This window comes from Dama dama, chromosome 14 (genome assembly GCF_033118175.1).
Source record: "Dama dama isolate Ldn47 chromosome 14, ASM3311817v1, whole genome shotgun sequence".
Taxonomy (NCBI): Eukaryota; Metazoa; Chordata; class Mammalia; order Artiodactyla; family Cervidae; genus Dama; species Dama dama.
Window position 1 is genome coordinate 46,192,332 of NC_083694.1, and position 123,366 is coordinate 46,315,697.

Sequence of the window (123,366 nt, forward strand, 5' to 3'; positions counted from 1 at the left end):
GATGGGAGGCGGGAGGCCTGGACATCCCCATCCTGGGACAGGTCTGGCAAGTTCCTTGCCCTGGAGCAGTGAGAACAAGAGGCCATGCCCACTGCTAACTCTGGCCTCTATCCCCAGTATAAGCTCGATGCCCGCTCTGGCCACACCAGGTCCTGGGTGCCTGCTTGGCGCCAGTGAGCTCTCCTTACCTGAGACAAATGTTTGCAGACTTCACAGCTGGTGGGGCCCCTCCCTCACTGAGTCCCTACCTCCAAGTGTCAGAGCCCCTCTGCCTTTTGGATGGAAACTAGACTGGCGGCTTCTGAGCCGTAAAGCTCAGCTCACTACTCTGCCTTCCTGCCCTCGTTTTAAGATTAGAGAGAAAAATGCTTCTCGGTTTCATGTTTAACCAAAAGCTGACCCTGAGACTAATTGAGCAGATATTTTTCCTGCCGTCTGTGATGCAATAGCAGTAAATGGTCAGGCCCCCACGGCTACTGATTCCCCAGGGCATCAGAAGTTGGGCCACTCTATATTTGCCCCCAAGTTCTCCCCTGGATGCTTTGGGAAATATGGCCCCCAGAAATATGCCAAGAGTCCCAGTGTCCAGACAGTACATGGAGGGGAGCCTCTGAACTGGGGTGGATGACTCACTGTTTGCGACGGAAATTGTCCTGGACTCCCAGGAGGATTGAGAACTCACCACTACGTGAGTTAAGTTCTTGTATCTCACCCATGTGGTTATGTACATAGACTCTGGACCTCAAACCCAGGCCACTTACCCTCTGTGTGCCCTTAGGCAAGCCACTGCACCTCTCTGTGCCTCAGTCTCTCAATCTGTAAAATGGGATGACAACAATGGTCACCTACCTCACAGATAATTGTGAGCAGTAAAATGGGTTAATGCATTTAAAACTATGCTTGGTTCAGAAGAAGCCGAAACTCAGGAGGAGACAGATCAGGGTCAGATCAGGTACTAGGAGACCAAGTTTTCCACCCAGCTTGGAGCCCAGATACAGTGTCCTCAATTCTCCCAAGCCAATCAGCAGGACTTTCAACCCAAACCTCTACAGGGCACTGACCAGCGGGAAAGGGGGAGATGCTGCAAAGACCTGGCTCCTTTTTGATCTTTATTTAAAGGGGATTAGGAAATCCTGTAGAAATGAAAAAGCCTAAAGAGAGGCTACTGTAAGGATAGAATTTTTAAAGCAGGCAGATCAAAGGGGTACCTCTCGGTGCTTCCAGCATCCGAAGCTACGCTTCTCATCAGCCTTCAGAGTGCCTGGAGGTCAGTGGACGATGGTGTGGTTCATCCCTCCCAACCCCCTGCGCTTTCCCGTCAGCAGAGCTCCACAGCTTGTTTTTCTCCCTGCAACACGAAAAGGGAAAGAAGCAAGCTTCCAGTGACTGCTTGGCTGTGTGCCCCACATGGGGCCAGCATGTCGGTTGCGTCACCTCATTTATCCCTGTGACAACTTTGTAAGGTGAAGAGTATTATGCCCTTGATTCAGATGAAGAAGTTAGCTCTCAGACCAACTGTATCACTTGCTTCTGGTCATACCCCTTGACAGATGGGCAGCTGAGATTCAAATCCAGCTCTGCTCCCAAAACACACATTCTTCCCATTGCCCGATGGGGAAATCACCTTGGGTCCTGAGCTCCCACAAAAGTATAAGACAATTTGGGAATTATTTACATTCTCAAGCCTTGTGTCCCCTTGTTTTTCCTCCCTGGTGTCCTGGGGACTCTGGTACAGAGAGACTAGGACCGGACTGCCCCTACATCAGGTGAAGGGCTCAGGAGATCACACCCCAGGGGCCACCTGCTCACTAGCTTTCCCTCCTCCCATCTGGGTTGCTCAGTCCCCTCTGATGGGGCTTCTGGAGCTAGTAAGGTCAAGATCATGGCATATTTGTCAGAGAGCTATATGAAGCCCTTGGCAAGGGCCCCTGGGCCTCTCATTCATGAAAGATGAACGTTATGTCTCTTTTGTGGCTGGGGAGACCCGTAACTCAAGGGTGCAGCCAGCAGAAGAAAAAACTAGGACAGACTTCAGACGTGGAAGAAAAAGTAATACCCTTCATAGATGAGCTGTTTAAACTCTCCCACAGGGTAGCACTTTGTTTTTGATGAAAACAGCTGACGTTTGTCTCCAGGAGCCCAAACTGAGAAAAATGGGGCAGGCACTATTTATCCCAGCCAGAGATTATGATGTCCTGACCTGACACCCCCTGGGGTTCTTGCAGACTACTCAACCAAAATACAAAAACAGGGATCAACGTGATTTTTCTCCATGTGCTGATGCAACAGCTGGTTGTCTGTTTTTTTCCTACACAAACAAGAGCTGACAAACAAGTTACAACCAGGCACTCAGCTGGTGTACTGCCCTCTGCCCCACGCTGGCAGCTCAGATGATAAAGAATCTGCCTGCAGTGCAGGAGACCCAGGTTCCATCCCTGGGTTGGGAAGATCCCCTGGAGAAGCAAATGGCTACCCACTCCAGTATTCTTGCCTGGATAATTCCGTGGACAGAGGAGCCTGGTGGGCTATAGTCTATGGGGTCACAAAGAGTCAGACACGACCGAGTGACTAACACTTTCACGTTCACTCTTGGTACAGACACTGTGTGCCCTCATTAATGTAAATCCACAGGGTTTAGAAGGTTGGACTGAAGAGTCCAGACCATAGGTAAAGGAAATTGGATGCTTTTTTTAATGATCATTAATCTCAATTATTTTTTAATTTTTATTTCTTTTTGGTTGAGCTGGGTCTTTGTCACAGCACATGGGCTTTCTCTAGTTATGGCGAGAGGGTGATCCTCTTTGTTGCAGTGTGAGAGGTTCCTCATTGCCATGGCTTCTCTTACTGTGGAGCATGGGCTCTAGAGTGCACGAGCTTCAGTAGTTGTGGTGTATGGGCTTTGTTGCTCTGTGGCATGTGGGATCCTCCCAGACCAGGGATTGAACCCATGTCCCCTGCATTAGCAGTCAGATTCTTAACAGCGGACCACCAGGGAAGTCCCAGAATCGGGTTTTTGAAGCAAATGCATGGTATATGAAAGGCAAGGTTTCAGTCTGAGGAGGCACTGAAGTGTTTTGAAAGTATTCTGGATCTAAATCCACCTGTTGGGTGTAGGAGATGCGGTGGTATTCCACTCCTTAGCCCCTCAGCCCATGTGACTTCAGCACCATGGAGTGGACAGTTCCCCCACTTCATAAACACTGCATCCCTATGATTTGTTTCCATCAAAACCTTCCCCAGAGAATAGATACAATACATGTATATGTGTGGCTGAGTCCCTTTGCTGTCCACCTGAGACTATCACAACGTTGCTAATGAGCTATAATCCAATATAAAGTCAAAAGTTAAAAAAAAAAAAGAACTTTTGCCTAGATGATGGAGGCCACTCTGACCTTGCATTGACACAGCCCAGAGGTCTGGGGAGGATTAACTCTGAAAACACAGGGTGTGAGAGTTGGTGGATAAATGGCTCAGTCTCACTTCCTTCAGAGATACAATAATGAGACGCTTTCTACAAGGTACTTACAGGGACCCTGGTGGCACTGAAGCTGCACAGAGGTAATCAACTCCATAGAAAGTCCTTTCACTGAATTTTCCTCCTGCCCTATTCCCCACCCACCATTCCTGCTTATACTCCTTGGGACCACATCCCCATTAAAATGCCTGAGGCCAATCCCTTATTTCAGGCTCTGCTTTGGGGGAATCTAAACTAAACTTAAAAAGCTGACCTTGAGGGTGGAATCCTGGAACTGCATTGATCCTCATATGACCGTAGCAAAGACCCCTTTTCTGGGTGATAAATTGAGCAACAATCTTCCCTGGTATGCATCACAGCTATCAGAACTCTCCCCTGCATCATGCAGGATGAGGTAGAGGTGAAAGGAAAGCCTTGGTCTGTGCAGTAACAGCCCTTGAAGTACATGGAAGCAATGGAAGTTATAAAGTTAGAGAGTTTGCTGACTCCTTGTTAACTGCCTTCGACTTGATGGAAGAGAATGACAAGCTCAGGGCAGCCAATTATCAGCTCAGGGTGTACAGTCAAAGCCAGAATGCCTCCCTGGCATTTACCCTCATCTCCTGCAGCCAGAGGGAAGATGGTGCTGAAATCAAGTCTGTAATTAAATGTAAGGTTGGGGAAACTGTAAGAGTCAGTGAATGCATAGTCTTGACAGGTCTCCAGGGCTCATGCCAAGGTCTATTAGAGGAGCGGGACCCTGGTTCAAGGATGAGACATTTGGGTCAATGCACCTAAGAATCTTGAACCTCAACCTCTGAAGAATCTGCCCCCCCCCACCCTTTTCTAGACCAAAGAAACCTGCTCTAAATTGGTGACTATGAAAAGATGAGGCTTCATGTTACCATGCCCCATAAGATAATGCTTTTTCTCCTCTCCACTTTTCCCCTCCTTATTGCCTGAAGACCAGTAACTTAGACACAGTTGTCGGCATGGGCTGTGCAGACTGTGAGAAATCCAGAATGAGTGATGGAGGAAAGAGATGACAGATTTTAGAACTAGCTGCAGCAGCAAAACCAGCTGAGTTTCACATCCCTCAGGCTTGAGACTTTTCTTAGAAAGTCTAACCAGCCACCACCTTGAACACCTAGTGACCGAGTAGATGTAATGTGAGGCACACATGGATCTGAGAAGCCGAGGGTGGGTGGGTGGTGGGCTGAAGCAGACATCACCTTGCCGCCCCCATCCCCTGCATTCAGCACTGCTCTCCTGGACAGTTCCATGCACTTTGGTGGGCTCTCATCTCAAGGCCTCCTTAACTCTACTCTTCTGCACCAGGGTTTCCTCTAAAATTGCAGAATGTCCCCTACACAGGACAAACCTCAAAGGATGGAGATTAGAAGTTGGTGGATAAATACACTTTTTTGAACCCTTCAGAGAACAATTTTAAAGTGCATTTTCAGAGAATCTTCAGCAGAATTGAGGTCCAGTTGCCCAGAGTGGTAACTAGCTCAACAATGAATCATTTATTGATTTCCCCTTCTTTTCTGTTCCACCCCTATTGATCCACTCTCCTGCTTCCTGAGAATCTACTCTCAATTCACCTTCCTGCCCAGAAGCCCTTGCCTCAGGTTCTGCAAGTAGGGAACCCACAGAGAGACATCAGGTGGCATTTCTACTTTGTCCACTGGCCAGAGGCCACTCTTATATGTGAGGTTATTGCCTGGCTCTGGTTCTCTCTGCTCTCACCCCCTCATCCCAGGACCAGGGGTGAATGCCAGGAAGGGAGTGTCCAGACTGGACTCAGTGGTAGGCTATCTGGCCAAGGGAATTTGGCTTTTTTAAATTTTTGATAAAACATACACACTGTAAAATTTACTACCTTAACCATTTTCAGTGCACAGCTCAGTGGCATTAAGTACATTTATATTGTTATGCAAACATCCCCACCACCCATCTCCTTTGCTTCCTGCAACACCGAATCCCTGTCCCCATTAAACACTAACTCCCCATCCCCTCTCCTCCCAGCACCAACCATCCTACCTTCTCTCTCTATGAATTTGACTCCTCTAGGGACCTTATATAAGTGGGATCATACAGTATTTGTCCTTGGGCAATTGGCTTATCACTCAGCATAATGTCCTCAAGGTCCATCCATGCTATGGCAGGTATCAGAATTTTCATCCTTGGTCAGGTGGAATCTTGTTCGATTGTGTGGATGGACCACATTGTATTTATCCATCATGTTCAACCATCCACTGATCCGTGGGTTGTTTCCACCCTTTGGTGACTGAGTAAGGCTTCTGTGAACATGGGTGTGCAGTTATCACCTTGAGATTCTGCCTTCAATAATTGTGGATGAATACCTAGACATGGACTTCCCAGATCACATGGCAGGACTACTTTTATTTTTTTTGAGGAATTGCCATACTGTTTTCCACAGCAGCTGCTCCATTTTACATTCCTACAACCATGTCTAAGAGCTCCATCTCGCCACAGTCTCGTCAGCACCTGTTTTCTGTATTTTCGATAGGGCCATCCTAATGGGTATGAGGTGTCTCACTGTCCCTTTGATCTGCATTTCCCTGCTGATCACTGGTGCTGAGCATCTTTTCATGTGCTGTTGGCCGTATGTCTTCTTTGGAGAAATGACTATTCAAGTCCTTTGCCTTTTAAACCAGATTATTTTGTTGTTGCTGCTTTGTTAGGCTTCTTTGTATATTCCCGATGTTAACCTCATATCAGAAATAGGATTTGCAAATGTTTTCTACCATTCCATAGGCTATTATTCTGTTGATAGGATTTTTTGGTGTAAAAAAAAAAAAATGTTATTTTGATGTAGTCCAGGCAATTTGGCTTTGAATTTCAAAGCCTGGTTGTTTCAATAAGCATTCGGCCAGCCTCATATCAGGTCCTGGGGACACAAAGAATGATGCAGGGCTGCTTGCAATCAATGAGGTGGGCAGACTCTCAAACAGACAAGAATAAATGTTTACATGTTGGTGACGACACCCAACACAAAGCTCTCTGGGAAAAATATATGCACATGGGCACACAAACAGAGAAAACCATAGAAAAATTGCCTCACAACACAGGAGAGATTTGGGTCCATGCACAAAGGGACCCCTAGGACAGCCCAGTCACCCAGGCAGAGGGCAGCACCTCAGCCCTGCCCAAAAGCCAAAAGTCACAGTCAAAGGCCCAGCGGCTTACAGGGCAGGAACTGAAAGGGCCAAGCTGGGGACCCTTTTCTCCCCCAAGACTGAAGCCCCAGAACCACCATAAGGCCTGGAGCCCATCATTCCCTGAGGCCCCGTGACCTCCCAGGGACCTGATCACACATGGAGCCCGTGAACCCCCACAGTCTGTCTGTGGACAGGGACGATGATCCATTTATATTCATAGGACTGCAGTTCAGAAGCTTAATTAAAAATCAAGGGTATTTTTAACCATATGTACTAATTGAGGAGAAGAATTTAGAAATATAATTGTGTCATCTGTAACAGAGGAATTCACACTGATCCTTCTCGGAATCAGAATATTAATACGTCTCTCAAAGAGATTCAGCAACACAAGGAACTCACCGCTGCTGTTCTCCTAAATTAGCCCAATTAAAGAAGGATATTTGTAGATGTTTGACTTTGGAAGTGGGTGACAGTCATATGCCAGCCAGGAGAAGACAGGCTCTTCCCCCCGCCCAAGTCTGGGAAAAAGTATCTCCAACATGCACACCAGAGGTGGCCAGCTCCTGCCTCAGCTCTCCTGGGATGCAGGGGGAGGTGGGGCAGAGCCGGGCTGGGGGCTGTGAGGGATGCTCAGGTATAAATAATGCAGGGGGAATAAGGTCAGCCACTGAGCACTGGAGGGAGGTGTTCATAGTCGAAGCCCCGGGCCAGCAGCCACTCACTTCCACCTGAGTGACTCCTCAGAGGCTGAAGTTGGTGACCCAAAATCCCTGTCCCCAGGGGGCCCATGGGGAGAGCCAGCCCTCAGTGCAGCCAGACTAGGCCATCATTGAAGGACAAGAAGTAAAAAATAACCAGGCAGGATTAAACAAAGAGTGTTTGCTGGGTGGTGATGCCTGGAGAGGGGTCAGGCCCTCAGCAGACCCCAGGCTGTGATGCCTTGCCAGGTTTGGGGACTCTCCTGGCTCCCCCAGAAGAAGGGGACTCCCACAGCAGGTCACAAGTTCTGCCACGGCCCCAGCCTAGGGAGAGAGGAAATTCCACACAGGCTAGGGTCTGGGACCAGGGGGGGAGAAGTCTGCACTCAAGGGCAGGGTAGGGGGAGGACTTATCTTCTGCCAAGCTCCTCCTCCTCCTGGGAGCCTCCCTGGAGCACCCTCTCAAGGCCCACAGGACCCAGGCGCTCCACTGAGTGTCCTAATCCACACTGTGGAAGCACTGAGGGTCAGCTGTGCACCAAGGGATGCTGTGCTGTGGATGGAAGGAGGGCAATGGGAGAGTGCAAACATAAGTACAGGTGCTCACACATGCACTCAGCTGGGGTTGTGCCCACACGTGACTGCACACACACACACGCACACACATGTACACACGTGCACACAGGCTTTGAAACCCTGAAGCAGGCACAGACTAGCAATGTGACCTCAGGCAACCTTTGCCTCAAAACCAACTGTTCATCTGCAAAATGTGGGTGGGTTGAATCCTCAGGCATGGGGGGTGAAATATGGACTCTAGGTATGGGCAAGAGAACACCCTTTTAGGCTGAATATTGACTCACAGACCCTACGACCACAACATTCTCTCTGCTGCGATAGGCCCTCCCCAACCAAAACAGTCTCTCCCCCATTGCAACAGCCTCTCCTCCATCACAACAGTCCCTCCCCATCACAACAACTCCTCCCCATCACAACAGTCTCTCTCCATCACAACAGCCCCTCCCCATCACAGCAGTCTCTCTCCATCACAACAGTCCCTCCCCATCACAACAACTCCTCCCCATCACAACAGTCTCTCTCCATCACAACAGCCCCTCCCCATCACAGCAGTCTCTCTCCATCACAACAGTCCCTCCCCATCACAACAACTCCTCCCCATCTCAACAGCCTCTCCTCATCACAACAGCCCCTCTCCCATCACAACGGTCTCTCTCCATCACCACAGCCCCTCCCCATCACAACAGTCTCTCTCCATCACAACAGTCCCTCCCCATCACAACAGCCCCTCCCCATATAGTCCTGGTGATAATCATGGCCCACCTTTCTTCTTATTTGTCTTCATGCCAAATCCTGGAGCCAAAGTGACAAAGGCAGAAATCTACAGTCTGTCTGGGGAGCAGGGACAATGGGGTAAGAGCCAGATCTGCTTTGGTGGGTGGGATGAGAAGGCTGGGACCCTCACATGTTACCAAATCATCTCCTGTCCCCTGAAATATACAGAATTGACTGAGCTCCTGTGACCCATGAGTGCAGGAGGAAGGCGGCAGGAGGAGGAAAGCAAAGGGGAAGCTGTAGGACAAACTAGAAACAAGCTAGCGCTCAGAACCCACACAGGAACAGCATGCACTTGCTAGAAAGGGTCCTCAAAATTCACTCCAATGGTGGACAAGGGGCTTCAGGAAGCAAAGTAACTGATGAGGAAAAGCACAGACCGCTGCTCCATCCCTGCCTCTCCTGAGCTCTCACCGTGGTCCAGATTCCCCAAGAGCAGCGCACACAGAGCGCCGTCCAGTCCCCACTTAGCTGCACTTCACAGAAGAGGAGCAGCCCGAGCAGCATGGCTGAGTTCACCCAGCTGCCCAGTGGCCGAGCCAGGATGCCAACCCAGATCCACCTGCTACCAAAGCCTTCCATCGTTCTTCTGAGATGAGACCGAATGCAAAGCCATGCAGAGCAGCTCAGGTGAGGGAAACCCCAGCTCTGCGCAAGGACCCCTTCAAGGGGCCTACTTGACAGCTAATTCACTGCAATTGCTCCAGACCTGAAATTTCCTAGCGCTGACTCGAGTTCACTGGGAACAAAAACTCTCATGACCATCACGACTGATAGTGTGAAGTGGCTTCTCCATCTGTGTGCTTGACCTCACTGGGTCCCATGGCCCAAGGCCAGAGCCCCTGCCTCCTCATGGCCATGGGGGCCCTCTCTCCCCTCTGAGACCTGCTGTTGAGGGGTAGACATGTATGCAGGAGTGATCTGAGCACTAGGGCTGAGATTAACACCATGTTGATACACAATTGAGAGGGATGCATGGATTTCACCAGCTAAATCATACCCTGAGCATCACCTATCAATTTTCGCTTTTCCTCAGTCCGCTGGAGTTGGGAAGACTGACTTAGATGTGATATTTCTGGTGGTTCTTACCCCAGGTGGGAAGAGGAGCAGCCTGTGTCTGCAGAAATTAAAGCACTAACCCAGAAAACACAGGAGAAGGAAGCAGGGAGTTGGGTGGGAGATGATGGGGGAGAAATGGAGGGAGGATACAGGATGGGAACTGAGGCTTGGGGTAAAGGACAAGAGAATGTGGAGCTTGGGGGAGAGGCAGGAGCTTCCACTGAGTGAGGCTTGAGGGGGGCATAAATTTGGAGGTTGGGATTGACATACACACAAACACACATAAAACAGATAACTAACAAGGGCCTACTGCACAGCACAGTAAACTCTACGCAATACTCTGTAATGACCTATTTGGGAAAAGACTTGAAAAAAGAGTGGATATGTGTATACGTATACCTGATTCACTTAATCCCTGGAGTGGGGCATGGCAATCCACTCCAGGATTCTTGCCTGGAGAATCTCATGGACAGAGGAGCCTGGTGGGATACAGTCCACAGGGTCACAAAGAGTCGGACATGACTGAAGCAACTTAGCACGTGTGCACACACATGTATATGTATTCCTGACTCACTTAGCTATACACCTGAAACTAACACAACGTGATGCATCTACTGAAAGTGAAAGCTGCTCAGTCGTGTCCAACTCTTTGTGACCCCATGGACTATACAGTCCATGGAATTCTCCAGACCAGAATACTGGAGTGTGTAGCCTTTCCCTTCTCCAGGGGATCTTCCCAACCCAGGGATCGAACCCAGGTCTCCCACACTGCAGACAGATTCGTTACCAGCCGAGTCACAAGGGAAGCCCAAGAATACTAGAGTGGGTAGCCTATCCCTTCTCCAGGGGATCTTCCTGACTCAGGAATCAAACTGGGGTCTCCTGCATTACAGGCAGATTCTTTACTAGCTGAGCTATCAGGGAAGCCCGTACATCTACGACACTCCAGTAAAAATTAATATTAAAAAAGTAAACGGAAGCACCCTCTGCCTTAGACCCTGAGTCACAGACACAGAGACCCTCACACGGGGTCAGTGAGCCTACAGCTCTGGGTTCCATGGTGGATCTCACCTCTGCGCTCGACATCAGGCCAGATGCCTGGCCCTAAATCACTGCTCCTGGGGAGGCAGGCTCCCACATCCCACCCTCCTCCCAAGGGGCCTGTGAATAACCCCGTGTATGCCCAGACCACCACCACTTCACCGCTGGCCTCGGATGAAGCACCCCTCACCATGGCACCACTTCTGCCCTTGACTTTCCTTCTGCCCCAAGCCCGACCACAGGTCCAAGGTTTCCTGGCACCTCTGGAGAATGGTCTCCATGTGGCCTGAAAGAGATGTCCCCCCTTCGCCAGCAGGCCTGTGACCCCACGTACAGACCTGGCTCCCTGAGGTAATCCCCTGAGAGTTAACTGGATGGGAAGGAGCATCCCTCATGTGGCCTTGCTCCCCACCGCCGTTGTATACACCCCACACACTTCACCCTCCCCTGGGACTAGCCCCGAATCACAAGTCCAGGCTGTCTGCTTTTGTCACTCTTGTCCCGTGATGGGCAGCGTGACATGGCAGAAACAGTGGGTGTGTGAACCGAGTCAGAAGCATCAACGTGTGTGACCTCAGAAGTCACTTCACTTCCTGCATGTTACATCCAGTAGTTCATCTCAGACTGTGGTCACGGGGCCACCCCAACCCAGATGCAGAGAAGACATAGATGCAGAAGGGCTTTATAGCCGGCAGAGCGCTAGATCAAGTGTGGCCTGGAGCTGGTGCATCCAGGCTGAAGGAGGTGAGAACTCGGGATGATTCCAGGTGAGGACAGCCTCACCCCGTCCCTGAGGGAGCCCCGGGGCCCTGCTCCACACTATGCAGGGGGAGGAACCACCAAGAGCTCCGGGCGCAGCTCTGGGCACCGTGAACACAAAAGTGGGCAGGCAAGACAGACACTCAGGTGCCCCCTCCAGGGACCAACAGCCAAACAGCTGTGCCGTGTCCTGGGGGGCAGTGCCGACCCCAGGAAGGGAACATGGTGGAGGTGGGGGTGGGGTGGGGGTGTGAGATACCGGGGTCTGGTTGTGTTAGGTTCAACAGTCAGGAAAACGCGAGGTTTTGAGCAGAGGCTGGAGTGAGGGAGAGTGAGCCTGGGGAAAGATGTGGGGGAGAAGGTTCTGGACAGAGGGGCGGAGACCTGCAGTCTTGTCTTGCAGTGTCCTGGGTACTGAATTCTGTCTCCAAATTCCTAAGTTGCAGCCCTAACCCCCAGTGTGATGGCATGAGGAGGGGGGCCTCGGGGAGGGGGTTAGGACGAGAGTACGTCATGAGGGTGGGGCCCCGGGATGGGACTGGTGTCCTTATAACAAAAGGGAGATACCAGAACTCAGACCCTCATGCACTCATGAGGACAGGAAGGTGGCCGTCTGCAAACCAGGAAGAGAAGCCGACCAGGACCCGACTTAGCCAGCTGTGGGACCTCGGAAGTCCAGAACCCCAGGACTCTGAGGAATAAGGTCTGTGTTTGCCCCCCGCCCTCCCCATCCAGTCTGAGCTGAGATAGGATCTCTTTAGAGGCTTTAGCATCAGGTCATATCAGTCTCGTGGAATGAGTCAGGAAGTGTTTTCCCATCTTCTGGTTTTTCTTTTCTTTTTTTTTTTTGGAAGAGTTTCTGAAGTTCTGGTAATAATTCTTTAAATGTTCAGCAAAGTTCAGCAGTGAAGCCTCCTGGGCAAAGGCCTGCAGAGTGTGTGTCTGATGTGTTCGAGACAGTTCTGGGGAGGTTGTTGTCACTGGGGCAGAGACAGGGCATGCATGCCTTGGGGAGGAGCATGGGAACATGAGGGGAGAGGTGGCGAGATCTACCTCGCATGTAAAGAGCCCTCTGTCTGCTGGCACAGCAGACTGGCTATGGTGGGACAGGCAGGGCGGCCAGGGTGGCCAGTGGCCAGGCTCTCACACCATGCACGTGAGCTAATCGGGGTGGATGCTGGAATTAGTACCCTTGCTGGAGTACAGGGCAAGGCCCAGAATCAGCCTGGGGTCGGTCACCTGGGAGAAAGGCCTCCGAGGCACCCCAGCCCCACGGGCATATCCTGGGCCCATGAGGACTCCAGAGCATGTGTCTCCTGCTGTCTGAGAACCACGCCCGGCTCACTGCAAACCCTGGCAGCCTTGCCGCCGCCATCAGAGTGGTTTCACAGAGTGAAGAGAGGAAAAAAGACAACTTACAATTGCAAATTGAACGCATCTCTGCCAGCCCGCGCTGTCATCTAGCACACGAGACAGATGGCGAGGAAGCACTCCGGGAACCTGTTATGACACGTCGCTGAGCCGCGTGGGGCAGACAGGCTCCAGGACGCACGGGCCGCCTGCCACTCCTCCTCAAGCGGCTCCTGAGCGGACGCTGGGGACAAGGGGCAGGAGCTGGCCCATCCACCTCTCTCTCTGCTTCTGCTTGACCCTCTGCCCTCAACTCTCACCTCCCTGCAGAACCTCAGGACGTGGAGACCCGAGAGTCCACCTGTGCAGCTACTGGGGGCAGGGACCAGATGCCCCTCTCTGTTGCGTTCTAAATTCAGGACGAGGAGGACAGTCCGTTCCCAGGCTGGGCCAGATCACTCCGGCCACTGGCACAGCATGAGCCCAGCTCAGGGCAGGGGGCCCTGGGAGGGGCACAGAGGGGGACAGAGGGGCCCCCAGTGGCCTCTTCACTTTATGCAGATGAGAACAGGTGTGTGGGAACCCAGCCCATCTGCCATGGCACACATGCTTCCTTGATTTCGCCAACACCACAAGCAAGGCCTTCCTCACTCCTGAACACTGCTTTTTTTAGGAAAAGAACACTGTCGCTGTATGAATGGGTTTTCTTAGTAACCATATTGTCTGTCATCCTCCTCCCCAGAGCTCACTCACTTACGTGTGGATCTGAAGGCCTCCTGCCTTCAGAGACCAAGGGCGATGGTAGAGCAGATCTAATGTGGACCCTGGGAAGGAGGGACATCTCAGGGACCCGGCCCCAGGAGGCAGGGTGGGCAGGGGATGGTCAGGGCCTGATGCCAGCCCGACACTGTGCTCTGTTCTGAGGTGCGGGGCAGGGGAGGCTGGGTGAGCAGAGGACAATGAGGCAGGCAGGACCCCGAAGCCTGGGTGGGACCCCACAGCTCAGGTCAGGCCTTACACCTGGCCAAGGAGAGGAGCTGGTTGAGAGGAAATGGGGGTGAGAAGGGAAAGGAGGTCCCCAGAGGTGGAGACTGGCCCCAGGCATGGACAGGGGACAGATGGAGGTTTGGTCAAACCAAAGGGACTCCAGGGTTTTCTACGGCTGAGTCCTCAGTGCAAGTCGGAAATTTCAAAAAGACTGAGAGAAAAAAAAAAGTGTCTCCAATCAGAAAGAATGAAAACACACACATACATATGGATTCAGTGGGTGGGGAGAGGGAGCAAGCTGTCTGGGAGGGGAGGAAGGAAGGGCGGGGCACTTTGGACAAAGGGCTGCTGCTGCTGCTACTAAGTCGCTTCAGTCGTGTCCGACTCTGTGCGATCCCATAGACGGCAGCCCACCAGGCTCCCCCGTCCCTGGGATTCTCCAGGCTAGACCCACCTTTTCTGGTGCCTGCTTTACTCCAAACATCCATGTCCCAGCCCGAAATCTCTGAGAACTGAAGCCCCAAGTTTCCCAGGGCCAAACGTTCCACTGTGAGATCTTCCATGTTGTCTGCATTAATCCATTTACAATTAATCAGTTTCACAAAGAGTCGTCTTAACACACAGCCTGCTTCTTCCTCAGAGAAGGGTAGCAGTTAAGAACATGAACCACAGAAATGAAAAAGCCCTGGAAGGTTGTTTGAGGCCAGGCAAGGGCACACTCAGATTTGCATCAGGCCAGTGGACCTGGTTGGGCCATGGGGAGGGCCTTGGAGTGAAAGCGAGTCCCAAGGCTGGCTGAGACCCTGCCCTCGAGGGTCCCTACTGCAGGATAGAAACCCCCTCTGTCCCCAAAGCCTGAGTCACACTCAGCCTCGCCCCACGGCACAGAACCAGATGCCTGTGGACAGCCCAGTGGGGCTCTTTTGGTCACTGGGCTCCCAGGACGTGGCCCGTCATTGTCACCTAACACGGGGTTGAGAGGCGGCAGCAGACAGAGTACTGTGTGGGGGGCATTCTCTCGGCAGATCAGACTCCCTAGGTCTTTCTTTCATTTATTCATTTACAAATTATAAAATTAATTCCACAAACACACAGTGAGCTCTTTACTCTTCAAAGGGAAGCAAGAAGGTGTTGGCAGAGGCCCTGTTTAAGCCTCTGTCTCACTAGCGCTCGGGCTTCACGGGAGGTCTCAGGGCCAGTTTGCCAAGCTGCTCCTCCTTCCTCCAACCAAAGGACACCCGCAGGCTGAACCCTGAGGCCACTGGTTCAAATCCCAACACACTATCTTTGAACCTTGAAGAGTCACTCCATTGCTATCTGGACTTGATCAGGCTGCCTAACCAAACAGTATCAACTGGTGGCTGATGTGCGTACATGCTAAGTCGCTTCAGTCATGTCTGACACTTTACGATCTATGGACTTTAGTCCACAAGGCTCCTCTGTCCATGGGATTCTCCAGGCAAGAATACTGGAGAGGGTTGCCATGCCCTTCTCCAGGGGATCGTCTCAACCCAGGGACGGAACCCGCACCTCCCATGTCTCCTACACTGCAGGCAGATTCCTTACCACTGAGCCACCAGGCGGCTTACACAGCAGAAAAGTATTTTCTCACCATCCTGGAGGCTGAGGGTTGGAAATCAAGGTGTCGGCAGCCCTGGTTTCTTCAGGGGCCTCATTCCTTGGCTTGCAGATGGCTGCCTTGGTGCTCACAGGGCGGCTTCCTGTATGCTGGTCTCCATGTCCAAATTCCCTGTTCTCAAGGAGAGGGTGGGATGAATTGAGAGAGCAGCACTGACATGCATACACTATCCCATGTAAAACAGACAGCTAGTGGGACGATTCCGAAGAGCACAGGGAGCCCAGCTCCATGCTCTGTGAGGACCTAGGGGGTGGGGCGAGGGGGATCGAGGCCTAAGAGACTGGTGGCTCAGATGGTGAGGAATCTGCCTGCAGTGCAGGAGACCTGGGTTTGATCCCTGGATCGGGAAGATGCCCTGGAGAAGGGAATGGCAACCCACTCCAGTATTCTTGCCTGGAGAATCCCATGGACAGAGGAGCCTGGCAGGCTACAGTCCATGGGGTCACAAACAGTCAGACACGACTGAGCAGCTGATTCGAACTGTTGGATGACAGAAACTAACACAACATTGTAAAGCAATTATACTCCAATTTTTTAAAAAAATAAAGGAGCTCCCTGGTGGTCCAGTGGTTAAGAATCCGCTTGCCAATGCAGGAGACATGGGTTCTGTTATGCCCGATGTCCGAATCCCTGAGCGGGAATAGAGAAGGCCTCCAAGACAACACAACTCGCAAAAAGGGAAGTTTATTACTGACTCGAGCCAGGGCCTCTGCCGCAACCAATGCAGTGGTGCAGGGTCAGAGAGCCCCGAGCCCAAGCTGTTATACAAATTTATAAGGTGAGCACACGCCATTGGTAGTTGGTTTAAGCGGATTGGTTACACGTTTGCAAAGCAATTTCATTGGTCAAAACTTTCACGCGCGGGACTTTCCCGGGGGTTTCCACCCCGTTCCTAATTTCCTAATTGGCAAACAGTGGTCAGTGTTAAGCGAAAGCTGATCGATATTGTATCCAGGTGGCCTGATAATCTTACCACTCAGAAGTAGGAAGGCCGACTCCTAATCTAAGCTGCCTGCCATGGCGTTACTTCTGCTCGCCTCACAGGTTCCATCCCTGGTCCGGGAAGATTCCACGTGCCGAGGGCCAAGCAAGCCTGTGCGCCACAACTACTGAAGTCTCTGTGCTCTAGAGCTGTGCTCCACAGCTAGAGAAGCCACCACGACAAGAAGCGCATGTGCTGCAACTACAGAAAGCCCGCACGCAGCAAGGAAGATTCTGGGCAGCCGAAAATATTACATAAATATTTTTTTAAATAAAAGCATATTTTAAAAAAGGAAACAGGTTTCCTATTCTCATGGGCACACCATCACGCTAGGTCAGGGCTCATCCAATGGCCTCACCTGATTATCTCTATAAAGACCTATTTCCAAATAAGGTCATGTTCACAGGTACTTGAGCTAAAACTTCAAGGCTTTAGGGGGACAGAATTCAGCCCACAATGACCTCTGGGTCTTGGTCTCCTTAGAACTGCCCAGCTCCCCCAGAACAAATGTGAGGACCTCCTGGACTGGGGCTCCTGAGCCTTAACAGGCTATGCTAACAGGAACAGATTTTCTCCTCCAAAGACAGGAGGATGGAGATGGGGCACTATTGCCATGGCCCCCAGAAAACCACCATCTCAGTGGCTCAGAGGACGTTAGCATGGGCTCTGGTGGCAGAGAAAATACTTCAAGAAAAGCCAAGTTGCGTTGCAGAGATGCCAGTGTTAGGGTCAGAACCATGACTCCCCCAATCCATTCATTTTGCCCTGATAATTACACCGCCTGTCTGGCTGGTGGCATTAGATTCTAACCAAGACCAGCTCTTCAGAGGCAACAGAGAAAAAGGGCAAGAAGAAAGGCAGCCCCTTGGTGGGCAGATTTTTGGAGTTTCATCTGAATTCCATAATGAATAATTTACACAAAGGCTTTATTGGAGCCCAGAGCCCCACAATAAATGTTCCATGAGAACATACGCAAATATTTCAACGTCAATATCTCTCTGAGGGAGTTCAGCTGACAGCCCAAACCAGGTCTGAGTGGCTACATTGCTTATTTATGAAAAACATCATCTTACTTTTATTTGCCTCTTTCCAGGCATTCATGGGGTGATGAATTTGAGGGGCACAGGCGGCAAACACAGCTGCTCCTGTCGGATCCAGGAGGGGAGGGAGACCCTGAATTTTGGAGCAGGAAGTGAGGAGAGGGGCCTCAGCTGTCTCCTCCTTTTTGCCTGCAAATAGCAGTGGGGAGAGAGATGAGGAGGGGAAGAGCCACCTGGTTTCCAGGGACAGAAATGACACTCGGCCACGCGCCCTGGGCTATCCTGAGCAGGATGGAGTGCAGGCACAATGGGGCTGGACAAGCCCCAAGTGATCCAGCTTAGGGAGAGGAGTCCAGATGCAGGTCTGGAATAGGAAGGCTGGTCTATCCTCCCACTTGATGGGGGACTTGGCCTCTCCCAGGCTTCACTGTCTTGTTTATGAAACAGGAAACCAAAAGGCCTACACTCAGGACCATCACAAGGGTTGATCAAGGGGATGCGGGCAGCCTGGCCGCCATGTTGTCACTCACACACCACAAACATCTGTCCAGTGGAAGGGTGTGTGTGGCCCAGGGCCTGGGATGGGCAGGCTTCCAGTGAGAACTGTCACTTCTGATAAGACTGTTTCCATGGCAGCTGGGGGGTGGGGTCCTGACTCAGCTACAGGGTCCAGGGGTGCCACTCCCCCAGACTCCCACAAGCCCCTGGGGAGTCCATGGAGCCTCAGCATCAAGGCTCTCTTAATATTCTATCTTCTTAATCCCTGGATTCATCTCTTTTTTCTGTTAGCATAAGTGTGCTCAGCAGGGAATTCAACTCCATCAGCCACATCAATGTGCTTCTGAGGGCCTTGTGGGCATCCAGCCCTGTATGAGGCCAAGGTTGAATTCGATGCCAGGGGAGGGGATGGGGGCAGAGGAGATCCCAGGCTGTGGCTCTACCCTCCTCACCTCAGCCAGGTGAGTGGTGGACCTGATTTCCAGGCTGTTAGGGTCACCTGCATTTCAAGGACCCTGGATGGTGGCCGAGGGTACCTGAGCAGCATGTGTCTGCTCACTGGGGACACTGGGCTCTGGGAGGGAAAGGGGCAAAGACGGGACAGAGGGAAGGGAGGATGGAGTGGGACCCGGTGCACCACAGAGACCATCCCATCTTGAAAAGACTGATGGGACTTCCCTGGTGGTTAAGAATCTGCCTTTCAATGCAGGGGATGCAGGTCTGATCCCTGGTCAGGGAACTGAGATCCCACATACCACAGGGCAACTAAGCCCACGTCCTTCAACTAGAGAAAAGCCTACATGTCACAATGATAGATCCTGCATGCCACAACTAAGACCTGACACAGCCAAGAATAAATACATAAATTAAAGAAAAGAAAAGAAAAAAAGACCTCAGAGGTCATCTTAGGCAAATTGGCCTGTCCTGTGCATGCAGGCGTCAGCTCCCAGCCCCATCAGTGACCAGCTGGGCAACTCTACCCAAGTGTCTTAGCTTCTCTGCACCTCTGTTCTCTCCTCTCTAATATGGAGTGACTATAATCCCTTCCTCTTATGATTGGCCCATGCAGCCCAGGGCACAGTGTCAATGACGCTCCAAGCATGCACCCAAGAAATGCTCATTTGATGAAAAGAGGGGGAGACCCGAGGTGGGGGGGTGTCCCACCATCCCTCAGTGTATCACTGGTACACAGGTCACCTCTCCCCTCCTTCCCACAGGACCCTGTTTGTGGTCTGGTGTCAACCCTACTCTGCACTCACAATGGACCCAGAAGGCTGATTCCTCTCTCATCCTGGATGAATCTCTATTAACCAATCACAGTTCACCATCCTCCTCAACGGTGATTATTTCAGCCAATCAGCACACAGAATTCTCTTAGTGACTATAATAGGTCCAGAAGCAGACAAGTGACCAATCAAGCTGGCCAATCAGAGGGATGGGAAGGACTTTCATTCCATCCATCTTTCTCCCTCTGGGTGTGAATGATGAGCAACTTGTCCCATGGGCTGCTGGGAGCACCCTCCTTAAAGCCATGAGAGAGTCTGCCAAAGGACAAAGAGAGACAGAGCCAAGAGAATCAGAGAACAGAGGAGCTAGAGCCCTGACGGTGTTGTGCCTGCAGCCTACCAGGCCCCAGAACCTGTGCTAACACAAAACGATGCATTTCTTCATGGTTGAAGTGAAAAAGTGAAAGTGTTAGTCACTTAGTCGTATCTGACTCTTTGCAACCCCATGAACTATAGCCCACCAGGCTCCTCTGTCCATGGAATTTCTTCAGGCAAGAATGCTGGAGTGGGTTGCCATTTCCTTTTCCAGGGGATCTTTCCGACCCAGGGATCGAACCCAGGTCTCCTGCATGGGAAGCAGATTCTGGTCTGAGCCAGCAGGGAAGCCCTCTTCATGGTTAAGCCATCTCAAATGAGCTCTTCATTACTTATAACCTGAGACGTCCTCATTGGTACAAGTCTGAGAGCCATTCATTCATTCATCATTCAGTCATTCAGCCATTCCTGAGAACCCAATACAGCTGAGCACAGTCTCAGTTGTAAGGAATAAAAATCCAAATTAGGAAACATCCTCTGCCCCAAGTGCTCACAGCCCAGGAGGGGAGACAGACACATGAACAGACACGCACCCTCCCAGGTGAGCAGAGGACAATGAGGGAGGATCTGGTAGGCACCTAACCAAGCCTGGATGGAAAGGCAGGGGCTGAGTGGAGGAGGCTCAGGGAAGTTCCCTGGGAAGCAGGCTTCTGTTGCCCAGTCATCTCAAGACCTGTGTGCCGTGGTTGGGTTGTTTTCCTCATGGTCTCTAGGATGGACCATCTGACTCCTGAGAAAGGTCCTCTGTCTACCAAGTGAGAGGTTCTTCACTGCAGCTAGACCTGCATGGCCCCTCAAATGTCCAAGCCTGGGCACAATTCACACCAGCAAGAAGCACACAGTGGGGGAAAGGAGGAAAAAAGTAATGGCCAAATTAAGGTTTTCACCAGAATTCTATTCTAAGCTTTCTGAGAAAGGTCACATCAGTTTTTGAAGACCCACACAAAGGACTGTCAAACTGAATTCAAACACAGCACTCGCCATCCCGGAAGAGCCCTTGAGAAGAGCCTCCGGAACTCCCTACTGAAGCATAATTGTCACCACGCCTGTAATAGGGCAGGACGACAGCGGGGCCCTGCTGCCTGGGATTGACCTCACCAGTCACAGCTGAGTGACCTCTGCAATGCTGTCACCTCCTGCAAAAAAACAATGGTGCCTACCTCTGAGAACAAATGTGAAAATCCTATAGATAAGAGAATGTTCTTAGAACTATTTCTGGTATGCTGTAAGTGCTCAATAAGTGTTGGTATTATTTTCCAGGCACTTCCACTCTAATCAAATGGTCTGTAGGCAGATACTTGTGCACCTGGCCAAGTAAAATAATGGAGAATGAACTTACCTTCCCAACTAAAACAACCTAAATAAAAGGGAAAATATGTGAAACAGTTTGTCACACCATGGACATCAGGCAGCAAAGGAAAGTAATCCCTGAGACATAGGGAATAAACCAGGTGAACCCAAAGATCACCCCCACCTGTTCTACTAGGGCAGAGCCCAGGGGACCCTGAGTAGAGGAGACAGAGCTGAGAATCCAGACCACAGCACAGAGCACTGGAGCAGAGAAAGCTGCAGACAGAACTCTGAAGATCTGCAAAGGAATCCAGCAAAGGAATTATCAGTGTACATAGGTGAGGAGACTACCCACGGGTGTAGAAGACAGCCCCCAAAAATGTGAGTGGGAAGAGCGCCTGGTGCTCACACAGGCCTGCAAATTGTTACCATTCTCACCACCAGACTGGGAATCCCCATAAAGCATGAACGCTTGCGTATAGCATTCAGAAGGGTCTTACCTCAGTGGTGGGGATTAACACCCCCGGACCAAATGCTGATGTGGTCTAGGAGTAACCGCTAGGAGTAATTGTTTCTGATTTTGGGGTCTCACCTAGCAAATCTTAAGAGGAAGATCTGATAAGATCAAAATGTTCCCAAATAACTGCATCTCAGAGCAAAGCTCAGGAATATTCTAGACCTATTTAAAAAAATACCCAGCAACCTACAACGCAAAATTCCAATGTCTGGCATCCAATCAAAAATTTCTAGGCATGCAAAGAAGCTTGAAAACACAACCTATAATAAGAAGAAAAATCAATCAAATAAGAACTGACAAGGAAAAAAATGAAAGCGTTAGCCACTCAGTTGTGTCTGACTGTTTGCAACCCCATAGGCTGTAGCCAGTCAAGCTCCTCAGTCCATGGAATTCTCCAGGCGAGACTACTGAAGTGGGTAGCCATTCCCTTCTCCAGGGGATCCTCCCAACTCAGGGATGGAACCTGGGTCTCCTGCATTGCAGGCAGATTCTTCACCATCTGAGCCACCAAGGAAGCCCAAGAACTGACATAGATGTTGGAATTAGCAGACAAGAACATTTTAAAAGTTATTAAGGTCAACACAATATTAAAGAGCAGAACAAAGCTGGAGATCTGATGCTACCCCACTTCAAGACTTACTATAAAGCCATTGTAACCAAGACAATGTGGTACCACTGAAAAACAGACAAATAGGTCAATGGAACAGAATAGAGAGCCCAGAAATAGACCCACATAAATATATATAGTTAACTGGTCTTTGACAAAGAAGTCAGAGCAATGGAGCAAAGATAGTCTCTTTAACAAATGGTGCTGGAACCACTGGACGTCCATATACAAGAAAAGAGAATCTAGCCACAGGACTCACAGCATCCACAAAAATTAACTCAGAATGGATCATGGACCTAAATGTAAAACGCAAAGCTATAAAGCTCCAGAAAGAAAACATAAGAGAAAACCTAGAAGAGCTCAGGTTTGGCAGTGACTTCTTAGCTACAGCACCAAAGGCATGATCTACAAAATAAATAATTGATTAACTGGGCTTAATTAAAATAAAAATGTCTGCTCTGTGAAAGACACTGTCAAGAGGATTAGAAGGCAAGCTCAGACCCAGGGAAAATATTTGCAAAAGACACAACTGAGGGACTTACCTGGCAACCCAGTGGTTAAGTCTCTGCTCTTCCATTGCAGGGGGTGCAGGTTCAATCCCTGGTCAGGGAACTAAGATCCCGCATGGTACAGGGCATGGCCGCCAAAAGAAAAAAAAAATACACATCTAAGACTGTTATCCCAAATACTCAAAGAACTCTATTTTTTTACTTGATGATTTTTTTATTGGAGTACAATTACTTTATTTACACAAAGAATTCCTAAAACTCACTAAGAAAACAAATTCTATTTTCAAATGGGCTAAAGACCTGAACAGACACCTCACCAAAGAAAGTGTACAGACAGAAAACAATCATATGAAAAGATGGTCCACATCCTATGTTATGAGAAAAATTCAAATTAAAACAACAATGAGATACCACTACACACCTATTGGAATAACAAAAACAATCTGGAACACTGACAACACCAAATGTTGGGGAAGATGTGCAGCAATAGAAATTCTCACTCATTGCTGGTGGGGGTACAAAACGGTGCAACCACTCTGGAAGACAGTTCAGTGGTTTCTCACAAACCAAATCCAACAAGTATGCTCCTTGGCATTTACCCAAATGAATTAAAAACTTATGTCCACACAGAAACCTGCACATGGGTATTTATAGCAGCTTTATTCATAATTGCCAAAACTTGGAAGCAACCAAGACGCCCCTCTGTAAGTGAATGGATAAACAAACTGGTACATCCTGACAATGGAATATAATTTGGAGCTAAAAAGATATGAGATATCAAGCCATGAAAAGATATGGAGGGAATTTAAATGTGATTGCTAAAGGGAAAGAAGCCCATCTGAAAGGCTACATAGGGACAATTTCAACTATATAACATTTAGACATTGGAGGCAAAACTATGGGGACAAGAAAAAGATCTGTACTTGTTAGGAGTGGAGGAGGAAACAGGCAGAGAGCAGAGGATTTCTAAAACAGTGAAAATACTCTACAAGGTCATAATGATGTACATACACCATGACCCATTTGTCCAAACCCATACAGGATACAGCACTAGGGTGAACACTAAGGTAAGCTATGGACTTTGGGTCATAACAATGTGTTGATGTAGGTTCTTCCATGGTAAAAAGTATACCAGTCTGGTGAGTGATGCTAATAATAGGGGAGGCTGTGCACGTGGGGGGACGCTATGCATGTGGGCTTCCCTGGTGGCTCAGGGGTTAAAGCATCTGCCTGCAATGCGGGAGACCTGGGTTCGATCCCTGGATCAGGAAGATCCCTGGAGATGGAAATGGCAACCCACTCCAGTATTCTTGCCTGGAGAATCCCATGGACAGAGGAGCCTGTTGGGCTACAGTCCATGGGGTCGCAAAGAGTCAGACACGACTGAGTGACTTCATTTCATGCATGTGGGGGGAGGGCAAAGTACATCGGAAGTCTCAGAGATTTCTACATCTTCCCCCCAATTTGCTATGAACCTAAAACTGCTCTAAGAAGGAATTTTTAAAAATAAAAAGTTATTACAACTGTCTCCCATATATTCAAAAAGTTAGAAACAGGTGAAATACTTTAAAAGACTCAAAGTTCTAGACATGAAAACTACAGTATCTGAGATGAAAAATACACCAGATGAAATTAATAGCTGATTAGATGTTGCAGGAGAAAAGAGCAATGAACTTAAAGCAATAGAAATTATACAAAACAGAACACAAAGAGGAAAATAATTCTTAAAAATTAACAGAGAATGTGTAAGCTGGAGGATAATTTCAAACAGTGTGAATGCAGAAATCCGAATCCCCAAAGGGGTAGAGGAGAATAGAAAATCTATTTGAAGAACTATGACTGAAAATATTACAAATTTGATAAAAGCTACAAACTCACAGATTCAACAAGCTGTGTGTGTTAGTCACTCAGTTGTGTCGGACTCTTTGTGACCCCATGGACTGTAGCACACCAGATACCTCTGTCTATGAGATTCTCCAGGCAATAATACTGGAGTGGGTTGCCATTTCCTTCTCCAGGAGATCTTCCCAACCCAGGGATCAAACCCAGGTCTTCCACAATACAGACAGATTCTTTACCAACTGAGTTATCAATGAATCTCAAACACAGGATAAAGTTACACTATGATCAAATTGCTTGACTTCAAAGATAAAAAGAAAATACCAAAATTAGCCAGAGGAAAAAGACATGGTATGTACACAAAAATCAAAATGACAGATTTCTTACTGAAAACAATATAAGCAAGAAGACAGTGGATGAACATCTTTAAACTTCTGAAGAATCCAAACCTAGAATTATATGCAGTGAAATTATCTCTAAAAGATAAAGACAAGGATTTCAATTTTTGGAAAAGTTGAAGCAAGCACATGTCACCTGGTCTCTCCCTCTAAGCACAACTATAACACCTGGACATGTGCATGGAGCAGTTATTAGAGGACTTTGAAAAGTAAATAGAGCAGACAGATCAAGGAAGAAAACCAGATTTTTTTTCCTTTAAGTACCATGGGGAATTTCTGGGCAGTCCAGTGGTTAGGACTCTGGGCTTCCACTGCAGGGGGCATGAGTTCAATCTCTGGTGGAAGAACTAAGATCCCACGTGTCGTGCCAAAAACAAATAAAGTATCACAAAATCAGCAGTGAGTTCACCATTTTTTCCTCTAGTACACTTGGCCTGAACACAATGCAACTCACAACCCAAAAGTGAGCATTGGTACAAACAGACCGCTTCAGGGGTAGCCCTCTCATTCTGACTCAAGGAGCAGGAACAGAGCCTCCTAAATTCTGTAAGAAAATGTAGAAAGCCCACATCCTTTCTCTCCTTTATTTTCTCATGCCTCAACCCCCAAATAATCCCATGGCAGTGTTGGCAGGATCACCACAGGAATCCTGAGGGAGGAGAACCTTTTTCTCCAGTTTGGATATGTGATTCCAAAAGGGCAGGGAAAACCCCATTGCTTTTTCCTCTTTCTATCTCCACCACTTGACATCAGATAATGGTGTAGTCAGGTGCTGCCAGTGGTAAAGAACCCACCGTCAATGGAGGAGACATAAGAGATGCAGGTTCAATCCCTGGGTTAGGAAGATCCCCTGGAGGAGGACATGGCAACCCACTCCAGTACCTGAAGAATCCCATAGACAGAGGAGCTTGGTGGACTTCAGTCTACAGGGTCTCAAAGAGTCGGACACGACTGAGTGACTTAGCATGCAGTGGTGTAGTGACAGAATTGCACATCAGAGCAAGGTCACTAGAGCCCTAGATTTCTGACCAAAAGACTGAAACAAGTCCAGAGCTTATGAAAAAGACTACAGAGAAGGAAAAGCTGTGGAAAATAACGCCATCAGGTTGTATTATAGACTCCTGGTCTCACCTCCCAGGCTGCACGTGGCATGAATCTGATCCTGGACAATATACTGAGGACTTCAAGAACTGAACTTCTGGGTTGTGCACACGAGCGACAGATGTGAACAGCACCCCACAGGCTTTGAAAACTGAGCTGACATTGGAACCACCTCCCCAAGCTCCCTCAAGTACAGGCAACAAAGAAAAGTACCACGTATCACCCAGTTGACCACACGGTTTGCTCCACTACCAACTCCCACGGAATCCCCCCAGGCACACCAGCCAGCCTGCCGGCCCTCATCTTTCTCTTTCATCAAGTGGCCTCATCACTGACTGCATTTCATTCTCATCACCAGCCCTGTTAGGTCAGCAGATACAACGGGTCTGACATGTTACCCTACTTGCTAGGTAACTGGCCCAGCCACCGTGTATTCTGACACAGAAGAGGATGCCTTTTGCTCACGGCAAAGCCAGTGCCCAGAGCAGCTCCTTCACAATCCCACGGGCAATGCAGCTGACTGAGCTCATGGTTGCATGGGTTATAACATGGGGAGGAACCCCAAATTATGGGATTCAGAGCTTCCACAGGGCGACTGGGACCCCTGCCCCTCCATCCCTCACAAGAGTCCTTGTCTCTACTCTGGAATGTAAACAGACCCTCCCCAAGCTCTGCATGGGGGGGGGGGGGGGTGGGGCGGGCAGGAGAGGGACCTCTGTGTTCACTGTCTAGAGTGTAAACAGGTGTATCTGAATAGAGGTGTGTGGGCTGTTCTGTTGACATGCCAACACTCTCTGCTCAGACACCCCACCTGTGCAGACTGTGAAATTGTCATGGAGAGCGGCCCCCTGACAATCTGACAGATCTGGAGTTCATTTCCAGATTGGGGAGGCAGTGGGGGCGCCGAGGGAGGTCACATGCTCCTGAGTGGGCTCCTTCAGAAGCTGAGCGTGGGGAGCTGTCCACGCGGACGATGCAAATCACTAGAGGGACCGCTTCTTTCTAGCAGGGAAAGAATTAGAGCCTGTGTGGGTGGGGACCCCAGGGTGGCCTCACCCTCGGGGCAGAAATAATGGTTTCCGCTTGCAGTGTTGTCCATGCTGCCCTGGACAACTGCCCAGGGGAGCCAGGGACTGTCTGCACCATGGAGCTAACCAGTCACCCCTGCCTCCCTGGGCAACAGATGTTCCTGGGGACGATCTTCACTCTTCCCTGTGAGAACACAGCCCCCAGAGTTGGATGGCCTGCCTTTCCACTGTTTGTCAGCTGTGTGACCCTGGGCTAGTTCTTGCCCTCTCTGTGTTAGGCAGGTGGGAAGATGGCAGTGCCTGTATCAACAGGGATCTGAGAGCTGGCTGAACTGAGTGTGCATTCTGGACGCCTGGGCACAATGAGAGTGCCCAGTGCCGTGAAAGGCAACTGACCTGGACGCCCACAGGTGCCACTCAGGGACGAGCTGCCTCTTCCATCCCCAGCACTGCCATCAGTCATGACTTCCCCTGCACCCGCCTTCCTCCCAGAGGAACCAGGTATGGCTGCTTCCATGCCCTGGGGCTGCCATAGCCAAGCACCAGGTTCCGCAACTTAAACAACAGAAGGCCTCACGATTCTTGAGGCCAAAGTCCAAACTCAAGGTGTCAGCAGGGCTGGTTCTCTCTGAGGCTGAAGTCAAGGTCCGGTCCAGGCTTCCTCCTTGGCTTGTAGGGGCCGTCTCCATGTTCACCAGGGTGCTCCCTGAATGCATGATCCCATGCCCAAACTCCCCTGAGAAGCATAGCAGCCTTGTTGGATTGGGGCCAACCTAATGGCTTCATTTTTTTTTTTTCATTTATTTTTATTATTATTATTATTTGGCTGCTCTGGGTCTTCATGGCTGCTCGTGGGCTTTCTCTATTTGTGGCGATCAGGGGCTACTCTTTAGTTACGATGCTCTAGCATCTCATTGTGGTGGCTTCTCTTGTTGCAGAGCATGGACTCTAGAACACACAGGTTTCAGTAGTTGGGCCACATGGGCTCAATTGTTCCTCGATATATGGGATCTTCCCAGACCAGGGATGAAACCCAGGTCCCCTGCATTGGCAGGCGGATTCTTAACCACTGGGCCACCAGGGAAGTCTCCAAATGACCTCATTTAACTTTAACCTCCCCACCCCCAAATGGGTCCACCACGTGAGACTCTGGGGGCTAGGACTTCTGCACACGAATCTGGGGGACATGATCCACCACATAACCCACCTTCTCAGGTTAATGCCTTGTCCTACCCATGAGTTCATGAAGAGGGGCCTTCGTGTGACAAGGTGGCACTAACAGTGGAGGATAAGAAGGCAATTTATCCTCCAAGTGGCCCCAGACTGCCTTGTGTATGTGTTTCTCCCTCCACTGGCTGGTGAAGCAAAGAAACCAGACCTTAGTACAGTTTCTTAGGGCAGGTGGTGGTGATTTAGTCCTAAGTTGTATCCAACTCTTTGTGACCCCATAGACTATAGCTCACCAGGATCCTTTGTCCATGGGATTTTCCAGGTAAGAATAATGGAGTGGGTTGCCATTTCCTTATACAGGGGATCTTCCCCACCCTGCCAGGGATCGAATCTGGGTCTCCTGCACTGCAGGCAGTTTCTTTACCAACTGAGCCACGAGGGAAGCCCTTCTTAGGGCAGAAGGTGCTCTAAAAGCTGCAGTGTAGGGGGAGAAAGGCCAGCCAAGAGGGGCATGGAGAGCCAGTCATGGGCATCCCGCATCCAGGCACCCCTGCAGCCAATAGATCCAGACTCATTACAAGCGGGGCTCAGGTGGGCTCCCCTACCCCCACCAGCACCCATGGGCTTCTGCACGTGTGTGAGGTGGCAGGGGAGGGGAAGAGCAGGTCAGAAGCTAAGGTTCCAAATTGTTCACATCCTAATTTCCCTCCCCAAGAAAAACAGTATCACCAGGCAATTGCTCTCTTGTTTCTCTCTCGGCATTTTTATTTTTCTCTGGTTCCTGTAATTACCCATGTGCTGGCAGCTGCGTTGGAGGGCAGCCCCTGGAGCCCAGTGACTCGAGGCTGGCCCTGGGATGACCCCAGGAACTCACGGCAGGGATAGGAATTGGGGTTCCCCTTAGTCTCTTTACTTGGGGAGGCATTCAAAGAGATGCTGTTGGTGGGAGCTTAATAAACTGCGGCATGAAATATTCATCCACTTACACTAGCCTAAGTAATTTGGGTTTGCTGGAAATCAACATCATGTTTTCATTTTTAATGAACCCTCCGTAAAGCAGCCCTTTCTGTCACTGTCGGGTGCCGAAAGCGGGAGCTGCCAGAGCCTGATGTAATTTTAATCTACCTCTGCAAACAGTGCTGAAGAAGGCTCCATACTGGCCGAAGCCCAGCCCAGATCTCGGGGAGCTTGATCTTCCAGTCCAAGAGAGCCCCTCGTTTGTCAAGGAGGCTCAGAGCAGGGGACCCCTCCCCACTCTCCCTACTCTCTGATCAACAAGGACACTAGACACTCCTTAAGCAGAGCCCACAGTGGCTGTGGTTGGCTAAAGGATGGCCCCCAGAGATGTCCCCATCCTAGTCACCAGAACCTATGGCTGTGTCACCTTACCTGGCAAAAGGGACTTTGCAAAAGTAGCTAACTTAAGGATCTTAGACGGGAGTTATTCTGGATGACCTGTGTGGACAAAGCAAGTCATCTGCCCTGAAAAGAAAAGAAAGTGAAAGGACTTCCCTGATAGCTCAGTTGGTTAAGAATCCACCTGTAATGCAGGAGGCCCCGATTCAATTCCTGGGTCAGAAGATCCGCTGGAGAAGGGATAGGCCACTCACTCTAGTATTCTTGGGCTTCCCCGGTGGCTCAAATGGTAAAGGATCCGCATGCAATGCAGGAGACCTGGGTTCAATCCCTGGGTTGGGGAGATACCCTGGAGAAGGGAATGCATTTACTTCCCTTCACATCCACTCCAGTATTCTGGCCTGGAGAATTCCATGGACTGCATAGTCCATGGGTCACAAAGGATGTTGCAGCCATCAAGGCCAGCAGCCATGGCAGCCGCCCCCAGCTGTGAACCCTGAGGGGACTCAGGATGAGAAAACAGGACACTGGCCCTAGATAGTTAAGGCGCACATCAAATGAATGATTTCAGTGAGCCCAGACTCTTGCATCTTCCCATACATAAAAAAGTGCTAAATTCATTAACTTGAGATGTCTTTGTTGTTCAGTCATGTCCCACTAAGTCGTGTCCCACACATTGCCACCCTGTGGACTGCAACACGCCAGGCTTCCCTGTCCTTGGCTATCTCCTGGAGTTTGCTCAGACTCATGTCCATTGAGTCAGTGATGCCATCCAACCATCTCATCCTCTGTCGTCCCCTTCTCCTCCTGCCGTCAATCTTTCCCAGCATTTGGGTCTTTTCCAGTGAGTCAGCTCTTCTCATCAAGTGGCCAAAGCATTGAAGCTTCAGCTTCAGTATCAGTTTTTCCAATGAACACTCAGGATTTATTTCTTTTAGAATTGACTGGTTTGATCTCCTTGCAGTTTTTCAAGGGACTCTCAAGAGTCTTCTCCAATACCACAATTCGAAAGCCTCAATTCTTCAGCGCTCAGTCTTCGTTATGGTCCAACTCTCACATCTGTACATGGCTCCTGGGAAAATCATGTCTAGTTTTCTTTAATTAACAGTAATCTTTTGATGGTCTACCTGGTTTTTGCTTTAAAATTCCTTTATATCCTGGCTCCCCCCTTATCTCTTCTGAGCAGTCCCCCAGAACAGAGAGGCTGTCTCCTGGGCTTGAGTCCTCAGAAAGTCCTTTAAATAAAGCATAATTCTCACCTTTTAGGTAGTTCATTTTTTTTCAGTCAATACCTGGGTGTCCCAACGCCATCACAAAGTCCCTATAAGAGGAAGGCAGTGGGGTTCACAGTCAGGGGAAAGATGCTGGACTGCAGACTTGCAGGTGGAGGAGGGACCACAAGCCAAGGAAAAGCTGGAAAAGTTTTTTTAAAAATGGGTTCTCCCTGCAGTCTCTAGAAAGAACTATCCCCAAAGACCCATTTCAGAGTTTCGGCCTCCAGGGGATAAAAGAACAAATCGGTGTGGCTTTAAGCCACTGTATATGTGGTCATCTGTTACAGCAGCAACAGGAAGCCAGTTCTGTGAGCATCTCTTTTCCAACTTCCCCCCCAAACACGTGGCCAGTGCTGGCCCCCTGGGCTCTCCAGACGCCCAGCTTCAGATCGGCCTCCCACTGCTTCCTGGCCCTGTGACCTCGAACAGGTGCCAGAGTTCTCTCTGAAGTTGGGATAGCAGTGTGTCCCGGGCAGCGCGGCAGTGAATGTGAGCGGCTGTGCTTCCTATGGAAGACACAGCCCCTGCATCTCGGGCTGCCAAGGGCAACACAGTCACTCACGCTGCCTTCAGAAATGCTGACCACAGAGCCTCATAGAGCAGACAAACCTTCTGCCGGCTGCGCCCCTGCCTCCAGGAAAGGTGAAGCAAGCACCGCCCATGGCCCAGGTAGGAATAATGAAGCCTGAAGGTGCCAGCTCAGCGCTGGGTGGACAACAAAGCCCCATGCAGGGCTGGGACTCCAGGGCTGGGACAATGACCCTGGCGGCCAGAAGGAGGATGAGAATGCCTCCCACCCACTTTCCAACCCAAGCGCCGGCCTCAGAGAGAGAACCTGGGACATCTGACTCATGCATCCCACCTTCTGAATCCCAAGGGCACAAAGAACAGACTTGGTCCCCGCCTTCAGGAAGCCCAGGGTCTAGATGGAGGAAAAGGGCTTGGCAAGGAACTGAGGCCACATGGAGTGACCCTGTCTCCTGAGGGCAGGAGGGCTTCCTGGAGCAGTGAGCTGGAATCCACGGGAACAAAGTGTCTTTGGCATACAGAGCACCTGGTTTCAAACTGGTCCAGGTGGTCCCAGCAGGGCAAGGGGACTGTCACCTGGTTGGAGACAGGCATGTCCATCCACAGCTCACTGTGATTCAGGAATCCACGGGTGGCTGCCTGGAGAAGGCAGATCCAGGGGCCATTCAGGGGACAGACAGTGATTGGGAGGCCGATTCCCTGAGGGGCCAGGAGGGCAGAGGAGCTGCAGGTGACTCTGCCAGCCGTGGCCTGGGGAGCTGGGAGGACAGAGGAACATCGGCCAAGATGAGGGCATGGTCAGGGCAGGGCTGGGGGATGGACGCAGGCCTGAGCTTGGTTGGAGCTACAGACTTTCAGGTCTGGCAGAACCTCTGCGTCAAGGCACAGACAGCTACCACGAGTGGAGGGGGGACTTGCTCAAAAGACCACCAACAGTCAGAACAGGAGGATGCCGATCAGGAGAGGCCCCTCTGAAGGGCAGACTCTTCCTCCCCCTGGCGGTACCTTTCCTCCTCCCATCGCTGCTCTTCTGGGCCACTGAAAGCTAGGGGATGTTACCTGTCATCCCCTCACCCACAGTGACAGGCAGGTGGTCTGGAGAATGTGTGGGTGCTGCCTGGCCCCAAGGGTGGGTACAGGCAAGGTGGATACAGGTACAAGAGCGCCCTTCCCATAGGATGGAGATGCGGGGCCCACGAAAGAAAGGGATGGAGCCCCAGGGTGGGGCACGAGGGTCCCATCCGGCTCCTCACAGCCGCTCTGAGGTCAAGTGCCTCCAAAAATCCCTCAGGACAGTGAACTTGTAAAAGGACATAATCGGAAACCCGTGCGTCGGCTCAGCCGGCAGCTGTCAGAGCATCTGTAATGACTTCAGACTTTCTTAATCCCTCCAACTCTGCAAGTGTCTTACATAATCTGCCCATCCATCAGCAGGAAAACGCATAGTGCAATGAACAGGCCTGTCCCCACGTGACCCGGCTTGTAGGACCGCAGGACAGCGAGGACAGGGCTCCCCCCTGCCCAGTGAGCAGCCTGCTCCCAGACCCGCTTCCCCTGGGGCCACAAGTGCTAGGCGGCTGGCATTTCCAGACCCACTTTGTGCCCAGTCATGGACAAGGCTTATTCCTTTCGCTCCCAATAAAACGCTGGGTGCCCGGCGGGGCCATCCCTCCCCTGGGAATGTGAACCAGGCCTAGCATACCCTCTCCAACAGGTCTGGGCCTGGGTCTGTTTCTCATTCCTCCAGCCAAGCCCCGCCAGCTTCCCACACTGTGTGACATCCAGGGATTCCTGGCCTGTCACTGGGAGACTGAGTCCCCGGCGGCCCATCTGGCATGACTCTGAGGTTCTGAGCCCTCCCCAGGTGTGTGATCTTGAGAAGATGCAGTGAAGTCAGTGGTCCAGGGAGTGAAGCCAGTGCCCAGAGCCAGGGTTTGAATCCGGGCTTGGAGCCATGTGGCCTGGGCAGGCTGTCCTCCCCATAGGGGCCCCACTTCCCTGTGGTGGCTAACACACTGCCTGCCAGACACACTCTCAAGGCCTCAAGGGCATCCTGTGTTGGTGAACACATTACCTGCCAGACAGAGTCTCAAGGCCTCAAGGGCATCCTCATTTTCTCCTTACACAGCTGCAGGAGGCAGTGTGAACATGGCCCTGAAGTTGCTGGTGACAACAGCGAGCCAAGGGGAGGTTGGCTGGCTTGTCCCAGCACCCCAGCTTGTCCTCAGTGGCAGGGACAGGACCAGTTTCAAGCCTCTGGCTGACAAGCTTGATTCTGCCTCTCACAACTGCAGCGGCTCCAAGGCACAGAAGCCCAGATCCAGGCGTGGGCAGGGCTGCTACCTGCTGGAGGCCCCTCCCAGCTCCCAGTGGCTGTCGGTCATCTGTAGCTTTCCTTGGATAACAGACGCATCATCCTGGCCTCTGCCTCCATGGCCAAGTGGATTTCTTCCCTGTGTGCGCATCTGTGCCCAAGTGTCCTCTCCTTGTAACGACACCAGTCATTGGATGAGAAACCATGCTGATCCAGGACGACCTCGTCTTAACCTGATGACATCTCTAAAAGACCCTCTTTCCAAATAAGGTCATGGTCACAGGTACCAGGGCTGGAACTTGAACTTGTGTCTCGGGAGAGACACAGTACTCCCCACAACACCAGCTGAGACCAAAAATCAGTGAAACCAGACACTACGGGTTGCCTCACCAAGGGGACCAAGCAGAGTTTGATTGTCGTTGTTCAGCTCCTCTGTCGTGTCTGACTCTTTGCAACCCCACGGACTGCAGCACGCTATGCTTCCCTGTCCTTCACTGTCTCACAGTTTGCTCACATTCATGCCCATTGAGTCGATGATGCCATCCAACCATCTCATCCTCTGTCGTCCCCTTCTCCAGCACTCAATCTTTCCCAGCATCAGAGTCCTTTCCGACGAGTCAGCTCTTTGCATCAGGTGGCCAAAGGATTGAAGCTTCAGCTCCAGCATCAATCCTTCCAATGAATATTTAGGGTTGATTCCCTTTAGGATTGACTTGTATTCCAAGGGTCTCTCAAGAGTCTTCTCCAGCACCACAGTTCGAAAACATCAATTCTTCAGTGCTCAGCTTTCTTTATGGTCCAACTCTCACATCCACACATGACTACTGAAAAAATCATAGCTTTGACTAGACAGATCTTTGTCAGCAAAGTGATGTCCCTGCTTTTTAATACGCTGTCTAGGTTTGTCATAGCTTTTCTACCAAGGAGCAAGTGTCTTTTAATTTCATGGCTGAAGTCACCATCCACAGTGATTTTGGAGCCCAAGAAAATAAAGCCCATTACACTTTCCATTTTTTCCCCCACCTATTTGCCAAGAAGTGATGGGACCAGATGCCTGACTAGAGTCTGATTGAGCCTCTGGTTTCAGCTGCCTCCTGCCAGGAGGTCTCAGGACAGAGGAACACAATACATGGCACCATGAGGATGCAGTCAGCAAACCCAGAGTGCAGGGACCTCCACTGTCCATGGGCCCAGGCCCAAGGTAGGGGCAAGAAGGGATGAATGTGGAATCTGCCCAGTAAAAGAGACTCAAAGATACATCGGGTTTAACTTACTGAATAAACAAAACCACATTCCATTTCTTGATGTGGATGGTGGTCTCAGGGGTGTCTGCCTTATAACAATCCAGCAAACTAAACATTTCTCTATGGTTTTTCATACACGTGCTTTATTTTACTATGAAAACATTGAGCTTCCCTTGTGGCTCAGCTGGTAAAGAATCTGCCTGCAATGCAGGAGACCCAGTTTGATTCCTGGGTTGGAAAGATCCCCTGGAGAAGGGAAAGGCAACCTACTCCAGTATTCTGGCCTGGAAAATTCCATGGACCATATAGTCCATGGGATCACAGAGTCAGACAGGACTGAGCAACTTTCACTTTAACTTTCTTTCACTATAGTTGTCATTATAATCATCATCATTATGTTTAAATCATTCCACAAAGGTTTCTGAAGAGTTCCTAGTGTCCAAGGCTGTGCAGTGTGGAGCACTCAGTGAAAAGAAAGACAGACTTGCTCCCTGCACTCACGAAGCACACCACCGGTTAGCCTTTATTGACAATTACCATGTCCTGGACCCTCTACCAAGAGCCTTGCATGGATATCTCATTTAGCTTTCACAACAGTCCCCATTTTACACATGAAAAAAGCAGAAAGAACTACTAGCTGCTGCTTGGAAAATGTTTTAATGGATGTATGATTTACATACCTCACAAAATGCACAATGCTGAAGTGCTCATTTCCACAAGTTTTGGCAACTGTATGTACGAGTGTAATCACTGCCCCAAAGAGGAGCAGCAGGGAGACATGCTCCACCCTAGAAAGTTCCCTGGGGCCCCGCCCGTTCCAGCCCAGTGCCTCCCCCACAGGTCTTGACCTTTATATTGTGAGAGACTGATCAAGGTGGTTTTATGAAGCCGTTCTTTTTTTTTTTTTCAGTTGAGACTCTATTTTTTGGCTGTGCTGTGTGACACCTGAGACCTTTGTTCCCCGACCTGGGATCAAACCCATGCCCCTAGCCTTGGAAGTGTGGAGTCTCAACCACTGGACCACCAGGAACTCCTCTGTCATCATTTGGTTGCATCTCTCCCTAAGGAGAAGCTGGGGCTGGGGGCCACTCCCAAGGCCCTTGGAGCATCATTGCCCATCATCACTCCCAAACCTGCAGAAACAGGCAGGAGGAAGCACCAGGGAGCAAACACCTGGGGATGGGGCCAGGTGGGCATGGCGCCCAAGTCCACAGCACCCTCAGGATTGCAGAGTTCACAGAGCCCACCTGCATTCAGGGATGAGGGCCCAGAAACCTCGACAGGCCTGAACTGCAGGCTGAGAAGAACCCAGAGCAATTTCTGGAACATGAGGGGACAAGGATGCCATTCCTAGCTGGCCAAAAGTGCCCCTGAGTCTGGACAGTCAGGAGTCTTTATCGCCTTTTCCTGGGATCAGAGCGCTGGCAGCAGCCCATCTCCGTACATGGAGGGTAGCTTGTATTTGGATGTTTCTCCAATCGTTGGGTCTCTCGGTCAAAACATCCCTGGAACTTAAGCAGACATAGTCCCTGAAGGTTAGCTCTCCTCTGCTTCCTGATGTCCAGCTGGCCACTTGTTATCACTCACCTTGATCACAAGGTAAAGTGGCTAAAGAGAATGTGGGGGTCTCAAGATGAGCCCCGCCCACTGCTCCCCACCCACACCCACTCCCAGAGCATCGCCCTCCATCCGCTGCCTCAGTTTGGAAGAAGAGGTGTCACAATGCAGGTGATTTTATGCCCTATTTGGGAAAGGAACACAATTGTCCCTGAAAAAGCAGCTGACATCCGTGGGCTGGGACTCAATGGCAGGAGGAGCTGGCCTCCACACTGGCCTTCCTGGCTCACAAAGCCTTCCTCCAAACCGAGTAGGAGACACATCTGAGCAGCGAAGCCACAAATAGCACAGGAGAGGGCGAGCCCTTTGTAGCTGGTGAATTGCCTGGCAGGGGTCCAGGGGCGGAAGAGAGAGATCAGGGTGTCTTGCTGGGAGGTTGAGGAGCCCAGAGGCACCCCATCTTCTATGTCAGCCGCTCCCAAAAGCCTTTTGGTGCCTCTTTGGCAAGTCCCAGGGGTGGTGATCCTAGAAGGAAGCCCCTATCCCTAATAACAGTCCTTTGGGGCACAAGGTGGAGGAGTGGGGGGTAGGTCACCCTCTGACATCACTCCAGCAGGCTGGGCTGTTTGCAGCAGGGATTTTGGATGAGAATTCCACCTGGAATTAGTTCGAGTTTCGTAGGAAATCTGCTACGTGGAAGTCAGTGAGGTGCCCCTGGAGTCAGTCTTCCATCTGCCCTCCCCCTGCCCTGTAGGCAGACACACCTGTGCTTATTCAGAAAAAGGAGGTGAAGTGCTGACGCCCCTTCTCAGGCAGAGACATGATGTGAGCGGACGGTTCCCTGCACGCCCTTCAAGGGGAGCCCCACACAAACAAGGCCTCCTTGGAGTTCCGTCGGGCTTGCTGGGGGGCCTCCTTCAAGGTACCCCTCGTTCTCCTCTGCACCCCCGACACCACCCGGTCAGCCCCAGAGAGCAGATGACTGAATGAGGGGAAGGAGGGAAAGGAAAATGGAGTCTATAGAAGCCTCAACGTGCGCCAGTCCCTGTGCAGGCGTGGAGAGCGCCTTGTTCACATAGAAGCAGGTGCAGGGGGCCTGGCGTTTAGGCATCAGCACGTGGTCCCTTGCCCTGGGGAGACCCCTCTCCCCACCCATCTGGGGCGACATGGGGCATCCCAGGTCTGGAGGGGCATGTAATTCAGGCCTGACCAATAAGCTCCACCACGCCCCGGCTCACACAAGGGATGGGACCCAGTCAGCACCCAGTCAGCAGGGGCGCTGGCACCTTCCCAGGCACCTGGAAACTGGGAGGACCAGCCCTGAGCTGGCATCCAGCCCCCATATCCAACATGAGGTGAGGAGAACCAGAGACAGAGGCCAAGCCTGGGGTCTGCTTCCCAGGTAGCGCTAGTGGTAAAGAATCCTCCTGTCAAGGACATAAGAGATGTGGGTTCAATCCCTGGATTAGGAAGATCCCCTGGAGGAGGAAATGGCAACCTACTCTGGTGTTCTTGGACAGAGGAGCTTGGCAGGCTATAGTCCACAGGGTCGCAAAGAGTCAGACACAACTATGAGACTTAGAATGCACACACCCACCACTTCTTACTTTGGGGCCAATTTGGGTGACTTCCCCTTATCACCGGCAACCCAAAGGTAACCTGTGTTGCCTTCACTCTCAGACCAGGCAACTGGGGTTAAGTAACAGGGTCAAGTTTACACGGCTGCTTAGTTGCAGAGCGAAGCTTTTAACTCAGATCTGTGTGAATCTGCCTGAAATAAATTACACATTTCATCAACTCCAAGGCAACTCGTCATGTAAACCATTAAGAAAGAACGGGAAATGCTGCCAATTGCATCTTAGCACAATGCTTTCTTATCACTTATCATTCGATTGTAGAATCCTTGAAAAAAAAAATTTCATACTTAAGATTTTTTTTAATTTACGAGCATAGCAACAACATGGAAGGGCTAGAGGAAGTCAAAGGAAGGTTTTGGGCCACAATCAGGACCCCTGTTCCTTCTTCACACCTCGGTGCCTGGTGGCTGGGGTCTCAGGCTCCTGGAATGGGGAAGAATGTGTCACACTGTATATGGTTCTGGGCAGCTTTCAGAGAACTTGCTCATCTTTCAACCATCCCATCTGATTCTGAAATTTTCAATGAGAACTAATTTTATCTGCATTTTACTGTGAGGACCAGGGATTCAGAAGTGTCACCAGGCCACACAGCTGGTAAGGGGCAGAGCCTGGATCCCAGCTCGAGCTTTCTGGGTACAGAGCAGAAGGGAGACATTCGGGTGGAGAACAGAGTGTCAGAGGCTTTGAAATGCTATTTGTACAGTCACCTGTTGCTCAGGTCTTTGGGGGAACACAAAAACATCCCCCTTTCCACCCAAGTTCTGAACTGTCACCTAAAAAAAAAAATGGGAGCTATGACTTTCAGGTTTACTTGGGGACTTACTGAGCTCTGAGGGACTGCTTCAAATAAGTTGGAGGGAGGTTAGTATGTACGTGATTCTGGAGAAGAGGGTACATACCATCAAGCATACATCTTGGTAGAAAATTGCTGCTCGTCACAAGGAGCAGACATATCAGTTAATGATTTTAGTGCTTTTCTAGGTAATGTGTGTTAGTCATTCAGTTGTGTCCAACTCTTTGCAGCCTCATGGACTATAGTCTCCCAGGCTCTTCTGCCCATAGGATTTCCCAGACAAGAATACTGGAAAGGGTTGCCATTTCCTACTCCAGAGGCTCTTCCTGACCCAGGGATTGAACCAGTATCTCTGCATCTCCTCCATTAGCAGGCGGATTCTTTACCACTAGCGCCACCTGGGAAGCCTTTTCTGGGTATTAGAAGATGCAAGAAATTGGGTTCATAAAATTTTCTCCTGAAAGCATCTGTCTGAAGGCTTGTTCTGCCCATTCTCCCAGAGCACAGAAGGCCTCCTTCCTCTGCCCTGGACTCCTTTCAGAAGCTGTTGAAGGTCAGCGATTGCAGTGGCTAATGACTCAAACCTTGTAGAAACAGATGATGAGGACATTTTGTTGTTGTCAGAATCAAATAGGAAATCAGACAAATGGGGCAGCAGGTGGAGAACTCAAATCTCAGTATTGTTGGGAGTGGTTGGGGGTGAACTGGGTCGCTGATGAACAGGGTGGGGACTTGGCTGCCCTTGTTTCTCCCTTATCCCCCAGTAGCATGGCTACCACCATGGACTGGAACCACTCTGAGGATGAGCAGCTCCAGAACCCACAGGAGTGCCAAACCCAGCCAGTCTTGCTGGTTCTCACACCCCTGCAGTGGTCTCTGAGCTCATCCTCAGGCTGCTGGCTTCCATTACAACAATGTTATTAACATCGCAGGGCCTCCCCGGTGCTCCTGTACCCCATCCATCCTGCTTAGTCTCCCATTGCCCTCGGCATGATCTCACAATGCTGTGTAGCCTGCTGCTTAGTCACGTAGATGTTACTTATTTTCCATCTCCCTAGGCCCCAACCTTCACAAGGGCAGGCATTTGGAGCCAGTGGTGTCCCCAGCAATGTCCACATCAACGTCATGCACATAAAAGACACTCAGTAAGTATGGGCTGAATGCATGGATAATCCACATTTCAAAATCGATTTCGAACCTAAGCCTGTCTCACTGAGGCCCCAAACAATGACCTAGTGGTTTCTGTCTGCAGACCTCAACACTGACAGTTTTATGGCCAGTCCTTCCCTCAGTGTCATTTGTCACTCTCCCCAAATGTGCTTAGCAGCCCGAACAGCAGAAGCTGAGCTTGGATCACCTGGACCTCCTTGGGGGAGGTGTCTGGGCAGAGTGCCCGGTGAGGGGAGGGATTTCTGAGCCACGTTGAGAGGATTCCAGCAAGAAGAGCAGTGGACAGGCCTCCATCCAAACCCACTAGGTAGTCTGTACCCAGAAGCCCAACACCATGTTTCTTAAGGCTGCCAGCTCACCTGGGCCTTGAAATTTGGAGGTCAGAGGTCAGGCCCACTGAACACGACTGAGGCCAGAGAGGAGATCCTGTCAAACTTCAAAGAGATGAGGTGACCCCTTCACAACCTCCTGCTCTCCTGCCGCTCCCTGGCCACATCCCACAGGAAAGGGCCCACCTGGGGTCACTGGGGGCCCACACACAGTCTGAGGGCAGAGGCATGAACATGGTAGCTCAGAGGACTGGCCACAGGAGAGGTCTATTTCCAGGGTTCAGGGCAAGTTTGTGGGAGGAGAGTCTGAAGCAAGGATAGAAATTCCCCCTTAACAGATACGTGTATATGTACGGCTGAATCCCTTCACTGCTCACCTGAAACTAACACAACATTGTTAATCAGCTATGTGCTATGCTTGCCAGGCTCCTCTGTCCATGGGATTTTCCAGCCAAGCATACGGGAAGGGGTTGCCATGCCCTTCTTCAGGGGATCTTCCCAACCCAGGGATCAAACCTGTATCTTGCATTGGCAGGCAGGTTCTTTACCACTAGGGCCACCTGGGAGGCCTGACTCTACTCCAATGCAAAATAAGAAGTTAAAAAAAAAAGAAAAATTCTCCCTCAAGGAGAATGAAGAGCAGAGGCCGAGACCAGGACTTAGATGCTACTGAGGCTCGGTGGATCCCCTATGTCTGCTCCTGAAGCTGAGCAGCCCCGCCTCTCCCTGCACCAGGGTCACTTTTCAGCCCAGGGGGGGACCAGGACACAGAGCCAGGTTTGGGGGAACCCCGGTGATGACTCAGGACAGGCCCATCCTGAGCGAGAGCCTGACTGAGCTCTGAGGGCTGCCATCCCCTCCGGGCACTCATGGGAGCCAAGGAAACAGCCCCAGGGGCTGCATTTCAGATCTGTAGGCACAGGGCTCTGCTTCTGCGGGTGAGATGAGCTGCAGACCGGCTGCCTGGTCAAGATGACCTCAAAGGCCCAGAGAGAGCGGGCCCAGAGGTGGCTCTCCAAGTCTCTGCCTTGTTTTGGTTCTGCTTGCTGACAGACGCACGGGCTCCTGCCACCACCAGGGCCATAGTCTCCCTCTTGGGTCCCCATGGCCTGCAGCAGCTCAGAACTGCACCCACAGGCTCAGGTCCAGGAGGAAGCCAGTGTTGTGGGATGACCTGACAGTACATTCACATGTTCAGTTCCAAATCTGTTTCTGGGCCCAGATTAGTTGAAGACTCGAGGTCAAGTCTGGAGAAGACTCTTGAGAGTCCCTTGGACTGCAAGGAGATCAAACCAGTCAATCCTAAAGGAAATCAACTCTGGATATTCATTGGAAGGACTGATGCTTCCAATGGACCGAAGCTCCAGTACTTTGGCCACCTGATGCAAAGAGCTGACTCATTGGAAAAGACCCTGATGCTGGAAAAGATTGAAGGCAAGAGGAGAAGGGGATGACAGAGGATGAGATGGTTGGATGGCATCACCAACTCAAAGGATATGAATTTGAGCAAGCTCTAGGAGACGGTGAAAGACAAGGAAGCCTGGCATGCTGCAGTCCATGAAGTGAAGTGAAGTCGCTCAGTCGTGTCCAACTCTTCGCAACCCCGTGGACTGTAGCCTACTGGGCTCCTCCGTCCATGGGATTTTCCAGGCAAGAGTACTGGAGTGGGTTGCCATTTCCTTCTCCAGAGGATCTTCCTGACCCAGGGATCAAACCCAGGTCTCCCACATTGTAGGCAGATGCTTTACCGTCTGAATTACAAGTCAGAGACAACTTAGGGACTGAAAAACAACAACTATGGGATCAAGGCATCAGGGTACATCCTGGGAGGATGTCTGTAAACCCATGAGGCAGAGTGTTTGTGACGACTGTCCTTCCAATCAAGACTGGCCTCTCTAGGGGGCTCAGAGGCACATGGCCCTGACACTCTGGGAACCCCTTAGCCCATCCTCTGTCCCCCAAACCTATCACCACAACAGTGTGAATGGGCTGGGCTGGCGGCCTAGATGAGTGCCCCCAAGAAGCAGAGGAAGGAAGGTTTGGGGCAAGAGGACAGAAAGGAAAATCTGGTGGAGAAAAGGAAATAAACAGTAGTTGGAACAGCAAACAGGCCCAGAATTGAAGCCCTGGGGAAGTACAGCCACCCACAGGAGAGCTGGGAGACACACGTCAGAAGCCAGCCCGTCAGGGGCTCCAGGACTGGGAAGCGCCTGAGTCACCCTGGGTTCCACTTCCCCTGCTGTGAACCAGGGATGTAGACCTTCGGATACCCAGGTGGCCCCACAAAAGAGCAGGTGTTTCCAGAAGTCCAGGGGAGGGAGGGACAGATGAAACTCCATCCGAGTCCTAAGTCCTCATTCACCGAGGCCGGAGGCAAGGAGCCCCGCTCGCCCACCAGATGGATGGCCTGTGCTGGCGAACTCAGGCGAGGGCCTGCACCCCCACCTCCACACAGGAAGGTCCCTGGGCAGCAAAGGTGCTTGAAACGACCAGCAAAGGGGTCAGAGGAAAACAAGTACCATCTGATATCACTTCTAAGTAGAATCTAAAAAAAAAGATACAAGTGAACTTATTTACAAAACAGACCCATAGACATAGAAAACAAATTTATGGTTAACAAAGGGGAAAGATGGAGGAGAGGGATAAATTAGGAGGTTGGGATTAACACACACATCCCTGTATCTAAAATAGATAACCAACAAGGATCTACTATATAGTACAGGGAACACTACTGAATGTTCTGTAACAGCCCACAAGGAAAGAAAATCTGAAAAAGAATACATATAATATATATATATGCAGATAGTATATTTTATATATATAATAGTATATAGTATATTTAGTATACTATATTAGTATACTAATATATAGTACACTAATATAGTATAAATATACATATTTAGTATATATTATAGTATACTATATAGTACATATATATATATATATATATATATATACACACACACACTTTGCTATATATATATATATATATATATAGCTGAATCACTTTGCTATATACTGGAAACTAACAAAACAATATAAGTCAACTATAGTCAATAAAAATAAATTTTAAAATTAAATTAAAAAGAAAAAGAATTTGATCAGTTAGGAGCTTGGGATTAGCATATATACACACTATTATATATAAGATAGATAACCAATAAAGACCTACTGTATAGCACGGGGAACTGAATATTCTAATAAGCTACATGGGAAAAGAATCCGAAAAAGAATAGATATATGTATGCATAACTGAATCACTCTGCTGTATGCCAGAAACTAACACAACATTGTAAATCATCTGTACCTCAATGTTTTAAAGGTATATGAAAACAAAAGACCAGCAAAGGAGGCGGGCTGAGCCAGCCCCAGGTTGGAGGCAAAACTCCAGGCAGGAGAAAAACAGCACCCGCTCCACCAAGAAAACCCTACGAGGCACAGAACCTGAGGGGACTCCAAGGGAATCCACGTGACTGCCAGACCAGAGGGCAGGCGGGGGTACCGGTGTCCTTACAGGCGCCGCCCGGCAGGCCAACTCCACTCCTGACAGCCCCATGCTGGAAGCAGCTGCCGCTTCTTTTTAATTCATTTTTAATTCTCTCAATTCACTCCCTGGCATTCGCCAAGGTGTTGGGAACCTGAGAGATGGAAAATGCACACTTTCTGAAGAAGTAGGGCTGCTCACTCTGCACCCAGCCTCCCAGAGGGGCCTGAAGGTCGTGAGAAAAACAGCCACTTTCTCTGCCCCACTTGCCTGCCCGCACCCACCGCCCTCCTAAGAGCAGGGCCGGCCTGGAGCCACCACCTCCACCTCCGTTCCCTGTCTCATCCTGCCCCCTGGTGTCGGGGACCTGAGACACCGAAACACCAGACTTGGTGGGTAAGGAGGCCCCGATGCTCCCAGCAGCCCACCCTCCCTCACTCCAAGTTCAGCACCCAGCCCTCCCTGGGGACAGGTCCCTCCGCTGAAGAGCCCCAGGAGGTGGAAAAGTGGGGGTGTTGGGCCCAGATCCTGCCCTAGGACCTCTGTGCTCTGTGGTCTTGGGCAAGTCACATCCCATCTCTGGGCCTGTTTCCAGGTGTAAATGGAGCCTGGAGAGAAGCTGTCTTATGGAGGGTGTGAGAAGATGGGGAGGCAATCCTCGGAAGAGGCTTAGAGCTGTCCAGGCACCCGTGAACAGGCTCAGAAAACTTAGAAGCCTCACCAGACCCATCCCATCAGCATGGAGCTCAGGTGCCGGAATGTCCTTGATGTCAACGCAACTTGGTTATTCACTCAGTTGTTACAGGGGACCTGGCAGGGGCCCCGCTCCTGTCCGGCACATCCCACCCAACCCGTGTCAGCTGCCGTTGCAGGTGGACACCCTATTCTCTGCAAAGCTGAAGCTCTCTTGCTGGTCAGAAGTTGGGGGGACTGTGTCTGCAGAGCGGGGGCACCCGGCCCCTCTGATACCTTCACCTCCGTATCCCTGCCATCCCCATGAGAGCTCCCCAGGATCAGAGGCCAAGACTCAGCCTCTGCTTGGCCTCCCTGCCTGACTCAGCACCCCAGCCCCAGCCTCGGGTGTGACGCTGCACACTGACCCCACAAATCAGTGTCCACGGCACAAACGCAGTCCATGTAGGAAGGCTTGAGAGGTGGACGGGACCCCCCCCCCCCGACCTGGACCATGGGGCCTCAGACACTAATTCCAAGAATCAGAGGTACCTGACACTGAGCATCCTAGCAGCAAAGTTTAAGAACCAACCAAGTGCTGAGAAACTCAAGCAGAAAAGACGGAGCTCTGCCCTGTGGGTGACGCAGAGCAATCACCGACTCAGGAGCCGCCGTACAAGGAACCATCAAAACTTTACTGACCTTAAAATACATTATTTTTTAAAATTCCAGGCAGAAAATGAAGAGCAGACAACAACATCTCTTTGGGGATATGGATAATTAACTTCTCAGCAGACAGGGGAGGCTGTCCTCTGGTCTGGATGAGCAGCTGGGGTCATTCTGGGTCGGGCCATAGAGAGGAGCCTCACTCCGGTCCCGGTGGCCGTGGGGAGGGACAAGGCTGACTGAGCAGCCTGGGGTCCCATTTTCGTGGTCACGGCGAGATGACAGGAGTTGTCTTACAAATCATGCCACGGCCATCACTGGGCGCCCTCTGCAGCAGCACAAATATTAAAACATTGTTATCTGCGAGCCCCGCTGCTGGAAGATTGCATCCTCGAAGCAATGGCATCCAAAAAAAAAAAAATTAGTAAATTAAAAATTATTCAAAAGAACATTCATCTCTCACTGAGAAATGGGTAGGGTGCCTCTTTTTCTTCCTGAGAGGAAAAGTGTTCTATAAAACCTTTTCCTTTGTAATCAGGTACATACAGACAATAGGCATTCGTTCCAGGGAATTCAACAGAAATCAGGAAAAAAAGAGATAAGAAATTTCCAACCAGTCTATGAAAGGAGGAGTTGCAGATCCACAGAGCAACATTTTATTTCATTTCCCCCCTGCTCTGCCTGGGTGTGTTAAAGAATTTAATCTGGCCTTTGTCCCCCTCTTCCAGGCAATCACTCCTAAGATATCTTGCCTGATAGGAGTGTCTTTGCTTTCCTGGGAGCCTCAGTTCACCCTTAATGGGCCAATAATGGGCTTCCCAGGTTGCGCTAGAGGTAAAGAACCCACCTGCCAATGCAGGAGACATAAGAGACTCGGGATCAATCCCTGGGTTGGGAAGATTCCCCTGGAGAAGGAAATGGCAACCCACTCCAGTATTCTTGCCTGGAGAATCCCCATGGACAGAGGACCTTGGTGGGCTACAGTCCATGAGGTCGCAGAGTCGGACATGACTGAAGCTACTGAGCACGCAATGTGTTGTAGGTGGGGAAGAGCTCACCTGGAAGGCTCAGGGTGGGGCTGGCTGGGCCAGAAGGACCAACCTCGTGATTCAGGGTATCAGTGGAGACTGAGGCCAATGATGTGGGAAATCAATCATCAATCAATAATCAGTTGATTGGAGGCCTACCTAGTAAGGGCATGGGATCCAGGTGCAGGAGAGCACACCACGGGGAGGGCACTCCTCCTCAGGTATTTTCCCAGGACTCTACCTGGGGATCTCCTCCTTTGGCTGATCGCAATCTGCATCCCTTCCCTGAAGAAATGAAACCGAGTCCTGAGGATCATACCTCTCATGAGCTCTGTGATTCCTTCTGGAGAATCAGCAACTCCCCCAGGGTGGTCCTGGGGGCCCCCAACCTGCAACTGAATGAGGTCTTGTGTCCTTTGACTTTGGCTTCCCAGGTGGCACTAGTGGTAAAGAATCCACCTGCCAGTGCAGGAGCCGTGAGAGACTTGGGTTCGATCCCTGGGTCAGGAAGATCTTCTGGAAAAGGGCATGGCAACCTATTCCAGTGTTCTTGCCTAGGAAATCCCATGGATAGAGGAGCCTGGCTGGGTAGAGTCCATGAGGTGGCAGAGTCAGACACGACTGATCATGCACACACACTGAACTCTCCAGGATGCGCCCGTGTGTGTGTGTGTGTGTGTGTGTGTGTGTGTGCGTGTCTGTGTAAGGGAGGACAGAGATGAGTTTCTGTCCCAACCCGGATCCTATACAGATTTGCCTTCTGGAATACGGAAGTCAGCAATCCTGGGACTGGCAACTCCAACAGAAAAGATCATCCCCACCTTTTCACCTCTAAGCTCATGCCAACTGCATCAACTTGAAACGTTCCCAGATTTCCAGATGGTTCAGTCATAAAAGACTCAATAAGGCACAAACCTTCTGAGCTACTCCCTGTCCACGAGCCAGCACCCCACAAACTGAGATGTGTTCAGAGACCAGACAACAAAGCAGGTTCTCCCTCCTGTTTTGCGCCCAGACTGAAAAGAGGGCTGGCTCTAGGCAGGAGGGGGGCCCACACCCGGGTGAGACAGGTGAGACTGCAGAGAACCGGGCAGCCAGCCAGCCGTGGCCGAGGCACCCCTGAGAAGCAAGGTTATGTCCATGACATCGACTCACATCTGCTAGCTGCTGAGTAGGAGCCACAGGTAACCCTGGCTGCACCACTTCAATCTGCACATGGTAACACTTACCCGGCACTGAGCTGCCTCAGAATGCAGGGACCTGAATCTGCTCTGGATACTTAGGAAGCAGCATGACGGGGACGCCAGCGTGGGCGGGGATGCGAGGAGGCAGATGCCCTTCAAGGACATGGGGATTCCTGCGGGCACAGGAGCCAGCTGGTATGGGCAGGGCGGCCCGTACCAGCTGGTGTACAGTACAGGTGTCACTGTACTCCCTGTGCCCACAGATCAGGGAAGACCCCGCTCACCAGCATGGGGTGGGGGCCCTTCCAGCATCCCTTAGGACCCCTGAAGACTCATTGCAGGTTATGTTTCTGTGAATTAACCCCCTCCCCTATGGAGTATGTTTCTCCCTCTCTTGAGTCTGGCCACCAGCCACTGGGATGGGGAAACAGATGAGATGCCAGAGACCTTGCCTTGTTTCCAAGCTGCTGGCGCAAATCTCCCTGCCCTACCCACATCGCTGAGAGCAAACCTGCATATTCATAGCTTTCAAGTCTTTCCAGAGGCTGAGGGCATCTGGAAGGAAGGCTTCACAAACTGCAGTCTGGGTCCCCTCGCCCCACCCGAGGTGGGTACTCCCATCGCCCTCCTGCCCCTCAGAGGGCCTTCATCACCCTTCCCGACAGCAGGGGTAGAGGTGGCACCTCAAAACCTCTCTGCAGCCCAGGTGGAACTTGATGGATCTGGACTCCGATGAAGTTTAGCCCCTTGAGACCTAGACTTGAGGTCAATTGTTCCCGGTGCTAACGGACTCCGTGTCCAACCAGAATGTGATGTCAGTGAGAACCGCAGTCACCACCAGCCTCTCCTGGTGGCCTTCCCCATATCACGTCAGGAAGGCAGGGTCCCGTGATGCTCTGGCTGGGATGCAGGCAATGCCCAGAACTCAGTGCTTTACAAGCCTATTAACGCCACGCTCAGCCCACACACAACCACACAGCCGAGGAGGGAGAAAGCACTGAGCTAACAATGCAAATTCACACCTTTGGCAGCTATCCCTAACGTGTCACTGACGTTTAGCCAAACAAGCTGAGAGGGCATTGGAAGACACCTGGGAGCGAAAGGCAGGAGTAAATCTGCAGCGAGAGATGAATTCACACTTTCCCTCCTGGCCTGAACATCCCCAGCATGTGACCATGAGCCAAGGTCCACTACTCCCACCCTGGCCTGAGGGCCTGGAGCTCTCAGAATAGATCTTTTCTCCTCTGTGTCTTTCTTCCTGCTGTTCCAAAGGTCCTCATAAAACAGCACTTTCTCTGTCTCACTGGAAATTTAGCCTTTTCCAGACTCTGCAAACCCCTGGGCTTTTACTCAAAGGACACGATCACTGTGATGCCCGTGCCCAGCGAACAGCTTTATCCCAACACAGTCAACCAGAACTTCCAGGCCAGGATACAGTCCTAAATGTCCCACTTGGATTGTGATTCCGTTAATACCCTCAGGGAGTGTGCTCCACATGTTGTCAAGGAAAACAGGGATCACAGCGGTTCTCAAAGAGCAGCCTGGTGGTATCTCTGCCCTGGCTTCCAGTGAACGTCTGCAGTTCCCCGAGATCCCAAGCTCCCAAGCTTCACAGGAGCCCCCCTCTTACAACTGTCAGCCGAGCTATGTGACGTAGATGCAGTATTTCTTACGGTGCTGAAGCGTGGTACACATATAGAGCTCTGTAAATGTTGGATGAATGAAATGAATGGATACTGATGGCAGTTACAGTGCAACCAGAAGGCCTCCGGGGACCAGCCCTGGCTGATCCTGGTGAATTTCTAGTCATTTGATGTCAATGCAACTGAAGGCATCAGGAGGATTTTGCCTCATATACATTTACATCCTGACTACTTCCTAAGACGATTCAGAGTTGCTAGCAGTAAAAACAGAAGCAGTTAGATTTTTTTTAGAACACACACATGATTAATTGAAGATAAAAGACAGAAGCCCAGCATGGAAAGCCAAGTGAACAAGGAAAAGCAAGATCAAGAAATTCTGAATAAGGACGCCTCCAAGTTTCTGGTCAGGGAGGCAAAGAGAAGTGGGGAACAGCCGTGAGCTGGGGGAGGGCGCCCTCACACAGGTCTCTCTGTGGATCCTGAATTTGCTGAAATGTGAACTTGCGTAATTGACCCACCGTTGACCCCTCTTCCCAGTAGTTTGTAGGGGATTTGAAGCAGAAAATGACCTATTATTCTCAAAGGCTTTAATGTCACAGACTGTTTGATTAGCCTGCAAAGCAGCTGATGGAAGCTGCACCGATATTTAACTACCAGCGAGACCTTGTGTAGGGCAGCCCTGGGCTCCCACACCCACAGATTGTTGTTCAGTCGCTCAGTCGCGTCTGACTCTTTGCAACCCTGTGGTACCACGCCAGGCTTCCCTGTCCTTCACCGTCTCCAGGAGCTTGCTCAAACTCATGTCCATTGAGTCAGTGATGACATCCAACTATCTCATCCTCTGTCATCCCCTCCTCCTCCTGTCCTCAGTCTTTCCCAGCATCAGAGTCTTTTCCAATGAGTCGGCTCTTTGCATCCAGCATCACCTCCTCCAGAAAGCCTTCCCTGACCATCCTCCCTCCAGAGACTGTTTTCTGCACAACACTAGTGGTCCTTTGGAACTTATTGGCACTTTCTCGGCTCACAGGAGGTATGTGCACCTCTTGTGAGCCCTGCGGGGCTCTGAGCCTACACCTCCTTGCAACCTTCGTGTCCTGAAGATGTCTGGTGCCTGGTAGGACCTTGGTAAATTTGCATGTGATTGACTTATTCAAGGAATTAGATGGCTGCACAGCTGTAGCACTGTGATTGTTCAACTGAGTCAGGCAGGAGAGATAAGCTAATAAGGAAGCTATCTTTCAGGTCAATCAAAACATTAAAAATCAGGCTGTGAGCTTTTTCTTTTTTCTAATCACTGCTGAAATTTATCACATTTTTTTTCCTTTGTAGGCTTTTAAAACAGAAGTTTTAGGCTCACAGAAAAATTGAGGGGAAAGCACAGAGATTTTCCACGTACCTCCCACCATCAGCATCCCCACCTGAGGGATGCATTTTTTACAATACATGAAGCTAGGCTGACATGTCATTATCACCCAAAGTCTAGTTTACATTAGGCCTCACTCTCAGTGCTGTACATTCTACAGATTTGGGCAAGTTTATAATGATAACGGGGTTCCCTAGTGGTTCAGCTGGTAAAGAATCAGCCTGCAATGCAGGAGACAAGGATTCAATCCCTGGGTCAGAAAGATCCCCTGGAGAAGAGACAGGTTACCCACTCCAGTATTCTTGGGCTTCCTGGTGTCTCAGACGGTAAAAAAAAAAAAAAAAAAATCTACCTCCAATTCAGGAGACCTGGGTTCAATCCCTGGGTTAGGAAGATCCTTTGGAGAAGGGAACAGCAAGCCACTCCAGTATTCTGGCCTGGAGAATTCCATGGACAGAGGAGCCTGACGGGCTACAGAGTTCATGGGGTCATAGAGTCGTACATGACTGAGCGACTTCCACTTTCATAATGATACAGGCTGCCCTGGTGGCTCAGACGGTAAAGAATCCGCCTGCAAAGCAGGAAATGTGGATTCAATCCCTGGTCAAAAAGATCCCTGGAGAAGGAAATGGTTACCCAGTCAATATTCTAGCCTGGAGAATTCCATGGACAGCAGAGCCTGCAGGCTACAAAGTCCATGGGGTCACAAAGAGTCACACACGACTGAGCAACTAACATTTTTCACTTTTTTCTCATAATGACATGCAGCCATCATGATGATATTGTACAGAGTATTTTCAGAGTCCTAAAAATACTCTATGCTCTGCCTACTCATCTGTCCCCTCCCCAAGCCCCTGGCAACCACTCATCTTTTTACTGTCTCCATAGTTTTGCCTTTTCCAGAAAAATGTTATATTGTTGGAACCACACAGTATGCAGCCTTTTCAGATTGGCTTCTTTCACTTGGTAAAATGCATTTAAGGGTACTCCTTGTCTTTTCAAGGCTTGGGAGCGCATTTCTTTTTAAACACTAAATAATACTCCATTGTCTGGATGCACTGTAGTTTATTATCCATTCACCTCCCGAAGGACATCTTGATTGCTTCCCGGTTTTAGTGATTGTGAATAAAGCTAACATAAACATCATGTGCAGGCTGAGTGTGGACACAGGCTTTCAGCTCCTTTGGATAACTACCAAGGAGCATGGTTGCTGGGTTGGATGCTGAGACTCTGTCTGGGTTTGTTGGAACCTGCCCAGCTGTTTTCCAGTGGCTGCACTGTGCTTCAATCCCTCCAGGAACGAATGAGTTCTTGCTGCTCCACGACCTACTGAGAGCTTTTTTTTTCATCTTTCTTTTAAATATAAAGGGTCAGGGTATCAGAGTCAATCACTCATCATATAGGCCAGCATCTGCTGGGAGTAACTAGACACACTCCAGATTAGTGGTGGCCTCAGTTAATGAACCGACGGACTGCTAATCGGTGGAAAATTCTCTTCTGATTTCTCGCCTGCCCTGTGGTGTTCATAAAATGCAGACACTGAGCTGTGGACACAGAGGTGTCTCAGCAGTGAGAATGTGTCTTCGGTCAGGAGACAAAGCTTCCTTGGAATCTTCCATCCTCAGCTTCTTCTGATGTGCCATCACCACCATCCATCTTTTGTCCAGTGCTTCCCGAGTCCCCGAGAGCACGTCCCAGCCACAGGCCAGGGTCCTACGACGTCACTGTGAGCAGGACACAGTCCCTGCCTGCAGGGAGCTTGCAATCCACCTGGGGGACCAACCAACAACGAGGACCAGCATCCTGCCATCTTAAGACATGCCTCTCAGGGTCCCTAACCCTGAAAAGGCAGGGGTACAGCTGTTGAGCAAGAAAAGGAGAAACCAAGGCCACCGAGGAGCCCAGGAGGAGGCTGAGGCACGATTTTGGTTCTGTGTTGTGTGTGCCCTCCAGGACGGATAACATCCTGACATGGCAGCTGGGGCGATGGGGAGAGCATAGAGTCCAAGCACTGCTCCTCCGCCAGGGCAGAACCTCAGGAAGGGTGACCCTCTGCCCAGGCGAGAGCTCCTACATGACTCCTCAGGAACCTGAAAGGGGCTTGGGTCCTGGAGGAAGAGGTGACTCCTGGTCCACTCCCACTCTCCAAGGAGCCTTATCTGACCCCCTGTGGGTCTGACATCCCAGCTGCTGCCCCTGTGTGGCTTCTCCCCATGGCCTCTTGCTCCAACACAGACTTATGGGTCCTTGGGTGATTACTCCACCAGTGCCCAACCCCCTGCGGGGCCAAGACACTAAATGAGCTCTCTTCATTCTATTTCATCCTTATTTCTCTTTGTTTTTTGGTTTGTGTAACCTAGCAACCTATCTTCAAGTTCTCTTATTCTTCTGGTCCATATCTCTTCTTGAGCACTGCCCACCCCAAACCCACCAGTGAATTTTTAATTTCAGCTATTGTAATTTTCAACTCTTGAGTTCCCATTTGGCTTTTTTATAATGTCCATTTTTTTATTGATAAACTCTATTTGATATGTCATTAAATCTTCTTTAATCATGGTTTCTCTTAGTTCTTGAATATGTTTAAAATGGCTGGTTTGATGTTCTTTTCTGATAAATCCTGCATCTGATCATTGTCACAGGCAGTTTCTGTTACCTGCTAAATGAGCGCATCACTGCCACCCCAGGCCCAGCTTGGTGCCACGACGGGAGCTCAGCAGGCACAGAGTGAGCAAATGCAGGGGTGTGCCATGTGGTGCTCCAAAAGAGAGGGCAGAGCCAGCTGGCACCATGTCCTGGAGCAAGAGTGCATGACGCCAAAAAACAATTGGCAGACTGACTTCCTTGGTAGTCCAGTGGTTAAGACACCAAGCTCCCAAAGCAAAGGGCACAGGTTCAATCCCTGGTCGGGGAACTAAGATCTCACATGCCCACATGGCATGCCAAAAAAAAAACCTGATTGGCAGACTTAATTTGGGGGTGTGAGGGGAACATTTAGTAATGTCCCCCAACCATAATAATGAATCTGAGTTGAGGTTTAAGGAATGAATTTGCTGGACCAAATGGGTGGGGGCTGGGGAGAAATTTTTCCAGGTGGAAAGAACAGAGCAGGCAGGGCAGGGGCAGACAGGGGAGTGGGGTGCACAGCAGAGCAGGAGGGGACGGGGCAGCAGGGCTGGATGAATCCAGGTGAGGGGCAGCGGTGGGCAACCTCCACTTCCAGGGCCTTCTGTGCACTTACTCAACCAACACTCATTGAGTAGCCACTGAGCCAGGCACTGTGCTGGGCCATGCAGGTCAATTAGGACTGTTGGTCTTCATCCTAGAAGCGATGAGAAAGAGCTGAAGAGCGTCAGCTGAGGGGCAGATCACCATGGATCAACGACCATTCTGGCTGCCAAGGCAAGAGGAGAAGGGAGACCAGCAACGGTCACTGAGGGACTCGGGCAGTAAGGGCCTCAGGGTCAGGCCTGAGCTGCTGCTGGGTGGCTGGAAGTATCACTCATAGACTGGGGGCAGGGGCGTGGTGAGGGAAGAGCTGAATGTGTCAGCAACAAGAGCCCAAGAGCACCTTTGGGAGGTTAAACTAGGGTGACACTGAGAGGATGTGGTACGGCTCATCTCAACTGACATTAACCATAAACCACCTGGAACCAAACACTGGCTTGTGACCATCAACCCCACGTTAATGAGAACTCACAGCACTTAAGGAGCCCGAAATAAAACCGTAGAACTTAGCTTATTATGAAACCCACTCCAGTGAAAATGGGACATTCATGCTCAGTCCTGTTTGACTCTTTGCAATTCCATGGGATTTCCCAGGCAAGAACACTGAACTGGGTTGCCATTTCCCTCTCCAAGGGATCTTCCCCACCTAGGGATCAAACCCCCATCTCTTGTGTCTCCTGCATTGGCAGGAGAAATTTCTACCACTGTGACATCTGGGAAGCTGGAAAATGGGACAGGTTAGGTATTTAACACTGTATCGCTTTGCTTCTTTCTTAGCAGCTGACAGTGATTATGTTAGCTTCCTCTTCAAATGGATTTCCTGCCACTCTGAATTAGTCTTTTTTCCCTTCCCTGTGCACCATGGGGAACAACTCAGTGAGAAGCAGGGGACTGGGAAGGAAGATGGACAGGCCAGGTGGGTTCGCTTGTGCAGGTGTGTGCAGTGTGTACCCTAGGACTTGATGCACTGCCGAAAGCAAAGCTCCACCTACAGTCTATGGGAAGGGGCTCCCTAATTAACAAAAGGCAGATTTCTAAAGTCGGGACAGTCTGCACGGCTTTTTGGAGGATCCTGAGGGACCCTGCTTTTCATGTACTGAAAACGGGCATCGACTGTATTTCCAGGCTTCGAGGGTCATTCCGTCAGAGCAGAGCATGAAACCTTTGGAAGAGCCAGGAAACCACATGAGTGAGGGTCCCTCGAGCGGCACACACTTCAACATTTACACTTTAAGTGGAAAATCTAATGTTTCTGATAAAACTGCCTGATATAAATACTCTCACCTGTTAGAAGAGTAATAACAAAAGTACACAGCACTATCGTTTATTCTGCGTCCCTAAGAGAAGGTGGGCGGTTATCGGAAAGAGCCTCCCGCGGGCACAGAGGCTGGTGTCTCCCGGCTCTGGAGGCCCGAGAACCCGGCGGACTTCAGCCTCGTCCGTGGACCTGGCCCCGTGGCGCCGACGCCCGCGCCCGAGAGCCGGGACCCAGAAGGCAGGTTTCCGCCTGTCGGCCGCCGCCAGAAGGTGCGGGCCAGCGCCGGGGGCTCCACACGAGGGTACCGCCACGGCGCCCGCGACGGGAGAGGCCGTCCCCTTCCGAACCCCCGCGGTCGGGCTCGCCGTGCAGCCCGGGCCCGGCCCGCCCCGCCCCGCACCCGGTGGCGGGCACTGCGAACACGGCCGGGGACGGCCTCGCGGGCCCACTTCCAGGGACTGTAGCATCGCGCCCGGAGCCCAGAAGACAGGGCCGGCACCGGGGAAAATCAGCTGCCCGACTCGCGGGGAAGAGACCACCGCGCAGGACCTTCCCGCCCACCTCCACGCACGTGGCTAGGGACAGCAACCAGGGTCCCCAAACCTGGTCGCCACCGCCCCACTTAAACATGGCGACCGCAGAAACTACCTGGGAGGCGGCCCTTATAATCATGGCCGCCGCCCCATTTAAACATGGCGGCTGGAGAATCCGCAAGGGAGGAGCCCCTCACAAACATGGCCGTCTCCCCGCCCATACGTAAAACGCCTACTCTGTTAGGTCACATACCTGAGGACGCCGAGCTGTGATTGGCCAGTCTTCTGGTGGCGTCACACGCCGCGGCGCGAGTCAAGGGCCGCCGGATCTTTTCTCCGCTGGAAAGGATTAGTCTGGGCGCGGGGCCTTGGCGGCGGGTCTAGGAGCGGCAGCGCGCCGCTCACACTCATGAGGAGCCGGAAGGTGAGGGGGGCGGAGGCCGCGTGGGAGCTGAGGCTGAGCCACAGGACGCCTCGGATCGAGAGGGGGAGGGGTCTCCGCCTGCGTCTCGACCCCCGGAAGGGGTCTTCCAGGCCACGCCCCCCGGGAGGGGGGGTTCTCTCAGGCCACGCCCTTGGACTCCCCCTATACACAAGCACACAACCAGACACACAGACGCACGTACCCTACGCCCCCCCCCCCGGCTGGGGGACTTTGAGAAGGATGTTCCCAGACCAAGTCTGGGATGGGGGGGCTCCCTCTCCAGAGCTAGTCTGAACCCCCGATACTCTGACGCTGCCCGGCCCGGCGTCTGTCAGCCCAAGTTGGGGCACACGACGAGGGGTCCACCCCGGAGGGTGGAGAGAATTGAGGGGCGCTAGCTCCTGGTACTGGTTGCCGTCGGGCGGTATAGGGCCCGGTACGGGATACACCCTGCCTGGGGAGGTGGGCCTCCTGGGGTGGGAGCCGCACCTGGGCTCTCCTGGTCGGCGCTCGTTTTTATTGTTTGTACCTTTGACTCAAAAGTGGGTCTCCTGAAGACCCCATGTGGATAGCACTTTCCCAGTCTGACTTCCCTGACTCGTGATGGATTGTTTAGCTCCGCCGCTTGGGTATTCCCATGAATCCTCCTGCAATGCAGGAGGTGCAGGTTCCATCCCTGAGTGGGTAAGATCCCCTGGAGGAGGAAATGGCAACACACTCCAGTATCATTGCCTGGAGAATCCCATGGACAAGAGGAGCCTGGAAAGAGTCGGACACGACTGAGTGAGCTCTTGCTGCTTGCAAGATCTTCCATAGTCCTTGACTTGCAGCGTTTGTAGTGTTGCATCTGATTATAGATCTCTTTGTAGTTGTCCTACTTGAAATTCAGTTATTTGAGATTGCTGGGTTTGTACCTTGTTCTTCAATAAATTTGGGAAGTTTTCAGCCCTTATTTTTTCCAATATTTTTTCTACTCTTTTCTTCCTGGTACTCCCATTACATGTATGATGGTGCATTTAGTGGTCTGAGGCTCTCTTCATTCTATTTCATCCTTATTTCTCTTTGTTTTTTGGTTTGTGTAACCTAGCAATCTATCTTCAAGTTCTCTTATTCTTCTGGTCCATATCTCTTCTTGAGCACTGCCCACCCCAAACCCACCAGTGAATTTTTAATTTCAGCTATTGTAATTTTCAACTCTTGAGTTCCCATTTGGCTTTTTTATAATGTCCATTTTTTTATTGATAAACTCTATTTGATATGTCATTAAATCTTCTTTAATCATGGTTTCTCTTAGTTCTTGAATATGTTTAAAATTGCTGGTTTGACGTTCTTTTCTGATAAATCCTGCATCTGATCACTGTCACAGGCAGTTTCTGTTACCTGCTATTATTCTAGTGTTTGGGTCTGCGTTCCTGTTTCTTTGCATGCTTCCTAATTTTCTTTTGAAAACTGGACATTTGAAATACTATAGCAACTCTGGGTGCTGTGTTCCCCCACCCCCACCCTGAGTGGTAACAAGCCCTCTGAGGAGCGGTTGCACCCCAAGATTTTTAAGGACTATGTAGAAAGCACTTAGACGTGCCTTGCTGCTACTGGAAAGCCTACGCAGCAACATGCCCCAGAACCGACCACAGAGTCTTGGCTCAGTGCCCCCACAAGCCGCCAGAGCTTTCATGTGGGAACTCTGGTGGTAGGGGAGGGAGAGGGGCTCCGATGAGTGTGTGACCCCAGCAGGGTCCTCTCCCGAGTCTGAAGTGGGGTTGCTGCTTTAAGGCTGTTCAGCATGAGCAGAACCTGAGCGTCAACACTTGGGTGATGGCAGCTGTCACGAGGGCCAGTCCATTTCCCCCCCACCTCACCTTGAGAAAGCCAGCGTGACCCGATATCAATATATTTGAAGTTGGACTCTTAAGGGCGAGACCCATTGGTGTCGTGTCTGGGGCTCAAAAGAGCTCTGGTACCACTGTCCTTTATGTCTCAGTGCAGAATTCAGCAAGAGCAAAGTGATAGATAACAAGTGATTATTAGAATGGATGCTTGTGTGGTTTACAAGTGGGTGGAAAAGGGTGCTGCCCCCTGAGAACTTAGTGGGCTACAGTTTCATAATCAAAGGAAAAGTGGACGGGGAGAAGAACTTGGTCTTTCTTGAGTAGGCATCGTGCTTCCATCATCAGCTCCTTCTCCAGGTTGGGCAGGGGGGTTTTCTTGTCCCTACATGGTCAAGCAAGGTCCATAAATTATTGTTTTGTGTGTGCAGAGAGCACATCCTAGGGATCGTTACCTTACTGAGCTCACTGGGCAGGACATGGGGCTCACGCCACCACTATTGTTTGGGGACATGTCTTATACTTCTGTCTCATGGTTTTGTTGCTAAGCAAGCCCACTTTCTTGAGTAATCGCTAACTTAATGGGGGTCTCCAATATTTTTTCTATTTACAATCCCCTAGTGGGATTCTCCAGGCAAGGATACTGAACTGGGTTGCCATGTCTTCCTCCAGGGGATCTCCCCAACCCAGGGATCGAACCTGTATCTCTTATATCTAAGGCTCTGCGGATGGGGGCAGTGGTGGGGCGGGGCAGGAATGGGTGAGAAGTTGCTGTTAAAGGTTTCTCAAGGAGCTTGTGTGATTTCTGATCTCTCTTCTCCACTTTGGCACGTGCTGCCCTCCATCCAGCAGGTCTGTGACTTCCAACTCTAGGCCGCTGTGACCGGGGGCTGTCTAGTTTGCCCTCCACAACTCCCTCCTCCCTGTCACCCACCTCTCTCACTTTCACGTTCTCACCTGAGCTTTCGTGTGGTATTTGCTAAGTGTCTAAGTGTCCCCATTCTGGAACAGAGAAAGAAGTTAGTGAAGAAGCAGGGGAGACTCGCATAGAGCCCAGTCTCATCTTCATTTTGATAGATGTGCGGGTTGTTGGCTCCAGGGAAGCTGAGGGAGGCCCGGGCGGGAACTCCCTTGTCATCTTCGCTGCTTTTCTGAAAACCTAAAGTTACTCTTAAATAAAATGATTGTAAGCTTTGTTGTTTTAATTAATCCCTTCCTTGTTACTAGAAGACTTCATTTGCTTTCTAAGCGAGATGGCGGTGGGGTGGTTTGTCGGCTTCGAGGTCTGTCCACCAGCAGCTGGAGCCCCTTCAAGATGATGGGATTGGGACCCCTCCCCTGAGATTTCAAGGAGGGGGCATGGAGGGGCGTCTTTGGGTTTTTTCACTGTTTACCAAGAACTCAGACACCCTGTAAAAGTTTGAGCACTTTCTGAGCAAGGACACAGGCTGCCGTCTTGCCACGGTCAATAAAAACCTAGGGGCGGGAGGGGCCGTCTCGGTCTCTGACTGGCCTCTGGTCTGGCCCAGCTGGCAGGTGGAGTGCGGTCCTCTGCGCGCCTCCGAGCCCGGAGCTGCTCAGCTGCGTCAGCCTCAGCCCAGGACACGCACGTCGCCACGTCTGCCCGGACAGCATGTCAGGTGAGCCTCACCCCTCGGAGACAGGGCTGGACGGAGTGTCCACCTTCCCACAGGACGTGTTGCATTAGAAAGCCTGGGGCGAGGCCAACAGACCAGCATGAAGGTCATGGTGCTGGGACCGTGGGAGGACCCACCTCAGGGCTTGTGCTACCCTCTGAGGGCAGTGGGCTCAGCGGCCTCGCCAGGCAGCCTGGGCGGCGTGGGCACGGGCTGTGCTGCTCCCCACTGCGGGCAGACCCATGTCTGCCGTCCAGGGTCTTGCAGGTCTGGCAGCCAGGCAGCCCCAGCTCCTGGAGCTGCTCCCTGAGACACAGCTTGGGGTTCAGCTGCGCCGGCCCGCATCTCCCAGGGCACTGCCCTCTAAAGCTGCACTGAGTCAAGTCCCGTTCCTGCGCCGGGATACAGAGCTCTGTCTCCTGGGAACCCACATCCCAGCAGAGACAAACGGAAACTGGTTCTTGGGTTGTCGTTTCACTTGTCACAACACCCTTCGGGGGACCGCACTGGGCGTGTCTGGACTTTCTCCCAGCCATCCATCTGGACACTGCCCCTTCACTGGGAGCAGTGAAAGGACCCTGTCCTCGAAGCTCTGGTTCCAGCAGGGACGCTGTTGGCCAGGAGCAGGACGACCAGCCTCCAGGGTTGAGGCGTGTTAATTATATGCCATCTGCTTCGTACCCCAAGACACGTCTGGTGTCCCCTTGCATGTTCTCTCCTGACAGACTCCCTCATCACACAAAGCCACCGACAGGCGGACGTCCAAGAAGTTCAAGTATGACAAAGGTCACCTTGTGAAGTCAGAACTCCAAAAACACGGGAGTGACAGCGCTGCCACGCCATCCGAGACCCCAGGTACACACGAATCTTTGGTGTCGACCGAGGATGGGGCATCGCTTCTGGGAAAGGAAGCTGGCGGCTCCGCTCCTCGGGGGACAGCTAGTCCCCTCCCGGGGCGCTGCGGAACCAAGAGCGATGCCAGCCCGGCAGAGACTGAGGACGAGCCGCCCCCACCGAGACATGCGGCCCCTGTGGGAGGAGAGTCCAACGGTAGCTGTCCCGCTAGGGACGGGGCGGCGCTGGACCTGGAGCAGGGCCCCGCGGCCCCACTGCTCATGGACGGCAGCGCCCTACTGGACGACGACAGCAACCAGCCAATGCCTGTGAGCCGCTTCTTTGGAAACGTGGAGCTCATGCAGGTAAGCCGGTGCCTCTCTCCCGACCCAGGACGGGCGTCCCCAGCAGACCACACGCTCGGTCCTGACCTCGGTCCACACGTGTGCATGCTGCTCGGTGCGGATCACACACAGTAAGACTGTCACGGGGGAGGAGAGAGCAAAACAGGTGCCGACTTGGGGCCCCACCCCCTAAGTCTGAGAACTGATGCCCTGGTGAGCGCAGGTGTGGGCAGGCCTGGCCCCGGGTGAGTCTGGGCCCCGCTGTGCAGTGGGCGGTTGTGGCCGTGGCCTGTGGTTCTCTGGGCAGCTCCCCACACTTGCCGGGCTGGCTTCTGCCTTTAACCCAGTCCCTCTCCTTCCCTCCATCATGCAGTGGGGAATGGAGCCCACAGTGGGGGCTGGAGCCAGGGGACTTATGCCAGGTGTTTTCTGCCCTCCAAGGACCTCCCGCCAGTGTCTTCATCCTGCCCTTCCATGAGCAGACGCGAATTTCGGAAAATGCATTTCAGAGCCAAAGACGACGATGAGGATGACGCCGATGATGCGGAAACGTAGAGGGTGAGAGGCACAGGCTGATTTCTGCACGTCTAGTACTGTTGACAGTGATTCTTTTGCAGATTATGGGGTTTATTCAAAATACATCTCCAAGAGGACGTGCTGGTAATCGGCACTGACCCACAGAGGTGGGCAGTCCCTGCGGGAGGCTGGTGCACAGGGGCTAAATGACCTCGGGGATAAAGCTGCTGTTTCCACAGTGATGTGTTTTCTCCCATCTCTACACGTGGTGGTGGGTTAAGCCAACTTCTCTCATAAATGAGAGACATTTCTGTCAAGAAAACTCTTCACTCAAGCTCTCTAGTTTTGATAACATGCAGGTTTATTTTCCATAATCAAAATTTGATCATTCTTATGACTGATTCAATGCCAGTTCTTAAAGAACTTTCCTTTATTTCTGTACACAAAGTTTATGTTTACCTTGGACATTTAGCAACATCCATATGAAAAAGAAATAAAATATATTTTGAAAATGTTTTTAAGGAAGTTTTCTGTCCCTTGAGCTGTATTCCTTCAGTGAGAAAGCTCATTCCATCCTGTCTTCTCTGCTCAAGGCTGGCTTGGCCCATGGGTCCATTCAGCAGCCAGATTGGGGGGCCCCTGGGTACAGTCCCCTGAGCTGCGAGCACAGGGCTGTGGACTGGAGAGGACATGGCCCCTCTGGTGAGGCCGTGGGGTCTCTAAGGCGGCAGGCGTTGGTGCGTCCCTCGCCCGTATGGTGGGGGCTGCTGTCTGGCGAGGCCATGCTCTCTGTGCCGTGGGGTTGCCGGGCACCGCTGCCCAGCTGAGCTAAACCACCAGAGTCCCGGTGTCACAGGACACCTGGGTCACATCCCTCCCAGTGGGCTCTGGAGAGGGACGGGGGCCTGCTTATCTGCCACCACCTCCTGTCACCGGCTGCTTGCAGAGGACACCAAGGCCAGGGACAAGGAGGGCATCCAGGAGGAAGCTTGTCCTGAGTGACCGGCACGGGAGGGGAGCGGCCTGCAGTCCCAGAGGCCGAGCTAGGTTTTCATGCGCGAGTAGCAGTCTCGCTGTTTCTGGGCTGGTAGACACTTCTGGTTCAGTCATGATGGCCGCTAGGCCCCATCCCCCTCAGACGTCCTGTGAACCACGTTTGGGAGCAAAGTGTAGTTGAAGTGCCCAGTGAGGCTCCACGCTGTCCTTTGACAGTCCACAGTACTGCCCCGAGATGCCTGTCGCCACAGTCACCACATCCGTGTGACCACTGTCCTGTCGGCAGCTGTGACGGCCCCTGCTCTGTGATTTACTGACGACAGACTGCTTTAATGATGTGACAATACTGCTTGTGAAGCACTTTGGCAGCAGCCAGGGACAGTAATTTACAGAGATTATGCAAGAATGACGGTTGTGACTGCAGCGCTGGGATGCCTGGGGGTCGACCAACCTGCTTCCGATTTCAGGGGATTTTATGTTTCACGCACACTGGCTCCCAGGAGAAGCGTCAACCCTGCAGGACATGTGCCTCCTCGTGTTCCCACCAAAATGCAAAATGTCACCTTCAGTCCTGGAAGCCCAAGCCCTGGCTCTGGGCAGCTTCTTACACGTTCTGAGCCTTTCTGTCTCTAACCCATGATAGATGGTATGTTGGGTCGTCCCGCCCACCTCCCCGGCACCAGCTGGCTCCCCTAAGTCGCAGCTGTGGTCTCTTGTGGAGACTGTAGGGTCATGCTGAGCGCAGGGAATGCCCTATGGACTCTGCTGGGTGTTGGAGGTGGTGGCTGGCAAGTCTGTGTCCCTGACGGTCACTCCCCAGTGAGATGTCACCAGAAGAAAACCCCAGGTATCCCTGTGAAGAGGAGCTGGGACCAGTGCGACACGTCTGGGGAACCTGCTCTGTACTCACACTTCTGAACAGCACAGAGAAAACACCCCAACAGGCCAGCCCAGGGTGACAAGCAAGACCAGAGGAACGCGGATCAGGCCCAGGACTAATTAAAGTTTCAAAAAGCATATCACTCTGCGTGTTAAATTGCTCTAATTGTGAGTAATCTGAGGGTGCATCCTGCCCAGGGTGTCTGGGATGGGTAGAATAAGGAGGCAGGTCCTAAGGAAGCTCTGTGGAGCCGCTTTCCAGAAACGTCAGGAAGAGGCTGGAATGGATGCACCCCCGCAGCACAGGGTATTGGGGGGTGAAGGGGGTCAGTGGAGCTGGAGTGACCAGGGCCCCCGGGTGTGGTTGTGACTCCGCTGCACAGACAGGACCGCCACACTCTGGGGTGTCCAGCCCCTCCCACGTCCCCACTTCCCATCAGACCAGGTCAATACTATGAGCTGACACAGCACTTCTCAAATCCCACACAGGACTGACACTTTGTAAAGTGTGTGGAGGGACTTTCCTGGTGGCCCATGGAGACTCCGAATTCCCAATGCAGGGGGCCCAGTTTCCAGTCCTGGTCAGGGAACTAGATCCCACATGCCGCAACTAAGACCCGGGGCAGCCAAATAAATAATTTTAAAAGTTCTTTAAAAAATAATAATAAAAAAATTAAGTGTGTATGTATTTCAGTGACATAGATAGAAAGATTTGGGTCAGTTTTTTAAGTCATCAACCCCTTCTTTTTCTCCTTATTTTTGTCATTCTCAATGAGGGCAAACTTTTTTGACATGTCTTATTTTTTTAAATCTTTATTGCTTTTGTGATTATACAGTAAGAATAAAAATTCAAGTATTACAAAATGTGACTTTAGAAAGTAAATTTTAAAAAATTATGAAATCATTTCAAAATCTTCAAGTATCATAAAATTCATGGTTTAGAAAATTGGTCCTTTGTGATTCAATAGCACCCCACTCCACCCCCCAGGATTCCTGCTGTTCACATGCTGTGTGTCCCTTTGTGACAGTCTCTGCATGACCAGCACAGGCATGTGATACACACGCATGTCACACTGGACATGGCCAAGCCACCTTCCTCGCCTGTACGCTTAACAGGCAGCTTCCCACATCTCACAAAATGCCTAAAACTGCTACAGCATTTTGTGTTCGGTAGAGGTATCAGGTTGAATCATGAAATTAATCTGCTGTTTCTGACCCATAAAAACAGCAATTTCCTATGGTCCAGTGTCATGCCACAATCAGCTCTCCAGACATTTGGAGGATTTCCCACTGTTTGCTGTTGGGAACAGTACAGCAGTGAAAAATATCCTTGTATTTTACCTCAAAAGAGTCACAACTCTTTAAAGCATTCAGAAGAGGCCTGAGGAAGGGGCGCTGCATTGCCTGGGGAGTGGAGGCCCATGGAGCTGTAGTCTAAACTCACAAGTTCCCCAAAGTCCGCCCAAGTGGCCGGGCAAGGGGGGAATCTACCCGATGGGGGACACTGCACTCACACAGGTGAAGCCTCAGGGCCGCCGCTCCTGACCCCGGGCATCCCGGGAGCCCCCAGACTTGTCCTCTGGCAGCTGAGCTCACAGAGGTCAGAAAACAGCTTCAGAAATGTGCTCCAACCAGAGTCTGTAGGACAATGTTTTCAAGTTTTTTCCAAGAATATTGGAGTGGCCAAAAAAACCAAGCCCCTGAGACTTCCCTGGTGGTCCAGCAGTGAAGATTCTGTGCTTCCAATGCAGGGGCACGGGTTCAACCTACACGCTGCGTGAAGTAGCACCTGTTGGAAGGCTGCACACACTTGCAGGCCGCCTCACGGGCGCTGGCGCGCAGGCCGCTTCCTCCGCGGTGCCGCTGGGGCGCAGTAGACCCTGCTGGGGTCGCAGTGGAGTTTGTGGGTGGTCTTCTTGTGGCAGGCAATGTGGACTAACTTGAGGTTCTCCAAGGTGAAGAGCAGGCGGTAGAAGTACTCCCAGTCCACCTCTCTCCCCTCCGCGTTGTGGACGGCTGCGGCCAGTGCGGGCACAACCGCTCGCTTCTTTTCTATTCTGTAAAGCAAGGTTAGGGACGTCATCTTCTGTCGTCACAATGCCCCCGCCACCTGCCCCCGTTTAGTGAGCTCCTCATCTTCTGCTAAACCACAGAGATGGGTGGACAAGGTGTCTACTCGGCTGAGCCATCAAACAAGATTTGGCTGCTTCCAGGAGAGACAGGTGGGGAGGGTGAAGCTCTGCAGAGGAGCCGCCCTTGGACCATCACAGCCAGAGGTGGGTGGGCGCTGGGAACGGGCTCACCCGGCAGCCACCGACATACGCTGGGGACACCCCTTCACAGAATGACAGGGGCACCATCGCTCTACATGGCCCCCGCCCACTGGGCCAGCCACCCAGCCATCTCACGTTGTAAAAATAGATGGTGCCTAGTTAAAATACTGAGAAGTACACTGGAAAAAAATGAGAGTCAAGCATAGTCCCATCACATGAACAACAACACTCTGACTTCCTTAGCTCACACTTTATCTGTGTGCAAATTCACTAAAAAATTACAGGATGATACATGAACATTTTTTAAATAGAACCTTACAAACAAAGCTACAGTCACCTCCAACTACAGCCTTTAATCTCACTTCCCAGAGACAATCCCTGTTAAGGGTCTGACATCTGCCTTTCCAGACCTCATCCTATAATCTTATCTGCAGACACGTGTGTCCATTTAAAACAACTATGACATCGCTTTATGTGACCCAATTTCACATATAAATAACAGTTCAAAAAACCTCACGGACCCAGTGGAGAAGCTTGTACACTGAAGAGATGGGACCAGAAACCGCGAAGCTGGGGGCTGGGAGCCACCAAACTGGCACAGAGGGCCCTGTCCCCACGACACAGAAATGCTGAGCAACAATGAGTAAGTATCTGGGAATAAAATAAAGAAGGTGGCTCCCTCTGTAGACACAGAAACCATGGCTGGACCACAGGACTGCACTGCCCTCCATAGCCCACCAGGGTTCCAGTCCTGCTGGGGCCCCAGGGGCCCCAAAAGCCAAAAAGCCAGGAGAGGTAGGGCTGAGACCCCCACCCTGGACATTAGAGGAGGCAGAGAAAAGCTGTCAAGGGTCTGGGTCTTCGGGAGGAGGAAGGAAAAGCCTCTGTATGAATTACCAACCCGCCCTTAGTGGTTCTGGGGGTGGGCCACTCTCAGGGCTGTGCTCTGCGGCTGGGCTGGCTGGGGGCTGGCCCTTCTCCCCATAGGGTCTTTCATCCTCCCTGCAGGTCGAGTTGGGCTTCCTCGAGTGGTGATGATGGCATTTAAAGGGGACATACCCGTGTGTGAGCCCGCACCAGGCCTCCCTGGCTCCGTCTGCTGGAGCAGCTGGCCAAGGAGATGCAACGTGAGGGTGGGAAGGAGGCTGGAGGTAAGGATTGCAGCTGTTGTGCTCAGGGCGCCATCTGCACCCTGTGAACCTCCAGTCATGTGGAAAACCAGGCCCCTCAGCCCACCTCTCACGCAGACACACATCCAACCACATACCGCTGCAGGTGGTATGGAAGCCGCCAGCAAGGAATCAACACACAGTTATCTGAGAGCCTCTGACTGAGCCTCACCACACGGGCAAAGCTGGCAGCTATCAGCTCAGATGACACCGTCTCAAACCCATGGGAATAAGAGCAATAACATGGCCAGTGGGACAGCCCTCAGACCAAAGGACATGTCAAGGTTGACAGGACGGGCTGGGAGTAGCAGATCAGGTTAAATCCAGCCATGCATATCTGAGGCCATGTGGATCTGAGTCCACAAACACTCACACCATGCAGGCTCGGAGGAGTCGTGAGTGACTGCGGCAGTGAACAGGCACCAGGAGAGGCAGCCAGGAATCCGGCAGCGACTGAAGACACATGCCTACCTCTACACCTGGTGGCTCAGACGGCAAAGAATCCACCTGCAATGCGGGAGACACGGGTTCAATCCCTGGGTCAGGAAGATCCCCTAGAGGAGGAAACGGCTACCCACTCCAATATTCTGGCCTGGAGAATCCCACGGGCAGAGGAGCCTGGTGGGCTAGTGAAGCCTGGTGGGCTACATACAGTCCACAGGGTTGCAAAGAGTCAGACACAACTGAGCAGCTAACACTAACACCAAACAGTTCACAGAGCAGCAATAAAATCGCGACGGAAATGACAGAGTCCTTAGACCCAAATAACAATACAGTTACCAACTCACAGGAAGTGGCTAAAGCGGACACCGACCTGAAATGTGTATATTAGAAGACAAGAGAGCAGCAAAGTAACTGATAAGCAAGAAAAAACCTCCAAAATAGAAAGAACAAATGAAAACTAAAAGCCAAATGAATGAAGTTAAAGAAGAGGCCGAGGACGGCTCTGAAGGGAGGAAGGGAAGTGCTGGTTCCAGAAGGAAGACCCATCACAACATGGGGTCCTGATGGGGTGCCCTTGTAGGACTGGCCCCATGCTCCCGATGCCCCTGCTGCAGGGAGCAGGCCTCTGGGCCCAGAAGCCCTGCCCACCTGAAGCCCACCTGGACCCCTGCCCTGCCACCCAGCCATCACTCCCAGGACAGACTGCAACCTGGTGCGCACACCCTCGTGGTGTGAGGGGGCCTGATGGTGGGGGAGGAGGGCAGACTCTGGAAGCTGGCCACCGCGGAAATGTCCCAGAGCCCTGAAAAGGCCACCAACTGGGACAAGGAACCCGGCCTGGGCTGTGGCGACACTGTCCAGGAGGGCGGATGATGTATGCTGCATTGAGAGTCTGTTACTCCTCTGTGTTTCACTATTTAAACATGTGGCTCGTGGCTTCAGCCCCACCAGAGTCAGGGTGGGCCTGAAGCCATATCTCAGGAAAAGAAGCCGATGTTTTCAGACCCTGGCTGCCTCCTGGTCAAAACCACATTTTAAATTAAAAGCCAGTATGTGTATCTATGCGGATGTACATACATTTAGAGAAAGAGCAGAAATGTAACCAATGTGTTTCAGGAGACGTGACCCCGGGTCCAGTGTACAAGCCCAAATAGTAAAAACATACCCTCAAAGAACCAGTGTCCAGGATGTAGAAAGAATCCCCACAAATTAATTAGGAGACCAAATCCAGACAGAAAACGAGCAGAGGCAGCGACAGCCACTTCACAGAACACGAATGGCCAACAAACAAACGGTCAGTCCACCTTCCTAGTAACCAGGCAAATGACCTGTGACCAGAGAAGCTGTTCCCCACCCAGCAGACGGGGAGCATGCAGAAGATCCAGACACCAAGGGTGGGGGGTGCTAGGGCCCGAGGACTCTCCACCCTGCAGAGCAACCCCGAGACTCGTGGGGGCAGATGGGGACACTAGGAGCCAGCGCCCCACACAGGCAAGAATCCGAGGATATCTTTATGGGGGGGCTCTCCCTGCAGGTTCCTCCATATCTGTGCCTCCTTCATATCCGTGGATTCAACCAATGTGGATGGAGAACTGTAGGATTTCCTACTGAAAAACCTTGTGTGTGAGTGCACCTGCATGGTTCAAACCCCATGCTGTTCAAGAGTCAACAAGAAAAGTGTCTTGGTTAAAATAGTAAAATTTTCCATTTCTTTTTTGAATGAGCTAATGTACACATAAAAGCGATCTAGCCACCCAAGACGCACTCACACTGGCTAAAGCGGGAAACACCCTGCACATCACCGCCCAGTCCCCTCAACCCCTGCCCTGGGACAGGCAGGGATCCCACCGGTGCCAAACTGACTGGGCCCTCAGCTGCCGACCACCGGCTTGGCCCACGGTGGGAGCTGGGGGTGGGCAAGGGGACACGGCGAGGTGTACTGGTATGGATGGGGACCTGAGCCACCACACTGAAAGACACTACCACGCAGGTGAGCGGTGGACATCCGTGGGTCTGTGATCCAGAAGCTAGGTGTGTGGAACACCAGGCAGCCATCACCCCGGAGGCCGGGCAGGGCCAGGCCAGCAGGCGTTCTGCAGTCTGTGCCCACACCTGCCACGCCGCGCACTCACACGTGGTCCAGGTTCCAAGTGCTGAAGAGGACACGGCTCTCCCTGTTACTGTAGGGGTTGATGGAGTGTCTGGAGGTACAGTCATCCACGTCAAAAGGACCCTGGACAGAAAAGAAGAGGTGATGGCCCCGAGGCCAAAGAGCCACTCCCCCAAGTCGGAGGCACCCCAGTCGGGGGTCAGGCCCTATACACAGTCTGTGCTCAGGAGGCAGACACTCTGTCCTGGAATGGCACCCCGCTCCCTGGTGACCCCAGTGATGCAGTGCATCTGCAGAGGGGACCAGTTAACCCGAGAGCCGCCAGGAACGCCAGGCTCCCTGCCGTGTGCCTCCAGCCCTCCCCACACCGCTCCATCACACAGCTGCTCCCTTTCTGCCTCCTCCACGGCGTCCCAGCATTTCCCTGTTGCCTGCACAGGCTGGGCCAGGCAGACGCACTAAAGCGTCACCTCCTCCTAAAGCCCCAGCTGCACCCCACCCAGAGACCCGGTCAGCACCTTGAGGGCCCTCACAGCCTCTCTGCAAGAAACCCACCACCCGACTCGCTCACAGGCCTTCGACCCAGAGCCTGCCTAGGCCGGGGTGGAGGTTCTGGTCGCTGTCCCCGCCACACATACTGCCGGGCTCAGGTCACACTACCCGGGAGGAAGTGGTCAGATGAGAGTGACGTGAAGCCAGGTGGGAAGGAGCAGTGTCTGGGTGCTTGGGACATCACCCTTGGAAGGGGCTGCCTGGCGGGAGACAGAGGCATGGGGGGCTATGGGGGAGAGACTGGCCCACTGCCAGTGGCAGGGAGGGGCTTTCACTGAAAATGCTACATGCAGCTCACGTCCACCCACACCTGGCCTGCAAACAGCTGTACAAAGAAAGCGGTGCTTCTGCGTTGTCCCCACAGCTCAGAACGCTGCTGCCGCTGACACCACCCCGCCAGGGCACCAAGCTGTACCAGTGACAAGATGTCACATCTGGCCATGACCCTGAATCCAGGCAGGATCTCTCATCTGGGCTTTCCCACAGGGCAGACCACGCATCAGCTACCACCCAAACAAATGCTTCCCTTATCTGAGGCCAGGACAAGGTCTCTGCTCACAAGTAGTCGTGTCCTGACCCCTCCCTGCACGAGCTTCGTGGGAACTTGTCAGGAAGGCAGGTTTTCAGGCCCCACGGAGCTACTGAACAACAACCCCGGAAGGGGCCCAGACATCCTCACGAGCCCTCCAGGGGTTCCGATGCCACTGAAGTCTGGGAACCACTGGTGGGGCTGACCATTTCTCACTGTGTCCAAGCTGGCACCCAAGGGTTGCCCCAGCTCACCAGGCCTCAGCCAGGGTGGCCCAGGAGATGCCCGCAGCTCACCTGGCAGGAAAACCAGCCTTCGGGGGTGCAGAGCCGGCGGCCGGCCTTTGCCCCTCGGTCAAAGTAGCTGCTGTTGTACTGGGTGGCCTGGAGCTTCTGCTGCATGGAGCCCACGAGCCGCAGGTACTCTTCACGAGCCTCTGCGCCAACCAGGGAGGCGCCAGAGGTCACCTGGAGAGGCAAGGGCATCACAGAGCACTGGCCACATACCCTAAAACCCACCACTGCCTGGCTCCCAGTCCACTGAATGCCACGGCCCTCAAAGACCCTGCCCCTGGGGTCCCAGCAGGGCCCTGAGGTTGGGGGGTCTGAACCCTGCCCCCTGGGGTCCCAGCAGGGCCCTGAGGTTAGAGGGTCTGGATCCTGCCCCCTGGAGTCCCAGCAAGGCCCTGAGATAAGGAGTTCTGGATCCTGCCTCCTGGAGTCCCAGCAGGGCCCTGAGGTCAGGGGGTCAGAGCTCACACCCACCATAACTGTCTGACTCTGGGAAGTTCCTCTGGGCCCATGAGACAGAGCTTTGGTCACAATCAGAAAAGAGAAGCTCAAGCTCCAGGCTCACTGGCCGCTCCATTTCCCGAGCACTACCCAGTGTTTTGCAGCAAGAAACAAGAGAAGAAGGGTGCAGGTGAAAAGCGAACACCACATCACCACCCACTAGAGTGCAGGTGAGGACTTGCACCCATGGGCCCACATTGAGCACCGGGCAGAGGAAAGGGGACCGCCTGGCCCAGTGGGAATGACAGCAGGCCAGCAGATGGGTCATCAGAGAATGGGGCTGGCACCCAGAGGAGTCTGTGAATGACGCCCTGGAGACACCCGTCAGCCAGCATGGGAAGAGCACTACACCAGCAGGAGCCTGAGGGTGACCACGGTCAGCAGGGGTGGGAACAGGGACGAGGGGGAGCTGGGTCAGGCCCCAGGGCCTCAGATACCCCAGCCCTGAGGTTTCCTTTGTGCTCTCAGCAGAGCACATGTGGGCAGTTCTGCACCACCAATGATAAACTCTAGTCCAGAACACACAACCGGGAGCAAGGTCACGGTGTGGGGGTAGCGGGTGGCCTGCAAAGAACAGAACATGACACCCCCTGGCTGACATCTGACCATGAAGTATAGGAGCAACGGCAGGGGGCTCCAAAGGCAAGCAACTCATTGCTGGCTCATGTTCACCTGCACCCACACCCACAACAGCCCTCACTCCTCCGACATCCACGCCAGTCCTGGGAGCCAAGTCCCAGCGGCAGAACTGGCTTCCTAAACCTGCCCAGCACACCGGGACCTACCTCTCTCAGGTAGCTCCGGATCCGGCTCTCGCAGCTGTATCTCAAATAGCCAGACTTGCTCCTAAACCGGGACTCCAAGCCTGCCGGAAGGAGAGACAAGATGCCTGGAGCCTGGGGCTGTTATCTCCTGGGAAGGCGGACAGGAGGGTTCTTGACTCATCTCCATCTAGAAACATTCTGATGGGGACCTGCTCCTTCTGCAAAGGAAGTCGTCTCCAGTCCACCAGCACAGAGCACCTCAAATGCCACCAGGGAGCCCCTTTCCCAAGGGGGCTGGCTCCTCCTGGCTCAGAAGGCCAGTCCAAAAGGTGAGATAGGTCCAGGTGACCGGATAAAGAAGATATAGTCCACCCATGAGATGAAGTATCATTCAGCCTTAAAGTGGAAGGGAATCCTGACACCTGCTTCCACACGATGAACCACGAAGAGGTTATGCTGAGTAAAGAAGGAAGATGCATGAGCTCACTCATACGAGGTCCCTGAGGAGTCAGATTCCAGGGACAGGAAGATGGGGGACCAGGGGCAGGGGAGAGGTGGGGAGTGATGCCTACTGGGGACAGAGACTCAGTTTGGGAGGATGAAAACCTCTGAGAACAGGTGGTGGGGCTGCTACACAACATTGGAATATATTCAATACCCCCAAAGAACTATGTACCCCAAAATGGTGAAGATGGTGAATTTTACTTCTCCACGATTGAAAAAATAAAATGGCCAACCCCAGGGCTGCCTGCACCCCAGCCCCGTGCTTGGGAAACCCCTGGATTTGGGGACTGATGGAGACCCCGGGTCTCAGAGAGTTGGTCCCAGGGAAGCCTTCCGCGCCCACTCCCTCCAGGCCAGATCCATGAGGTACCTTCAAACCACGGCGGGTCCTCGGCCCTGGTCTCGGCCATGATGTTCTCGCTGACGGTGCCCAGCAGGTCAGCCAGCAGCTTCTGCCGCAGTGGGGCCTTCTCGTCCGAGAGCAGCTGCCGGGCAGCCTGGATGACGCCTGCGTGCGGCTCCTGGAACACGCTCAGGAAGCGGCTGATGTCACTCACGACTGCCACCGAAGGGGACAAACAGAGAGGCCACCAGGCCTTGGAGCACAGCCTCTGGGAAACCGCCTCTTTCCCCTGCCCCCACAGCCACCAGCCCAGTGCTCCAGGCCTGGGGCCTGGCCCCCCACACTTAAGGTGGCAGTGGGGAGGACAGATGGGGAGGACACGGGAAATGAAACACACCAAAGAGAGTTGCTGCCCTTCCCCCTCGGCCTCCCCTCCTCCAAGTGAAACCACCTGGTCTTGGGCCCTCGCTTGAGACCTCAGGCTCCAGCTCATCCCTTCACTATCCGGCTGACTCCCCAGCTTTCCACATGCACCTGAAAGCAGCAAGCCCTCCAGGAAAGCATGAGAAACTAAGATCTTCATCCTATAAGCAGAAATCCAGACACACGAGGAACAAGCCCCACAGCCGCTTGGGTCATTTCAGGGACTTGGGGCTGCTCAGAGTTCAAACATCAGTGTGATCCACCCTCCACAGGCTAAGCAAGAAAAGCCATGTGATCACAGCAACTGGTGCAGAAAGACAGAGAAAGTCTTCAAGACCTAGAGCTTGTCGAAGAAGTCTCAGACTGAATCGCAAAAGTATACTTACAGAAACATAAAGGGGCTTCCCTGATGGCTCAGTGATAAAAAATCAACCTGCAATACAGGAGATGCAGGTTCAATCCCTGGGTTGGGAAGATCCCCTCAAGAAGGAAATGGCAACACACTCCAGTATTCTTGACTGGAAAAGTCCATGGACAGAGAAGCCTGGTGGGCTATATAGTCCATGGGGTCACCAAGAGCTGGACATGCCTTAGCAACTAAAATAAGAACAAAGAAAGATAAAAAGGGACAAGTAGGACTTCATCAAAAGTAAAAACTTCTACTCCATGTATAAGACCTGGTTAAGAAAACAAAAAGATAAGCTGTAGAGAAACTATCTGCCAACCACACATCTGACAAAGGCTCATGTCCAGAATGGACTCAAGCAGGACAACTACACAGCGGACAAAAGATGCTTGGCGAGAAGGTTTACAGATGGTAAATCGGCCCAGGAGAAGATGGGCAACACCATGAGCTGGGAGGGACATGTGAATCCAGACACCACCACACGCATGCTGGAGTGGCCAAAGCAGAAACAGCGACAAGGCCAAGGGCTGATGAGGCCACAGGCGCCTGCTCCTGTCCTTGCTGCAGAAATAAGCCAGGACCACAGCTCTGGAAAGCAGCGTGGCCAGGGGCGGGGCAGGACAGCGGGGCGGGGAGTGTTCCTTCCTTTTCTTGGTAACATTATTCAGATTTAATTCTCTAGAAGGATAAGGCTCGACAGAGGAAGGATGCTCACCACACCATACATGTCACCTTCACTGCTGACAGCAGAGTCCCAACCAAGGGCTGAGGCCACATCCACGCTCCTGCCGGGCCTCTCTCTCTCCCCACCCTTTCAGCAGAGGAGGCAGGATAATCTCAGTGCTTGGAGTTCCACGGCTTTCCCACAGCACCTGAATCGGAAGCCCCTTTCTACAGGGGCCAGACGACCCTTTTGGGGGACATGCACATGCCTGGCCAGTGGCCTATGGCTCCATAGTAGCACTTGTCACCCAGCAAAGACACCACTGAAGACCCACCTCCAAGGGCACTGGCTCCAGTAAGGCAGCGCCAACAGGAACCTGAGGATGGATGGGTGTCCACCAACCCGACAGAGGTCAGACGCTGAGCGTACAGTCAGTCACCTGCCCGTCCCTTAGAATATGGATTAAGGAAATGTTTACCGACTGAGATACAGGGAGTCGTTTGGACGTCTACATAAGTTAACTTGAATTTGATGCCAACTAGAACAGCCTGTCTGTGGTAGATCATACATACGGTGTGAATCTGCCTTAATTATTAAAGAAAAGGGTGCACTGACCAGAAGTAAAGAAAGTCCAGGTTAAAAGTAAAGATTGGGGAATCCCCCAACGATCTCGTGGTTAGGACTCAGCTCTCACTGTCAAGGACCGTGATCTAATTCCTGGTTGGGAAACTAAGATCCCACAAGCTGTGCAATGCAGCAAAGTAAGTATATAAAGATTAAATGCCCCTGTTCCTGGGACGCCAATGATGGTTACTCCTTCGATGGTCAAGACTCTCTGCCGGTACCAAGGCCACGCTGACTCTCCGTGCACATGCTGATCTGCTGTTTCTGAACCCTTAAAGGAAGGCATCCCTGACTTGCTTAACAGTCTTTGTTCTGAAGACACAAACTGTGCTGAAAACCCTGCTTCTCCGGAGCAGATCCTCAGAGTGATCTGAGAGACTGTCTTCTGGGCTACAGTCCTCAGTTTGGCTCAAATAAAACTTTTCTATTCTTATTATCGACTGTTTGTTGATTATTTTCGTCAACAAAGCCCAGCAAACAGGACAACCTTGCTCTCAGGCTCTGCTTCTCCTGTAAAACTGGGCAGCCCCTGAACCCCAAAGCCCACCCTCTGCCCTTAGGAGTTACTAGGACACCTTAAATGAACATAAATAAAACTAAAGGAATTTCCTAAAGAGACACATACAACAACCAACTGGAGAGGTGTGCTCCTGGCCAAGAGGATGGACAATTCTGCCATGTGAGTCTTCCTCCGGGGACTTTTTCCTTTAGGGTCCAGAGCACGGGGACCCTCCCTCCCAGGGCTGGCATCCGCTAGCAGACCCTCTGCACCTCCACAACCACACCCACTTCCCCATCAGTCTCCAAGATCCCCAACACTTACAGCCCTGCCAGGTCTGGCCGGCAGTGAGAAGCACGAGCTCCGAGTTGTCGGGGGCACTCCAGAAGTAATCTCCAGTCAATTCTGTGCCATCCTCATAGAGACACAGGCGGGAACCAGGGACGGGGAGCTAGGGAGAAGAGGGAGGTGAGTTCGGGGCGGGATGCTCATTTCCTGGGCCTCAGGGGGGCCCAATCTTTGGGTGGCCAGCTGAAGTCTTCCCATCTGCAGTTCTCACAGAGAACAAGAAGGAACCACGTTGTAAAGAATCCTGCCAGAGATGCAGTCTGCGCGTATGGAGCAGGTCCATCAAGGGCCCCTACTATAGGTCGTTCTAAGACTTGGAAAGTCACAGAGATGAATATACACTGGTGACCGCTTTGCAGGATTCACCACTCAGACCCTTTCAAACAGAGCTCCCCTAAGGCACTTTAAAATCCAAGCCTGTTTCCAAAAATGACGCTTGACTGCTTGCACTAAGCCTGTAAACGCATCCCCATCAACAAGGCACACAGCCTGACAGGTGTCAGCACGCAGTACCTACAGTTCAAGTCTCTCCCTGGCACTGATCAATTAAGGAGAAACTTACTGAACAGGACTCTGTTCTGTCTACGGAAGTGTGACCAGCTCACGGGACTGTGAACTTGCTGAGGTTTACTCCTTTGCCATGCCACACTGATCCATTTCATAAGTTTTTATACCTAATTCCTTCCCTCCCCCCATGCCATGCAAGTACACACACCCCCAGCGCTGGTCTAGGCCCAGTGGAGAAAGTTAACAACAAGGGTAGGAAGGATGGCTGAAATCCCTAGAACAGTAGTGCCTAAGGGCCATGAGAGGCCTCGGAGCCTAACCCTTCATGTTATACCAGGGAAACCAAAGCAGGTAGCATGTGAGCCATGAGCCGATGGGTACCTGGGTCTCAGAACCGGGTCCCTGGGCCTCAGGCCAGAGCTGTCCCGAGCCTGGCAGTCAGAAGGCAGGAGAGCCATCCTAGTTCTCTACAAAGTCCCCCTGCTCTGACCTGGCCCCTGAGCCAGACAGGGCATTGGGGACTTCACCCCAGCACAGGAAATGAGGATCTCTGCAGCCCAGACGTCTCCCACATCCCTGGTTTGGAAGTACAAAAGCAGTGCCTCTTATTCTCCCCAGATATCTCCCAAGCGGGTGGGCTCCTGAGTGCAGGGGTAGACGCTTCACTCACTTAGGCTGTCTGCTGAGACATGGCACCAGGACCCAGAAGCCTGGAAGGACCCCAATCACAGCCCACCCCCTTAAACACACACAACCCTCCCCACAGTGCCCACACCATCAGAGGCTCAGCTAAGAGGCTTTGGGTGGATCTAGTACTGGGTTGGGTTTAAACACCGGCCTTTCCTTGGTGGCTACAGCAGATTACTCAGTCCCTCAGTGCCTCAATTTCCTCATTTGTGAAATGGGGGTGTTAGCACCCAATTCAGAGCAGCACCTGAACTCCACCAAAGCCATGTAAAGAGCCCGGACAGAGCCCAGGGTCGGGCACGTGGCCATCGGCAGTGGTCAGGCTCAGGCTCTCTGCCCACAGATTGTGGACAGCGTCCCCTCCCACTGTCAGGACTCGGGGGCCTACTGTGTGGCTCGGGGCAGCCTGAGCTCGGGCAATCCCGACGCCACAGGACGACGGGTCAGCAAGGTCCCATCCTGCAAGTGGAGACTCCCACCCGGCGGCCCCAGGGGCACCTGCAAGTGTTGGCACCCCTTCCGCAGCACTTCCTCGTAGCTCCTGCCCGCCACCCCAAACTTCTTCTCACTATGCAGGGACCGCAGCTTGAACGTCTTGGGTTTCCGGAGCACCGCCGACATCCTCAGAGACTCTGGTCCCGCAGGCGGCGCCTGCTCGGCGGATCGCAGTGGTGTCCACTCCGGGTGGTCTCCACTGGGAGAACCAAGGCCGCGCGCCGCCCTCGGAAACTACATTACCCAGAAGGCCAGGAAAGCGGCGGCGCGCCCCCGCGTTGTGCGCAGGCGCAGCGCTACGGGGCGGGGTCGCGCGCGCGCGCGCGCGGAGGCCTGGGAGGGCCGGCCTGGTTGTCATGAGAGCGGTGGCCGCGGCCCGGGCAATGGGCGCTGGCCGCCGGAGCTGCTCCTCGACTGCCACAGCCGCTGCTGCTCGGGGGTGCGGGCTGCCCCGGGGCGGCGGCGGAGGCGCTGCCTGAGTTCCGCAGAGGGTGCGGCGCTGCCGAGGGCCGGCGGAGAGCCCGAGTCGTGCGAGTGTCCTGACAGGTACCCGAGCGGGCCGGGGCGGGACCAACGTGCGGGCTTCGGAGCTACGGGGCTGGGTCCACACGGGCCTCCGTGGGCGCGGCTCGCGCGCTGCGTCACCGCCCGGGCGGCCCGCCGCGCCTGCGCTCGGTCCCTGCGTTGGGCTCCGTGCGGGCGAGGTGGGAAGGAGCCGGCCCTTGAACCTCGTCTGCTCCGAGGACTCTCTGGGGCACTTGCGAACCTTGAGGTTGCTGCACCAAAAACCATTTAACTGTGTGCCATTTACCATAAACCGTTTAACTGTGTACTACTTACATTTTCCTAAGGAGAAAAGTGAGTACAAGTTTCGTCTCCTAAATCTTGTAGCAAGACGTTCGGAAGTTGCTGAATTGTTTCAGTGTAACGTAGCTATCCAGTTTCCCTGATGCAGAGTGAAAAGCTGACTCCGCAGGGATGCCGGAGATGGAGCCGGCGCTCGTTGCGGGGAGGGAGAGGACGTCTGTGCACCCGGCCAGCTGGGGCCCAACAGAGCTCCGGTTCTCCCGAAAATGTTAACGGTGAATTTTGTGGTGCATGATACTAGTGTCCTCAGTGATACCCCAAGTCTCTTATAGAAGACTTGAAGGATTATGCAGAAGAGATCCTAGGGTACAGGGTGGAAGGAGGTGGCCGAGAAAGAATCCTTTTCAAATACCCAAACCGAGGTAATAACGTTGCCTCTGCCGTTCCTCGGCACTTCTCCTACCTGGCTCCTAGATGCCAGGGTTGTGTTTGGGATTTATTGAAGCCGCATTGTATAGTGGACACATCCTTTATTCCAATTTAAAGGGCCCCATTTCTGAGTCTTAGCGCCATGGCCGAGGGTATTGGTCAAGATCAGAAACTCTGGAGCCTGAGCAGCCTTAGGACAAACCCGGCCTGCCTGGCTTCATAGCTGATGACCCTGGGCCAGGCCTCACTGTGCCTCAGTTTCATCACCTCTACATCAGGACTGTCAGAACTGTCATGAGGGTGTAAACACGTGTATCTGTATGCAAACACACAGTGAGAGGAAGTCGGTCTGTACGCACATAGCAAGATGAATAGATAGCATTTCAGACCTGCAGAATTTGAGGGTACATGGTCACACTCAGGTGAGAATATTGAATAGATAACCTCTTTTGTTCACGGTGGGATAGACAGTAACAGCACCTTTAAAGGTGCTGGAAGGATGTGGGGAATCCCCAGCACAGGGCTCTCACCCTGAGCTTCAATAAGTTTGGCTGGACTTTAGAATCGACCACATGAAGCGAGGGTTAGAACGGCAGATTGGGCTTGAGCAGGGTCCCTCAGGCAGGGCAGTGCTCCAGGTCTGGAGGCCTGGCTACTGTCTTTTAAAGAAGACAATGAGATCCGTAAGAGGGGATGTATTCAGTCATCGTTCCAAAGTGGGGCCAGTGACACTTGGCACAGAGGGGTGGGGGTTAAAAGTGGATGGGCTGGGGGAGGTATGGAGACGGAGGGGAAAGTCAGCCCTGGCTGTGAGCCTGAATCCCAGCGTGTGGGAGGAGCCGCAGGCTGGATGAGGCTGGTGCCTGTCTGGCGTGGGAGCTGGAACACAGGCCAGGCTCTGCAGTTGCTGTGGGTTAAGTCACACACTTGTCCGTTTTCTGTGCCTGCATTTCATCAGTTTCTGGGTTAGTTTGGTGTTCTTCTACTATCCTGTGACGTCCCTCAGTGAGCTTTGTATACCGAATGACTGGGATCTTTAATAGTGGTTTCTCTATTTTTAATGCGTTTGTTCATATAGTCCAAGAAACCTTAGCAAGTGCCGGCCAGTAATTAATTTGTCGACATAGTCCTTTTCAGGGTCTCAATAACAGTCAGAGGAGGATCCAGATCCATCCCGAGCACATTAAAACAAGCATGTCTTACGTGGAGTGTGCTCGTGCGTTACCGCCTCCTGAAAATCTCAGTTAATAGTGTGTCCCACCTCAGAGAACCTTCTGGAGAAGCCTTTATCCTCTGTTTTTGAGGACTCTTGGTTGCATACTGACCCTTCATCCAAATTGGCCAACTGCAGAGCATCGACGCCTTAGTAACTGGAGAGTCAGTGGGAGTCTGTGAGTCCTTTGGGCTTTAAGTCCTGATGCTCACAAGGTGGGGGTCCCTGCCTCTCTCAGCACTGCTTCCCCATGTCAGCCCCACCCCTTGCCCAGAGCTCCCCCTGCTCTAGCAGCCACCCTCCTCCAAACCCTCACTCCCTACCCTTGATGCTGTGCTGCAGCTCAGCCCCCGTAGCAGAGTCCTGGGACTGAGCAGCTTGGTCCCGTTCTCATGACTCCATCCCTGAGTCAGTTCCTGAGGAGAATGTGGAAGTCTTGAACTGACCAAGCCAGGAAATGTGCCCCACAGGTGGGGGCTGAGGGGTGCAGGGTGTGGGGAGGGCAGGATCATGGAGGGAAATCAGGATTGAGGTGCTGTTTTTAAAGGAGTGGGCAGAGCTGGACATCATTACAGCCACTCTTAACACAATGGTAGGTAGCTGTGAGCCAAGCCGGGTACACTAAAACATCCTGAGAGAAAAAATCATCCAGGCAATACTTACCCATCTCCCCACCGTTGGCCACACAGCCTGGCTCCAGGAGCACAGTTGTGCATGGAAGGTTCTGTCTATGGTTCTGCTCTCCCTCTGCTGGTCAGTGTTTTCATGTAGCAATGATTATGCTATTGATTAAACTGCCCCCTTTCCCCTTATCTTTGTATAGCTCTTTGACACGCTGGTTTATTAGTTTCCCGGACTTCCCTGGTGGCTCAGACAGTAAAGTGTCTGCCTACAATGCGGGAGACCCAGGTTGGATCCCTGGGACGGGAAGATTCCCTGGAGAAGGAAATGGCAAGCCACTCCAGTACTGTTGCCTGGAAAATCCCATGGACGGAGAAGCGTGATAGGCTGCTCTCCATGGGATTGCAAAAAGTCAGACACGACTGAGCCACTTCACTTCACTCACAACTAATTTTAACAACTTTGTATTCATATCTTAGCAAAAGACCTTGTTTTTGCCATAACAGAGTAACACAAACTGGCTGAATTAAAGCCATAGAAATATATTCTGGAGGCTAGAAGTCCAAAATCAAGGTGCACTTGTACAGGGCCATGCCCCCTCTGCTAGCCCCTCTTGGCCCCTCCCAGCTCTGTGTCCAGGTGGTTGTGGTGCACATGTGCAGGGCCACGACCCCTCCTGGCCCCTCCCAGCTCTGGTGTCCAGTAGGGCCATGACCCCTCCTGGCCCCTCCCAGCTCTGGTGTCCAGTAGGGCCACGCCCCCTCTGCTGACCCCTCCTGGCCCCTCCCAGCTCTGGTGTCCAGCAGGGCCACGCCCCCTCTGCTGACCCCTCCTGGCCCCTCCCAGCTCTGGTGTCCAGTAGGGCCACGCCCCCTCTGCTGACCCCTCCTGGCCCCTCCCAGCTCTGGTGTCCAGTAGGGCCACGCCCCCTCTGCTGACCCCTCCTGGCCCCTCCCAGCTCTGGTGTCCAGTAGGGCCACGCCCCCTCTGCTGACCCCTCCTGGCCCCTCCCAGCTCTGGTGTCCAGCAGGGCCACGCCCCCTCTACCGACCCCTCTTGGCCCCTCCCAGGTCTGTGTCCAGGTGGTTGTGGTGCACATGTGCAGGGCCACGCCCCCTCTGCCTACCACTCCTGGCCCCTCCCAGCTCTGGTGTCCAGCAGGGCCACACTCCCTCTGCAGAACCTGTCCTGGCCCCTCCCAGCTTAGGTGGCCAGGGGGCCTTGATGGCCTTGGCTTGTAGGTGTGTTGCTGCAGCTGCTTGGCCCTTGTCACTTGGCTCCTGTCAGTGTGTGTCCCTGTCTCTTTACTGATAAGGACACAGTCGTGTTGGAGCAGGGCCCTCCCTACTCCCATGTGACCTCCTCTTAACTTGCTAACGTCCACACTGTTCCTCGATGTCCTGTCAGTGGTCCCGGGAGTGAGGGATTCAGAGCGCTTTGGGGGCACAGTGCAGCCCGCGATGCTGCTCAGGCTCTTTGGACATGTTAGTGTATTTGGGAAAAGTCACAATAACTTGAATGACACTCTTAAGTAGTATCAGAGGCGCCTTAGAAATTACATAGTCGGAACTAGACTGTTTGAAAGCAATGAGACAGTCTGACTGGGCTATGAATTACTTGGGTGTTAGCGAGGTGAGAACACATAAGTGACACTTGTGACAGTATCACTATGTGCCACTGAGTCCCTCGATTTTGAAGCCATCTCTCCTGCTCTCGTACACAGCCCAGCTCGCAGAATGCCCCACAAGATTGGATTCGTCGTTGTCAGCTCATCTGGACACGAAGACGGCTTCAGTGCCCGGGAGCTGATGATCCATGCACCAACCGTCAGCGGGTGGAGGTCACCGAGGTGGGCGGGATGAGGGGCCGTGGAGGGTGGGTCTTCAGGGGCACGTGGACTCTCTTGGTCTAAGTGCTAATGTTGTTACAACTCAGATGCAGGACCACGCAAGGATGGGGTTGTGCTGCCGCCGTCAGCGGGTGGAGGTCACCGAGGTGGGCGGGATGAGGGGCCGTGGAGGGTGGGTCTTCAGGGGCACGTGGACTCTCTTGGTCTAAGTGCTAATGTTGTTACAACTCAGATGCAGGACCACGCAAGGATGGGGTTGTGCTGCCGCCTCACCCATCTAGGTACATGCTAGACTCTTTTCTTTCTGTTTTTAATGAAAATCTGTTGAAACTTTTCCTCTGTAACTTTAACCCACATTCACTTAAGTGTGCACATACAGAAAAGTAGAAGGAGAATTGCCCGCTTCCCCCACACCCGCCCCCCCCCCCCCCCCCCAGTTCCCTGATTGAGGGCCAGTCTGCATTCTCCATGCTGGCTGGTAAGGATTTTGCATCTCACCACTGTCATGTAACACAGGACCTCAACCCAGAAAGTCTCTTTCAGATTTGTCTGGAATGTTTATTTGTACACCTTTAAAAATGCTCGTTACTTGAGTGATGTAACACTAGTGAGTGTTTTTCAGAAACGTTTTCCTGAGAAGCCTTCTTTCTTCCCCAAAGGTGGGGCAGAGTTGGTTATTGAGCTGCCCCAGGGCTTGATCGGGCTTCCCGAGTGTTGTCAGTGTTGGCCGCCTGAGGCCACTCACCTCTGGGGTCCTCGCTCCTCATGCCTTGTGTTCCAGGTTCCAGTAGAAGGCTGACTGTTGCTCCTAAGTCATGAGCGTGTGAATCTGTATGACATTTACACTCAGTCGTGTACCCGTGACTTACATTTACTCAGGAGGTATGGTGCTGAAAAGTTGGATGCAAATCCTATTTAAAATTCAGATGCATTTTCCTTCTGGAATTTTTGAGAAATGATTATAAAAACAAAATTTAAAATAACGTTACAGTTCCAAATTGTATAATGGTTCTGACCCATGACTGTGGGCCTGAAGGTAGCCACCTGAACAAATGAAAGGACCATGGAATATCAAGTGAAATTTTTTTCAACCGGTGCACTTGCTCCCTGATTTTGCGTAATTGGGTTTCTACCTCTCCTGGAACATTTACCCATGTGCAACAGGCGGTATTTGCTGTTGTTCCAACACCTCCTTACTCAGCAAACAGGTAACTGGGGGCTATGCACTCTTTAGCCAGTAAGTTAAGTGATCACCATTGGGTGGCTACTCCTTTGGCTGTGGAATCGGCCAGCTCTTCTAATGGTGGGAAGAGGTTTCTAATCATGTTCGTTGACACCTACTCTGATGGGAGGAGGACTCTCCCTACAGAGGCAAACCCAGGGTCATATACTGTGCCTCCAAGAAACTCCATGTAAGGCAGCTAAGGAGGTTTAATGGGGTGGACCCATGGGGGTTTCTATTTTGTTATGAAGAGAAAGTAGAACAGCGAATATAGCAAAACACGCTGTTCTTTTACACTCCAGCTGTGGAGACGACGAGGTGACCAAGCATGGGGCCATTCCCAGGACCTCCACATGTGGAAGAGTAGCCAGGAGGAGACATAGGACGCCTCCTCAGGAGCAGCGTTTGTGGACTCGTTTGTCCATATCAAGGAGTCATTAGCGTCATTCAGCCAAGCCTCAAGTACGATGTTACCATATACTGAGAGTCTTCCTAAATACAGGGATATGACAGCCAGCTTACACACGGTCTGACTCACGTCGGCCGCTCCAGTGTCTTCTGCGTGTACATCCAAGAGAGCTTGAATTAAGCCACAGAACGAGGGCACATGGATTTACTATTCTCACCTTATAAGAGGGACCTACAGAACAGTTAGGTACAGAGTGGCATTGGGATTCCAGAGAAGTTCCTTACAGGGGGAGTAAGGGGTCACTGCTGTCGTGGACAGGTCAAGGTTTCTGGTGACAAATCCAGCAATCAGAGAGGCATCCCTCTTTCACAGTAGATTGGGAAATGTGTACAAAAGTGGTGTCTGTCCAAGGAAGAGAGGGGGAAATAAGGTAAGAAGCAGTGGTGAGAAAAGGGCATGTAGGCCTGGTCAGTCTTGGTCATCTGTCTCGTCAGATGTTGTCTGCGTCTGTTCCTGGAAATCGATGCTTTCACATCACCGCTTGTTGGCGTGCAGGGCCATCCACTTGGGGCTTGGTGCTCTCTCTAGGTATGACATGAATCCAGGAGCTTAGCAGCACAAGGGTTGGTTAGTAAGTTCCTGATGGGGCCTTTCCAGTGAGGTTGAAGGGAGTCCTTCTGGAGGTGTCTTTTCCAGTAGGTGAAATCTCTAGGTTGCAAGGTGTGATGCTCACAGCATTCATCTCCCGGGAGCCCACTGTGAGAAGGTTATGCTATTAAAGCACGATTACTGTCAGTGGAAACAGTAAGGCCCTTGCAGTATTGAAGCACATCTCTGTTTATCAGCTGTAGGTCAGAAGAGGCAGGACTGGCTGTCCTGGGCATCCTCTGACCATCTCAATGGGTGAGCGTTTGAGTTCCCAAAGAGGTGGATCTGGGGGTTTATAGGGACCAGCAGCGATGCTTTTGGCCAAGGTATTTGGAAGGTCTCTACAAATGTTGCCAGTTGAGTCTTAATAATGTCATTAATGCATTAGATTAGCCCTATGGATTGAGGATGGTAAGACAGTAAAAGTGTAAAGCCAACCAGACAGCACAGACCCAACTGTCCAAGTGTTCAGCTACTGAAGTTCAAGGGGTTTGCCAGGTATCAATGGTCTTTTCTAACAGGATCTCAGCCACAGAAGAAGCAGTAGCCTGTCTACAGGGGAAAGTTTCAGTCCAGTGAAAAAACATGCAGCTCATAACTAAATATGTTTATGTCCTGAGTTATGTCCTATGTCCCCTGAGATGGGAACAGCTGAATAAAATCCCTTTGCCAGGCCTCAAATGGTCCGTGAGCAGTTTAATTCAGTGCAGACAGGCTTTCCTGGATTAAGTTTCAGACAGATGAACAAGTAAGGGGAGCGCTTTTCACAGCCTTATTAGTATCGTCCCTCCAATACTGGCTCGTGAGCTGTGTCGTTTTTGCCAGTAGACCAGTGGCATCATGCGTATACAGTGGGCAGTGATGGGGACTCTGGAGCTTCTGCTCAGACCAGACTGTGGTTTGGCCCAAACCAAGAAGAGTTCTCTTTTTGTCAAGCCAACAGTTATTCAGTTCCCAGTATTTTTTTTTTTTTTCTTTTCTGGGGCCAGTTGTTGGGCATTTCTAGTCAATGTTCCCAAATTGTTCTCTGGGGCACATGGGACTGTCACTTTGGACCATGATAGAGGTTTACCCAGAGGTTCCTTTGAGAGCAGCGTTTCGGCAGAAACGCCAGCAAGGTCATTTCCTTTCACTTCCAGGGAGTCAAGTCAGGAATGCCCAGGGATCTTGACAGCAGCCAGAGCAGGTGGCATGAGTATGACAGCTAATAAATCTCAGACATAAGAGCCATTTTAAACTTTATTCCCATCAGAGGTAAGTCAACCTTGCTGTTTCCATATCGTCCCAAAGTCATGGGCAACTGCACAGGCATATAGGCTCTGAGTATAAATGCCAGTGGTTTTGCCCGTGGCTGCACTATGAGCTCTAGTGAGAGGGTGTGCTTCCTCCTGTTGGGCTGAAGCAGCCAAGGATATAGGTGCTGCCTTGACAGTTTAAAGAGGCACTGCGACAGCAACCCCACATGGTGTTTACCTTTTCATCCTGTGAATAAGAACCATCAGTAAGCCATGGAAGATCTGTGTTGGTCAGAGGAGTCTCCTTTAAGTTACTACAGAGAGTCAAAGGGGATGTCGGTGTGAGCTGTCTGAAGGAGTTTTGTCGGTGAAGCAGGAGAGGAATAGCAGGGGTGAGGTTATTTCAGCAAGAGTGAGTTATTCAGGAGCAGTCAGAAGGAGGGTTTCCCAGGAAGTGAGACAGCTGGCGGGCCAGCATGGTGAGAATTCGGGAGAGCTTCAGCTGCACAGGCTACAGAGATGGGTAGAGGGAACCCAGGGATTAGTTTTTGATGCCTGGAGTAGCCCTGAGACGAGGGGGCTGTCCCCATGGCACAAGGTTCAGCTGTCAGCCGTGATACCCGATAGGTCGATGATGGTCCCTGTGTTTTGGGGCGAGTACTTCAAGGGCGTTCCCCTCCTCCTCATGTCAGAGAGGAAGAAAGGAAACTGATAACTGGGATGTCCGAGGGCAGGGCCCTTTTTAAACTTCTCTTTAAGGCTCCAAAGGTAATATCATCCTGATCTCCCCAAATAAAAGGACCAAGTTTGTTGGTTTTTAGAAAACATATAAGGGCTGGGCCTTAAGAGAGAAATTTGGAATTCAGTTTTGACAGTAGCCAGCTACCCAGAACACCTGGTAATTGGGCTGAGTTTCAGGTTTGGGGAAGTTGAGAATACTGTGCAGCCTATGGGGATCTAAATGTAGCTTCATTCTGAGATCAGGTGCCCTAAATACTGAACCTGAGTTTGAGCAAATGGCAGTTTTTCCTTAGAGACCTTGTGTCCCTTTAAAGCTAAAAGGTTTAACAAGTGAATGCTGTCTTCCTGTGAAGTTTTAGAGGAGAGCACAGAAGCAAACCATCCATATGTTTTAACAAAGTAGAGCCTACAGAAAACTTTATTGTCCAGGTGAGCCTTTAAGGGTGGAGAAGTAAGAGGGACTTTCAGGGCCTTCCCTAGTGTCCAGTGGTTAAGACTCACCCTCAGGAAGCAGTCCACAGAGCAGTCACAGGGTGATTCTGCTCCTGGTAGGAACGGATGCTCATCTTAGATGGGTTTAGGGACCACAGGGCGCCAGGGGTAACGATGTTATGGATTCCAGAGATCCTGGACAGACCTCCATCCTCAGCCATTGCATTTCTCATGGGCAAAACAGAATGCTACAGGGACTGGTACGAGCGAACATGTGGCCCTGGCTTTGAAATCTTCTGCTATGGACTTGATGCCTGTAAGGACCTCTATTTAATTATATGATATTGATTAATTCTGGGGAGAAGTTTTGAGGGATATGTTTAAATATTGATAGGAGAACACTAAATTCTGTGAATTTCATTTGGAGGTTTTTCATATAAAGAGAGCGGTAGCTGATCCAGTGGTGACCAGTGATTAGTGTCCTTGAAGTCAGCTCTAATGCATCTGAGACCGAGCAAGTAAAAGATAGTGGAGGTCATTCAGTTCACCTGGTTGGCTATTTTGATGGCCAACAGTTCAAATTCTAGAACTGTTTCTGCCTTCAGGAGAAAGAAATTCCAGCACGGCACTTTCCTATGAAATCTCTGCCCCTGCTCAAATAGGGGTGAAAGAGCTGAAGGAGAAGAGTGTGTGTCTCTCAAACGGCCTGAACGAAAGGGAGCGGGTTCCAAGATGGGGACCTTCTGGGGTCCGTTAGAGATCCCCCGCTTTTTCAGCTTTCAGCACTCTGAGGCAGGAGCTGCCTGAGAGCAGTGGGCTGAGCACCGAGAGTGTGGCTCTGGTGTCAGTGAGGACACAGATTCCTTCCCAGTCCGGAGGGTGGTTTCTCCAAGCCAATTAGAAGGGGGTTTGGGAAGAATCCCTGTGGTTCCTCGGAGCCTGGTTCTTGCATTAGGAGGACATGGAAAGGTTGTTTGGAGGGTGGAAGGCACCTGCAGTGTTTAAGCCCTAAAGGTCTTTTTTTTTCCCCCAATGTCCTTGGCTTTTTGCAGTAATAGCAGAGACCAGGGGTTTTGTTTCTGTTTGGAGGTGTGATGGGGGCTCTATTTGTTGAAGATTAAGGATCTTCGTGGCTTTCCTTTTGGTTGAATCATCCAGGGCTCAAACAAGCTGATCTACCAAAGTAACCCAGACCTGGAGTGGACATGGTTTTCCATTCCATCCTGGTCTTTTTAACTGAAAGAGAATCCCCATTCAGCCCGTGCATGAACACAGAGTTTGGGGCAACCCAAGTGGATTCAATATCCAAAAGAAGACCCGACATTCTCAAGTCAACTATAGTGGTCATGAGCAGGGTTCATAAGTTTCCGCATGCAAGCCTGAATTTTGTTCCAATCATCAGGATTAAGAAAACCTTTGGAAACTGCTCAGTGAAAATTTCTAGCAAGTTCTTGGGTTTCCTGCTGTCAGTCAGTGTCGGTTTCTCCAAATCCTTTTCAGGGTTTTCCCATCAGGCAAGTTTCACGCAATGTCAGGCCTGATGGACATAAACCTGAGAAGCTAGGTCGCTAAGTTCAGAAGTGTACTGGACTCTTCAGCAAACTCTTGGGGTTCCTCAGTTCCTTTGGGAGAATCTCTGACTGTAACTCAAAGTTCACCTTTAGTCCAGGGACCGATAAGAACCTAGGGATTTAGTATCGGACCCCTAGAAGGCTTAGTTTTCAAGGGGCAGGATTTAAGTTCAGGGAAGGGGGAGATGGGGAGGGGTTTGGAGAAAAAGGGAAGTTCAGCCAGAGGGTTGGGGGTTGGGGGTGTAGAGGAGCAGACGAAGAGCAGAAGGGGAGGGAAGGTAGCACAGGATGGGGGGAGGGGCCTCAGAAGACGTCCTGTCTTCTTTCAATTGTTTGTTTGTCCCCACTAGCCTAGGAGTGGTATTTTATAAAGAAGCAATTTTTGAATCTGGAATGTGTTTGGAAGCTCCAAGGTATCAATTATAATAAGCATCCCAATAAGATATTTTCATTTGGTTCTGAGAGAAACAGGATTGGGGCAGTTGAAAGTTCCCCAAAATGGCTGTTGATATTCTGAATTACGTGGGGGTAAAGTCAGTCCATATAGTTAAAAATGTGCCGGACGAAGGACCATAGTTTTTAAACATAAAACCAACCAGGATCCCTGAAAGGAAGGCTGTCCTTGAAGTATTTAGGTGACTGGGGTCCCATTTCTCAGCTTTTTTCAAGAGCAAAAGAAAAATCCCTAAATATTCTGATTTCAATGGAATTTTACCAAAATTCCAGCACACTTCCAGCAGGGAGGACAAATGGGGGAGTACCAGCCAAAGGGGAACCTGGTGGGAGTCTGTGGGGTCAAAAAGAATCGGGCAGGCTTAGTGAACAACAGCAACCCACCAGAAGGACAAAGCCATCCCAAAAGGAAAAAAAAGGATGTCCCGGGTAAAGTCAAGAACCTAACCAGAAGGAGGAGCTCGACCTGAGAGGAGACTTGCTGGCTGGCCTGCAAGGAGGACTTGAAGGAGGGGAGCATGGGGCGAGGGAAGCTGCCCCCCCGCAGTTCCAAGGTTCATCTCTGCCAGACCCCACTTCTTTTTTTTTTTTTTATATTAATTTATTTATTTTAATTGGAGGATAATTACAGTATTGTAGTGGTTTTTGCCATACATTGACATGAATCAGCCACAGGTGCACATGTGTTTGTTCCCCATCCAGAACCACCCCCCCATCTCCCTCCCCATTCCATCCCTCTGGGTCATCCCAGTGCACCAGCCCTGAGCACCCTGTCTCATGCATCCAACCTGGACTGGTGATTAGTTTCACATATGATAATATACATGCTTCAATGCCATTCTCCCAAATCATCCCACCCTCGCCCTCTCCCACAGAGTCCAAAAGACTGTTCGATACATGTGTGTCTCTTGCTGTCTCTCTTATAGGGTTATCATTACCATCTTTGTAAATTCCATATATATGCATTAGTATGCTGTATTGGTGTTTTTCTTTCTGGCTTACTTCAGTCTGTATAATAGGCTCCAGCTTCATCCACCTCACTAGAACTGATTCAAATGTATTCTTTTTAATGGCTGAGTAATATTCCATTGTGTATATGTACCATAGCTTTCTTATCCATTTGTCTGCTGATGGACATCTAGGTTGCTTCCATGTCCTGGCTATTATAAACAGTGCTGCAATGAACATTGGGGTAGATGTGTCTCTTTCAATTCTGGTTTCCTCCATGTGTATGCCCAGTAGTGGAATTGCTGGGTCATGTGGCAGTCCTATTTCCAGTTTTTTAAGGAATTTCCACGCTGTTCTCCATAGTGGCTGTACTAGTTTGCATTCCCACCAACAGTGTAAGAGGGTTCCCTTTCCTCCACACCCTCTCCAGCATTTATTGCTTGTAGCCTTCTGGATAGCAGCCATTCTGACTGGCATGAAATGGTACCTCATCGTGGTTTTGATTTGCATTTCTCTGATAATGAGTGATGTTGAGCATCTTTTCATGTGTTTGTTAGCCATCTGTATGTCTTCTTTAGAAAAATGTCTATTTAGTTCTTTAGCCCATTTTTTGATTGGGTCTTTTATTTTTCTGGAATTGAGCTGCAGGAGTTGCTTATATATTTTTGAGATCAATTCTTTGTCAGTTGCTTCATTTGCTATTATTTTCTCCCATTCTGAAGGCTGTCTTTTCACCTTGCTTATAGTTTCCTTTGTGCAAAAACTTTTAAATTTAATTAGGTCCCATTTGTTTATTTTTGCTTTTATTTCCAATATTCTGGGAGGTGCAGCCCCCACTTCTGAACACCATGTGACGTCAGCCTTAAATAAAGCAGTCAGTTGTTTTACCCGTGGAATGAGCTGATTGCGGAATGGCAGAGGAATTGCTTTTGGGACAGGGACGCTGGGGAGAGCATGGGTGAGTCAGGACGAAGGAGAGAGAAGAACCTCACTTTATAGGGAAGAGAGGGGCTGCTCTGAACCACAGTCCACTGGAGGAGAGAGGGGGTTCAGGGTGGTGACAGTGTCTCTGTGGCTGGGGTGAAGGGAGGGCGTGCCTAAGGGCCCCCTCAGGGACCCGGCTCCGTTTTACTTTTTGTATGTAAATTTTAAAAACTTTTTAGAACTTTTTGTTTTGTGTTGAAGTATAGCTGATTAACAACATTGTGAGAATTTCAGGTGAACAGCAAAGGGCCTCAGCCATACATATACAGGTGTCCATTCTCCCCAAACTCCCCTCCCTTCCAGGCTGCCGCATAACATTGAGTAGAGTTCCCTGTACCATACAGTAGGTCCTTGTTGATTATCTGTTTCAAATATAGCGATGTGTACAGGTCCATCCCAGGCTGCCTAACTATGCCTCCCCCGAACCTCCCCAGCAACCATAGTTCATTCTCTAAGTCTATGAGTCTCTTTCTATTTTGTAAGTAAGTTCATTTGTATCATTTCTTTTTAGAGTCCACATATAAGGTATGTCATATGATATTTCTTCCTCTTTGTCTGACTTACTTCACTCAGTATGACTCTCTGTAGGTCCATCCATGTCCTGCAAATGACATTATTTCATTCTTTTTAATGACTGAGTAATATTCCATTGTATATATGTACCATATCTTCTTTATCCATTCCTGTGTCTTGGTTATTGTAAACAGTGCTGCAGTGAACATTGGGGTGCATGTATCCTTTTGGATCATGTTTTTCTCTAGGTACATGCCCAGGAGTGGGATTTCAGGTTCATATGGTAGCTCTAGTTTTAGTTTTTTAAGGAACCTCCATGCTGTTCTCCATAGTGTCCATACCAATTTACATTCCCACCTACTGTGTAGGAGGGTTCCCTTCTTGCCACACTTTCCCCAGCATTTATTGTTCGTGGATTTTTTTTATGATAACCATTCTGGCTGAGATGAGGTGATGTCTCACTGTAGATATGATTTGCATAGCTCTAATGATTAGTGATGTTGAACATCTTTTCTTGTGCCTGTTGGCCATCTGTATGTCCTCTTTGGAGAAACGTCTGTTCAAGTCTTCTCTGGCTCCATTTTGCATGGGGTTTCCCTTCATTGCTTTTCAGTGTGTTGTCCTTTCTTTTAATCAGTTTGAGGGGTAGTGTTGATTCATCTATAAACTCTCAAAAAGCTACCTTTGAATAGCTAGATCATATCCTTTTTTTTTTTTTTTTTTTTTTTGTTGCACTGCATGGCTTGCAGGATCTTTGTTTCCCAACAGGCATGGACAGGCATCAAACTCTGGCCACAGCAGTAAAAACATCGCATCCTAACCACTGTACCACCAGGGAATTCCCACAGCTTCTTTTTTTTTTGAAGGGTTTTAAAATACACAACTTCAAAATTTTGTCTGTAGTCTTAGTTTTCCTTAAACAATTTTGTTGCTGTTTTTTTTTTAATAATAAAGGATTTTGTTTCACACAGATTACTGTGTCCCTATGTCTAGAGTGGTCTCACCACCAATTAACAGTGTCTGTGCCCTGCATTGAGAAACAGTAAACATCTTAAATGTCTATAGCAGTGCTTGGCCAAAGGGTATGCAAAGCTCAAGTTTCTAGGTTCCCCACTTCCTGGCTGTCCTGCCCCACATGTGTCTCTCTTAACAACAGTGGCAATTTTGAAAACTCAGGAAACCCCAGGGATCTCACCCCAGAATAAGAGTGTTCTGTCCGTCATCACTGGCTGCACTTTGTCAGTCAAACACAGAAATGCCCACAGCCCCATCTGCTCAGCCTACTGTTCCTCCCTGTGCTCTCCTTCTGTCAGGACAGGCAGGAGGCTGGCAGGCGGGTCGGGGAGCTGGGGAGTGTGTTCGTCTGTGTGGTGTCTCACGCCTCTCAGATGCCTGTGTGCAGCGTCAGGTCACCTATGAGATGCGCAAGTTCAGGCTTAGGATGGTGTGTGCTTGGGGTTCCTCCCCGAGGAGAAGTTTTCAAAGCCGTGGGGTCTGGGGCATGCCCCATGCACAGTGAGTCTGCATAGGGAAGGGAGCCTGGAACCCTACCCAGGGCATAGACAGGGCAGGAAGGGCCAGGTCAGTACCAGCAGGTGCATGTCGCACTCAGCCTCATGGAGGTCAGTGGTGACCTGTGATGTTGGCTGAGTGGGCAACTAAGAAATGAGGTGGGGCCTGGAGAGGGGGGATGGATCACAGGAGGTTCCCCGGGCTGTCTGGAGGGGTGTAGTGGGGCGGCTGAGAGGAGAGGCAGGAGAGGGCCAGGCGGGCCAGCAGCCAGGTCACTGCCGTGCTCTCAGGCATCGTGACATGTGCTGGAGGGGCCTTGCTTACTGCCCCATCCTCGGGACTTCCCCGGCTCCAGTAGCCCGTGGACACCTGCTGCTAGGCACACCCATCCTGGCTTGCTTGGCACATGCCACGCCCACTGTCAGAGCCTCGTGTTGTCTCCCTGGTCATGACCTTGTACTGCAGCAAGAGGTTTCTGATGGCTGTGTACCTTCTGAGCAAAACTGATGCTCCAACGGGGACAGCCACAGGCTTCTCCTCCAGGCTGCCGAGTGAGCGTGAGAGGCACTCACGACGTATTGATCATTGCTCACTCCATTCAGGATTCTATAAAGCGAGGGGTTTCCTCAAGTGTGTGGGTTCCAGCGGGAAATCCTCTGGCTCACTTGGACAGCCTCTTGTTTATCTCTTGTGTTTATCTCATGATAAACTTTGGGTTTCATTTCAAACCACAAACTAGCCGCTCCAAGTTTGATTCACTCTGGGGGCCCAGCAGACCCCACTCTGAGTTCCAGCTGTGACTGGAACGCTTTGAGAGGGCCAGGACCGGGGCCCTTACAGCATCAGAACCCACAGAGCTGCCCCGTTACCTGGACACGTGGGCGGGTACTGCCTGAAACCCTCCATGGTGATCCTGCAGGAAAAACAGGACTGTGCCTGCTTTCAGGTTTTGCCAGTTCCCACAAGAAATTGTTCTTCAGATGGTGGAGCGATGTCGAATAAGGAAGCTGCAGCTGCTCGCGCATCAGTACATGATCCCCAGCAAAGTTGAGTTCTACATCAGTGAGAGCCTGCCCGAGTACTTCACTCCGTATCAAGCAGAGCGGTTCCGGAGGCTTGGGTAAGGGTGGAATTTAGCATGTATGGTGGGGATGTCTAGCCTGAACAATTCTGGCTCAAAGTGGGTAAACACTACAGCATAGCCCCTTGCTGTGGCGCTTGCTCACACACTTCTGCACACCTGCCGCGTGCCGAGCGTCTTCACTGAGCAGCGTTCTGCTGATCAGTCGTGTTAAGGCTGCTTTTCAGATGCAGAACTTGTCTGGCGAACGCTGTTTAGCATTTGATTTCTGGACTTTGCCCAAGGTGTTTTGTTTTGTTTTGTTTTTACATTCCAAGCCTAACTTTCCTTGAAACCTGTGGAGTTCAGTGGGAGCCGAGGGCAGCACATTTCTACACTGACGTGGTTCCACAGTTGTGTTCTTTCTTCCAGCTATGTGTCTCTCTGTGACAATGAGAAGACAGGCTGCAAAGCCCGGGAACTGAAGTCAGTGTATGTGGACGCAGTGGGGCAGTTTCTGAAGCTCATCTTTCACCAAAACCATGTCAACAAGTACAATGTGTATAACCAGGTGAGACGCATGGGCCTGCCCCTCAGTGGTGTCTCCCTTCATAAAAGCACCTGGACTCTTCCTTCAAGGTGGTGTCTGTGGGACAGTGCTAGGCTCTCTGGAGCTGTTCCTCCAATTCAGATCCACCAATCACATGTGGCCGTGTACACTGGGGGCGTGACTGGTCCATGGGCATGGGCTGTGTGTGTCACCCAGACTCCATAACAAGATGAGACATTTTGGATGTATTAAGTTTAAATATATTGTTACAATCGATTTTATCTGTTTGTTTTAAACCTTTTTTTACCCTGCCAACTAGAAAATTTAAAATTATCTATGTGGCATCATATTTCTATTGGACGACACTGTTCTAGGTAGACTTTTGTAAGGTAAATCCCCTGATGGAAATTGGGAAGGTGGTTTCATGTGGCATGCAGTCCAGAATCTCTCTGGTTCCCTTTCTGTTGCTTTGGCATAATTAGCACAGTGGAAATCAGAGGTATCAGAGCAGTCTTGTTAATTGAAGCAGATATTTATAACGCTTCTTGCCCCTTCCAGAGGTGTGCAAGTATTCCAGCCAGTCAGAGTTTATGCTGAGCAGATGAGCTGGAGGGGGGTCTGAGACAGAGTCAGGTGCCTTGTCCATACATGATAGCAGAGTCCTGAACTATCTCTTTCCTCCACTTCATCTCTTTGTTCACCAGGAGTTCCTTGGGTTTTAGCTCAGCCTCAGTGAGTCTTGAGGGCAGGGGCATGTCACAGGAGAATCACTGCCTCAGACAAACTGAGCTATGTTAATGTCGGTTTTCATTCATTGTCTAACTTACCACCATCAGGTAGATATGAAGATATGATCCCATTCTTAACTCAGGTGGATGTTTCAATATAAGGCTGCATTAAAACTTTGTTAATGTTTTAACACCCTTCAAACATTAAAATAGTTACTTGGTTTAACATTAGAATATTATATAATTTGAAAATCATTAGTAATTCTATGTTAGCATGAGATTTTGCAGTTAGTGCATTTACATGTGCATCATCCCATTTGATGCATGAATATTGATGAATCAGAGTGTTATAAAGGGGTTAAGTCCTGTGTAACATTTACACTTAATTTCCGTTGGTGAATTCTCTCTTAGGTTGCTTTGGTTGCAGTAAATATCATTGGAGACCCTGCAGACTTTGGCGATGAAAGCAATATTGTAAGTTTGGGAAGTTTCATTCCTAAAGAGAAACATTTATTTCTAACAAGGAAGGGTCATTCATTTTTGTCACAAAAGTGTCATCCTATAAATTTTCACAGAAGTGTCTGGTGACCAGCTCGCAGGTGATTTTTCAGCAGCTGTTGTTTTTAACTTTCCTTTACTCGAGAAGTTTAGTTGTCCCTCCAGCAAACGGGATCACCGAAGCCCCTTCATATCATATCATCTGTTTGTTTTATGTTGTTCCTTTTTCCTCTGAGATACTAAGCAGAACTTTCCCACAGACCTCCAGAGAGAAGCTGATTGATCACTACCTGGGGCACAATGCAGAGGACCCAGCTCTTGAAGGAACTTGCTCTGGGTAAGAGCCCCGCCCGCCCCAGGCTGTAAACTTCTGTGACTTCCTCCCTTGAAGCCAGCTCTAAAGGACCCTGGACTCAGGGGCCCCAAAGTGCAGTCTGGAGCTGAATAAGCCACTGATGGGATTGTTGTAAATACACTGCAGATTAAGGTCACCCTTCTGTTTAGCACATCTTCATTCGGCACCCTTCAGAGAGGACTTCATTTCCTGTGTGGTTCAGTATCACCAAACAAAAGAGCCATCAGCCATCCTTTGATGTTTTAGTGGCACAGGTAAATTCATAGACGGAATAATTGGCCAAGATGGTCAGTTACTGAGCTTCACCTTCCCTCTACTCAGCTTCAGTCCTTAAGGGAGTGAGACCTGCCCATCTCATTAGGTTCTCCTGAGCGCCTCTCCACACTCTGCATGCACACAGTTGTGCAGACTTAGCCATCCCGCTGCCTCTTTAGCAGGTCAGGAGGGCAGAGCTGAGGGTACAGCTCTTTCCTCCCTACATCCCGGCACATCTCTGGGACCGAGTCCTCAGCACCCTGCCTAACACCACCTGGCCTAAAGAGAAAGGAATTCAAGATGACACCCAGGACCCCATCGCTGACAGCAGCTCCCCCAGAGTGAAAGGATAAGATGCTTAGAAAAGATAAAGTGCCTAGATGTTAGTAGATGGTATCTGCCCATGACCTTGGTGTGGGTGGTTCCATGCTCATGTGCACATGGTCAGGGCAGCCGGCTCTTCTTTGTGCACCAAATGTGGGAACGATTCTCTGCCGTGTCGCTCGGAGCCATGGCGATACCAGTTATGAGCCCGGCAGACCGTGAACCCAGCCCCTACAGGCCTAGGCTTCCTGGGCCCTGCAGCCCGAGTGAGAGGCGGACCAGGGGTCGCCTCAGGTGGTGGTGCGTGTGGGGCCTTGGAGTGGAGGCCACGCTTACAGCTCAGTGTGTAAGAAGGCACAGTACAGAGCGACCCATCCCACCCACACAGGCCACGCCTCGGTTCCCAGTCTGCTGGATGCCTCCCCTTGTCAGGTGGGCACGAGGAACACCGGGGGACGGCGGGCCCTGACAGCAGGTACCGTCTCCGCTACCTTCAGCGTCGCAGTGGCCCCACCTGCGGCTCTGCCCTCGTGAACAGAGATGACCAAGCTCACTGATGGTTTAGTATCTCTGATAAAAGCCCTCTGGGGAATTGTGGCTTCTGTTTAAATCAGTTCTTCTTCAAGTTAGCCATGGGGGACAGCAGACTGCGGCTTCCTGTCCTGCTACACCCCCACCCAGGGTTTTCCTGAAGGTGAAGTGAGGTCTTGACAGGTCACGGGCTACACCTGAGGCTGAGTCCACCGGCACCGCTGGGGCATAGTGGGTGGTGGGCTCTGCTGACGCTGGGTGTTCCAACATCATCTCGTCCTTTGTAGGGTTCTATAGTGGAATGAAGTGTTGGTTTCATCTCTGGAACTTCAGGGCAGAGCAAGTTAGATTTGAGAATATGGTGTGTATTTAGGTAAAAATAATCACCATGACCTTGGGGACATAGAGACATGCTGCTGGTCAGTCCTCACTGAGGTTAACAGAGGTGCCACGGCCACCATGCCTGCTGCTGTGCCCACCATTACCTGAGTCAAGGCATGTGGAAGTAGGATGATGTAGGACAGGTAGGACATGGTCCTCTGTCCTGCTTGAATTTATCATTAATCAACTAAACTTATGACAGATAACATCTTTAATAAGTTTCCCAGTGCACAAGGACCCCCAAGTCAAAGTTAACAGGCAGTGTCTTTCTGCATCTGATGCCACAGATGGGGAGGTTCTGAACCATGTCCCTAACTCTTCTGTTGAGGAGTTAGATCGGTGTCATGGTTCTGGACATCAGGCCCAGGATCTGCTGTCCTGTCATAGAACTAGGAGGAAGGAATGGAGGTAAGAGTTCATGAGAAACAGGTCATTCAGATCACATTTAGGTCATTTATTCCAGGAAGGATCTTTCTGTTCTGCAGAACCGGATGGTATTGTACAGTTAGACACTTTGAAGTACAAGCCCAGTGGTAGCATCATTAATGCTTGTCACTGTTACTGTGGCATGACATGGAAGCGTGGACTCAGCCTGGGTCCCCCCAAATCAGCCTCTGCAGGGCCAGGGCCTAGTCATGGCCGGCTCTGATGTTGGTTTCCCAAGGCTCCAAATGATTCATGAGCTGATTCTCGTGCACTGTCCTGTCCCAGCACCCAGAGCAGAGCTGGGCACAGTCTGCATTTGAGATACCTGTTGAATGAGTGAGTGAGTGAATGAAATGAGTGAATATTAATGAGTGCATGAGTGAGAGAGTGAATGTGTGGGGAAAGAGTTGAGTAAATGAGTAAGTGAGTGAATGAGAATAAATGAGTGGGTGATGGATGAGTGAGTGAGTGAATGAGTGCATGAGTAACATGAACGAGTGAGTGAATGAGAATGAATGAGCGGGTGATGGATGGACGAGTGAGTGAGTGAGTAAGTGCATGAGTGAACGTGAACGAGTGAGTGAATGAGACTGAATGAGCGAGTGATAGATGAGAGAGTAAGTGAGTGAATGAGGTTTGTCCTCAGGAAATGCCATAGGGGCAGGAGCTGTCCATCTTTAGCCCTGAGTGTGGGGGGAGCACCTCCCCCGCAGAATCACATAGATTAAAACTGGCTCTAAAATACTCTATTCTTTCCTGTAGGAAGTCTGATTATATCTCTCCACTAGACGACTTAGCCTTTGACATGTACCAGGACCCAGAAGTGGCACAGATCATCCGCCGGTTAGACGAACGGAAGCGCGAGGCCGTGCAGAAGGAGCGCTACGACTACGCCAAGAAGCTGAAACAAGCCATCGCTGACTTGCAGAAGGTACTGCCTCTGGGGAACAGAGCTCCTCTGTCACCCACGATAGGCTTTGTGTCTGATTACCCTGGCGCCTGCCCAGAGAAGGGGCCAGGCCTCCGAAGGCCACGGGGTTAGCGTGGATTCAGGGATGTAAGCAGATGAGAGAGACCACGAGCACATAGTCCTGCAGAGCCCTCCTCAGGACCGCGTGCCATCTGAGGCAGCAGGAAGTTGAGATGCTTAAACGGCTGTGAGTTTGCAGGTGCCCTGAGCGTTGCAGGTGACCATGGCCAGTTCCCTCCATTCCCTGTGTCCTTCCCCTGTCTCCCAGACGTGAGGGTGGTCACCCACACCGTCCTTGAAGCATTAACTTTGAAACGGTCTCTGCGCTGGGCGCAAGTCTGTGAAACCAGAGCTGATGCTGTGTGCTCCAGGTGGGGGAGCGCCTGGGCAGGTACGAGGTGGAGAAGCGCTGTGCCGTGGAGAAGGAAGACTACGACCTGGCCAAGGAGAAGAAGCAGCAGATGGAGCGCTTCCGCAGCCGTGTGTACGAGCAGCTGCAGCTGCACGAACTGGTGGATGCTGAGCCGGTAGGCAGGGCCTGCAGCGGGGCCCGGGGTCAGGGGCAGGGAGCGCTGTTCTCGGGATCCACGTGGTAGGCGTCAGGGGCTCAGCCTTGACAGAGGACTGCAGCGGTGCACATGGGGCAGGTCAGCAGAGAAGCCTCCCCGCAGCTGGCTGTGTCTCCCAGTGGCAGCCCCGCCCATGTGGTCCTGGGGAGCACAAGAAGAGGGTCCCCCGACAGCTCAGGCCAGTAGGGGAGGGTCCTGTGTCCAGACCCGTGTTCCAGGGCAGGAGACAGGCCCGGCGCCCAGGGGACAGCACGGGGAGTGCAGGCTCTGGCTGTCCCTGCTGGCCCCTGGCCCCACTCCACCCGCCCCATTCTGTAGTCTCAGACTCATTCCTCAGCCTCCCTTGGCCTCAGTTTCCCCATTGTTTCCACGGCTGTGAGAACAAGGAACCTGAGAGGTGGTCGTTTGCCCAAAGCACTTTCCACCAGCCCAGCACTTGACCACAGCTGAGTCCACTGCACTGGTTAGAGTGACATGAAGTAGTCTGCTCTGCAGACACATAGGGACCAGCACCGGCCGTGTGGGTCCAGCCCAGGTGCCCCCTGCCCACCTGCAGCCTCCGTGTTGCAGCGCCCACTGTGTGGGCAGCCACCCTCTTCTGGTGCTGTCACTTGAGTGGTCCACACGGTAACTTCAGGCAGTCGGGGGCCATGACGTAGGCCTTGTTAGTGCAGCTTCCACCTTGTGTCTTCCCAAGCCAGTGCTCCCCTGGAGAACAAGGCGGGCTCTGTGTGGCGGGGACCCTGGGAGCTGAATGGCCCATTTTCCCCCAGACGAGAAGGCCTCTCGACCTGCCCCTGCAGCCCCTGGCCTGTCCCAGCAGCCCCCACCACCAGCCACCCATGCGCTCCCTGCCACAGCCAGAGGAGAGGGTGACAGAAAACCGGCGTGCGGACCCTTTCCTTCAGGAGAAGCCTTCATCACACTGCCTGGACGTGTCTCCTCAGCGTCTTACAGTGGACCGGCCACCTCCCGCTACTGAGCCCCCTCCCAAGACCCACGTAGGTAACTCAGGTTCCCGCCGTGGGCAGGCATAGAGGCCCTGTGTCCTGTGGGGGCTTTCCTAGGGAACGAGTGTATTGGGGAACAAAAGTGGTGGGGTGGGGGGTGCCCCTTTCCCGCCCTGCATCCAGGAATACCACCAGTGACTGAGACTCTGCCTCCTCTGAGCCTCTGCTACTCTCTTTGCAAAGACCTGATGTGTGGGAGAGGGTGTTTCTGGGAATGAGTGAGGTTCCCACCCTGACTGGACCTCAGCAGAGCCTCAGGACAAGTCGTGTACGAGGCCGTCCCTGTTCGAGCTGCCTGTGTGGCAGGTGGCAGAAAGCCTGTTTCCAGTGGGTTACTGGCGTTTATAACTGGGAGTCTTAAGAGTCCACATGGGTTTCAGGGTTGGTTTGATTCCTATCTTGCGGGTCCATTTTCTTGGTTCCAGATGCCCTCTCAGTGGCCTGGACCTGTCCCGGGGGCCTCAGCTTCCGGTCTGTACATGATGCCATCGGGGAGGTGGGGGAGGGTGGGTGGCACCTGTCCCCCTCTGAGCCCGTCCCCAGGCCCCAGGTTTACCCTGGTTAGACCAGCCTCATCACCTGCCAACCTCATTGCTCATGTGGGTCACCGAGACAGGCCCCAGGAGGCCTGCTGAGGGCTGTAGGTTTGCAGGCTCTGGACAGAAGTGACAGAAGGACCCACGGCTTCCGCACCTGTGTTAGTGCAGGGCTGCTGGACAATGGATGCGTTCAGAGGAGGCTTGATAATTAGAAGTAAACTAACGAACTGAGAAAACACCAGAGATCTTTCCAGAGGAAGAATATAATAACTTTTACTCTAGTGGTCTGCTGGCAGTTGAAATCTCTAGTGGTTAAGCAGTAATTGCAGCAGAATCTAGATAGCTTCTTGATTAAGTCTGTAACAAGCTTAGAAGGGAGTAGAAACTCCTGTCTGATTTTTTTCAGTTACACCCTATTCATTAATTATTCTAACCTGATGAAACTGATACTTCAGCAAAATACCATTGTTCAGACCGGACACGTCCCAAGCAGTCAGCCTGTGGGTGTAGGTGGGGATCAGCATGCGAGGAGGGACCCCACGCCGGGCCCTGCAGCTGCCCTGTCCTCCCACAGCCCGAGTCCCTGCCCTACGACGAACGGCCTCTCCCCGTGATCCGCAAGCAGCTTGGGGTGGCGGTCTCCGAGGCAGAGAGGAGGGACGCGCTTGGCGATGAGGCTTGCAGGGCGGACACCACAGGCGAGCCAGAGCCCCTGACAGAGAAAGCCTTGCGGGAAGCCAGCTCTGCTGTGGACGTGCTAGGAGAGGCCCTGGTAAGGAAGGAGGCCGACGGCGGGCGGGGCGGGCGGCTCCGCAGGGCTCCTGGCCCTCTGCCGGTCCCACCTGTGTCCTCACCGTCCAGTAGGAAAGTCCTAATGATCAGTCATCACATGGGACAGCACGAGCATCAGCTAGGATTTCAGGTCTCCTGATGGCATCCCTTTGAGCCTGGCCTTTGTTTCTATATATTTTTCTGTTTTAATTATTTGCTCACACACTACACTGTGGAGGATCCTAGATCCCCAGCCAGGGATTGAATCTGCATCCTCTGCACTGGCAGGTAGACTCTTAACCACTGGACCACCACAGACATCCCAGTCAGGGCCTTTCCTTGTGGTGCTCACAGGTCTGGGGCCCGGCCCCAGCTCCTGCCCAGAGCCCAGGCTCAAGGACAGCAGAGTACAGAAAATACCAATGCATCATTGGCCTAGAAAAGTTCTCCTGCTGGAGCTTTTAATGCTGTCCATATTTTAATGGACACAGACTTAAAACTTTCCATGCTAGGAGCAGTCTTTCTCCAAACCCATGTACCCAGAGGGTGGAGGTCCTGTGTTTAGAAAAGCTGTGTCTTGTTGAAACAGACCAAAGCCAGGGGTGCTGGGGTGGGGACAGGACTGACCGCCCACCTGAAGGCTGCCCCTGCCCTCCCAGGTGGCCGGAGCCTACTCCAGGATGTGGTCGCACCGGGAGGATGCGCTCCTCACCCTGCATAAGCAGCTGACAGACACACCCCTGGGGACCCCAAAAGAGGACCTGAAGAGCACACTGAGGGCTGCCGTCTTCCTCGTCAGGAGAGCCATCCGTGACATCGTGACCCCAGTGAGTTCCGCCACCCCGCGGGGGCCCCCATGTCTGCCGAGAGCTGCCGGGCCGTCCCCTGAAGGTCAGGGTAGCCCGGGAAGCAGCCTGGTCCCCTCACTGTCATCACCAAGCACGAGGTCACTTGGGATGAAGACCTTAAGTAAGAAACCCAGTCGCCGAGGAGCCTCGGCTCTGTTCCCATGGGCCGTGCCCTCTGGCCTTGTGTACGCAGAGGCCTGGCCACCATACTGTTCACGCTATGTTCACATGTTTGATCTTCCTGACACCTGAGGAGCTTGGAGTTACCGGTGAATTTTCCTAACTCTGATAGGGCCATAAGAATGAACATCCCCAGTTACACCATTGTCTGCATTCACACAAGACCCTATGCAGTTCAGCAGAAACGTCATCCCCTAGGTCTCACGGGGAGGTGTCGGAGACCTTGTAACACACGGAGTTGAGCCCATGCCCTCTGTGTGCGGGCAACTGTGCTCATAGTTGGCAGTTGGCAGTTGGCCGTTTTCTGTCCTTCAGACAGCGTGTAGTTTTCAGCATAATGTTCCTGTTGATTACTGAGAGTAAATTTCATATTTCCTTTCAGTGGAATTGAGTTAAGAGTGACTCATCCATGTTTATCACTTTTTTCTTAGGTCTTTCAGGCATCTTTGAAACTGTTGAAAATGATAATTACACAGTATATTCCTAAACACAAACTGGGCAGGCTTGAGACGGCTCACTGTGTGGAAAGGACGATTCCTGTCTTGCTCACGAGAACTGGAGACTCTTCTGCTCGCCTCCGTGTTATGGCTTCTAATTTTATTCAGGTACAGATTTCCCCGGGATGTTTGAGGTCGTCAATAATAAACACATGACCGGAGATACTTGACTTTCTTAGCATAATACCTTACAAGGTCCCGTCTGCTCAAGCCAACCATAGGTTAGGCCGTGTGATTCACCATCATAACTTCCTTCTCCTCTGACCCAGCGAAATGCTGCCTTAAACATGGCTAAAGTATACAGTTTTTCTTTGTTTCTCTTATTTAACATAGGCTTTTAATTTTTTTAATAAATAAAAATATATAGAGAGCCAGACCAGAATAGAAAAGTGGAGTTAAAAAAAATAATAATCGTGTCACAGTCTTGATGAAGTGTTTTATTTCCACCAACACGCCTCCTCTGGCCTGGGCGCTGGGGGAGCCGAGGCGGAAGTGAGCCGCTGGGAGTCTGGGGCCCACGCTGAGCCAAGCAGCACAGGACTGTGCTTTGCTCTCTTGTCAGGAATCCATCTGGGCCAGGGGGCCTCAGGTTAAGGTGCAGGTATCTGTGAGCTCCTCCGAACGTGAACCCAGTGCCATGAGCAGGCCGGTTTTCTAGGGAAGGAAGCCAAATCTTCCATAATTTCTCTACCAGGAAGAACCACCGATCTTGTTTTATTTAACGAACTAAAACATTCAGGGAAAATGAGTGAGTGGTATTATTTGGGGGAACTCTTTCAAAGGATGCATTGAACGTGCCCCTAATTATTTTAAAGCCACGTTCACCTCTGGGACGGCAGTGGTGCTGAGTGTCCTCTGCGTGCGGGCGTTCCCATCCTGCACCAGCCTCCGACGGCCTATGCCATGTTGCCATGTGCGTCCTCACGTGCGCGGCATCTGTGTGTCCCAGGAAGGTCAATGTTCCTGCTGCTCTCGGGGGCTCCCCTCCCTCCTCCTCCTTCCCACTGGTGTCCAACCACTCATGGGCCCAGAGCCAGAGCTAACAGTGCTGCCAGAATGAGAAGGTGTTTGGGTCTGTGGCCACATACCTGCTAAAAACAGACTTCTGTCTATTACAGCTCATGTTTCATCAACATTTTATCATTTCTTCAGTCTTTTCCTTTAATATTTTATCATTTTTTCTTTTTCTGCATTTGGCTAGTTAAGTGATGAATATCTTAATTATAGAAAGACTTGTGTGGAGACAACAGAGCGTGTGGAGGCACTTACCCTCTTTCATCTCAACCCATCAGGGATCAGTTCATCTGAGTATATGCCTGTTACACGCTTGGCTATAGTTTAAAAATACTGAAATGGAGGTTCTTACAGCAAGATTAATTTCTTTTAGCATTTTAGAAATTAGAAAATATTTTTCTTGAGGTTGTGAGATCCTGAGAAGAGAACTAAGGTTTTAATCACACTTTCTGTAAAGCTTTAATTCATCTCCAAGTGATCATGGTTCTTATTTCTGATGATTCAGGCTTTTATTCTTAATTGTTATCATATCTTAAATAGAAATAGGAGCTTACAGACGAATGACTTTACTGTCGTTTGTCACTGTCATTTTTTATTTCCCATTTTTTTCCTCAGTGTTTACGGCTGGCAATAAGTTACACCTCACATTTTCCGGTAAAACTTACCAGATGCTGTTGGTCTCTCTAGGAGATAGCCTTGTTTAAGGAAGTGAAGTCTCTCCAGGTCATCCCATCTTACCTGGTCCAGCCACTGAAAGCCAACTCCTCAACTCACCTGGCCATGAGCCAGATGGCACTGCTGGCGCGACTGCTGCGGGACCTGGGCACGGAGGGCGCGGGCTTCACCACGGACAGTGTGATGCGGGTGAGCACCCTGGGTGGCCGCCACAGCCAGGCCCGAGCTGGTGGCTGGAGCACGTGGGCGTCTGGGGAGTGCTAGCTGCAAGTCAGTGGCGGGTGGGGTGGGGAGGCGTGATTTCAGAACGTCCCTGCTTCCTCTGACACATGTGGGCACTGGAGCCTGCTGCACTTCTGCTTCGCCTGGTGAACACAGAACAGGAGGGGGACCCCAGATTTAAGAGTGGGCAGGAATGCCGGGGTGACTCAGTGACAGACGCCCCCAGGGCGGGAGGACCTCATGGGAGGTGACAGATGGGAGGAAGCACAGATGAGTGGGCTGGGGAGGTGGGAGGTCACCATCCCAGGTAGGGGGTGGCAGGTTCCTTGCAGTCAGAACATCTCAAGGTTCTTACAGGGATTGAGGATGACAAGGTCCAGGGTAAAACCTGGCTGGGCTGGTGGGGACAGGAAGTGAGGAAGAGAGACCAGTGCCTGAAAGGCCATTATGTGTGGGAACGTTGGTGTGTTGTGATAGGTTCACATGACCCTAAAGCACTTAGGATGGATGGATCGGATCCTTCATCTACTTCAAGGTCACGTACAGATTCTGAAAAAGGAACATTGAATAAGTAATAAGTGTCAGAATGTTAAGCATAGTGAGCCATTTATGTATGTGTGTGCTCAGTCATGTCCCACTCTTTGCAACCCTGTGGACTGTAGCCCCCCAGGCTCCTCTGTTCATGGGAACTCTCCAGGTAAGAATACAGGAGCGAGTTACCATTTCCTCCTCCAAAGGATCTTCCCAACCCAGAGATCAAACCCACATCTCTTGTGTCTCCTGTGTTGGCAGACAGATCCTTTACTGAGCCACCTGGGAAGCCTATTTATGATACCAAACAAAAGCCTGTGTGTACCACCACACACACACGGCACGTAGGCTGTGCAGCTAATGAGAATGTCTGGGCCTTGCGTGTCCTCCAGCTTCAGGGACTGATGCCTGTGAGAGGGAGGGGGCAGGTGGAAGCGGCAGGGAGCTGGGGAGACTTCCAAGGGGTCTTGTGCAGTGGTCCTAGCGTTCTGTTTCTTAGAAAGAGCTGAAACAGACACGCCTTGTAATACTTAGTTTATGGGAGGATATAACTCTAAAACTGCCATTTATTGTCTCAAGTAGGAGAGAGCAAAACAATAATTGTATACACAAGTTCCAGTATAAAATAAGTGAGGGAAACTCTGCATCTTAGTAGCTGGAATTCTGTGGGCAATGTCTTCTTTGTTTTTCAAGTGTTTATATTGCCCCTATGTTTGGGCTTTCTTGGTGGCTCAGATGGTAAAGAATCTGTCTGCAGTGTGGGACACCTGGGTCCGATCCCTGGGTTGGGAAGATCTGGTGGAGAAGGAAATGGCTACTCACGCCACTATTCTTGCCTGAAGAATTCCATGCACAGAGGAACCTAGTGTGCTACAGTCCACGGGGTCGCAAAGAGTTGGACATGACTGAGCGACTTAACACTATGTTTCTTCTACGCCAGAAGAACTAAACGTGGCTGTTTTACAACTGAGCCACACGAGCGCGTCCCGGCCCTCTTCTCAGTTTTCAGTGCAGGCCCTGGAGCACAGGGTGCGAGAGGTGCGTGAGGCGGCCGTGGGGATGATCCTGGACCTGTACGCGCAGCACCGGGCCCTAGTCCTAGAGTACCTCCCGCCCGACGACAGCGCCACCCGCAGGAACGTCCTCTACAAAACGATCTTTGAGGGGTTTGCCAAAATAGACGGCAGACCCACAGATGCCGAGATGAGGGTGAGCTAACTTTCCCAGAGTTATGATTTGACCCCATGTTTAAGAAGTGATCTGGTGCCAGAGTAAACTGACGCATGTTTCAAGGAGCTGCATGGACACGGGGGACACTGGTCCTTGTTCCTCCACTGTGTCTGTGAACAGGGGTGATGGTGGCCTCATATGAGAGCATCCTCAGGTTTATCCATAGTAGACATTTAGCACCACTTGTTCACCGACTAGGCTCAGTATAAAGTAAAGCATTTTATATTTAATAAAAAAAAAAAAAAAACAGTAAACATTTATTAGATGAACCTGGTGGATCTTTCTCTTAATCCTAGTTATATATTTCGAATGTCTTAGTGAGGATTGTAATGTATGAGAGACATAATATATATGCTATAGCTTATCACTCAATTTCGAAGGCTACCCTAAAAATTATTTCTAATGGAAAATCTTTCCATACCAGGCACAGAAAAGAGCTGCTGCCGAAGAAGTGGAAAAACGAAAGAAAGAAGAAATCAAAGCTTTGCAAGGGCAGTTGGCGGCCCTAAAGGAGATGCAGGCTGAAGTCCAGGTTGGCAGGAGTCTCTGTCTCTCACCCTTGTGCTCTTGGTCAAAATACTATGAGCAGTTATTTCCTTATATAAATGAACAGTGAGCTTGGTCTGCTTTTCGTGGGATTCTGTAAACAGACCTCTTTATTCTTTGTTGTTTCTTCAGTGAGTTCACGGGGAAATAAAAGGAATCCCCTGCTGAATCATCTGCTCTTCATTCCTGTCGGGGATGAAACGCACTGCTGGCCTGGCTGTGTTTAGAGCAGACAGGACACTTGGGCCTGCAGGAACTTGTGGGCAGGCGGGGGGTGGACGGGCGAGGACAGGTCCCCCACCCACAGGTCCTCGCCTCCTTCAGAGGCTAAGGAGGAAAATAAGCTTGACTCGAAGGTCTACCTTCCTTGTGCAGGAAACAGAAGGTTTCAGGCAGACACTTCCATCAGGAAGCCCTAGTCCCCATGCACAGGGGATCAGACAGCATTTGGTCCCGTGGAAGTGTGTCCCTTCCGAAGGGCCTGCCTCTGTGATTTACATGCGTGTTGTCATGTGCTCCCTTCGGCAGCACATATACACGTGTGTCTTCACTCTGGCTTTCGTGGTTACGTCCTTCAGGTGACAGTAAGAGGGCAAGGGCGTGGGCATCTAAGCTGGCTACACAGCCGAGGAGTCCCCAGTTGTGTCCACAGCGGGTCTCCTGGGAAGTGCTCTGACCACTGCTTTGTAAAAAAGAATAATAAGTGGCTAAGAATGGTGAAAAGGAAAGGAAGCATGGCAGAATACGTGTCAAAGTGCCTGTGACAGAGGGTGACAGTGACGCTAGCGCGTCAGAATCCATGAGAAGAGCAGGAACACGGCCGCCTGGCCGGAACAGGGAGGAGGCCCGTGCCCATGAGGGACCTTCCTGGACGGTCAGCGGCCCCTGAGGCCTCCTGGAGCAGGCCAGGCTGCTGCTGCTTCTTCCCAGCACGATATTGATACAGATGCGGAAACCACGCAGAGAGATAAGTGCTCACACGAGATCAGGAGCTGGAGGTGGCTGAGCTCTGCCCTTTCCATCTTACAATAGCGGGGGTCCAGCCACCGTGGCCCCTGTCACAGTGCCTTGGGGGCTTGCTGAGGTCACAGGCTGTGTCCCCGCGGTGTCTGTGGTCACGGCACGAGGGTGCCCATCCCCCACCTCCCCCGGAGCACCCTCACTGGCTCCTCTGTGTGCTTCAGTGTTTGCTGAGCACTTGCAATGCACCCACCCTTCCTGGGCTCCACAGGTGCCCCAGGACCACACCGCACGGGCCCCTGTCCTTGTCCTGAGATGACTGCTAATGGCGTCTCACAGGAGAATGACAATTTTTTTTTAGTTTTTATTATTGTAAAATATATATAAAATTTACCATTTTAACCATTTTTAAGGTTACAGTTTTGTGCCTTTAAGCACATTCACCTTATTCTGTAACTACCACCACCACCACCAGCTGTCTCCAAAACTTTTGAGAATGGCAGAATATTTTTAAATCACCTGATTGCTCATGAGTTTTAGGGAAAAGATGTAAATTGCTAATCAGTTTTCTAATCTGTTCAAAGCATGGATTAAGGTAAAATTTATGACTAAAATTTCACTTTTGGCATAATTTGTTTCCCTGCAAAATGTACTAACCCATCATTACCTAGAACCCATCTATATAAGTTTACGTTCTCTAGATATGTGTGTAAATCATGTGAACCCCATTTGCAAGTTCAATGTCAATCTATTAAGTCTGTCCCTAGCCCTAAAATAGTATTTTTGTGTGGTTTTTGTGTTCAGAAATGAAGTTTGAAAGAAGTTCCTTACTGTCATGTAAACTGTGATTTTCTACTATCACAATAGACAGTGTCTATACAGTGCACTTAAGGCTATAGGGGACTGGCTCGTCTCTGTTCTCCTGTGAAACTGCAAGCCCTCGTGAGACACCCTTCCCCTGGGCCAGGGCAGCAAGCAGCCCAGGCTGGCGGGTCTAGCAGCTCAGGTCGAGCAGACTGGCCGGTGCAAAAGGAAAGCCTGGGGCGGGAGGAGCTCCTGGAGGCTGATGCAGAAGCCAGCAGGGCTTTTGAGCGGAAGTGAATCCCTTACTAGGATATGATGGGTCCCTCTGGCCCATGTACTTGATGAGGTGGTGACAAGGGCAGGCATCCGGGTGTGTGAAAGCAGAGCCTGCAGGCTGGCTGATAGGCTGGGGCCAGGCCACAGGGAGCGGAAGGAGGTGTGACATGTCCAGGTTTCCTGACTGTGCAGGGCTCCACGCCAGAGGCTGCAAGGGCACGGGCATGGGCGTAGCACAGGGCAGGGGGTGGGAGCAGGAGTTTGGTCTGGTTAAGTCACATTCACGTGACATCAGAGACCCAAGTACGTTCTGAGCAGTAGAGAGGCCAGCTGACAGGATAGACATCCAGGTCATGAGCACAGAGGTGTGCTCCAGAGGTGGGCGTCCAGCCTGGAACAGGACAGGGGCACCTTCAGGATCTGAACAGACAGACGGGGGGGTGGAGTGAGTCCCAGAGGAGCGGGGGGCACCCTGAGAGCCCAACTAAGAAGAGCCTAGAGGAACGGGGTGGGGAGCCACGTGCCTCCAGGAGCCCACGGAATGTCCCACAGGGGACACCAGTGGTGAGCAGGTGACCCAGAGGAGAGTTACGTGGCCTTGACAAAGACTGGTTTCCATGGAGACAGGGCAGGAGCCTCGAGGGAGGGGCCATGGAGGAGCAGGACGAAGGAGATGATGTAAGGTCAAGTGTGGGTGACACTTTCAGACAAGTGTGTTGTTTGCGGATGGATATTCTGCCTCAGACCCTGAGGTCACACTTTGAGGATCACACTGAATCCTGGATAGACTCTCATAGGCACTGCAGCCACCTGACCTGAGCCTTCTGTGTTTGTCTTTTAGGAGAAAGAGAGTGAAGCTATGAAGGCCAAGAACCAGGGTACGTAGAATGCACATCGTGAAAACCCTACATGGAAACCACCTCTGTGTATTCAGCAAACGTCTTCGTCTCAGACGCTGCAGAGCCAAGTGTAAAACATTGCCAGTTACTAACTTGTACTTTTAAACTGAATTTCATATCCAGCTGGTTACTAAAACTGCAAGTAGTTTTCTACAAAAAATTACTTAAATCGTTTTCTAATTTCTTTAGACACTCAAGAAAGGAAAGCAGCCCCACCAAACGCTCCAGAAATTCCAGATAACCACTATTTAGACAAGTGAGTAGAGCCACCTCTAACCCACTGTGGAGTGGTTAGAGGGACCAACCACATGAAAACACTGTGAGACAGATAATACTCTCCCTGGCTCATTAGGGTTCTGTGAACTGACTGGCTCTTTTCAGTGACTTCAGAAGCTTGGGAAGGGCCCTCCAAAGCAGGCAGCATCAGCTCTGAGTCAGGATAACCTTCCCTCTCTTCCCTGACAGAAGTAAGCAGCCTGTTTGTCAAAAGGCCTATTACATACTCAAAAAAATTTTTTGATGTTTTATGGAAGTACTATTGATTTACGATATATGAATTTCTGTTGTACAGCACAGTGACTCAGTTATGCATGTATATACATTCTTTTTCAAATTCTGTTCTATTATGGTTTATCACAGGGTATTGAATATAGTCAGGCTCAATTTTACAGTAGCAAAATGCTTTCTCCTGTGCAGTGGCCAAAACAAATCTACAAGGAATTTAAGGAAAAGGTCCTGGTCTACTCAGGACTTCCCTGGTGGCGCAGTGGTGAAGAACTTGCCTGCCATGGAGGAGATGCAGGTTCAACCCCGGGGTCAGGAAGATCCCCTGGAATAGGAAATGGCAAGCCACTCCAGTATTCTTGCCTGGAGAATCCCGTGGACAAGAGCCTGGCAGGTTACAGTCCATGGGGTCGCAGAGTCAAACACTACTGAGCAAGCGCACACACACAGTCTACTTTTGTGACTTAAAATATCCTTTCTACTTGATGACATTGACAGAATTCAAAGGGATCCTAAGCTAGTTTATCTCAGACACCCGCATGGTGAAGACTTTTTTTACATCTGTAATAGGGAGCCATCCAGCCCTCCCTGAGGACCCTCTGGTGAGGTGTGGCCCTGCCTCCAGGTCCAGCTGCGGCCCACTCGGGACCATGACCGTGGCTACTGGCTGCGGTCTGGAGATCACGAAGCTCCTGCGAGCCGGCAGAATGGGGACGGCCAACCTCAACCTGGGCCTCACTTCTGACCATTCTGTCTTGTTTCAGTTTATGTATTTTTTGCGGGGAGAGGAACGAGTCCTTCACCGAGGAAGGCCTGGACCTCCATTACTGGAAGCACTGCCTCATGCTGACGAGATGCGAGCACTGCAGACAGGTCAGGCTCAGGGGCCTTAGTGTTTCAGAGGAAAGCTGGGGGGAAAATCACTGAATGTAAATCACCCTGTTTAGTTGGGATTGATTTTTCTTTTTAAAGTGTAACACATGTATAAGTGTATACAAGTTATAGGTATTACATCTGAATTAGCACACAGTAGACACCTCAGTTGGAGAAGGAAATGGCAACCCACTCCCTATTCTTGCCTGGAGAATCCCAAGGACGGGGGAGCCTGGTGGGCTGCCATGTCTATGAAGTCACACAGTCAGACACGACTGAAGCGACTTAGCAGCAGCAGCAGACACCTCAGTGTAATCACCACCAGGACACATACCCCACGGACCCCACCCTCTTCTCCTCAGTGTCCTCATTCCTGCTTCTTACTTATTGAGTTTTATAGAAGTGGACTCCTATGCTGGGTTTGGGGTTTGTTTACGGCATTCCACTGTCTGAATGTACAATTTACCCGTCCTTTCTCCTGCGTGTGGTGAGGTTGAGACTGAGGAAGAGCATTGCTGCAGCCACTCTTGTGTGCATCTTCTGTGCGTGTGGATGCACCTTTCTGTGTGCACACCTCATGGGGTTACGGAGTGGGCCCACGTCCAGTGAGCCCTCCTGCAGAGCCATGCCACCCGCCGTGTGCCCCATCTTGCTTTCCTGATGACACTGAGGGGGAGCCACATCCCCTGTTGGCCTGCTGCTCCCCTCTTTGCAAAGCACTTCCGGTGTCGTGCCAGGCTTTTGAATTGGCTGGCTCATCATCACTAATGTGTAGGCATCCCCAACACACTTGAATGGGCAGTGCCCGCTGTGTCCAGTGTTTTCACTGATGTGCGGGAGCTTTTTGTTTTAATGTCCTCCCTGTTGGTCCCTTTCAGGGCTAATGCTTTTCACATCCTGTTCAGGCAGGCTTCCCCCACCCCCGATGTTCATCTCCTGTGATGGAGCCAACCCTGCTCAGACAGAGGAGGAAAAGCAGGAGAGAACCCCTCCCCTGTCTGTCCTCAGGGCTCTCCAGCCTGCAGAGGGGAGCGCAGAGGACAGATCCCACTCTGAGGGCTCCTCTCTCCTGGGCCAGTATGCCAGTCTGTGGGGTGAAGCTCTCGGGTGCATACCAGCTGCTCCTGGCAAAGGTGTCCCAGTGGTGTAAGGGACTCTTCCTGTGTTTCCAGCGTATTATTAGAAATGGCTGGGAGCCAGGATGAAACCCCAGGCCTCACATAGAGCCTCTGAGCTCTTCAGGTTCAGGTTAGGGTTAGGGTTGTGGGGTGAACCCTCACGTTCCCTCCCCCCCAGCCATGGCCTCTAGATGCTCCTGGCGTCACATGACAAGCACAGGGGCAGTGAGGGGGTCTTCAGCAAAGTATCCTAAATGACCATGGAAGTGACAGGCAGATGTCTGCCCCAGGAAGCAGCGCTCATGCAAATGCTGGGACAGCACCACCCTGCGCTCAGCCACGTGCTGTGTCCTTTCTGTCTGCAGGTGGTGGAGATTTCCAGCCTGACGGAGCACCTGCTGACCGAGTGTGACCAGAAGGACGGCTTTGGGAGGTGTTACCGCTGCAGCGAGGCTATTTCAAAGGAGGAGCTGCCCAGACACGTCAAAACCAGAGACTGTAACCGTGAGTGCCCGCGGACCTCAGGACCCCAAACTGTGTCATCCCCGGGGGCCCAGCTGCGGGGCTGGGGGTCAGGTCCCGTGTCTGCCAGTGCTGCTGGTGCCCCAGCCACAACCCGCAGGCGTGACCAGAAATCCTTGTCTCATTCAAACCATTCAGCTGCCAAGTCAGAGAAGCTGGCAAACCGGTGTCCTCTGTGCCATGAGAACTTCAGCCCCGGAGAAGAGGTGAGGGGTGACCGGGAGGGGGCTGACGTGGGGTGGGGACTGGTGTGGGGGAGGGGGCTGATGTGGGATTAGGACTGGGGGAGGGGCTGAAGTGGGGATGGCGACCAGGCACCTCGAGGGTCAGTATCGAGGCTGCTATGGTGCTGGGCCAGCACAGAGACAGGGTGTCAGGAAGAGGTGGTTCTGGAGCTCTGTCTCCAGGTTTCTATGCCGCGCCCCCAACCCCAGAACATCTGTGAGCTCTCAGGGAGGCGGCTCTGCCCTCCCGGCCGTGGGTCTGGCTCTGTGTGCAAGGTACGTGAAGGCTTAGTTCCTTCCCTTTCCGTTGTCAGCTAGTTTTCAGAATAACTAGCTGTGTGCCCAGCATCTTCTGGCGGTAGCTTATTTGTTTGTCTGGATCTTAGCATCATTGTGAACCCACAGCTTTAGGCTATGTGATATGTTCAGCTGTGGGCATCACAGTGCTTAGTGGTGTGTGGATGAGCTAGCCTCTGGCCAGTGGGGCCTCTGCAGATGGGTGCCTGGCAGTGTGAGCGGGCCCTGGGGACGCAGAACCTCCTGGCTCCAACCGAGCCTTCCCTTCCTGGTTCCCTTCACTGGAAATGACATTCCATGACCCACTTGGGTGCTCTCTGCTTGTGGATCAGTACTGTTCTGGGCCTCTCTGCAGACAGAGCCAGGAAAACATGGAGATAAATCCATGTAAAGTTCACACTGACATTGCTGATTCAGAATCTGAGCTGCAGGGATTGCTTTAACCCCATGGGTCTCAGGACAGAATCTCCATCCTCCCGAGAATCAGTTCCCAAAGCCCCCAGAGATGCCCATCAGACCATCACATGGTGGGCTCTTCTTGGCCCCAGGGTCCCCGGGCATTACGGGCAGGGCAATGCTGCTGGCCACCCCAGCTCCTCTTGTTCCTCTCGTCCCCCTAGAGACATGGGCTCCGGCGTCTGCTTCAGGGCGCTGGGGTCGCTACACTTGCTCTACTGCCGGCTGGTAACAGTTCTGCCTCATTGTTTCAGTTTATGTTCAGGTCCTGGGAGTTTTCAAAATCAAGTTCTGCAATTATGTAAGGTATTTAGATGGCTCTGAAGTCTGTAAAATGAGGCCAATTCAGAGAAGACCAGGCAGAATCTGCCGGCCTGCCCCTGCTCCCTATTCCTCCTCTTACAGGACAAGGGTTTTTTAATGGCTTAATTTTTCCCTTAAATGTAGGCAGCTCTCAAATGTGTACACTTTTTCTCTGTCCCTGTTCAGTTTTAGAGGTTAGGTGCCTCTGCGCTTAGTTGTCATCACCTTGCATTGTCACTGTCATATGTGACCAGCCCCCTCCTTGTGGAGACCAGCTGACCCCCTGCTCTGAGCAGTGCTGGCGTCTGCAGTGGCCTCTGCCCCTCCTGCCCCCGCCCCGACCCCAGCTCCGGCCTGGAGGGGACAGCACCTGCCTCAGGCCACGTGGTGCCTCAGTCAGGCCACGTGGTGCCTCAGGCCACATGGTGAGGCAGCAGCAGGCTATGCTCCTTTTCCCTCTGTTTCCTGTATATTTTCTTAACCAGTCTCCAACCACCAAGAAGCTTCAACACTCGTTATTCTGTCACAGTTTCTGTGGGTCAGAAGTCCAGGCGTGGCCTGGCTGGGTCCTCTGCTCAAGGTCTCAAAGTGCTGCACTTCCAGTGTCGGCCAGGCCACGCTGTCATCTGTGGGCCCGACTGGGGGAGGAGACGCTTCCCGGCCTGTTGCAGGCACTGGCAGCACCCTTTTCTTACCGGTTGTAGGACTGAGGTCCCTGCTTCCTTGCTCGCAGGGCCTCCCTTGGCCCCTGCCCCCCTGCATCATCACACACGTGTGACAGTGGCCTCAGCACATAGTGCTCAGTCAGCTGTGCAAGAGTCGGGAGGCACGTGACGTGTGGGCTGATGTCTCATAGGCTCACAAGCCACAGGTGCTCTGGGATCACTGTCCTCAGGGCTCAAGGCAGGACACACACAAAGCTCGGGAACCCCCTGAGACTGCCATGCGTAGTAACTGCCTCTGGCTTGGTCATCTTGGTGGCCCCTCTGGTGGCCTGGTTGCCACACTGCATGCCTCTCATTTCAGGCGTGGAAGGCTCACCTCATGGGCCCCGCCGGCTGCACCATGAACCTGCGCCGGACGCACGTGCTGCACAAGACGCCCATGCTGCCACCAGGTAAGTGTCTGCACGGTCTTGGCCCCGTCCCTCGGTCCCTGGTAGGCAGGGTCATCATGTTGCAGCACTGGCTCTGGCTGAAGGCCCTCCATGTGACCCTGCTTCCCCCAGGCTCCATGGTGGTGCTCAGGGAGTTGACAATCCAAACCAAACCGCGGTATTCACAGGCACACTCAAGTCTTGGTGTCCCTCCAGACCACCCACACCAGTGTCCAGAAACAGGAACTGCAGTAGCAGGCCACAGATGGCACCACGACCTGATTCCAAATCAGTTTTGGCTACTTTATGTCAGATTTAGAATGCTCTACAGAAAAGTTAGTATTTTTCATTAGAAGGTTATTCTTGACCTGAGAGAGTATTGGATACCGGACTTTTATTTTGGGGGCACGTGAACAATGAGAACATGAGGAACCATCTCCGTCAGTGCCAGGCGGGGTGGCTGTACGAGTGATGCGATGCTGTGCCTCCCCCGCCCCACACCGTGAGTGAGGACCGTGGACGCTGGGGGAGCCGCCTCAGCCTCTCAGCCAGGAAGCGGGGCCCTGGCCACGTGGCTTCTGGTTTTTCACTTGGGAGCCAAGTTTTTGAAGTTGAACATGAGGTGTATGGCTTGGTTCTTCCTTCTGAGCATGCATCAGGCTTCTCCTCTGGCTCTTTTTTCTTCCTCTTCTGCCGTCACACATGTGTCCTCATGGGTGGCCTGGCTGCCTGTGGGCTGGGTGACCACCATGTGCGGTGCCGACCCCCTGGTAGGTGCATCCAGGCCCCTCGTACTTGGCCCCTCCTCCCAGTGCCCGGTGACACCTGCCACTTAACACCGTCACTGGGCTCTGCACGCTGGCTCACATGTGTCCCCCGTGCTGTGTCTGCATGTCCACTGCAGGTAAAGGCCCAGCCGCCACCAGGGCAGGGACCTCAGGATCCAAGGTGGGAAGCAAGATCCCCACCCCGAAGGGGGGCCTGAGTAAAAGCTCCAGCAGGACATACACGAAGCGGTGACACGACACAGCGCCCGCCTCCCCACCTCCAGAAGGGCCACGCCCCTCCCATGACGTGGCCATGTCTCCTCAGAGCATCCCTGGGCGTGCTGACCCCCGCTCCGCCCCTGCTGCCCCGGGCTCCTGGCTATGCCCGTCCCAAGTGCGGCCCTGTCTCCCCGTGGCTCCACGGTTGGGTCTCTGCCCTCCCGGCCCAGGGTCACAGAGAGAGATGGTTCTGCCGAAAGAGCGGCACCGGGCAGGCTCCTGCAGGGTGACCTCTCCACATTCGCTGGGAGTGATTTCCATGAAGTCCTCGCTCCCTCCAAACCTCTTGCACTTGGGTCTCTCTTAGCGTGGGGGACAAGGTGGGCTGGTGCCTGCCAGTCACCCTGAGCCCCTCCTCCCCGGCTATGACTCCTCCCCTCAAGGTCGGGGCGCCATCAGCCTGCAGAGCCTGCAAGCAGCAGCAAGTAAGGTCAAGGTGGAGAAGGAAGGTCGCTGCCCAGCCCCCTCAGTTCTCACCTGCCGGTGCTCTGAGCGCAGCCCACCTGACACCACCACCCCCATGAAGGCCCCCACCCCCAGGGGATCAGAGGGTAATGCTGATGGCTGCACAGCAGGCCCTTCCTCAGGCGGCTTCAAGTTCTTTACATGCATGGACCCCTAAAAATATGAGACGTTCCCTGATGCTCCTGCACTCACCTGAGCAGGTGTGCCGGTCAAGGCCCTTCCTTAAGCCCCTGGGGCAGATGGAGCGACCCCCACCCCGTGTTAACTTTCAGAGGAGCCTCCGAGCCTCTGCCCAGCCCATCACCCTGACCCACGGGGATCTGTGGAAACTGGAACTGTATGTTCTTTTCTCCAACGCATTATACCATACTTTAATAAAAGCCAAGTAAAATGATGAAACCAAACAAACCTCTCCTCACCAGCCCCCAACCAACCCAACCCCCTCAGCCTGTGGAAGTGGCTTGCTCTGCTTCAGAGCCAGGTAGCTGTATGGAAAGCCAGCGTTTGTCCAAAGCGTGCTTGGAAAAACCATCTTCATGTCCAGGCCTATGGTCCCCAGGTGCCCAGCCCACTAGAGACCCAAAGATGGTACCCTACCCTCCCTGCCCAGCCGTGTGCCCAGGGGTACGCCTTCCTCCTGAGTGTGTGACAGGCAGGCTTCTAGGATGCCCACAAGAAACCTACAAACTGATGGAATTTGTACTGCACAGTTAATGTGAGAAATTTTAATTCCAAACCATGTAAAATAACAAAATATATAATAATAAAAAAAACTAATAGCTATTTGAGCAAGGTACTCCCTGGGTAAGTTAGTGACAGTGAACCTATACAAGTCAGTCTCTGGTGAACTGATACTGTCTCATGTGGCTGACTGACAAAGAGAATTACCTTCAAAAATATACTCTATTAAAAAATTTAAAAGTATGGGGGGGAGAAATAACATAAAACTTTACTAGATAGAGTATGGATGCCAAGGTAATTATAAAATGATTCTTCCTGCTTCAAAAAGGTGTGGCCATGACCTTCTAACCCATTGCTAAAGTACACATAAAACACTCTGTTAAACAGAACGAGAAAAGTTAACCAAGAAATTATCCTTTTCTCGCCAATCAAAACTTGTAAGAAACATACATGTAATGTTTTCTATATATTGTAATGTAAAGAAAATGTTTATAAAAATACTTAATTTTTAGTGATTGACAAAATTAATTGCATTTAAAACAGGTCGATCTTGCTGATTACAGAAGAATCATGTGTTTATGTTCAAATGATTCCTGGCAGTGAGTGGCCATTTAAAAGGCTTACAGAGTTATATGCTATTAAGGAACCAAGAATAAAGGATAAAAAAGTTAAAAGGAACTGTAAGCTGTCTTGGCCATTCATAAATATCTAAACTTGGAACAGTAATTAATAACTGAAATTTCATTCATGAATATGTTGTGGCTATTTAACAATATTTATTTTATTATTTTCATATTTCAGAGTATTCTATCTAATTTAAAAGAATTATCTATAAATTTGGCATTAGAATACAAATGTAAATACTTTTAATGAAAATTTGCAACTTTTTAATGTTTTGACATAGTTTTCTAATTTGTCTTTATTTCGGGTACCAAAATTATAAAACATCTAAGTAATATATTTTTGTTGTTGTTTCAGGGCTTAGGGGTTCATTCACCCGGAGCATGTGAATATAATAAAAAGATTACTAAACGTTCTGTCCCTTTTAAGACTATACTTGAAAAGCTTATGGTTAAGTTACATCTTCTGTAAACATGCAGGCGTGATGCAGCCCCGAGACGCCACCAAGTCGCCCAGGTTCGCTGGGCAAGGGGCGGGGGGCGCTAAGCTGCCAGGAGGGGGTCTAGTTCCTAAAATAAGTTATTTGTGGGTTTACTGCTGAAGAAGCTAAAAGATTTTAAGCTGCACATAAATTAGAAATAGTGACCAACTTTATCCTACAGGATAAAGAGAACATTTTATAAACACCCCAGTTGTGCTCCCATCAGAGGTTCATACCGCTTTATCACTTCCTGTATTTTTTTATTCCTTTTGAAAGAGGGGATTTTTACCAGCCAACAAGGCTATTTTGCTTTTCAAGTAAGTAAAACAGTATTTTCTCTGCTGTAGACTGGTTTTAAGCTTTTACTAGTTTTGATTTTATGACTGTTTCCATTTTGAAGTTTTTTCCATATATGTATATACATATATATGTATATATTTACATATATATATATATATATATATGTATACACACACACACATATAAGGCTTCCCTTTATATGTGGAAGGGGAAGCCTTCCACATGTGGCCCAGCAGGTGAAGAATCCACCTGCAATGCAGGAGACTTGGGTTAAATTCCTGGGTCAAGAATATCCCCTGGAGGAAGGCATGGCAACCCACTCCAGTATTCTTGCCTGGAGAATCCCCATGGACAGAGGAACCTGGCGGGCTATACTCCATAGGGTAACAAAGAGTTGGACACGGGTGCACATACACACAAACTTGAAATTTAGGGGCATTACACTTTTAAACAGCAAAAATCGGTTCTTACCTGTGTAGGCAGGGTGTGTGAGTGAGCCTGTGCACAGGAGGGAGGGGGAGCTGGTGTGAACTCTGGCAGAGTGGTTCCACCTGCTCTCAGGTGTCCATCTGTGCCATTTCTCATCTGCTCTTAAAAACTAGATCAGCACTAAAAACAAGAGCCTGCAGAGCAACGTGCGCCGAGTCCTGGGAGCCCTGGGAGCCCTGGGGCCTGCAGCCATCCCTCCCCAACTGCTGCCACCACTGGGGGCAGGGAAGCCCTGGGTGGGGGGTTGCAGCTCCTGGGTCTGGGGTCAGGGCTTAAGGCAGCGACCTCCTGAGCTGCTGCGTTGGGAGCAATTCTATGCAGGTCCTGTGCCCCCGCGTGGGTGTTCTGGAACCCTCTGAGGACCTGCGGGGCAGCTGTTCTCACCTCCACTGTAGGCAGGGAGACCGGATCAGTGCCCAAACCCTCACCCAGACGTCAACGCTATGCCCTGCACCTCTCTGCACCCTGGAACAGGGGTGCGGGCACAGGTTCCAGGTAGTGGAGTCCAGATTTGCTTGTCTCTGCCTCGGTCCCCGCCTGGAATGGAGCTGAGAGGAAGGTTATAACAAGGCCCCCACCTACCCCCATGCACACAGCAGATCCGCCCAGGCAGCCTCCACTCCTTCAGCTCAGGTGGGGAAGGTGCTGAGCCCATGGCGGGGATGGGGGAGACTGAAGGCGTGGGTCCATCCACCTGCCCAAATGGCCTTGAAATTGCTCCAGGCTTCCTTCTGGCCCAAGGCACCTGGGGATGCCTCCCAGGGGGGCAGGAGGAAGCCCCTCCCCCCACCCAGCTTTAGGATGAAGGACACCACAGCCCCTACCCCACCCCCACCCAAGTCTGAGCGCTCAAGTGCAGGGGCAGTGTGCAGGCCCCTCCCCATCAAGAGGTATCCCACAGGGCAAGTGGTGAGCGGAGTCAGATTCTGAAAGGGGTGGTCTTGTGAGCAGGCAGCCTGGGTCTGGCTCATCCCCATGGCCCCCTTTCACGACCCTTATCCTGAAGGTTGAGGGCTCCCCAGGACTGGCCCACGGCCACCTCTGCACCAGTCATCTGGCCATGCCTTCACTATTAGTGCCTCCTGGTGTCCGGGGACCAGTCCTGGAAATGGAGGGGAGCAGCATCCCGTCTGATGCTGTGGGGTGACTGCTGGCACCACTGCGAGGGTTCTGGATCGAGATCTTCCTTCCCCCGGGGGTAAGGAGACAACACTTGGGAGTGCTGTTCACCAAATTCGGGGATCCTAAAGCTGGGCCAGAGGCAGGAGGGCAAGTGAGGCTGGCGCCCAGGGCCTCCAGCCCCCAGCTTCAACCAGGGCAGGGACATGGGCAGGAACCAGGGTATGGACAGTGATGGAACCAGGACTCAGGTAGGGAAGGGGATGGAGAGGGGTCTGGCTGGACTGGCTGCCCCCACAGGCCGACCCAGCAGCTGGGCCAGGCTGGGGAAGGAGCAGCCATAGCGTTGGGGTCTGCTCGCACCATCCCCAGGATCCACCTCGGCTGTCTTCATGGACTCACCACAGAGGCGGGGATCCCTTCATGATGGAATCCCGAGTCTGACACGTTTAAGCTGTGCACACGGAACCGTCCTTCCGTGATCTGTCACTCATGCCGCCATGTGCAGCTCAGTGCGTGTTCTCCACATGGCCATCTGCTTTCAGCTTGTCTCATGAGGGACTATTCCTCCCTCCTGGTGATGGTGGTTGGTGGTGTCCAGTGTCAGCTCCCATACAACTGTTACTACCCGCATTGTCTATCAAGATGGTATGTGATAGCACAAGCTGTCACACAGCCACCCAGAAACATACTCCAGGAAACTAAGCAGGCAAGAGGACATGCAGGTCCCAGGAACTGAAAGCCACGGATACTAAGTAGGTATGTACAATCTTCCAAGAAGTCACTGAGGAGACCGAAAGCTCTTCTGGATATGGCTGCAGCAGCACGTGGAGGGAAGTGCAAGGGTGGATGAGATCTTAGGGGCCTACCCTCACCTCTCCTGACCTTGGGACAGTCACTGCCTGTCCTTCACAGATGGAACTGGTCACAACAGTGACCAAGACAAAAACGTGTCTTTCCTGTGTGGGGTCACAAGGTGACAAGGGTGAAATCAGCGCAGCACAAAGGCTCTGCTAGAAATAAACATGGTATATTCACAAGACTTCCCAGGTGGCGCCATGGTAAAGAACGTGCCTGCCAGTGAAGGAGATGCCAATCCCTGTGTCCTGAAGATCCCCTGGAGGAGGAAATGACAACCCACTCCAGTATTCTAGCCTGGAAAATCCCCATGGACAGAGGAGGCTGGCGGGCTACAGTCCATGGGGTTCAGAGTCAGATAACAACTGAGCACACACACACTCATTCAAACATACTGAAACATCAGACAGCAGACAATGCACAAGTGTTACCCACACACAGATGACTCCCGCAGACCTAGGCCTGGCCCTGCACCATATACAGGAAGCGCAAAAAAAGCAGCAAAACTACAGTGTCAGGGTACAAGGGGGTTTTGTAGGGACTGGTGATCAGTTTTCTTGAGCTTCATGATGGCTTCACAGATGTGTTCGGTCTGGACTAAATCCACTTACACTTTGTGCACACTTTTCTGGAAGTCCATCACCCTTCAATACAATGTTCAGAAATTTCAAAACAAAATGAAACTGGCAATTCTGCTGGGGTGAGGGGTTAACAAAAACAGGAGCAGAGAATAGTACAGTCGACCTCAGCACTATTCCTCTCACCCCCTCCTCCAAACACTTCCGCTGGTGCGTCCTAACACAGGGAAACTGTCTGCTCCCAAGCAGCCTCACAAACTTGCCTGCCCAACAGAAATGCCTGTGGAGCGTGTAAATCCCCACACCCGAGCTGCAGCCCAGACTGCTAGGCCAGCATTTCTGGACAAGGGGCTGGGGCATCATTCATTTGTAATTTCCTGGTGACTCCAATACACAAACCACTAACCTATAAAGAAAAAAAGTGCACAAGGTGCTTGTTAAAAACAGCAAAGAAGACTTATTTGACGATTGCGACAAGGCAAAGTCATCTCAACTCTGATTACAGGACGGCTGGGGCTTTATAGGGCTTCCTGGGTGGCGCAGTGGTGAAGAACGCACCTGCCAACGCAGGAGATGTTGGAGACACGGGTTCGATCCTTGGGTCGGGAAGATCCCCTGGAGGAGGAAATGGCAACCCACTGCACTGTTCTTGCCTGGAGAATCCCATGGACAGAGGAGCCTGGCTGGCTACAGTTCATGGGGTTGCAGAGTCAGACACGAATGAGTAGGCACGCACGGAGGTGATTATGGCCACAGGGCAGGGAAAGAGAGCCAACAGATGGGAAACAACCGAGATGAACTTGGTTGAGTTTGAAGGGTGGCGGACTATGCCACCCGGAAACGTGTACCTCGGTACGTTGGCTATTCTGAGCTGTGTGCCCCTGAAAATCAGTCAATGCAGGGAGAGCCTTGTCTGAACTCCCCTTCTTGCCTAAACACAGCCTCCCAAAGGAACTCAGTCGTCCGAGACCCCCGTGGGACTAGGAAGGACAACATAGCCGGTGTTACACGGTCCTCCCGCCCGTCTGTCATTCTAAGGCCCGTTCATCTCCCCTAAAAGCCACTCATCTCCTCCCCCTTCGCCCTGTAGATGGCCTTTAGCCCGGGGAGTCACGACGTTCCCGGGCACCTCCCCCGGGCCGTGAGGCCGA

General features: G+C 51.6%; 3 protein-coding genes across 7 annotated transcripts; 2 read left to right on the top strand and 1 right to left on the bottom strand.

Annotated features, from left to right (window-relative positions):
• The first annotated feature begins 55,653 nt into the window (after positions 1–55,653).
• C14H1orf174 (chromosome 14 C1orf174 homolog) lies at positions 55,654–61,457 on the top strand. Its single transcript, XM_061160538.1, has 4 exons — positions 55,654–55,784; positions 59,140–59,250; positions 59,973–60,446; positions 60,867–61,457. The coding sequence occupies exons 1-4, from the start codon at positions 55,770–55,772 to the stop codon at positions 60,978–60,980; spliced, it is 714 nt and encodes a 237-aa protein (XP_061016521.1). The 5' UTR covers positions 55,654–55,769; the 3' UTR covers positions 60,981–61,457.
• A 2,156-nt stretch (positions 61,458–63,613) lies between these two features.
• On the bottom strand, positions 63,614–77,216 carry DFFB (DNA fragmentation factor subunit beta). 4 transcript variants are annotated; one of them, XR_009695821.1, is made up of 8 exons: positions 76,952–77,216; positions 75,236–75,362; positions 72,323–72,511; positions 71,470–71,549; positions 70,190–70,360; positions 68,835–68,935; positions 66,632–66,765; positions 64,735–64,873 (listed from the first exon to the last, which is right to left on the bottom strand). XR_009695821.1 is itself a non-coding variant. In XM_061160537.1 (8 exons), exons 1-7 carry the CDS (start codon positions 77,072–77,074, stop codon positions 66,732–66,734), a joined length of 825 nt encoding a protein of 274 aa, XP_061016520.1. In that variant the 5' UTR covers positions 77,075–77,216; the 3' UTR covers positions 64,737–64,873; positions 66,730–66,731. The 4 variants fall into 4 exon arrangements, 2 of the variants coding, with proteins under 2 accessions (XP_061016519.1, XP_061016520.1); XM_061160537.1 differs by having other exon boundaries at positions 64,737–64,873; positions 66,730–66,765; XR_009695822.1 differs by lacking the exon at positions 64,735–64,873 and adding an exon at positions 64,882–65,740.
• Positions 77,217–77,313: 97 nt separating this feature from the next.
• Positions 77,314–118,801, top strand: CEP104 (centrosomal protein 104). 2 transcript variants are annotated; one of them, XM_061160532.1, is made up of 23 exons: positions 77,657–77,806; positions 81,742–81,867; positions 93,482–93,655; positions 94,028–94,166; positions 95,285–95,347; positions 95,632–95,708; positions 96,694–96,780; positions 98,406–98,574; positions 98,985–99,140; positions 99,956–100,183; positions 101,306–101,503; positions 102,162–102,329; positions 102,962–103,135; positions 104,729–104,905; positions 106,472–106,678; positions 107,124–107,231; positions 110,127–110,163; positions 110,374–110,440; positions 111,453–111,561; positions 113,045–113,183; positions 113,340–113,407; positions 115,508–115,598; positions 116,482–118,801. In XM_061160532.1, the coding sequence occupies exons 2-23, from the start codon at positions 81,755–81,757 to the stop codon at positions 116,595–116,597; spliced, it is 2,865 nt and encodes a 954-aa protein (XP_061016515.1). In that variant the 5' UTR covers positions 77,657–77,806; positions 81,742–81,754; the 3' UTR covers positions 116,598–118,801. The 2 variants fall into 2 exon arrangements, with proteins under 2 accessions (XP_061016517.1, XP_061016515.1); XM_061160534.1 differs by lacking the exons at positions 77,657–77,806; positions 96,694–96,780 and adding an exon at positions 77,314–77,494.
• Positions 118,802–123,366: the final 4,565 nt, after the last annotated feature.

Bases quoted from the DNA above. Each gene is read 5' to 3' on its own strand.
- DFFB (XM_061160536.1), bottom strand. From the start codon at position 77,074: ATGTCGGCGGTGCTCCGGAAACCCAAGACGTTCAAGCTGCGGTCCCTG. The intron at 75,363-76,951 runs GTGCCCCTGGGG...TCTTCTCCCTAG, and splicing joins AGGGGTGCCAACACTTGCAG to CTCCCCGTCCCTGGTTCCCG. The intron at 72,512-75,235 runs GTAAGTGTTGGG...CTTCGGTGGCAG, and splicing joins CGGCCAGACCTGGCAGGGCT to TCGTGAGTGACATCAGCCGC.
- CEP104 (XM_061160532.1), top strand. From the start codon at position 81,755: ATGCCCCACAAGATTGGATTCGTCGTTGTCAGCTCATCTGGACACGAA. The intron at 102,330-102,961 runs GTGAGTTCCGCC...CTTTTTTCTTAG, and splicing joins TCCGTGACATCGTGACCCCA to GTCTTTCAGGCATCTTTGAA. The intron at 103,136-104,728 runs GTACAGATTTCC...TGGTCTCTCTAG, and splicing joins TGGCTTCTAATTTTATTCAG to GAGATAGCCTTGTTTAAGGA.
- C14H1orf174 (XM_061160538.1), top strand. The intron at 59,251-59,972 runs GTGAGCCTCACC...CTCTCCTGACAG, and splicing joins CTGCCCGGACAGCATGTCAG to ACTCCCTCATCACACAAAGC. The intron at 60,447-60,866 runs GTAAGCCGGTGC...CTGCCCTCCAAG, and splicing joins GAAACGTGGAGCTCATGCAG to GACCTCCCGCCAGTGTCTTC.